At 46.4% G+C, this 144,179-nt stretch overlaps 1 pseudogene; it reads left to right on the forward strand.

Annotated features, from left to right (window-relative positions):
* The first annotated feature begins 37,848 nt into the window (after positions 1-37,848).
* LOC142785226 (uncharacterized) lies at positions 37,849-39,099 on the forward strand (annotated as a pseudogene).
* The last annotated feature ends 105,080 nt before the right edge of the window (positions 39,100-144,179 follow it).

The following is a 144,179-nucleotide window of genomic DNA, read 5'->3' on the forward strand; positions in this document are numbered from 1 at the left end:
TGCCAGTTTCCTAACTACCCTGCCTCGAAGTTACACTGCACACTCCGTAATGACCCTAGTCAGATTATCACTCATTGTATCTACGCTAAGGCTGGCATCCTCACTAAGGGCCGAGTGCCTGTTCTGAAGCGAGACTGAATTCATGTTCTTTCCCTCTCAGTGCTAGCTCATTGATTGGCTTCTTGCGTATCAGTTTCTGTCATTCTTTTTTAGAGTCTAGGCGAATTCAAGACCGTACCTTTCTATGGTCGCTGCATCGTACCTTGCCAACCACTTCCACATCCTGCACGATGCCTGGATGTGCACTCATTAAAAATCTATTTTGTTCCTATTTTGGCCATTAGGGCTCCTTCATGTCCATTTGCACTTTCCTCGTTTATGGTAGAAGGTATTCAATATCCGTGAATTATTGCGATCTGCGAATTCCACTAGTAGTTCTCCTCTAGCGTTTTTAGTACCGATTCCATAATCTCCTACAGCCTGGTCTTCAGCCTGCTTCTTCCCTACTTTTGCATTGAAGTCTCCCATCAGTATAGTATACTGTGTTTTTACCTTACTCATTGCCGATTTCACGTCTTCATAGAAGCTTTCAACTGAAGCCTCATCATGGCTGGATGTAGGCGTGCAAGTCTGTACCACATTCATCTTGAAACTCTTATTGAGTTTATTTACGATACCTACCACCATTTCAACAATGCTATAGTGTTCTGTGTTGCCAGCTATGTTTCTATCAATTTAGAATCCCGCTCCCTGTGCTCTTCTGTCAGCCAAGCCTCGATGGCAAAGGACGTGCCCATTCAGTAGCACCGTATAAGCCTCATCTGTCCTGTTAACCTCACTGAGCCCTATTATATCCCATTTAACACCCGCTAGCTCCTCGAATATTACAGGTAGACTTCCCTCACTAGATAAGGTTCTAGCGTTAAACGATGCCAAGTTCAGGTTCCCATGGCTGCCTGTCTGAATTCAGATATTCCTAGCACCCTCTGCTGCGTTGAAGATATGACCACCGCCGTGGTCAGTTGCTTCGCAGCTGCTGGGTACTGAGGGCTGTGAGTTAATTGACAAATGCATGTGGTGGGTAGTGGCCAGATACTGCACCAGGGTGGGCAATCATTTTCTGGCGAGGGAGTGCGCTATCGGCAGTGGTTACCGGTGAGGCCGCACCCAAGGCCTCTTAATGCAGTTCCATCACCACGCGGATTCTTTTTTTATCCAGTTGGAAACTGTTTGGCAACGGGATTCAAACCACGAACCTTTTGCATGCGAGGCGGATGCTCTGAAAATTACGCTATCGCTGCTTCCTGAAATATATATATATATTTATATATGTATATATTTCAGGAAGCACCAATGGCGTAATGGTCAGAGCATCCGCCTCGCATGCAAAAAGTCCGCGGTTTGAAGCCCGGTGCCAAACAGTTTCCAACTGGATAAAAAAAGAATCCGCGTGGTGATGGAACTGCATTAAGAGGCTGGGGTGCGTATATATATATATATACAGATATATATATATATATATATATATATATATATATATATATATATATATATATATATATATATATATTGCTACGACGGGCATGGCACGAGATTGAGCTACGCCAATGCGAGTATGTGCCATTTGGTGACAAAGATGAAGACTGCTTTTTGTGCTCGTGACCTAACGCTCGTTTTGGCTTGACGTCCAGTGCTGCTGCTCCTCTGAACTGATGTTGTGGTCTATTCGCAATCACGTGATAATTTCTGTTGCGGGGTAGTGTTGTATGCACTGCAATCAGCAGCAACATCCCGACAGTAGTCGCGACTTGAAAAAACCAGCTGACTCATGGCGTAGCCGGCGACAACTAGGCCTACCACCTGAATTTGGACCGCTTCCACGACTCGACAGAACTATGGCTAGTGCGAGAACGCAAACCCAAGAGACATCGATGCTGCCTTCTCCGTGGTTTTTGAACGCCCCACAAACCCCGAAGCCGTTCCACCGTGACCCTCACAAGGACGTTGATGACTGGCTGGACGACTACAACCGTTGCGCCTGTCACGACTGTAAGAGACCTGACAGAGCTCTTGAGCAGTAATGTGCGCGAGGAGCTGCAAAACGTGCACGTGGTGTCTTCTCAGCCACATGTTGCTGCTCTAACGAATATCTTCCACGAAGAGGTACGGCAGCTGGGGCAGCCCATGATGACTCTGCGCGTCCAGCCGAGGTTCAACCCATAATGGCCTCATGTCCAGCTGAAGCTCCACTATTAACGTACATGGAAGCATTACGTACGTTAGGGAAAATAGCGTTCATAACTTTCGATGGCCTTTACGAATTCAAAGTGCTACCATTTAGATTGTGCTCTGCACTGGCAACATTGAAAAAATGGTGGACACCGTCCTGTCCGGTCTAAAGTGAAATTCTTGCCTCGTTTAGGCGACGTCGTTGTTTTTTGCGAAACAATTTGGCAACATATACAACGACCTCAGTCCATCTTCATCACTATTCGATCCGCAGGCTTATCACTAAAACAGGTGATGTGTCACTTCGGCTACGAGGAACTTGAGTTGCTCGGTCACCTTGTCAGTCACCATGGCATTCTACCATACCCAGAAGAGACCATGGCCGTTGCTATATTTCCTCACCTTCGAACAAACAGGATTTAAGCCGACTTTTGGGTCTTTGTGCATACTACAGGTGCTTTCTGCAGAGGTTTGCTAACATCGCTGAACCCCTTACTCGCTTAACGAAGTAGCCCTACTGAAACGTTCCGTGTGAAGCGGAGACCTCAAGTACGGAATAATTGGAATATGGAAGACGTATGATGCGGACTCCGCATTTTATGGAGAGACGCAAGATGCGGACTTCGCATTTTATGGAAAGATGTATCATACAGAAAAACTGAAATGTGCGCATGTTAGGTCCGAATCTAGTGCAAAGCAATGTAATGTGTAAATTGAATAGACGTCCATATCTTGAGTACATGCAATACTGTGTACAAATCACAATATTTCTAAAGGTGCGTGATGAGGGATTGAATCATCGGCATCTTTCCAATTGTCGTGATGCGGAAGCGAAATTAGCTTTTAAATAAAATATGTTACAAAGCTACTAAATTAACATGCTAGTGATCGTAAATGGTGGTTACATTGCAACACATTATAGCAGTGTTCTATGCAAGACTTAAAAACTTATAAAGTTATTATTTGCAATAGAGAATCTTTAATATACACATCAGCCCTGCTACAATCAATACATTTTATTTGTCTGTATGCTCCAGCTGTGAATAGCGACATTGCAGTGTTGATGGTACGCAAATGAGGTGACTTCACCGTAATTTCACGAGCTCAACCTAAGCTACAGGAGGGTGGCACAAAACACAATGTAACAGCAATTTTGGAACGAAGTTTTAAACATAAATAATAATCATAGCACTGTGAAAGTGTGACACTGTGTTTATCTAATGAACGCCTCGTGGAGATTGACGAAATGCTGCTTGAGGTTCCGGCACCACTGTAGATTTGGGAAGTCACTGCCATAGAATTTATGTGTCCTTCATAGGCACCCGAAAATGAAAATAATTGGCACAAATAATGTCAGACACACAAGTTAGCACCTTAGTTCACATGCACAAGAAATATAACACACAGAATGAAACTGAAAATGTAAGGAAGACAATCCTTCATGTTATGCATATGTGAATATTAGAAGAAAGAAATGTGTAAACTAGTTCTGCCACATGAAAGAAAACAGCATGCTTATCACAGTGAAAATAACTAGGTTGTTGCCACGATTTCCAGCGGTAGAGATAATCTATTCAGATGTCCTTATAAAATTGTGACTTAAATGCTTCCTGCACACTAAAACTTTAGGAACTGCCAGTGAAAGCTCTCAATGTACATTAAGTAGTGCATACATGTACATTTGCTGCCTTTAAACTATACAGTTTGTGCACAAAATTGGCATCTTGAACAATTTTGAGACGTAAAACTATGCAACTTATGAAGGTTAAAATCACCATGAAAGCAAGTAGAATCAGGCAGGTGCCGTTGAAAATCTGTGCAAGCCAGACTACTATAACCGAACTGCACAAAAATAGGGGAGCAAGAGGAACAAAAATTCGGCTGCTGACCCGCAGGTCACGGTATAAAATCCCGGCTGCAGCGGCTGCAGCGGCTGCATTTCTGATGGAGGCAGAAATGCTGTAGGCATGGGTGCTCATATTTGGGTGCACGTTAAAGAACCCCAAGTGATCAAAATTTCCAGAGCTACCACGGGGTCTCTACTACGGGGTCTCTCATAATCATATAGTGGTTTTGGGACATGAAACCCCACATATATCAATCAAAAATAACAGAAATAAACTGCCAACAGAAAAGTTGGGTGCATGTGCTATCTGTACCTGCTTACACCTTACTACATAGAGCATGCTCATTTCATTTAAAATACCGATAATGAAAATAACTGCTCTATTAGGAATGTAAAAGGTGAGGTAGAACTGAACGACTCTATAAAAAGTGACCCCATTATGACATCACGTTTTCCTATAACAAATTGACTAAGACTCTGAAATATCATTATGCAAGAAAAAATCTTTAAAAGAACAATCAAGTTTCAAGTCATAACCTTTAATATGGCTACTATGACTATAACCGAAAAATCGAGCTCAACAAGGCTAATGTTAGTTTTTAAGGCCTATGTTCACTAGACAATGAACCATACCACAAAAAGTACAGCGTTCAGGCAAAGCACCACACAAAAAAAGAAAGCAGACCTTTTTGTAATTACCTGCAATGCCTTTAAATTGTTATTTTTACCTCTTCTTGCCGCTTTTTATCTAAGTAACTAGTGTGAAACAATTCAGCTGAAAATGCACTGTGCCTCGAAAACCTGTTGGCTAAATCTAAATATTTAAAAATAGTGAAGCTTGCACTAAGTGAGGCTCCACAAGCCTTGAAGCAGCGAGACCGCATGACTCTTAGGACTACTTTGGTTGCTTGTGTTTTGTTTCTGGGCCTAAGCATGAAGACAAGGGCTTAAATGAATTGCTGCTAACAAAAAAATGCTTTCGAAATTGCCCGAGCGTGAAAGAATGCTCAGACATTTGTTGTTTTTCCCACTGGGCCATTTTACACCAAACATACATACCATATTGCCTTGCGACCATCACAGATATATAGTTTAAAAATGGTGGTAATTTACTCTTTTGAAAACAGTTATTTGCTGAAATATTTTGAAGAGAAAAAGTAGTGGTCACGTGGGTACCTTCAGAATTTCGCAGAATGTCATGGGGGTGATGTTTGTGAGAAAAATTTAAAAGTGCCTCTTTTTCTTGCCATATCAAATTTGATCTACATAATAAGTAACCGTGCTTCTTTAAAGTATTTGAAGCCGAGTAACATCAGTACAATTTATACGCTGCATAGGCTTTGAAGAATTCAGCCCAACTATTTATCGTTTGCATTTCTTGTATGGCAATACTGCACTTTGTATGAATATTTGAGCCACAAATACTCACTCCACAGAAGTTATATTTCACGAAAAAAAATAATGTTAGGTCCAGATTACAAATATCACTATATAAGCGTTTTTTCTACATTAAGATGCATTTTGCACTAAGTGTATAATTGAAAACTCCTTTTATGTGTAAGTTGAAAGCAAATAAACAGTTGTTGTTATATGGCAAGTGTTATCATTACAATTTTTGTTTCAATAAAGAAAATGATTTTTGAAGTCTCCTATTGAGGGCCATGGGAAACATTGGAACGGCAGCTGTCGTATATCAAATGCGAAAACAGCCATCATTAGGAAACTTCAAAAATTATTTTCTTCTCTAAAACAAAAAGTGTAATCACATAATTTGCCATATAAAGAACACTGCTTTCTTGCTTCTGATGTGGCAAAAAAAATTTCACTAATGTTACTGAGCTCCGTGCACTACACACAATCACCTTTACTTAATACCTAGACCAAATTTGGTGTAGAAGAAGCAGTATTTTTGAAATACTTTTTCTTTTACAAACAACACCCAGACGACATCCTGGGAAGTCCAGAAGGCACGAAGGTGGCCTAATCTTTTGTTATCTGCGATATATTTTAGCCTTTTGCTGTTTTCAATACAGTAAACAAGCAAAATGTTTTTTTTTTCAAAACACATTTAGGACGGTTAGCAAAATGGCTGGGATGTTTGATGTGGAATTGCCTCACTGCCAGTATTTATTCTTTAAAAGCTCAAGCTATCCCCTCTCTGTTACTGCCTTACATACAACGCCTGCATAGAAAAGAAAAAGAAAGGCAGGTCTGAATAAATTCATCACCATAAACAGCAGCAAATAACATTCATTTGGAGTAGTCCAAGACACAAGCTATATACCAGTTACTAAGAGCCAAGTGCAAACTTTTCATTTGATCATGTGTGGTGATAGAGAGAAAGCACTTATTACAAGACTGGTCAGCCTGTAATTGAACTGAATGAAGTACAATGCACTGCTCAATCCAACACCACATAGGCATGTTTGCTATAGCAAAGCCAAGCGTCATTGATTCATGCACTAGATGGGACAATGCGAATGTAAAAAGAACGAAAAAAAGAAAAGAAAAAAAAGAAGAAAAGGGGTATGCAAAGTGGTAGGAGCAGTGTAGCACACTACTTTTACTTTGCATCGCCCTTTTGCATCAACCTCCGACAGAAAAACTCTTTGTATCATCGCAATATAACTTGAAAGGGAGCGAGGGCTGCACTCTTCTGCGTTATAGTTTTTTTTTCAGACAAACATTTCCAACAGGCACAAACACCTACACCAAAAGACGATGTTATTAGTAATCCCCTTTACACTAACACGCCAAGGATGACAAGGTGACTTCTAAAAATTAGGTCCTCCTATCGCAACATCGGCCAGCCTGTCTGAGGCACTTCCACTGTTCACCCTGATTACACCACTAGATGCTTCCATCTGCCGACTCGCATCTTCATTTTGCATAACACTAAGACGAGCTTACATAGATGAATACGCACAAAAGTTTAGTGATGTATTGTGCGTCAGATTAAGCAACTGTATTAAAAAATTATTGATAGGTTGCCTCCAGGCTTTTTATACTACAATACGGTGCTTGAAGTGGCCTGTAACTGCGTAACATCTTCTATGCACATGAATCAGATTGACAACGTAATGCACAACATGCCTAAAGGTATTGCGAGAAACATGATAACGAAAAAAATGACTAGCCACCCAAACTTTTTCGCTGTACATGTTTAAAATGTTCATGTTCACCCAAACGAGGTGCTTATGATTACAAGACGAAAAAACCTACAAGTAAGACCTTGGGGTCTTCTGTAAATAGACGTGTAGCATTTTTTCTGTGGAGGGCTTTACATCCATAAGTGAGGAACAAAATTCCTGTGCAATGAAGAATGTTGGCAGCTATCAGTTATAGAAAAAACTAATGCAGCTAATCTTCCCTGACACATCTGTACATTTACAGAGGTGACGAAGCTTCTGTCATTTGTAGCAGTAACTCCACAGGACCAGTGCGAAAATTGGCACTACTTGGCTAGACAAAATGTCCAAACATGCCTGCCCGACTCACTCTAGCCATCCCGACTGAATCTGACATGATTTCTCGACTGCTGACTGGACAAAACCAAAACCACTGAAGCACTCGCAATACACAGCGTGATGTTCCTCTGGAGTGGTCAACTTCATCTTCCGCCATGAAACAGCAGCATAGTGTACTGATAAGGCACTCCTTGCAATGGTTTTCAATGCCACACAGTGACTTTGCTGTTCCTGTCGAAGAGAGCTTGGGGAGCTTAAAGGGTGCTTGCTCTTTTCTGGGGGCTGCGGCCGCTCCTCGTTTTCTGCTCAAGGTCAACCTGCACTAAGTTGTAGAGGAGGCTTTAGGAGTTGTATATAATGATATACAAATTTTTGCAGAACACACATTTCCTCGTGGCATACTGAGGAATTTCTTATAAAACTTAAGGCCTCGCATATGCAAACATTTACCATCGATTCGAAGATGATGCACTTGACTCTAAAGGAGAAAGTTTGCTATGTACTGTATATAAAGGAAAGTCATTCAGCACAACCACAACTACAGTTGCACACGAAAACAACATTAGCTGGACGCTGTGGGCCGCTTTCATGGCATAGCTTAAGCTGACACTGATCGTCCAATGACACTAAAATTATGCAAAGATTGCCTGATCATTTTCAGGCAGTACTGAAGGGTAGGGCACGAATCTATCGTTCTACTCATGAGCAGTGCACAAAATTCAACATCAGTACCAACCCATTCAGCTAAAAATTTTGATTTGGATTTCTTCATTAAAGAGACTGACAAGTCGCCAGAATGTGTGATTGGATGTGGAAATGAATAAATTTGAATTGAACTGCATTCTTTTTGCAACTTGAGTGGCATTTCTTTTTAAGATTGCACTTAAAAGCCTAAAAATCAGTATGTCATGCAGCCTGTTTGTTTACTGCAAAATATTTGATGCTTTAACGTGCAAAAAGATTAGTGGTCAAAGTTACAGCATATATTCATCATACCTGTGCCAACATTATTCTGTGCTGCCTACGCAGAGGAGTCAACCCTCAAAAAGCAGCACTGTCATCGTGGCAAACAGTGCGAAATATGGGCATTTCACACGCACATGAAATGCATGCTTTTGCAGCAAAGTGCAATGCACAAACATATAAAGCTGTTATGCTGACCTCCCACTGTTTGCTGCCTGTGTTGTGTGACAGTTCATAGCAGTAAGAGACCCAAAAATTCTTAAAATGTTTCCAGCACTTTCATCGTTACCACTAGATGTACTCATGAAAGCCATGTCAAACAAAAAGAAACAAGCCCCGAAAATTCTCTTCTTTCCCTGCATGTTTATACGATCAGACCAGTTAGCTTCCTATTGCAGAAAAAAACAGCTACTATAAAAATTGCTATTCGGTCCCAATAACTGCTTTATGCTTTAAGCCATGTTAATATGTTAAACGGGTGTCCTGCTTTACACGATCTGGTCTGCATGAACTCTTGAACCTGGCACCATATAGGTTGAAAGACACACAGAGTTTGAGACAAACCTAGTTTCCCGTGGAGCATCCTTATGCACTATGACAACACATCTCAATCTAGTTAGTTGAACAGAACGAGGTGAAAACAGCTCGCACTTGAAAAGCACGGGCAGAAGGAATGACGCCTGCACCTTGTGCTCCCTGTAGATTCTCGTTGAAGGGGCAGTTTTCACCTTATCCTTATGCAATTTCACATTTATAACATTGTTTGCTACATATTCTTTGTGGCATTAAAGTGTGTGATACCGTCAAGAGTAGCCCATGTAATTTATTAAAATAGAATTCAAGATAGCTCGATTCAAAAATAACAAAGTGCATCCAGCACCATGTCCTGTAGCCATTCTTTAGACAAGTGGCAGAATGATTTATTCTTCAAAACATATCTTACTTGTAACGACTACAAGAGCTAACTCATACATTGGCACATTCTGTTTGCCTCTTCAGATTATAAGGTACCTTTTTTACACCAGAAAATCTGTAAGAATAATAGAAGTGTTGTAATTGTGAAGAAAGAAAAGTAGAAGAAAAAAAGATAACCTGCCCTGGACAGGGACCGAGCCTGCGAACTTCGAATAACATGTCCGATGCTCGATCAACTGAGCTACCATGGCGGCGATCCCCCTTCCATTTTGTACGGTATATATATGCATTTAACTATGGAAAAGTCAGTCAGCGCTGCTTGTTACCATTATGGCGAGTGTGGCACACATTTTTTTGCCTACTGGCAATCGCCTTACGATTACTTCCAATATCCCTATACTTCTTTGGCAGCATTATGCATCTGTTAGTTCTCAGAAAATCTGCTAGTCACAGGAGGTGGCAATGGCTCGCCCTCCCACCTAAATGCATGTACTTGAACACACGCACAACTGATCAAAAAAACAAGTCACACACCGCCAAGATTACTGAGATTCACTGTTCCAGATTTATGTGTGAAGGAAAGAACTATATATTTAAGGGTTCGTTGTCTTTGTTGAACACATTATAATGAGAGCTAGCAGAAAATGATACCAAACAAACTATAGGTGATGTTATCAAAAATAACTTTAACAAAATTGTGAAAAGAAAAGTGAACGAAAACGTAACCTGGCGGCAAGTTACTAATGAGTGGACATTTTTTGACAATTGAATTGACATTACTTTTTATAACATCCCTATATTTTCCTGGGTAATGTTGTCAGGTAATTCTCATTATTAGAGTGGTGAGTAGGCTGACAAAGAAAGGATATGGCATTGATACTTCTTTTGAACACCTAATAGTTTGAAGACGTTAAAAGAGCGGAAGCTGCTTTGAGTAGACCAAAATATTTAGTTGCAGCGAACAAAAAACGTACACACAATTTAACCATGCTTTCTAACACATTTTGAGACATAAAAGTGTATGTTGCCAATAATGTTAAGCACCATAACTTTTGTCACACTATGCACTGTAGCAGGTGTAGTTAGAGTGATGATAGTTAAGCACTAATCAAGCACACCACCAACTGCGTTCATATTTATGGTCACGTATTTTAAAAATAAACCTGCTGTATAGAAAAAAAGGTAGAGCATTTATGATTTTATCCAAATCAATTTATACTGACTGGGTAAGCAAAACATTTGCATAAAATTAAAAGGCATAAAGTGATTCATGTATTATAACTATGTGAACAATTTCAGCAATGCAGGGCAAAGTGACAACAGTTCTATTAAAAACCCTTCTCATTATAACATGCGTGAAGAGCACCACCCCGGAATATTTTATAGTGCATGTAATATCGAGACTACTAGACTGTCTATTGACCTTTTAGAAGAAGGGTATCTCCTTCATGTTCAAGGGGCAACCCCTTAGCCTTTTCCGGAGATTTTGTGCGAATATTTCCTGAATTTCAGATATCATTAGGATTGATTTACAGTGAACAGATTTTGCTTACGCATTGAAACCTAGTTATGTATGTAACTGCAATAAAGGGTGCCAAACCACCTCCAATTATTTTTTAACATTTCAAGCAAATGTGTGCAACGACTTCAGAATAGTGTCCTGATCAACAATGACAACTGCAGCAGCACAACTAGCTATAGGTGCCCAAAAACTAGCTAGAAACAATACCTTTACCTCTTTGAGCCTTTTGGAAGTGTTCAGCTCCTCAGTGCTCACCTTACATGTTTTTAAATACGTGTTTGTGTGGCCACTGTTCTTGCTCCTTGCACAGTGAGGAGGAGCACATGGCAAGAAGAGACAAGAAAGAAGCATAGCGAAAAAAAGCGAAATAAGCGGGGACCTCTTTTGTATCGTTCAATGTGTGTAACATTACTATTGCGACAACATATAGAAAAATTGTCACGGCTATGCATCCATTGCAGAGTCATACACAGCTACAACACAACAACTAAATTTCAACCATGTGTTGCTTTAGGATCCCTTTATAGTGGCAAGCTAAATATATCTGCATTTGTTCAACACATATTAAGATGCAGTGAATGTGATATGATAAGCTCATTTAGAATGCACGTCATATGGCTTCATCGTATATGTGGCCACAAGTAACTCTGGCTGCAAAGCAATATGGCACAGCCTAAACAGACGTCACCGACCACTCGAATCTGGACTTGCTTTTGCTACTTGCCCATTATCATCACAGCAAAAAATGAACAATTTAATCTGCTATAGATATGTGCAAGCTTATGCTAAGGACCAAGTATGAAGGGTGTTTTGTCATTATTGAGATCAGTTATTTGTTCAAGAACACTTGCTGTCAAACACAAATACATTGCTGTCGAAGCATCAAGGCTCAAATATAAAGCAAAAAGAAGTGTCTCTTTAAAAATTAGATGCCACAAGGTGCAAGAGAAATATTTGATATACATGGGATGTAAGGCACGCACAAGAGGTGCTGCCATATTATACTTTTCCCTGTGTTAGAACCTGCTTGCTTTACTCATTCAACACATCTGTAAAGATGCCATGAAAACACCAAGCAGCTGATGCAGCATGGTTGAACACATGTCAAGGGATTCCAACATTCATATTGGCTAAGCAGCCCTACAGCCTCCACAGTCCTGCAACCATTTGTAAGGCAAATATGGTTCTACCCAAAGTTCTCGGTTTACAGACACACATGCAAGACGCATAACCACTCTATAGGAAGTTTGCATGATAATGCGCTGGGTAGCAAAACGGATGACAATATCAAGTAAGTATCCCGGCCTGCCGCTTCTTTCTTTTCGTTCTTAAAAATTTATCAATCCATGGTTAATAAATGTTCCCACAATGTGAAGTGTACTGGCAGTCCGGTGAAGAATTGCAATGTATTTCAAACACAATCCAATTCATGGCAATTAAGCATGCAATAGCGTTTTGTCAGCTGTTCAAGAAAACAGCATGAAGTTTAGCTAAAACACGTGTTTTTTATAAACACCATTCAATTAGATATCAAAGTTATGAGCATTATGTGAAAGAACACGGATTCATGTTCAATCAATGATTACTTATAATGTACTGATATGAATGCAACTAACTGAATATCAAACGATAATTTTTGCTTGAGAATTTCGAGTTATGAACACTATCGCACTTGCCAGCTGCATCTTGTTCAAAACAGTGGCAAGCTAGGCTAGTTTCTGTAGGTGAGCAGTTATGAACAGTGCAAAGTTACAACGAGAAACACCAGTAACAACAGTATGGGGCAAGCATAGACTGCCAACTGTATAAATTTTTGCACAAAATTTCACCTGAATATCAGTCAGACAACTCGTGTAAATGAAGGTCCAGTTGGAAATGAACAAGTTACGAAATCAACAATGCCTGCTTTCTCTAACAGGACCCTCATTCACATGAAGTATGCAGCGATAGTCTCCTACCAAGGTGCGTCACAGCATGATGTCACTGGCACACGTAAAAGGTGTGGCTGAAAAAACACTCCCGCTGGTGGCTCAGCCAGGTACAGTCGTGCGGTGTTTGGGGCAAGTTTTAATTTTTCAAAGCTTACACTTCACGTTATAATGTCGACACCAGCTGTAGTATGTGTCAGCAAACATCTACCTGTGTGGTAAAATATTTGCCACGCTGTCTGTTTATCTTGAAGAAGTGAACACACGTGGTAACCTGTGTGAGGAACAGCGGCACAGTCTTCAAAAATGTGCACTGTTAATTGCGGCATGTAGAGTACATTGAAACGTATCGAGATTATTGTGTGTGGTGTGTGCAGTGTCAATAACAATGTGTCTTGTTTGCGAAGATGTTAGCACTCGTGGCAGGGATTGGTCGTTGAAAAAACTTGATTGGACATTTTAGTCAAGGTAAATATGCACTTGACACGACCATCTGCGAATGGGTACAGCTCAGTGTTTGCGCTGTGTGCAAAAAAAATTTGCATGGTCACCGGGCTGGAAGATACCTTTTGCTGAAGCTGCATGTATGAATCGCCCCGATGAGTACGCAAGCCCAATAAAGGTATAACTCGTTTTATCGAAGGCCTCATATGTCTTCATGTAATAAGCAGAGATTCTTGTTTCACATATACTCAGTACCAGTACCTTTACCGCTCGATATTCATGAAGTGACAATGCACACTACAAGTTTGTGTGTTAGGTCCTAAAGGAGCAATGTAAATATGCAAATAAGTTGTAGGTGTCAGATGCAGAGATGTATCTGCACAAAAGTTTACACATATATTAGGCTACAGGTTTAGAATCGCATACATATCAGTGGTCTATCAGGAACGTCACCAACAACTTCCTTGCCAACCAGCCCTTGCACAGAGGGAGGTAATGGCTGGCACGGAGCTCGAAGTGACGTCACACTATTTGCAAATATAGAGAGGTTTTTTACTAAGGCAACAATTTGCACAACACATTTTTTTATATGCAAAACTTTACTCGTCCCACATTGATCATACTGATGTCTTTTGTTCTTACTTTGTGCTGTGAATTACTAGGCATTTAGTCATCATGATCTTTAAAAACTAATTTCAGTGTTCTCTCTCATATTGCTGACAACTGTGTCATTGCATAAATTGGAAAAAAAGCAACACAGAAAGGCTGTCACAATAAATACACCAACATGTGTATTCTCCTGCAAACAAAAGTCGGCACTGGTCCTGTCATTACCCGTCTTCCTTCTCTCTTTGCCTTGTTTGTGCTGAAACAGCCAAACACCTGATGAGTTAGATGAGAAATATTAACGCATCAAAACTATAAGTGCTTGCATCAGCAGCTACACAACAGCGTGATAACCGCACCCCTGCCACACAGCAGCGAAACATATTTTAACATGCTGGCAATGTATTATTTTATCAAAAGCAACTCTGGCAGATTACAAAATCTCACATTGTGCATGAAAGTTTTCTTCAAAATCAGGCGTACAATGTAGGTGCTGGCCGGTACATTATTAGTTACAAGCAAAGGCGTCTTGCAGGTACACATACAGATTGCACGAACACCTCTCTCTCTCCACTAGGCACACACATTATATCTTCTAAGAAGCATACGCCACTGTTTAGGGGTATAATAACGCTCTACTGTGAACGTATGCTTATCAACCCACTTAGGCGGTTGGCTAGGTGAATTGAGCCAAGTTACAAATTCTATCGCCCGCGAACGTGAAGAAAATGCTGCTATGCTTTAAATGGCACCGCAGGCTTCGTTTAATCAACGACGTAGCAAGCGCGGTGTGCGTCCTCCTCACTACATTGCACTTATGAAAAAATCGATCACCATACACATGCATGTTGCCGCAGATGTCGCGAATTAGCTCCAGTAAGGCCGCGCCGATGCGCCATGGCTCTGCTGGCTTTAGCGTTGTCAAAGCGAATCGGCAACCGCACTCGCAAAGGCGCGTAAGGCTGCCGTTTCACGACGCCTCGTTCGAGTGCGGCAACACACACTTGCACTGAGTGGCATACTTAGTCTACATAAAAAGTATCCCCCTTACCTTTAGTTTCTTTCACACTGTCCTGAGGGAAGCGACCACAGGCGTCAGCCGTTACCTCGGAGTCCTTCGAGCACCCGCACAACACGCTGATTCCTTGGATGACTCGCACTTGATCCGCACTCGAACAACGGTGGGAATAGGGCACAATCTTAGCACATCACACGAACGAAAAACGGCGCTTCCTTGCGTAAATTTAACATTTCGTGCTCTCGTGTGTAGCAGCGCGAACACATGAGAGACGCACCGAAACGGCATGCCCACGGAAACAAAGAAGACAAACAACATGTGGCTTTAGCTGTGAATGAATTGGACTTGGATATCTGTGTGAGGAAAATAAAAAAAAACATCTGTTGCTGCTATAAACTGAAAAAAAATGTATGTTATCTGGCAAAATAACTTTAAAAGTTATAAACTGTTATTAAAAAAACAAGTTACAACTTATGAATATTTTCGCAGGTCTTTGTTTTGTTTTTGTTCTAGCAGGCGACAGCCTCCTACTGCTTCTACGACAGACGTAGTGCGGTTTTACGTTCAGTGCGTGTCGCCGACGCAAAGCTCTATAGTAGTCATATCAGAGTTATCAATTCTCAATGAATCATAGGATGGCTACAAAGCAGTAACATTTTGACATAGTGCAGTACGCAATCTTTCAAGGTATGACATTTCTTTGCTCTGAAGCAAATCAAAGCAAGCCGGCCGGCGCAATCAGCTGATGTCGCCGCTACGCGAGCCATGGTCGTGCGCAATAGCGTCGCGCCCCGCGCTCGATTTGTCATCAAGCGATAGAGCTACTAAGTGGAATACAACTAGATGCAGGGATTATTGGCGTATCACTCTAATTTCCTGTGGTGGCCGACTCAATCGCAAGAGACCCCCGGGAAACAACCTTCAACTGCTCAAGCTTGTGTGTGGGTGTAAAATACTTGTTTTCATCCGCGACGGGGCGGCAATCTATATTTGAAAGACATGCGAAAAGCATGTGACGTATATACAATCACAAAACATATGCACACAACAATAGATACGATCGCATATCGTACATAAATATGCCAACACATAGCGTGTAAGCAGCAAATTTCTATATATAATTTAAACGCTACCGCACTGTTCAGCATGAATAGTCTAGCACGTTAAAGCACTCAGTACACGTACGCGAGCACACCTAAGTGGCCCAGGTTCGAATCCCGCCATATCTAAACGTAAGTTTTTTTTCAATGTTTTTAATGTACTGCTATCTTTTCTAATGCATTAGGTAGTAAAACAAAATAAAAGCAATATTGCGTTCAAGTACGTATGTGGCACTGTGTTTTTTATGCAAAAGTTATTGGTATTTTTATTTTCATTATTACATTTTTTATTTATTTCATAATATAACAAAATTAAGGACTAAGGGGAACATTGGGTCTGCTTGATTGTGAAGGGACTAGAGAATTGAGAAAACTCAAACCAAAAAGTTTATTTGAAAAAAAAAACTGAGCATTTCACAGCCGGACAATCTTCTTCAAGGGTAGGCCCTAGGTATGCGCGAGACTTGCTATATGACTCACTTCAACCTGTGGCAGTTGAGGGAAGGCAATATCACCGAGAAGCAGTTCCAAAATATATTTAGGTTGATGCTTTTCGATTCCTCCAAAATAAGGGCTGCACAATTGTGATCGAGCCAAACCAAGAATTGCGGGCACGAAATCATGAGACAGAAAACGAATAATGTTCATTGTTTGAAAAATTGCTCTTAATAAAAGGAAGAGTTACGGAGTGCTACGTAGCTTAACTCGCAGTAGGAATTTCATATATACACAGAGATAGTTTAAAATGGACAGTGTTGCACACACAGACATTGGTTAAATTTCTTTGCAGCACAGTTGAAGCATCTATGTAGAACTGAAGCATCAAGAGAAGCTCATGCGTCCTCACTTTATTGCGCTTTACATAGCTTGTATGCGTTCATGCAGCCATGATATATTTTAAAGCATTTGTTTCACCTATATTCTTCTTATTCATTAAAGCTGGCCCATAAGTTTTGTCTTATGTAGCACTACAATTGAAATGTAATCTGCATGGTGGTCTGAAACATTGCTTTGGAAAATCTGAAAACGACCCAGCTCCATACACGACCATCCGAGCATCAATGACAAGCACCATTATGTGTCCGTACATACCAGTTGTGCTCTCATACTTAATTATTTTTCTGACCACTCCCTCTACCCCTACCTAGCTTCTGTCGTGAAGCTGTGGCAAGTTGTGTATAGCTGTATTTATATTGTAGGAGCACATTCTTTCAATAAAAAATTATTTTTAGGCTACATACAATAAGTTTTTATACATTTTCATTTCTTTTGTCGGTGCTCAGGAGGGCTAAGCTCATGGTCGATATTTTAAAGTGACATTTCTCTTTGCCAATGTTAATAAAAAACAGTTTCATTAATATTGACAAGTTCATTCGCATTGAATTTAGTTCTCATTATTATTGTTTCTACCAAAAAACGAGCCCTTGAAGTTAGGCTTTTTTTGCTTGATTTGTTTTCGTGTGACAGCAGCAAATAAAATCACAGTTATTGTCATTCCTTGTGAATGACACATTTTTCGTGTGACAGACTTTAGCACCTGGTCATTTGCAGAAGTTGTATTCATTCTTGAAAGGGGCGAACAGCAGTGACTGACAACGCAGACTAGCCTGCGTTATTATTTTGTACTATATATGTCACTGTGCATTCAATTAAAACTATATAAAGCTCGGATCTCCCGCTGAAAATGTGACAACAAATGTGGATTTTCCACATTTTTGCAACAGTCCACATGCCTTTCATAAACTATTGCACAATGTCGTAAGCACCTTACAAAATCTGTATATTTCCGTAAGAGCTTACGTTCCGCATTTTCCTTATGAAAGCTTCTGTACACTTCATACACTATTCTTATCCTTCCATATCTTCTACAATGAACTCTCCGTATGCTCCATAAATTTTCTTATCTTTCCATATTTTCCATAAAACTCACTCCATCCACGCCATAAAGCTTCCTTAGCCTTCCATATACTCAATAAAAATCTTTTCATATGTGCCATACATTTTCCTTATCTTTCAGTATACTCCATAAAAACCTTTCCGTACACGCCATACAATTTTTTCTCTTTCCATATACTCCATAAGAAGCCTTCCGCATATGCCATACAACTTCCGTATATTTCCATAAAACTCCACATCTCTTCCGTATGTAGCGTAGGGAAATGTTACGGAGTCCATATATTTTCTGTAAGAGTTCATACGGAACGTTTCAGTAGGGAGGATACTTCTTTTGTGTGGGGTCTAGAACAAAGAGCCACCTTTTTCAAGTTTCAACAGCGCCTTTAGAGTAAACCCTTACTAGGGCACTTTGATGAAGATGCTCCCACCGAACTGCTCACTGACGCAAGCAACATTGGTCTTGGTGCAGTGCTCGTCTAGTGGCAAGACGGTACTAAGCGTTCCATTGGTTATGCTAGTCGCATTCTGTCATCTGCGGAAACTAACTTCTTGTCCACGGAAAAGCAATGCCTTGCTTTTATTTGGGCGATATCAAAGTTCCGACCATATCTGTATGATCGTTCATTCAGACAAGTTACGGACATCCATGCCCTCTGTTGGCTGGCCAATCTCAAGGACACTACAGGGTGCCTCGCTAGGTGGAGCTTGCGCCTTTAAGAACTTGAAGTTACAGTCGTCTACAAGTCTGGCCGCAAGCACACTGATGCCGATTGCCTTTCACGCATTCCCCTCGCGATGACATCGAGTGATGATGATACCAATGACTTTTTTTGAGCAGTCAGTGGATCTATCTTGGCCCAACAACAGTGGAATGATTCAGAGCTCCGACAACTAATCAAGTACCTTCAAGGTCACAGCTCGAGTCCACCATCGGCATTCGCACGTTCAGGGTCATTTTGTTTCCGCAACAACATCCTTTGTAAAAAACTTTGAACCTTATGCGACTGAATACCTCCTCGTCATTCCACCAGGGCTACGTGCTGACATTTTATCTGCCTGCCATGACGAGCCTTTCTCCAGCCACCTAGGATTCGCACGTATCCTTGTTTGCATTCCGACTAACTACATCTGGCCAAAGCTCACCCAGGATGTGAAGCATTAAGTTAAAACATATAATCATTGGCAGCGTCGTGAAACCCCACCTGTGCGCCCTACTGGTTTTTTGAGCCTGTAGCACTACTTTCAAAACCATTTTAACGAATCGACATGGACTTGCTTGGGTCCTTTCAGAAGTCACATAAAGACATTCGCTGGACTATAGTCACTACTGACTATTTAAACAGGTACTGCAAAACGAAAGCCCTACAACGAGTCACCGCCAATGAGATTGCGTGTTTTTTTTATGGAGAACATCATCCTTCACCACGGAGCGCCAACAGTTTATATCCCTGACCGTAGAACAACATTTACGGCCCAATTGATTCAAGACGTCATGAGAATCAATGGAACAGCTCCTTGCAAAACGAATGCATACCATCCACAAACGAATAGTCTGCCGGAGAGATTAAACAAGACGCTCACTGACATGCTATCCATGTACGTCGACCGCGATCACAAAAACTGCGATGAAATTTCGCTGTACGTAACGTTCGCTTACAACACTGCAGTTCAAGAGACTACAGGTTTCAGTACTTTCCGGTTGCTTCACGGCTCACAAGCAACTACGATGCTGGATACTATGCTCTTAACTGACATGACCGACATTCCTACCATGCGAGTGACTTTATCCGGCTCGTCGACGCAGCTCGCCAGCTTGCACTCGAGCGAATCCGAAAACAACAACGCATCGACTCGCAGAGGTACAACTCCCGTGTTCGCCATCTTATTTAGCCCCGCCGCGGTTATTTTGTGGCTTAGGTACTCGGCTGCTGACCCGCAGGGCGCGGGTTTGAATCCCGGCTGCCTACATTTCCGATGGAGGCGGAAATGTTGTAGGCCCGTGTACTCAGATTTGGGTGCACGTTAAAGAACCCCCGGTGGTCGAAATCTCCGGACCCTCCACCACGGCATCTCTCATAATCATATGGTGGTTTTGGGATGTTACACCCCACATATCAATCAATCAATCATGTTATTTACCAACCCGGTGACCGGGTGTGACTGTGGATCCCCGTTCGCCAAAGGGGCCTCTCGGCAAGTTACTTGACCACTACTTCGGTCCTAATAGAGTCCCAGGGCGCCTCACAGATGTCAACTACGAAGCCCGGCTTGAAGACGCAGCTCGTCAATCTCGATGTTCCCAGCAGGTGGACATTGTTCATGTGTCATGGATGAAGCCACACTACCCCCGAGCCACCTGACTCTGTTTCATCATGCGTCATTGTGCGTGTGCGCGATTACTTTACCTTCTAATCGGCATTGAACATCAGGGCGGTACTTTTTTTCGTTGAAAGGGGGGTAATTCTAGGGGCATGGAACAAAATTTAGCTATGCCAATGCGAGTATATGCATTTTATGACAAAGAAGAAGACTGGTTTGTGCTCGCGGTCTAACATTCGCTTCGGCTAGACGTTCTGTGCTGCTGCTCCTGTGAACAGACACGCTGTGGTCTATCCGTAATATATATATATATATATATATATATGAATATTGAGTGTGTTTGTGTGTGACGTAAGAAGGTAGCGATAGTTGGTAGAAGCCGATAAAGAAGTAGTCCTTAGGAATGAACATGGCGTATGAGCCAGGCCATGTCGCCCATTTATTATAGCGTCACACGAGTCGACTGGATGAAGACATAGCAGCCACTTCATCAACCGGCCATCACCATCGAACACCTCAGCAAGACGCAGTGACCGAACATGGACCACACAAGTGCATCCCAAATCTACACCATGAACAGCATCATGACAGCACCATCAGCTGACTTACATCTCCGAGTACACCAGATTGGCGTACGACAGACCCGTGCATACTAGTTCAACCTTTTCGAGCTCTACGCCACCGCTGCATGCCATTCGGAACGGGAGATGGTCACCAACTTCGCTGACTACATCTCCGGTGAGGCATTTAGGTTTTATCTCACCCACATATTTGAAAACGACGAGTAATGAAAAAAAAGATCAAAGAAGTGATGATCACTCGTTTTAACAACTATGACCATAACTTACTTATTGCCAACCAGCTATAGAAAACAGCACTCTATCGTTAATTTCTCAAGCAGTCTTCAAGCAATCTAAAGCTCAGCGCGAATCGACAACTGTCACAAGACGAAGTGCAATATGAGTTCCCTGACAGGCGACCATGCGTATTTCGGGAAAAACCGAACTATCGAGCGCGCCTCCCTTGTGCACGAAAGTCGGCATTTCCAAAGTCGTCGCACCAACTTACGACATGAGACGTCGCTCTCCCTAATAATGCCTTTCATGCTTCGCCTCGCATACGTAGTCTACCACCTGGTTTTCTACCACGCAGCTCTCCAAAGGCTCGTAACGATCGCTATTCGTGTCATAAGGACGTCTTGTTCATGGTAGACCAGCTGACGCATGGGGAAATTACAAAACAACGCCAAGATGACTCGAAGAGTGAAAATCAGTTTTTACGCATTGGAGCAGCTTACTCCCCATCTCGCACATTTGGCCCACCTTCTTGTTTTCTATCGCTTGGCTCATTCGTGACTCACAACGCTCATCTCACATCTAGCACGCTCACAACGTTCGGGATAGAGCTGCGGAGCTCGGACGATGCTATGCCAAGTCCTGGACTTACCGCCCAGAAGCATGCGCCAGAACAGGTCACATCGTTAGTTGCAGAGAAAAAGGGCCGTTCACAACTAAAATCTGACCGAACCACGCCTGTTGCAGTGTTACCGTCCAGTGCGCAGCCACCTGAACTTCGCACCCAGTAAGCTCGGACGCGTCGAACGTCGTATGCTACCAGGCGCAAGAACCACTCATTGTGAACAGCAAGGAAGAAGCCCCTGATGAACTCCCTTTACTCTCTGAATGTTTTTCGTCGCAAGACCTCATTTTTATGGCACCGCAGACTTGTCAATATCTGAAGTTTGAACCTGGTGATGCCACGTCACCTGTGGTACCCTCATGCAGTGCTCATCAATACAAGAATCGAGATAGTTCTGAAGTTCATGTTTCAAACCTCGTGCGCAGTTGCCTTTCAGAAGCAACCGTAATGAACTACGTCACCGAAGCCTCTAAAAAGCATGCTAGCAATTATGGCAAACCACCAACTATACCCGATAAGCAAGTCATCAGTTCATAATGCACCAGCTGTCTAAAGGACACGTCATCTTGCGAATACTCGTGGCTGAGCGTTTGAATTAGACTGCTATGCAAATTAGGAAAAGCGATCATGTGCCTTTCTTCATGTAGTGGTGAAAACATCATTTTAATGTTGTTTTCTTCAATTAGCAGCATATATAGTCGGTTAACAGTGCGTGTTTGTGTTTTTGTGTTTCAATTTTAACATTTCAATCTTCCTGGGATGCCGGAGTAAGCAGTTATTTTTTTCATCTTCTTTTCGTCCTGCATTTGTGGATGCAGTAAAATGACAGATTCGAAGAGACGTAACCTTTAAATCTCTGTAGCTTCTTGTCTCCAAGTTCACACAGTGGCCCCGTCTTAAAATTTTTGTCCCATCTTCTTTATCTCCAAGCTCAGAAGCACAATCGTTAATGAACGAATGACCTTCGCACTAATGTTTTGGCTTCATTTGTAGAATATGATTTCCGGCAATACCTCTTGAAAATAATCGCGGTTTCTTTGCTTTATTCTAAAGCCTTGGCAGTACATAATTTATACGCGATGTTTTATTCTCTAGTAAATGATAAAATTGAAGGCGCTTTTGTCTTTTGGAGCTGTTCTGTCTTAAAAACGACCATGTGCGTTCTCTCAACCTTGGGAAAAGTGTCGTCAAGAAGCAGAACATTTCACGCTGCTGATTTTACGAGGACCTGTGCAAAAAAGTGCTAAAAATGCTCAAGAGTATTGGAGACATTGCGGATATATCTGGTCAAACCCCTGTAAATAAAATATACACTATTGTTGCAACATTAGCATGTCTACACGCTGGACCCAGGTCATCTAAGTTTCATAGAAGGGGAGTGGTGGTGGTTTATATAAAACAAGCTTGATTTTTGTAGAACTGCTCTCCTTTATAATTGGGGAAGAGGTTTTTGTGATTTTCTCATCCTGAAAATACGAACATGGCGATAATTGTGCATTCAATAATAAACAAAGTAGAAATCACGAATAGCAAAATAAACCTTTATCACATTTGGCTGATGAAGAGCCATGTGGCAAACACAAGCGTGCAACTGAAAAGCGTGCATTTATCAAGCATATGCAGCTGACACACTGTCGAAATAAATTTCGTGATTGTAAGACATCATAAATAAGATCGAGGTAGTAGACACCATAGCGTGTCTTATGCAGTGTAGCTGCACGCATTCACTGCAGATTTTGTCCTTTTGTATACAGTCGTGCAAACTCTGAAATGCATTGCGAATACAGCACGTTTTAGGAAACTTTTCCTCTGTGTTCTACCGTTGGCAGCCTGGCCCCTGCACAAAAGAGGCAAGACATAGTATAAGAAAAACCGTAATAGCTAGAACACTAAAGCCAGGTTTTTTTATTCCTCGGGGTGCACTCATTCATTATATTTCCTGCGTTAATGAACCGACATGGTTGAGTTATTGAGCTTTGCCTAATTTGACACTTGTTTGCTCAGGCACTTGAGCAGCTCACCAGTCATATGGTTATGTAATTCGATAACCTAACTGCACGAATCATTGACGTAGCCAGCAATATCTCTTTGGGGGGGGGGATTCAACCTTAAAAAGACAATGTTATATTGTATCTGCTCTATTTCCATTTTGTACGTTTCCATTTTTATACGACGCTCCATGCATTCTTGCGTGCGTGCACGTTTCAGAAAGCACGAGTCTCTGCTTGATTCCCTAAAGCTGGGTGTGGTTGTTCATTGGTATTGTGAGCTGCATAGACAATGTATATCGAAGCTATGTTTCACGAGTAGTAGCAACAACAGCACACTGATTGAGCCCAACTGCATTGTGTTTTGTGCTTTCTAAACTGTCTTTAATAGTTATCTGACCTGAGCAATGGGAAAATGAACAAAAAACAAGACACAGGACAAACAACTTTATTTGGTCCTGAGAGGCAAGGCAGTGGGACAACTATATAGTTCCCCACCCAGCCGTTGGCTAGTCCCATGTCGGAACAGAGAGGCCATGCCTCTCCGCTCGTTCACGGGCCCTCTGGACAGCCTGAAGCTGGACGTCTTGTCTGGGGTCTGTGATTGCCGTCGTCCAGTCTTCTTCTGTTTTAAAATCCTGTAACGCAGGGCACTGCCAGAGCATGTGACTCAAAGAGCAAAATTCACCACAATCTGGGCAAAGTGGATCAATATCCGGATGAAGCATGCTCAGAAAGCCCCTAGAGGGGTAAGACCCTGTCTGGAGCATGCGGAGCGTGCTTGCTTGGGATCTGTGGAGCTTATGATGGGGAAAGGGAAAAGTCTGTCGCTCTCCTCTGTAATGAGATGTTATCTCGTGAAAAGTAACGAGAGGATCACTGTGGACGAGCTCTCCTGAACTCACCCGAGAGACCACCCCGTCGCGGCTTGTGAAACCTCGCGCACAGTCGTGGGCTATCTCGTTTGGGTTCAGGTGACCCGGCAGTACGTCTGGTCCCATGTGAGCGGGAAACCAAACTATGTGATGAATAACGTCTGAGGGCGGTTTGCTGTGGAGAATTCTGGCTGCCTCTGTGGCTATCAATCCCGATGCGAACGCCCTAACGGCCGCTCGGGAATCGGTGTACACCGTGGTGCGTTTCGTGTCCAGTAATGCCAGCGCTACAGCAGCCTGTTCTGCTACATCGACCAAGGAGGTCTTCACTGAAGCTGACAAAAAACAAGAGAAAGGAGAACTTACCTGCTCGTAGATACAGACGATCATCTAAAAAAAAGTGTGCTTCACCGTATATTTCGGCTAAGGTAGCAAAGATTCACTGGCGAGGAAGCCGCTCAGGAGTATGGTGAATGCAGCGCGTCGAAAGTTTGCTATTACGTTTCCTCTCAGCTTGTTTGTCAAGCTTTCGCGCCACGCTTGAAACAGTATGGTGTGCAAGCTTCATCGAAACACTTGAAAGCATTGGCATCCGCAGTAAGTCTTAGAGCACTCACACGACGAGTATACGCACGCCAGAAGGCAGGTTCCACTGGCTCATTCACGAAACACAACCAATCACGGCAGTGCTGAGCGCTCCGCTTGACACCACGCTTGCCTGTCCCGGCGCCACAGTAGCCGTTGTCGAACCGTTGCAAGACAGCTCCGTAGAGAACGTGCATCGTCACTGTTGAAAGAACGCAAAGTGGCAGCCAAATTGATCAATAAACACCGTCAAAGCGAGACGGGCTCCGCCATGGAGGCGATGTTCACTTCACTCGAGGGACGATTCAAGGTAGCTCCATTGCTTACTTGACAATCTCGAGGAAACGCTCAAGATTTTCTCAAGTGAAGGAAGCGTTTCAAGTGAAGGGCGGTTTGTGAATGAGAAAATGCCACTCAAGGAGCGTTTCGATTGAAGGGTCGAGTCGAGGAGCGTTTTAGGGGCGAAGCTCCTTATAGTGGCACCCGTTCGTCCCCCGTAGTATGTAACAAGTATAACATTTTGACCTCCACGGTGGTGCTGGTGAGAGACTTCTTCTGTGCGTTGTTGAACAATAAAAAATACTGCTCAATGTACATGTCAATGGCTGCTAATGGGGAATGAGAGAGAGGAGCATTCGGCTTTTAGTTATCGTGCAGTTTGTGATCACCATTTGCAGCCATTGGCATGTACATTGAGCACTATCTGAATGAAAAAGCTTGCTACGTCATAATCGCTGGGCGTAAACACCTTGGTTTTCTAAAGGTTTAGCGAGCGTTCGGCCGCAGAGCCATGAATACAGTGAACTAGTATATACCATGAACTCGAGGTGGTTAAAGGTGGGAAGTAGACCCGAAGCGCAAGCCGTACGAAAGCGTGTGTGTGCCACCTCTCGTTCAGTCCTTGGAATGTCCGCTGGATGGTGGTGCTTCTATATGAGGAATATATGATGAAAAGATGCGAGATGGTGGTACTTGGAGTGTTGAATAGATGGACGAATGGACAAACAGACAGATGCATGGATGGACGCATGAACGGACGCAAGGGCGGCTGCATGGACGTACGCAGGGACGGACGCACGAACAGACGCACGCACGGACGGGCTGATGGACGCATGGACGGTCACACTGACGGACGCATGGACGGACGGAAGCAAGAACGAATAGACGGACGAATTCTTCGCCCCACTCTCCATCATTCACTACGTGGATATACTGCAATTTTTTTGAATGTGGGGGTGTATCGCGGTCCTGATTAAAATCGATACACACGGCGTGTATCGATGGCGTTGTTTACCAAAACACTGCTGCGATGGCTGTCTTCATGACAAGTATATAAAAAAACTGGCACAAGCTTCACTCAACTGTTTTACACCACCGTCGCAACCTGACACAAACCACCTCTCTCACCCCGCCGCGGTGGTCTGGTGGCTAAGGTACTCGGCTGCTGACCCGCCGGTCGCGGGTTCAAATCCCGGCTGCGTCGGCTGCATTTCCGATGGAGGCGGAAATGTCGTAGGCCCGTGTACTCAGATTTGGGTGCACGTTAAAGAACCCCATGTGGTCCAAATTTCCGGAGCCCTCCACTACGGCGTCTCTCATAATTAAATAGTGGTTTTGGGACGTTAAACCCCACAAATCATCAATCAAACCACCTCTGCGTTTTTTTCTTCCCGTAGACAGCATTCTTCAGAGCGGTTCAAAAATCAACGAAATCCACTGAAACCATCACCTTCAAGGAATCAGGAAGCGATAGAAAAATAAGCCGCGCTTCCCTGAAAGCGACCGCTAACTAGCATTGCTCCGTTCGAGACACGAGAAACGTACGCTCACAGCACAGAACACCCGCTTACAGTGGGCACATGCTAACAGCGCTTCTGACAGACGCGCCGAATTCTCCCCCAGCGGCGAGAACGCGCAGTGCGGCCCCGCTAGGCAGTGAGAGCACCGTCTCGGTCATCACACCTCCCCATTCTAGCCACCCTACATTTTCTTACGGCTTGCGCTTCATGTCTACTTCCCACCTTTAACCACCTCGAGTTCATGGTATATACTAGTTAACTGTATTCATGGCACTGCAGCCCAACACTCGCTAAACCTTTCTAAAACCTAGGAGGTTACGCCCAGCGAGTATAACGTAGCAACGCTTTCTTGTCTTCTGTGCGTTCTCGAACAATAAAAAATTCGCAGCGTTTGCGTTAACTAAAAGCCGAGTTCTCCTGTCTCTCGTTCCACCTTAGCAGCCATTGGCATGTACACTGAGCACTATCTTTTATTGTTCAACAACGCACAGAAAAAATCTCTCACCGGCACCACCTTGGAGGTCAAAATATTAAACTTGTTACACACTACTACAACGTCTACGAGGGACGAACGGGCGCCGCCATAAAGAGCTTCGGCGTTCCAGTCTTCAACGCGGTCAGCGTTCCGGCGGCGTTGCTGCCGGTGTCCACTAGCGACTTTGCCAAACAGTTTTTTGAGGCCTGATCCCATCGGCCCCTACCGGGACCAGCGAGGATAGCCTCAAGGCCTGCGGCGCTACCGCTCAAGCAGCACTGCTTCAACTTCACCGTCCCGGAGAGAACGGCGTCCGTCGATGAGATCATCGATGGCCTCGAAGACGTCATGGGGAGTGAAGGGGTGCTGCTCCTGCAACACATCGGACCTTCGAAGTTCCTAGTTGCGGCTTGGTCGGCTGCACAAGCAACGAAGTTGATGGTGAACCAAGGATTCAAGTTACAAGGTCACAAGGTACAAGTTTACGCAGTCGGGGCGCCAAGCGTACAAGTCAGTGTGTTCCGCCTCCCGCCGTACGTCTCAGATGACGCAGTTATTTCAGCTCTTCAGCCATATGGAAAAGTGAAGGGTATCAAACTTGTAACTTTGCGAAGGCATCTATCAACGTACACTGGTACCCGCATCGTCCGAATCGAGATGGCCAAGCCCGCCCCTAACTTCCTATCAATTCAAGATCACCGCGTGATGATAGAGTATCGTGGTATGCGCAGAGTATGCGCAGGCTGCAGCAGAGAAGGTCATGTTGCGACCACTTGCACAACACCCTTCTGTTAACGATGTGGCATCTTCGGCCGTACATCTGAGGATTGTGTGTCCAGGTGTAGGCGCTGTAATGGGGACCACGCGACGAAAGATTGCTTCCGTCCCAAGTCATACGCAGACGCAGGGCAGAGCACCCCATAGTCACTGGAAGATTTCCCAGAACTTGGAGAGAGTGCTTCGAAAAGAACAACCCAAATTGGAACTTCCAGGCACATGGAGGTTCTGCAACGCAAATTCAAGCTACGGCCTTAGAAGATTCCAGATTCTTGGGATGAAGACAGCGCTACCGACACAGAATTCTATGACGCCAAGACAGAAGAAGCCAGCGGCGTTGATGCCGCGTCGCCATGCACAAGTGACAACGACGTTTCGGCGCTGACTGGGGACACCGCAGCGTTGTCATCTCCCACAACGTCGTCCTAGGAGCCCAGCAACGCTGTGGAGACGTCGAGTGCGTCTGCTTCGTCTTCATCAGACGAACTCAAGGCCACAGAAAACGATAATCCTCGAACGCATCACCGCTGGAGGAAGCGTCCCGAGCATTTCGGAGCGCTGGCCAACCGGGAAAATCGCTCCGACCTTCCGAGGCAACAAGCGCAAGTGACGAGCTCCATGAACGGCCTCCTGTGGGCCTGCAAGGTAGCGTGAAGACGACGCCCACGAAAGAAGTGAAGACCACGTCTTCAAGAAAACCTAAAACGTCTCGCACACACGCTATACAAGCCCAAGAAGAAGCGTCCGACAAGACATCTAGACATCGTAGGAGCCGGTCACCATCACGAAAATTAAGGAGTGACAGATTTTCGCAAGACCTACGATCGGTATCTTTCTTTCCTGAAAATACGTGTTCCTCCGACAAGTTGTCTAGAGCCACAAACTCTCAGCGTGCACTAAACTTGGTAGTTCAGCAGTGGAAGTGATGCCACCACCTCCGGAACATCCAAAAAGCCCCGAGTGAATTCGCCAAACCGAGATCCATCACCTGTTGCGGGTGAGGACTCAATGCTTTTTTAATTTGTCCTGCCCACATCCATTCTTTCCTCTTCCTGTCTTCTGTACGGTTGCAATGCTAGCTTCCTAGCCGTACAGCCACTATGCATTTGTTGTCTCTGATGCATGCAAACTGTTTAGTATTCTATATGTTACTGTCATTCACGATGGAATTCCTTCATGTGCCAATTTGTGAGCTCTATGCTGTGGTGGCTATGCCCGGTTATAGTAATTGCATCATGTCAGTTACGTTGCATGCTGCGAGTACTATTTCTGTTATTATTGATGTTGCTTACTGGGTCCGTTCTATCTCTGCGCGTAAGTAAATCTCAGCGCCAGTCCTTCGAATATCATCACGTTGACTTCATCCACTGCCGCTTGACACAGGAGAGGCCGTGCCGTCCTCTTCCGCATCGCTGTTAAAAAAGAAGAAAAACGATTGTTTCATTTCCCCCTGAATTTATTTTAAATGAATAGGCTATCTTTAATGACTTTCAATGTTCGTGGTTTCAAAGATCTTGTAAAACAATAGGAGATAATGAACCTTGTACGCTCGCTCGGGGTCGACGTGATTTCTCTGCAAGAGACCAACTTTCGAACGCGGCACGACATCATGACTTTCCGAACTAGAATTTCGGTTGAAGCCTTCTTCTCCTCAACGCAGACGCAGCCGCGTGGCACTGGTGTCGTGTTTCTCAATGCGAGGTTCAGGCGGGGTGCGCATTGCCTCTTCGATGCAAAAGGCCGTGTGATTGCGGTGTGGACATGTGGATAAACGACCAGAAAATCCCATTCACCAACTTTTACGCGCCCGTGCATAGGTCTCTTGCCAATGACTTTTTTAGAGGTGCCAGGTCATTCCTGCTAAATTCAGCACCGTGCAAGTTGTTAGGTAATTTCAACTGTGTTTTTGACTTAATTCGAGATGTCCGAGGCCCTAGTCAATGACAAATCACACACCATTCGAAAGAGTTACAGAAAATAGGTATAGAGTTGAAGCTGGTCGATGCATGGACAACGCTTCACAGGAACACCTTTAGAGTCACGCGCGTTCAGGGTGCGTCTCTGAGAAGGATCAACAGTCTATATCCCTAACGAGCTCGTTAAAAGTTTAGAGACATGCGATGTCATCTCTTTAGCGCCTGGGCAACGCAAGCTCAGCGAATACATGCCAGTGCTGTTCACCATGAAGGTCCAGCTGGGAAGGCATTGCTTCAAGTTGTGGCGAATGGACTCATCAATTTTAAATGATGAGATTTCGGTATCTGAAATGCGCATGAATATCTATGCGTCTTTGGAAAACACGCTGCACATTACGCTAACCGCGTGAGATCCCTTGAAGGCCAGATGGTGTGTGATTGCGCAAGAGGCCGGGAAAATGCGCCATGCACGTCTAACATCACAAATGAATGAAACACTGAGGCGTATTCAAATCGTTGAGCGCGCAGGTAGTCTGACCGGCGCAATTCAAGAGTACATTGGGGCCAAAAAGGCTAAATACGACCTCTTGTTGAGGGCAAGGTCCGCGGCTTTTAAACGCGCAGATGAACTGCACCTGCCTACGGATGAACTAGGTAACTTGGCATACGCACAGCGAGTAGGGGTAAGGAAACATTATCGGTGGAGCACGGACAGAGTGTGGGAGCATCGTCACACATATCAAATCAATTGAGGAGGTCTTTAGGGCACATTTCGAAAGGCTCTGCTCTGCAGATCATTGCTTCAAAGACAGCAACCAGCATCAAAGAATCACAGACTTTTGCGAAGGCTTGCCCACGCTGAGTCCTGAGGCGTCTGATATGCTCTGCGCTGAGGCGACGAAAGATGAAGTTTGGCAAGCCTTGAGGAAAATGAACATTACCACGGCTGCAGGTCGAGAAGGAATACTGACGGTGTTTTTATATAACTTTCTTCGACGTCCTAGGCGACGCACTTGCTGACATGGTTAACGGGTGCATTGTTGATAGGCGAAAGCCGAAGTCTTTCAGTGAGCGCCGCGTAGCCTTGCTGCCAAGGGAGGGCATGGATCCTGACGATCCACGCTCATGGAGGCCGATTACCCTCCTTAACACGCACTACAAACTTGTAGCTACGATCCTTGGCTTGAGGCTAAAACCTTTTGCCTGATACAGTGTCACCCATGCAAACGTGTGCAGTGCCGGGTAAGTCAATTTTTCAAACACTTACTCTGATAAGAGATTTGTTCTATTATGCCAACGCCAAAAACGTTACCGGTTCTTTCGTGTCAATGGATCAAGCTAAGGCCTTTGACAGGGTCGATCATGACTACCTATACTACGTACTTAAAATGTTTGGTTTGCCTGAGCAGTACGTTCGCTGTATAAAGCTTCTATACCCCAACATAACCAGCCAACTTCTCATCAACGGCGTGGAGACAGCGAGCTTTCCAGTAACAAGAGGTGTTCGCCAGGGATGCCCAATCGCACCGGTGCTCTTTGTTCTTTCCATAGGTTCTCTCCTTAGGAAAGTGGCAAAGTGCCCTAAAATTCAGGGCTTTCCAATGACAGGTCTGGAGTCAGTTAGCATCACCGCCTATGCGGATGACATCTCTGTGTTCGTGCGAAACCAAGCCAGTTACCATGCTTTCTTGGAGCTGTTCGAAAAGTATGCCAGTTTATCGGGTGCTTTCATGAATGCGGAGAAAAGCAAAGCCCTTCGTTTCAGTAGCTTCCACGTGTCTTTGCCGGGTGGTATTCAATACGTGGATGCCATAAAAGTCATCGGGGTATATTTTCAAGACGGGGAGGTGGCCGAAAGAAATTGGGAGGACGCCGTACATCGAGCCACGCAGGTCTTCACGTATGCCACTGACTTCAATTTGTCACTTGACGCCAAAGTGACGGTGGTGAAAACCAAAGCATACGCATATGCTTTTTATATCGGGCACATTGCACTCATACCCAAAGTTTTTGGGAGCCGCCTTGCGTCATTGGTTGGAGCCCTCCTATGAGAAGGGAAGACACCAAAAGTTCAACAAAAGTTCCTGAAGCTCCCAAGAAGTTGTGGAGGACTCGGTCTGCCAGATGTTACGACATTCACGAAGGCACTTGCAGCTGAAACAGTTCACAACGTGTTTCAGGACAATGACTATCCTGGCCGTAGCATATTTCTAAATTGGACCGGAACTCTTGGAGCCGCATTCACGTCAAAAAGGTACCGGGGACCTACAGCAGAACACCCACATGCCTTTTATAAGGCAGCAGTGGGCCTCAAGCGTTCGGTTGACGGTGACGCCACCAAGAATACTTTGCAAAGATCACACCTGCACGCATTAGCGAAATGTTAATCAGTCGCTCGATTACTGACGAGGAAAAACAGAGATGGAGACCCAGCAAGTGGAAGAAATGGCGGAACATCCACGTACTGTAAATAGAAAATTTGATTGGCTGCGGCGATGGGACGCGTTGCCCACTCGTCAGAGACTGTTAAAGTGAGGCGTCGTTCACAATGACCACTGCCCCAACTGCGGGAAAAGAGAAACGATTCGTTACACGATGTTTGAATGCGTAGTGGCCAAAGGCGTGTGGCACGTCATGCGTCGTCAATTCGGAGTGTCAATTCCTTCGAGCAAACAACGCACAAGGCCCTTATTTGAACGTACTGTACGTCACAATGTTCGTCAAGTGGCGTCGCCGCTGTATGGCCGAAGCACGGCGACGACCCCAATGAGCTGCATACCCAGCGTTACAGAAGATTAGAATGATCCTGTTTCGGTACCTTACCGAACAGATTGAAACTCAGGGTGAAGAAGCATTTATCAGAAGTTGGCATACACGTTTTCTTGGAGTTCGGAACGGGAATATTGAACTTCCTTTACTGCCGTTTTAACTGAGGGCAAAAATTGCTTCTCGTCGCACGTAATATATGAATCTGTTCCACTTTACTGCTTTTTTGCGTTTCTTTTCTCTGTGATTTTTTGAGTGATTCGTGATCGGTGAGAATATTGGAAGCTGTGTGTTACATCCTGTCTATGTTTAGTTGTTTGTACACGCCACTGAATTGATTTTGTTACACCAGACAGTTGTATTCATATAAAATGTTGTTACCAGTTTGCAATAAACTTCCCCGTTTTGCCCCTAAAAAGAAGGGGCAGATGGTGTGAGTGGTTCGAGGCAGTCGGGTGGTCGGACCCAACCGTCCTACACTAACATTGATGTCCACGAGTTGAGGCTCCGGGCGTCACGTGGCTGCCAACTTCTTCCATCGCCTGCGCCTCAAAACTAAATGCACCAAGCTCTTTACGAAGTTATCAGAGGCCTGTGTTCACCTTCCAGGAGCTGACCTCTCCCCGCTCAGCACCTGAACAAGGGGCGTTTACACTAGAGAGACACGAAACCGATTTTGGTCTGTTGGCTGTCTTTAGGAGTGTCTTTTTTTTCTTGTCGTTGGCCTATGTACACTGCAAAGACACAAACAGTCCGCCGATGGTCTCTCAAAGACCACGCCCGCATCTTGTCGTGCTCACAGGCTTTCGTTGGTCATTTTTGTAGTCACATTGAGGGCACACGCAGCGACACCGACTAAACTTGCACAGCTGCACCTCATTTTCAGCCAAGCTCCCTGCTCTGACTTTGTCCCTTTCTGGCATTGCGGCGAAGCCCCCACCATATTCCATGGTAACGAGAAAACAGGGAAAGGGGGGGTGAACACAATAAGGAAGCAAAAAAAGGCATCCATTGTTGCTCAATCTGCCTATTCAGACGCTGCGGAAGTCTAGGAGATGGCATTGTTAACTTCCTTAAGATTGCCTGCTTCGTGGTCGTTTGAAGCAAAGACATGCGACAACTGTTCACTCAGCCGCCGATCTCCCGAAAGCATGCTGACAACAGGTCTGTGGATGCGTTTAGCTGGTGTTTTCAGTCTCTCATTATGTTACGCTACGATAAGATGCTATCTTTCGAGGCATCGTCGTCATTGTCGTAGGACTAGTGTGACCCTGGGGTCTGGCGACTTCGTCGGTGGACGACTCGTCAGCCGATGGTTTGCGTCTGCCTCGTGTTTTTGCCGGGAATATGTCAGTGTCATGTTCCTCTAGTGTAAACGCACCTACACCCCCTTCGACATCGTCAGTGAGCCTGTGTCAAATTAGAAAAAAATGGCAGCATATCCACGGAGTGAATAATGGAGAGTGGGGTGAAGCAATTGTCCATCTATTCGTTCTTGCTTCCATCCGTCCATGCGTTCGTTTGTGGGACCGTTCATGCGTCCATCCGCCCGTCCGTGCGTGCGTCTGTTCATGTGTCCGTCCTTGCGTTCGTCCATGCATCCGCCCTTGCGTCCGTTCATGCGTCCATCCATGCATCTGTCTGTTTGTCCATTCGTCCATCTATTCAACACTCCAAGTACCACCATCTCGGATCTTTTCATCATATATTCCCCATATAGAAGCACCACCATCCAGCGGACATTCCAAGGACTAAGCGACAGGTAGCACACGCACACTTTCTTACGGCTTGCGCTTCGGGTCCACTTCCCATCTTTAACCACCTCGAGTTCATGGTATATACTAGTTCATTGTATTCATGGCAGTGCGGCCCAACGCTCGCTAAACCTTTCTAAAACCAAGGAGGGTACACCCAGCGAGTATAACGTAGCAATCCTTTCTTATCAGACAGTTCTCAATGTACTTCAATGACTGCTATTGAGGATCGCAGCGTGCGCGTCAAATAAAAGCCGAATACTCCTGTCTCTCATTTCCTCTTAGCAGCCATTGGCATGTACATTGAGCATTATCTTTTATCGTTCACCAACGCAAAGAAGAAATCTCTCACTGGCACCACCTTGGAAGTCAAAATGGTATACTTGTTACAGACTACAATGGCTACGAAGGACGAACGAGTGCCGCTATAAGAAGTTTCGATACTAAAAGCGCAAGACTTTTGTGTGGTAGATAGCGACGTTAATTGGCTAGCGTGTGCATTGTGTATGTTTGTATAGTTTCTTCAGTGTGTGTAAGTGTCTGTGTTTTTTAATTAAAAATGTTAAAAACCTGCAAGCAGCCTCTTCAGTTTGGTAAGTACATCCACGCTATCAGCCAATACATCAAAACAACAAAGCTAAACGAACCTTTTTCATTAGAGGGAACAACCATGCCTTCATTTTCATGTGCGCCCGGGCAAATACGCTCTCTCGTAACAACGAAAGTAAAGGACGCCGGAAGCTTCAAGGGGGTATGGTAAAGTAACTGGTCTATGTCAGTTTTAGCGAAATATCTTCAGAAACCGCTGCAAGTACTCCCATAAAATTTTACTTGCTCACAAAAATCGCCACTGCGTATGCAGTGACCCCCCGTTTTTCCCCTAGGTAGCTTATCTTCTCTATGCCCACTCCCAAATTTTAAAGGGGGTTCACTTATTCAATGTACCTTTTCTTTGCATCTACTGAAAACAATGTAAACCTATTCCGCCTTGTTGTAGAGACTCATTGATTACATCTGAACTAAAAGAATATTACACTTTTATGAAGTTTTCACCGAAAAAAAAATACTGCTTCCACAATGCCACGGAAGGTACGTATTCTTGTGTATTATTTTCCTGCTCCACTTTTTTTAAATCAGCAATTTTTTTAGTTCAAAATGTTTCTAACTTGTCGTAGCTCACACATGCAAAGTTTCTCTAAGATCAGTTCGATGCTTTTTCAGAAAAGGTATATTGAAGTTGAAAATTTTACAAAAAAGCAAGTTGAAAAAGAAATAAAGTTTTACGTGCGCATACTACTTACGCCATGGCGCAGGCGGTGTACTTTGACGCGGCATTTCAACCACTTGGAGCGGCCGCTTGACGTCGGGCTTCCGCAGGTTTGTTCCTCAGAGTGCAGCGGATTCTTGATGTCACAATTGCAAACTCAAATTTTTAGGGGTTTCCCCTATTATACCTACCTTCAACCTATTATATTAGAAGGGACAACTTGGGGCGGACAAAATAAAATGCAAAAAAATTGTCAAATTAATGAAAACAATAAAAACATAGGATGCCTTCAAAGTGCTCAAATGCGAATAAAGTCGCAGTTGTTTTGGCCTTGTCTGGAGGCAATGTCGGCTTTTGCTGCCTTACTAAAATATTTACTAAAATAAATAATCTAGAAAAATAACGATATGACGTTGCGTGGGCTCCCAGTGTAGTGAAGTAATCAGGGAGCCATCGTACATCATGCCCTAGCTAATTAACATGAATGTCGCTCGCGTAAGTATAAAAAGTGCGAAGAGTGGGCTTCTAATGCAGTCTCTAAGGAAGAAAGGAGCTGGTTAAAATGGAGAAAGCATTCAACAGCCTTCTTCATTAATGTCGTTAGAAAAAACGAGCTGCTTTTGAAAGCACGTAATTGTGCAAATTAGCGCAAAGAAACATGGTAATCCAGTATTCTCCTTAAAGTTGCAATAAAAGACGTCCGTTGATTCTTTTTAGGCATACACTTTCAAAAGCGCTATCCAAATCACTCATGCAGGGATGCGTGCATTAGTTTTCAACAAGAAATTATATCAATTAAAGTGCTGGTTCTTTGCCAAATGCAACCATTAGGTATGAACACATAATAAAGCCGTCTGAAACATACGAGACAGCATGATTTGTGCTTATATTGAGCTGTACTAACTATGAAACATGTTAGCACACAATGCCCCAAACAATGATGAGGTATCATGAAGTATAATCAGCTCAAAAAAAAGAAAAAACTACAGACCACTTCCAGGAAGGGAACCAAGAAGGAATTCAAAGCAGCAGCGGTGCGTACGCCGTTGACCTGGCTGAACTAGGAGTCGATTGGTGTGCTGAAAGACCAGTTTGAGCAAAACTCGGTGTAACCTTTACACGGGTAAATGTTTTCAAAGACGGTATTCTTTCTTGGGGACCTTCGGTACAAAAATTTTTGCCTGCCTGCCTGCCTGCCTGCCTTTCTGCCTGCCCGCCCGCCAACCCGCCTGCCTGCCTGCCTGCCTGCCTGTCTGTCTGTCTGTCTGTCTGTCTGTCTGTTCATTGTGTTTAGAAAAAAAACTATTCAACCATTTATCGCATTCCGTACTCTACCCTACAGAAAATTCCTATACAGATAGGAACCGTATCATACGATGTTATTGGATACGGGTGATACAGCGATTACGGCCCATATGGGTATACAGGGATTACAGTCCGTATGGGGGATACAGGGCTTAAGGAGCATATGGGGCATATGGGGTATATGGGCCATACAGGAGTTATAGGGTTTGTGGGTAATATAGGTGATAGGGGTCCGATGAATTCTCCGGTTCCTGTTGAAAATCATGACGTAGTGCAAAAAAAAGAGAGAACGGTCACACAAAACCACACCATATAATTTTAAGAAAGCATAAACTAGCCCAAGAACAAGTCCTTCTGCAGAACATCCCCGGTACCTTTGGGCAAGTAATAAGGGTCATAAGTAATGTTTGCCTAAGCATGATAATAACGCAAGGCCAGTTTATAAAGTGTAAAAATACGAATATGCCACAATGGGCAATTTAATGGTACTTCAAAAGTGCAGTAGAGTAATAGGATGGGACAAAGTGTTGTATATGTAATGTAGTGTCGGGACCATGGTGTTAGATATATAAGGTGACTGAACGCGCCACTTCCCGAAAGGAGCGCGTGCATCGAGTTTATGACCATAGTTCACGAGTCCTCCGAGAGAGGGCGGTGGCACACTGCGGGCCATGTGCGGGCCGCGCTCGCTGCAAGTTCTCCTCTGGCGCGCGCGCGCGTTTCACTGTTGGTCGTGTTTTCGACTTGGCAGCTCATGTATGTCTTTCGACAATGGGAAGAAAGTGCTTTGTACCACGGTGTAATACCGGTTACAAGTCCTGCGAGCAAAAGTTTTCTCTATTTTCAGCCCCGAAAGACGAAGCTCGCCTGAAACTTTGGAGACATGCCATTCCGCGGAAGGATCGGATCCTTAAAGCGTCGGACCATGTGTGTGAGCGACATTTCGAGCCCCGCTTTGTCTCAAAGACCTGGACGGCTGAGTACAACGGGAACGTCCTTGTGAGTACCCCACGCCGAGCATGCCTATCTGACGACGCAGTGCCGTCGATATTTCCCGATTGTCCAGCACACCTCTCCAAACTGGTAAAACATCGGAAGAGACCAGCGGTCAGGCAGCCTGCCTGCGTTCCTAGGCAAAAGCGCTTTCATCCGGCAGATAGTACCGAAAAGCTGAAGAAGCAGATGACCCCAAGGTCAGTGACCTTGATCATGCAGGACCTTCATCCACTGAAAGCACCGATGCGGCTCCGTTCGAGGTTGGCGCCCCGGAAGTCATTCCGTCTGCCAAGGGGTCTCGTCAACAAGTTTTCAACAACTTGTTCGAGCAATCAGCCTCCGTAGTTCTTCCGTCCATATCATGGGGCTTTCACAGGCGGGACACTGATGGAATCCGCAACGTTGCTTTTACTGAGATGAAGTGAAGCACAAGTCCCAAGGTGCGCGAACTGAGCACAGACGCCGCCACTTCTACAGAGAGCAGTCATTTGGTCACAACAAAGGTTGTTGACATTGACCAGAACATGCAGGTGTCTGTATCTGTGATGGGAAGGCGCGTATCAGTCGATGCGTTTCACATCCGGGATGACGTTGCTACTACAGAAGATGTCAAGACTTTTCTGCAAAGCTTGCATGAGATACCCATATGTGGCGGAGGTCCAAAGACAAGTGTGTATCCGCTGGCACATCCAGAGAGCGCATCTGTCGATGAATGCAATCGGTGGCGACACAAAAAGTGCCGCCTTCTTGTTCGTGGGAACAGCACATGCAACTGGTGCTCAAGTATATCTGACACACTCCGGATTCACCAGAAGAGGGAGATGGACAAAAGAAACGGAACGAAACCGACCAAGCGCTACCGCTTCTCATCTGTACCAAGTAGTGACAGAATGCTTGCTTTCCACAGAGCAAGGAATGCGCTGAAAAGGTCCAAAAAACGCTTGTTGAAACGTGTGAAGGTTCTTAGGGAAGAGATGAAGCAGGCCTAAGCAAAGATGCAAAGCATGTCTATGGAGGTGCTTAACGAAAAACTGGGGGCACTGAAGTTAGGGGGCCACCCTAACCTGAAATCCCTTCACGCTATATATCCTGACGTGTTTCCAAATGACGCTTGCTCCGCATGTGGGGATGTATCCACGCTGGCGCACATGCTCTGGGAGTGCAAGGCAATGTACACTAACCCCAACACTACATCGGTCAGGTGGGAGGCGGCCCTACGCAGCTCCCTCCTGGCCGACCAACTTTGGGCCGTCCAGCAGGCCCGCGGAGCGGCCGATAGGCTTGGCCTAATGGTCCCGACGTGGGAGTCGCCCGCTGCGCGCTGACGCGCGCCTTGCAGGACCTCAATAAAGTTTCGCAACCAACTGAAGCTGCCTGCACCTCAAGTGGAATTAATTAAGGAATGTGTGTCGGCTGCCAAATGCCGAAGCAAGAACAACAGACGGTAAACTGAGCATTGGATATTGATATGCTTGCTTTTGCATATTATAAGCCATCTGGGTACTCTTTTCTAAGAGACAATGAGATCTTGCCGCTACCTTGTGTGACCACGGTACGGAAGTACCTGTCAATGCTTCGGGTCAAATGTGGATTTGACACTCGTTTTTTTTTCGGCCTTCAAGAAGAAGATAGCCACAAAGTCATGCTCGGAGCGTCATGGCATATTGGTTTTCGATGAAATTCAAGTAAGGAAAAAGATGAGATTGAGCGCTAAGACAATGACGTATGCTAGATTTGTGGACTTCGGTGAAGCGGCAAACTCTTCGGATGAACTTGCGGATCATGGACTGGTGTTCACCTTTCGTGCGTTTGGTGATAGTTACTCTCAGCCAGTCGCTGTGTTCGCAAGCAAAGGACCAACAAGAGGGACAGTCCTCGCACAGCTGGTAGTGAAAGCTATTGTGCTGCTTGAGGATGCAGGAGTATTCGTCGATGCCATTGTGTGTGATGGTGCTGCAACCATTAGGTCTATGTGGAAGCAGTTCTGTGTAAGTGGAAAACTAAAGTGCACAAAAAACTCGTTCGTTCACCCTTTGGACGATAAGCGCAGTGTATATGTGTTTTCTGATGCACCACATTTGGTCAAATGTGCGAGAAACCGCCTCCTGAAACAGAAGGTGTTGCGGACTAACGTGGGGCGCGTAATTTGGGCACACTACGACAAGCTGTATGTTGAGGGCAGCAAGCTTCCTGGTTACATGAGGGGTTGTCCAAAACTCACCTTCTCACACATAAATCCATCTAGCACCGAGAAAATGAGAGTCAAATTGGCCACACAAGTGTTCAGCAGGAGTGTAGCTAAGGGCCTTGAATACTACTCAAGCAGAGGAGCGTCAGGTCTGCAAGATGTGAAAGCCACTGTAGATTTTACGCTAAGAATGAATGACTTGTTTGATGCACTTAACCGAAGTCATCCAAAGGAGGGACTGAGACAAGGCGGTAAAGATTTGAGGGTCCTAGCTTTCTCTCTGCATTGGTTGAACACGTGGGAGAGGGAGCTTGTTTCTAGCACAATATCACGCGAGCACTTTTTGACAGAGTCAACAGCTGAGGGCTTGCGTGTGACAATCCTGTCTGCAATTCAGCTTTCGAAGTATCTTATTGAGACTTGTAGTTTTAACTACGTTCTAACAGCCAAGTTTAATCAGGATGTGCTCGAGAGATTTTTTGGAATAATTCGCCAAGCTGCTGGTCAGAACGAGCATCCATCAATGCCGACTTTCTTACAGCTTTACAACATGCTGTCCATATACAGCTTAATTAAGCCGCAAAAATTTGGGAATTGTGAGGTCCAGACTGCAAACGAACCTCAATTTCTGGGGCTCTCGGATTTCACATCAGCCTTTCAAGTGGATTGTGAGCAAGAAACGAAACTTGAGGAGCTGAAGCGAAAGCTTGATGGTCTGGTTGACGCAGATGTGGAGTGCGAAGAGGCGTTTGCTCATGTGTTCACAAGTGCGACATTGGAAGATTTTATTGTTTATTATGTAACGGGGTATTTGTGTAGGAAGCTTCTGAGGCACACGGTTTGCTCTCAATGTAAGCTGGGGCTTGTATCACAGACAACAACTTCAGAGAAGCCTGAATTTGCTTTTGTAAACTGCAAGACTCGTGGAAACCATCTGCACCCTACCACCAACGTGTTTAATCTGGTTTGCGCCACAGAAACTTGCTTTCAGAAGTACTCTGGGAGCAAGATTGCTTACGAGCAAAATCTGGATGAAGTTATGGATAACTTTCATTTCGCATTTCCGTGTGCTGTTCACAAGACCGACATAATCGCCCAGATATTGCATTATTATATTTCAATGAGAATGAGGCGATACTGCAAACAAAAAGCGCACGAACGGGCAAACAAAACATGAGAGTTCAGAAAGAAATCCAAGCTGGTGTAATGCCCATTTTCCGTACAGGCGACTGATTGTTCGTTGCTGTTTTGGGGGTTTTACGTGCCAAGAACACCTTATGATTATGAGGCACGCCGTTCTTCATTTCTTTCATGCACCTCGATCCACTGCTGTAAATAGTTTAATAAAACTTGTCTTCACTTGTTTTCATTATGTCTGAAGTTGTACTTTAACTGCAAGAATGAGGAACGATTTAGCCAACTTCACTGGCTGCAGAAATCAAGCTAGGAATGTGCGTATCAATGATACCTCGCTACAGCCGAAGATAAAGGCTTACTCGGATCTCATTTATTTACAACACGTTCTCGAAACGCTCGTAATTAACCGCAATGCTGACGTTTGCGTTCGGTAGGAATCCTAGACTTTCATTGCATTGCGAACACGCGCTTGCGCTATGTTGTGACTGATCGCGCCTTAAGCGATTTAGTTTCTGAAAAGCAGACAACACTTGAAACATTCTGTTCGCAATACATTGCACTGCTACTCTTGTGGCATTTGAATCAAGTTCAATGAACTGGCCGGGCCGCCAGAACATGTTCATTTTTTACGCGCTCGAACCCGCGCCGCGCATTCCTCGCGGCCGCCCCCAGCCGCCGGAGCGGCCCGCTATGGATGGATGGATGGATGGATGGATATGGCTGTACCCTTTAGATCGGGCGGTGGCTAGCGCCACCAAGCCGTAATATCTAATGAGCCAAAAACTATATTTATTTTTTTCCTTAAAAAATAGTTTGAGGATTCGTACTTTGCAGTGAAGAGTTTAATTTTCACTCGCGCCTTGACTTTAGCCACCAATCAGATAACCTCCTTCTAGTGAAGTCTACCCGCTTAAAGTTTATTTTGCCTTCCCGGTCCCTAAACCCCAGTGCATTGAAAAACTCTGCGCCATCATCCTGAACTATAGGGTGAAGCCCTTTACAGAACATTATCAAGTGTTCGGCAGTTTCATCTTCCTCTCCACACGCACTGCATACTGTGTCTACCCCTTCGTATTTGGCCCGATATGTCTTGGTTCGCAGTACTCCCGTTCTGGCCTCAAACAGTAGAGAACTACCCCGAGTATTATCGTAGATCCTTTCCTTGGCAATTTCCTGCTTAAGCGTTCGATAGACCTCTAGCGCGGACTTCTTAATCATACTCATTTTCCACATGTCAGTCTCCGTTTCCTTCATTTTCTTCTTAACCGATAGTTCTTTTTGGTTTGGCCACCTGCTGTTTTCTAAGTATTTACCAGTCAACTTCCTGGTTCGCTTCCTCAATTTTGTATCGACATTCTTCATGTATAAGTAGCTGAAAACCTTCCTAGCCCAACGCTCTTCCCCCATTTCTCTCAATCGCTTCTCAAATTTTATCTTGCTGCTAGCTTCCCTGCCCTCAAATGATGTCCATCCCATATCACCTTGTACTCCCTGATTTGGTGTATTCCCGTGAGCTCCTAAAGCAAGCCTAGCTATTCCACGTTGCTTAATTTCTAATCTTGCTTGAACTTCTGATCTCATGACAAGACCGCATTGCCGAACGTCAGCCCAGGAACCATGACCCCTTTCCATATTCCTCTCACAACATCATACCTATTGTAATTCCACAGTGCCCTATTTTTCATGACTGCTGCATTCTTGTTACCTTTAGTCGTCACGTATATTTCGTGTTCCCTCAGATACTCGGTCCCATTGCTTATCCATACGCCCAGATATTTGTATTTATCTGTTATCTCTAGCGTGACCTCCTGTACTCTAAGCTCACTAACTTCGTTGTCATTGAAAATCATGACTGCTGATTTTTCCTTACTGAAGCTGAAATCTAACCTATCTCCCTCATTACCGCAGATGTCCATCAATCTCTGCAAATCTTCCTTGTTGTTGGCCATTAGCACTATATCATCTGCGTACATTAATGCTGGTAGTGCCTGATCAATAAGTTTTCCTTGTTTGACTAAAGAGAGGTTGAAGCCCAGTCCACTTCCCTCTAATTTTGCCTCTAATCCTTGTTGGTACATCATGAATAATAAGGGTGACAGGGGGCACCCCTGCCTAAGCCCCCGTTTTACCTCTGCAGGCTTGGCTACCTGTTTTTCCCACTTTATAACTACCTTGTTACCTTTATAGATACCCTTTAAAAGATTAGTGACTACATGTTCCACGCCTAGTGTGTCTAGTATTCCCCACAATTCCTCTTGAACCACGCTATTGTACGCTCCCTTGATATCCAAAAATGCTAGCCACAGGGGCCTGTGTTCCTTTTCTGCTATTTCGATGCACTGCGTCAGTGAGAACAGATTGTCTTCCAACCTCCTGTGTTTCCGAAACCCATTCTGCAGTTCCCTCAGCACCCCCTCATCCTCTATCCACGCCTGCAGTCTTTCCTTTATAATCTGCATCGCCAGCCTGTAGACTACTGATGTCACTGTTATAGGACGGTAGTTGTTTATGTCGGCTTTGTCCCCCTTTCCTTTATAGATCATGCTCATCCTGCTAAGTTTTCATTCATCGGGAACTTCACCATCGATTATTATTGTGCTCACTGCCTCTCTCAAAGCCTGCTTAGACTTCGGACCTAATGTCTTTATCAGCCTAATTGGAATGCCATCTGGGCCTGTTGATGTACTACTAGGAACCCTTTTCTCAGCCCTTACCCACTCTTGTTGTGAAACTGGAGCCATTGCACCACTTGATTCGTCCTTGTCTATTGTGGTGCATAAAGTACTTCTTTGTTGAAATTTTTCTGTCACTTTTGTTCCTATATATTCAATAGCTTCGTCTCCTTCTAGCCTAGCACCTTGGGCTGTAGTTATAAATCTCTGCTCTAGGCTCGTCTCATTTCTTAGGGAGTTTAGATGGTTCCAAAATTTCGCAGCTGCCTTTCTATCTTTTTTATGTACTTCTGCCAGCCACTGAGCTCCCTTCCTTCTAATCTTTTCATTGATCAGAAGGGATGCATCCCTTCTACAGCTTAGAAAGGTTGCCCATTTTCTTTCAACATCATCTGTCAGTTCACCCCGCTGCTTAGCATGTCTGTGTTCCCTAGAGGCTTCCTGACGTTTTGCTATGGCTCTCTTAACTTCCTCATCCCACCAACTTTTGGGTTTGTGTCTTCTTTTCCGGGGTGACTTGTCACGCGTCTTAGCAAGCTCTAGCTCAAAGAGTCTAATTAGATTCGTGTATGTCCATACTGTCTTATTATCCTCCGTTATTACTTTCTCAATTTGTTTAGTGGCTATTTCAATTTGCCTTTCCGGATAAAAATTTTCCTGTAGTTGCTCATATTGTCTCCTTCCCACTTTCACTGCTCTTCCAAAACTTAGCTTGATGCGTTTGTGATCGCTACCCAGACTTATGGAGCCACCTTCATCTATGTGCATTCCCCTGAGCTTGTCATACATCCTAGGTGACATCAGTGCATAATCTATCGTCGACTGAAGCCTTCCTACCTCCCATGTTATTTGCCCTTCACACTTTTCGGTACTGTTGCAAATGATCAATTTATGTATTTCACACATATCCATGATCATTTTGCCTATTGAGTCAGTACACCCATCTAGATCTTCTATGTGCGCATTTATGTCTCCTAGTATAATTATCTCGCACTCTCTTCCTAACTCTTGAATGTCCTTTGATATACACTCTACCATTGTCTGGTTTTCCTCTCTGGCCTTTGCTCCCGTCCTCAAGTACACGAAACCAAGGAGTGTCATTTGACCTGCCACTTTCCCTTTTAGCCATAAATGTTCCTTGCACTCCTGCTTGACCCTTCGCCAGTCTGTACTTTTATGAATGAATGCCCCAATACCACCCCCCTTTCTGCTGCCTTCTGTTCTATTACGATATTCCCACGCGTAGTCTGGATTGTTCGGAGGTTGTTCCATGTCCCTGAGATGTGTTTCTACAAAACCGTATACCATCGGCCTCTCTTCCCTTAGCTGTTCTTCTATCTCTTCCCACTTCAGCCTGTTCCTACCACCCTGCATGTTAATATACCCTATGTCTGAATTGCCCCGGCGCTCGTGGCTACGTCTATTTATGCCCCGGACTCTACCTATCTTAGATATTGGTGCCACTTTGGAATCGTATCTGTCCATTCCACCTGTCGAAGAGTCTCCCTGGTTGTTTTCCTCGTTACTAGCTATCCTGCACCCCGAAGGGCTCGCTTGCCTCCCAAAAAAGCTACTGCGCGTCCTGCAAGTCGCCAACCCACCTCATGACCTAGCCGCCCATCGAATTGAATTCTGTCTCGTTGAAAACCCCCCCACCTATGCACCTCTCTGTTTATTTCCACCACCTCAAAGCCTTTCTCTCGACTCATCCGCCATATCTCATGGTTTGCGTTTACCACCGCTCTTTGCAGGTTGCTATCACGCACCGGTACCTCCGGTATCGTGCATATCACTACCTGTACCTTAGGAGAAGTGGCGCGCATTTCATCGACGCCTTTCGCCAGTGTGGCTGCTAGTCCTGCTGATTCTCTATTTAGGACATCGTTTAAACCGCCTGAAAATATCACTAGGTTTCGTCTATCAGCTGTCGTTTTGAGCTTTGCGCTCGCTTGCCTCATGACTGCTTCATGACAGATGGCGCCCGCAGTGCGCGAGCGCCATCTGTCGTGGCAATCGGAAATGCGGGCGTTAACTCGCCACGCCGGCCGCCTCCGTTGACTCACCTCTCTATATCTAACACCATGGTTGGGACATTTGAGAAAAACAAGAAGACAAATATTTTTGCACCCTCGAATTTATTTATATTGTCGCGGGTTATAAATACAGGGGGTTTATTTTAAAATATGTACGGTGGAACTTGTAGTGACGCTCTCAGAGAAGGCCGCTAAGATTGTCGTCTTCTTCACTCGCCTGCGCTGCGCCTCTCGAGCTAATCCGCGTTCTTCGTTGTCGTTGCTATCTCGCCGCTAAATGCAGCTATGCACGCGGCATTACCCTCCCGCCAGAGTGAGCGTCATACCGAAGCTCAACAGGTAGAGATGCAGCCAGCGGGTGTTTACTTCACTGAGAGTGGTAAAGTTTCATGCGGACCACGTGCACTGTCTCAGGCAGATGCTGGCGACGTTTCGAACAGGAAGAGGCGTCGGGCACGACTTCGTACGTCACGTCACTAAGACGGCACATAACCTTGTAGGGTCCGAAATATCGGCGTAGAAGTTTCACTGAGAGGCCTCTTCGTCGTACAGGAAACCAAACCCAGACTCTATCTCTTGATTGATAAATGATGAATCAATTACGAAGGTTGTACCGTTGGGCGTCAAGTTGCTGCTGGTTCATTATTCTGACGCGGGCAAGCGGCCTTGCTTCCTTGGCGCGCTCAGTGAAGTCTGCGGCATCTGCCTCTGAATCATTGCAATCGTAAGGCAGCAATGCGTCAAGCATTGTCGCAACTTCTCTGCCATGAATTAGTGCAAACGGCGTCATTTTTGTTGTTTCCTGGCGCACCGTATTATACGCGAATGTGATGTATGGCAATATTCGGTCCCAATTTTTGTGTTCCACGTCGACGTACATGCAAAGCATGTCAGCGATTGTCTTGTTAAGTCGTTCTGTAAGCCCATTCGTTTGTGGGTGGTAAGCTGTCGACTTCCTATGCGCTGTGCCACTGAGCGTAAGCATAGGGCGCAAAAGCTCGGCTGTAAACGCGGTGCCTTTGTCTTTTATGAGGTCAGCTGGAGCACCATGTCTCAGGACAATGTCCTCAATGAAAAACTGGGCCGCTTCAGCTGCAGTGCCACTCGCGAATGCCTTGGTGTCCGCGTATCGGGTGAGGTAGTCCGTCGCCACTATAACCCATTTGTTGCGGCTGTCCGATGTTGGGAATGGACCCAGCAGATCCATTCCGATTTGAGAAAACGGGGTTTGTGGCATGGGCACAAGATGTAATAGCCCGGCGGGTTTGACAGGTAGTACCTTGCGCCGCTGACAGTCAATGCATGTTCGTACGTAATGTTTAACCTCTGCTGCGATTCTTGGCCAGTAATATTTTTCTTTGATGCGTGTCAATGTTCTTGTAAAACCGAGGTGGCCCGCAGTGGCTTCGTTATGGCAGGCTTGTAAAATTCTGCTTCGGAGAGCTCCACGAACTACCAGCAAATAGCTTCTACCTGTTGATTAAAAGTTCTTTTTTACAGATTTCCGTCCTGTAAACAGAATGACAATAAGTTCTTTGAAAACACTCTTGGTGCATTGGCGGCTCGTCCGTTCAAGAATTCTATAAGCGAGTTGAGCTCCCGATCATCTTGTTGTCGCCGAGAAAGGATAGCTGCATCAACAACTCCTAAAAAACTTGGGAAATCGTCATTCTCTATAGCCGGTGATTCAATCGTTGACCTTGACACACAGTCGGCGTCTAAGCGTTGCCTTCCGGACTTGTACACTACGGCCATGTCGTACTCTTGAAGTCGTAAGCTCCATCGAGCTAAACGTCCAGATGGGTCTTTCATGTTGGTCAACCAACAAACAAAGTGATGGTCGCTTACGACTTGGAAGGCGCGGCCATATAGAAACGGGCGGAACTTCGCAACTGCCCAAACGACGGCCAGACACTCCTTCTTCGTTGTTGAGTAGTTGGACTCGGCGCGTGTCAACGTTCTGCTAGCGTAGACGACCGCTCTCTCCACACCAACTTGGCATTGAACAAGAAGAGCACCTAGGCCCACATTGCTGGCGTCTGTATGAATGGCTGTTGGTGCATTCTCGTCGAAGTGAGCGAGGACAGGTGGAGTTTGTAGACGCTGTCGCAGCTCGTTGAACGAAGCTTCTTGCTCTTCACCGCATACAAATGCACTGTCTTCCCTTGTGAGGCGGGTGAGTGGAGAGGCGTAGTGTGCAAAGCCTGCTATAAATCACCGGCAGTAGTCGCAGAGACCCAGAAAACGCCTGAACGCTTTCTTATCAACAGGCCTTGCGAACTTTGCGACGGCTGCCGTTTTATCTGGTACAGGCTTCACACCTTCGCGACTGATCACTTGTCCCAGGAACTGGAGTTCTTCGAAGCCGAAGTGGCGTTTTTCCGGTTTGAGTGTGAGTTCAGCGGACCGTATGGCTTGAAGGACTGACAGTAGCCGCTTTAGATGCTCTTCAAACGTGGCCTAAAACGATCACGTCGTCGAGGTACACAAGGCATGTTTTCCATTTCAGGTCGGACGGAATGGTATCCATAAGTCTCTGAAACGTGGCTGGGGCGGAGCATAAACTGAAAGGGAGGACTTTGAATTTATAAAGTCCGTCTGGCGTCACGAAGGCGGTCTTTTCTCGATCGCACTCATCTACATCTATTTGCCAGCATCCACTTTTAAGGTCCATTGACGAGAAGTAGCGCGCATGCCGTAGCCTGTCCAAAGAATCATGGATCCGTGGTAATGTATAAACGTATTTTTTCGTAACATGGTTCAGCTTACGATAATCGATGCAGAAACGCAAGCTGCCATTTTTCTTTTTCACGAGTACCACTGGCGATGCCCAAAGACTCTTTCATGGTTGGATTACATAATCCTCTAGCATCTTCTTGACTTGCTGCTCAATTATTTTACGTTCTTTCTGAGCGACGCAATATGGGTTCTGTCAGATCGGTCTTGCTGTGTCTTCCGTAATTATGCGATGCTTAGTCAGAGGCGTTCGACCGACTCGTGATGTCGATGAGAAGCATTCATTGAACTGGTCGAGCAACTCCATAAGACGGCATCTTTCACTCGGTGTTAGTCTCAGACCGATATCAACTGGTGGTGTATGTGGAAGTGATTGAGCTGTGGCTTCTCCTTGCATTAGAAGACAGTCGTGAGAGTAGTCGAGCGCTTCGAGGTACGCCACAGCCGTGCCTTTACCGATGTGCCAGTGCTCATTCGTGAAGTTGGTCAGAAGCGCCTCTGCGCACCCATCCGCTAAGCTGACGATGCCGCGAGCGATGGCGATGCCTTGGTGATAAAGGAGGGCAGTGATGCGTTTGGCTATGGCGTCTTCATTACAGTGCACGTTGCAACACACGGAAACAAGACTACATAACAGTGGTTGACAGACGTTGTCGTCAACCACACATAACACCCTGGGTTCTTGGTCGGGATCTTGGGTCACAGACTTGTCAGCGGCAAATGTGGTCACACCATCGCGTATGTTGACCACAGCGCCGTACTCTCTTAAGAAGTCCGTTCTCAGTATCATTGCTTTGCAGAACTCCGGTATGATCAGAAATGTGGCTATAAAAGCCACATTCTCAATCGTGAGTCTTGCTGTACATTTTCCGGTGGGAGCCATTATCTGGCCTCCAGCATTTCGGATATAAGGGCCAGTCCAATCCATCTTGACATCTTAAGTTCGTCTGCCAATCGTTTACTCATTACGGAGAAGTCTGCACCCGTATCGACTAAGGCCGTCACTTCAACGCCGTCAATCGTCACAGCGAGCTGAACTTGGTTCAGGATTTACTACAAGCGTTCTGAAAGGTCACTGCACCATGTTAAAGTATACACTGGTCGACGAATTCTGGAGCATATCATGAGGTAAAGAATAGTAAAAATCTTTCACATCAACGGACAACGCCTTAACCACTACATTGGCATTCGTTACAAAAAAAACTCACAATCTGCTCAAAATTTTTAGTGTGAAATGGGTCATTATTTTGAAAAAAATTCAGCTTCCCTGCAGAAAAAAGCGCCACACTTTTTTGCAAATTACTTTTTTAGAAATAATTACCCAGAACGGTATGCTATCCTTGTGTGTCTTCCAACTAAAGAAAACATATCTAAGTCCAGTATATCTGTTTTCATTATCTTTTTAGCCAATTCCTGCCAGAGAAGGCTGTTGCACAAGTTTTTTGCAGCTGTTTGAATAGATATGAGTGAAACGTTTGGCTTGATATCGAATATCGACTCTATAGCTACTTGCGCTTTTTGAAAAAAAACGAACAAAAAAATCGTTTGGGAAAACACAAAACTCACGTTCTCTGTCAAAAGAAATGACACAAAGTCAAGATTTTTTATGTATTTGACTGCCTTCTTTGTGAGCACCACTTGAACCTTGGGCTCGAGCTTTTCTACCACATCAACACCCTCGGAAATACTCCGTTCCCTTTAACTTTCTGGAGCACAACCGGAAATTTGCTTCACAAGATACAGGAGGTTCAATGGTACTCTTGGTTCAACGGCATACTTGGTTCAACGGCAAACTGGAAGAATATCATATTTTAGAAAAAGACGTTTTGTGGATGACGGATAGTGTTCAGCCGCAATATGTCGCACGGCTCTTTTCTGTAGTAAGTGCAACTTGCGCGAATTCGTCACAGGGCTTGTGCACCACACTAAGCTACAGTACTGTACCAAAGATAATACCAGTGCATTGTATATCATAATTTTCACCTTAGTAGGCAGAAGAGATCGCATACGTGCAAGGACAGCAATGGCCGATGATATCTTAGAGTATAGAATATCAACATGCACATTCCACGTAAGGTGTCGTGGAAATATACACCAATAAATCTAACAGAATCAACCATGTCTAACAACTGAGAGCACAGAAATGAGCTCATCTTATTCATCAAGGCTTTTCCTTAAGGCGTATATAAAATGACTTGTGTTTTTTGAAGGGTTTAGTTTTAGTAAATTCACTGAAGCCCAGGTATCTATGGCAGACAGTGTTTTATTATCCATTTCTTCTATCTAGGTTTCCATGCTCCCTGTAATAAAAACTGTTGTGTCATCGGCGCAAGTGACAAATGTTGCGTTGTTTGTGCAGTGTACGTCATTCATATAAATCAAAAATAGAAGTGGCCCTAAAATACTTCCTTGGGGCACACCTACAACGACCGGCTTCCTTGCAGATATTTCATTGCTGGCATCTACGAATTGTGTCCTGTCTGAAAGATAGGATTTTAAAAGGGCATGCGCTGTGCCACGCACACCATAATTTTCCAATTTGCTGAGAAGGATAAAAAGATTGACTAGGTAAAATGCCTTAGAAAAATCGACGTATATGCCTAATGCCATTTTTTACGGCTAAATGCATCTATGACTATTTCTTTATGATTCAAGAGAACTGTTTCAGTAGAGCGATGCTTCCAAAACTCATGTTGAAAATCGTGAAGCAAATTGTGGTGATTAAAAAAAAGATAACAATCTGATATGCATTAATTTTTCGATTGCTTTTGAAAACACTGGAATTATTGAAATAGTTCGATAATTGTTAATGTTCTCTTTAGCACCTTGTTTGTAAACAGGGACAACGCTTGAAATCTGCATTTGTTCTGGAAATACACCTGTAAATATTATTAAATTGTAAACATGGGTAGCAACTGGGCATACGATGTCAAGTACATGCTTTATGGGGCGAATCTGGATACCATCGGCGTCCAAAGAGCGGCTGTTACTAATAGTTCTGAAGCTAGCGAAATTTTCCAGAGCTGTAGTTGGGGCAAAAAATATAGTGTTACTAAACGCGTTTTCAGGCAGGAACTGAGCATAGTTATCGAGGCCATCAACTTTATTTAACGGAGGTTTTTATAAAAACAACTCATTAAACGCATTTGGTATCGCATTTCCCGAAAGTTGTTGGCCATTGTGACTCAAAACGTCCGGAAGTACTGAAAGTGAAGTAGGCTAACAAAGCATTCAGTTTGCGCCAGACCACATCCCTTTTTTGATTGACTGGGTCACTAAACTTTGCTACGCAATAGGCATCCTTTGCAGACCTAAGCTGACTTGTTAGACATTTTCGATATTTTTTTAAAATTCACTTAGGAAGAATGGATCTCTAGTCTTCACAACCTGAGCATACGGGGCATGTTTGCGTTTAGTCATATGAAGAAGCTCAGGCGTTAGCCAAGGCTTCCATGCCCTGGATGCCCGTGCCACTATTTTCTTGGGGAAATTATCATGGTAAAGTGTTTGGAAAGTGCTAATAAAAGCATTGTATGCAACTTGACTATCGTTTGCTTTGTAAACGCTATGCCATGCCTCTTGGTCAATAACTTTGCGAAATTCTTCAAGATTTGATGAGGTAGTAGATTGAATAGGAACTTTGTAGATTTACTAGCAATAGACTGAAATCGATTTACCAGTACTATAATACCTAGGTGATCACTGATGTCAGTGTACACAACATCGGCCTCTAACAAGTCGATGTTAACGTTTGAGATGAATACATCTAACAGGGATGCGCCATCGATAGTCACAAGTGTTGCAGAAGATATTGTGTTTGAAAAACCGTAAGTTCTGATGAGTGAATAGAAATCTTTTTGTAACGGGGACGATGAAAGCATGCTTATATTGACGTCACCACCTAAGACCACGTTGGTTTTCTCTTCCAAGGAATAGCTTAAAAGCTTTTTAAGGTATGCAAAAAATTTTGTATCACCACGTGGAGGTTTGTACATAACAGATAATATGTTGTTACTGCTCTGCACTGTTAATGTCTCATAATCCGGGGTTATATCAGTAAATTTGACCGTGAGCTCAGCCAAGATATTTTCCTGAAGAAAGAGTGCGTTACCACCCCCTCGCTTATCACGACAATTTTGGAGGAACCATTGATAGCCAGGAAGCTGAAACATGTCCAATGTGGGCGTTAACCAAGTTTCCGCTAACATTATTACTGAAAACGATGTTCCGAAAAAGTCGAGTAGCAAGCTCAAATCGTCTATTTTGTTTGGCAGTGAACGAATATTTTGATGAAAAAACGTTAATTCTGGTTTTTTAGCTGAGAATAAATGTTTTATTCCGGAAGACACGTAACCCATTATCAAGCCAAATCAAAATTGGTTAGGTTCCATTAGCAAATTTTGGACAGGTCCCCTGGGCTTCCAATGACACACTCCCCGCTTTCCTCCGTTTCCTTCGCCTTGATACGACAACCATCAGTCCAAAGAAACTTTTTTTCTTTTGTCAGAGCTAATGACCGCGCAAAAAGGTGCTTGTTTTCAGGCTTCAAGTGTTCGAACTCAAATTCTAATAAAAAAACTGCAAACCTTCTATTAGAGACGCAGCTTGCCCACTCAGAGACGCCAGAAGGTCATTAAATTTTCATTTTTCCGCATGTTCAATCTGTTATGCACCGACGTCTCGAACTGATGCCAAATCCTTGGCCATGCTGTTTTTTTCTCATCAAACTTGGTAATCTCAAGACGTGGCAACTTAACAAGCTCTTGCGTCTCCAAGATTTGGTTAGTACCTTGCACTGAGCTCGCCTGTTCTGTGAATATTCTCGTAGTTAGCTGCGTCACTTGTTCTAACTCTCGTAATTTCTCTTTCATTTTTGTCGTTGTGACGACGATCTTCATCTCATACTGCAAACCTCTTAAAAATGTTGATGATGATGATGCCTCAATTATGGCTCTTGCCCACTCAGGGGAATCGGCCAAGAATTGAGGATATGAAACATAAGGCCTTTCGAATGATACCTAATCCTAGAAGAAGGAGAGTAAGCACACGTAAATACAGAAAGACTGCAATATTTTTGGCCATTTCGACCCTAAAGAATAATATATATTGCAAAATGAAATTGCAGTAATTTTGAACACGTTTGAAAATGACGTTTAGAATTCGCTTAATAATATTATAATAACAAATATTCAAATTGGAATTTAGAGGCGCATTCGTTTTCTTTCATGAAGATAACTGCAAACAGGATTAAAGGCATTCCTGTTGCTGTAGCCCAAAACCGAAGCACCAAAGAAGAGTATAGTCTAAATGGTGAAGGGAAGTCCAAGGTTAGCGAATGGGATGACAAGGAGGCGTTTTCTTATTAGAATGCATTGGTGATATGAGAAAAAAATAATGGTTTATTGATTCCAGATTGATTCCAGATCTGTACAAAAGGGGATCTTGAGCGCTTCAGTGATCGGAAGTCCACTTCCATTTCATCTGATTCCGACAAGTTTTTCCCAGTAGCTTTGCTTTGACCCAGTGTGAATTCTGCAGATGCACTCTCATCTTGAGCATCCTGTGACGAGGTATCTGAGATTACCTCTTTTTAAGGACCTTTACATTCACTGTTGGGGGTAGGTGGGCTGAGATTTTCAGCGGTGCCCAATAAGTGGGCCAACTGGTTCGTGAGTATATGGGTCAATCTCTCATAAAGACTTCCAGCTAGGCGTTCCATCGTCTTAGTATTGCTTTATAAATTGCTTCTGCAATAGAAGCAGAGAGCGACCCTTCTAACGCTGGTATATGACGCGTTGCAATCCTAGCATTATGTAAGATTCGTGTTTGAATTTCAGCTACTGATTCTTAACAAGAGCTTCGCCTGCGTTCAGCTATTTCGAGATATTGCAATTCACAAGCCTTTGCAGGAGAGTTTGGAAAGTCTGCAGCATGAGCTCCCTGACATAAGCAACACTTTTGATTGTTACCTTGACACTCTTTACATTCGTGATCTTCTCCACATACTCTGCACCTGACAGCAGACCTACAGCCTGCTGGTGTTATGGTGTGACCATAACGCCAGCACTTAACGCATTGAAGAGGGCAAGGGGAGAGAGGTTTGACTCTGTAAATGATAGGCCATGCCCTAATTTCTGATGGTAGGACTGCTCCCGCGAATGTCACTAAGACAGGCTCTGTTGGTATTTTCTCCTTTTCAGCAACACGTGTGCACCTATAAACTAAAATGACACCTGCTGGCAAAAACAGTTCTAGAACTTCAGTTGGTGTCTTGTGGACGTCAAAGCCACGAGCTCGACCTCAGGAACATGCTAAATGCGGTGGAATAAACGCGCTCACTGGATTAGATGCGAACATCTTGCACTTTAGAAGATATTGTATGCAGGACTGGTCAGGGGAAAAAATTGGCAGCATATTAGCGGAGTGAAGGATGAAGAGTGGGGCGAAGCATTTGTCTGTCCATTCGTTGTTGCTTCCGTCCGTCCATGCGCCCGTCTGTGTGACCGTCCATGCATACATCCGCCCGTCCGTGCGTGCGTCTCTTCGTGCGTCCCTTCGTGCGTCCGTCCTTGCGTTCGTCCATGCATCTGTCTGTGTGTCTGTTCGTCCATCTATTCAACACTCCAAGTACCATCATCTCGCATCTTTTCATCATATATTCCCCATATAGAAGCACCGCCATCCAACGGACATTCCAAGGAATAAACGAGAGGTGGCACATGAACACTTTCTTACGACTTGCGCATCGGGTTGCCCACCTTTAACTACCTCGAGTTCATGGTATATACTAGTTCTCTGTATTCAAGGCTCTGCGGCCCAACGCTCACTAAACCTTTCTAAAACCAAGGAGGTTACGCCCAGCGAGTATAAAGTAGCAACCTTTTCTGTCAGATAGTGCTCAATGTACATGCCAATAGCTGATAAGGGGAAATGAGAGACAGGAGAATTCGGCTTTTACTTTCTTACGGCTTGCGCTTCGTATCTACATCCCACCTTTAACCACCTCGAGTTCGTAACATCTACTAGTTCATTGTATTCATGGCACTGCGGCTTAACGCTCGCTAAACCATTCTAAAACTAAGGAGGTTACACCGAGTGAGCATAACGTAGCAACCCTTTCTTCTCAAATAGTGCTCAATGCACATGCCAATGGCTGCTAATAGGGATCGTAGCGGGCCTGTTAACTAAAAGCCGAATGCTCCTGTCTCTCAATTCCCCTTAGCAGCCATTGGCATGTACATTCAGCACTATCTTTTATTGTTCAATAACGCACAGAAAAAATATTTCACCGGCATCACTTTGAAGGTCAAAATGTTGTATTGTTACACACCACAACGGCTACGAGGGACGAAAGATTGCCGCTATAAAAAGTTTCACGTCGGCTGCTGACTCCGGTTTTCAAGTGCTAAGGACGTCCCTGATCGTTCTACGTCAGGGGCGTCCGCCAGTACCAGTCATGGTGCCCATCGCGTCTTGGACGCCTTCGAAGGCGCTTGTCTTCGACGTTGTTGTCCCTATGGGGACTAGTGCCAAGACCATCGTTGATGCGACGGCCTCAATAGTCAGCCTCTGAGAGGTATACTGGGTGCAGCATTAGGGAGCGCGAAACATCCAAGTCAACGTCAAGAGCATGGCGTCCATGTCTCTAATCGTCAATGCTGGCTGCCTGGTCATTGGCGGCAACCGTGTTCAAGTCGTTCCCGTTGGCCCACAAGTGATCAACGTCGCCTCCCTGTTCCTTGCATTGTTCGTCTCAAACGAAGTTCTCGTCCAAGCATTACCCGATATGGCAAGGTGCTCACTGTCACCAGTGGTTTGATGAGCGGGCGACGTGGCGTACTCACTGGAACGCGGTATGTTTGAATGGAGATGAACGCTGCTAATCCTGTGCCGAACTACCTGAGAATCTCCGGTCACCGTGCTACGTTTGACTACTGTAGTCTCTAGCGTGTATCGAAGATGCGGCTCAGGGGACCATCTACGAGCCAAGTGCACAACACCGTTTTGTGGTCGCAGCGGTGTGCACGGTCACGTTAGTGAAGGATGTGACCACCCGTGTCGACGCTGCGGGGACGGCCACCCAATTGTGGTTTGCCCTGTCCAACACCTCCTTTAGAAGATGCCTGCCGCATGAGAAGAAGAACGGCTGCCATATCCTTTCACTCCTTTGTTTTAGAATGTTCTCGGTCGCTAGCGTCACCTGTGGTGGACGGTTCAACAATGCAACACTTTGCATAGCCTCCGAAATACCGGTGTACAGTTGCAGGTCTCAAACAACTCTCGGCTGACGCGCCCCTATGGGCCACCGGTAAAAAAAGTTTTGCAGACAACGTTCGCGCAGCGCGCAGAAAAAAAGCGCGCGGCGTGCGGTTCTGCTTGATAATTACTGCAGACGAACAAGCAAATAACTCGTATTGTAGCAAAATTAGACAAAGGAATGATAAATATAGGTTTTAAGACAGTGGAAAGTATTTTACATAGTCTTTTTAACTGTGTTTGTCGTTTCGTGCGAGAAATCATGACAGCTAGCAGACGTACATTGCATTGCAGCGCGAGTGCTAGGGGTGCGCACGCTTGCATTACTGGTAGTACTTGCATTTCTTTAATTCGAAAGGTTTGTGCCTACTACTTGTGTTGTGCGTGTGTCCGGTCCAACCATATGCACTCGGACATGCGCTATTGTTGCGTGCCAAAGTGCAGGTCTGGTCAGCGGCGAAAACGAGACGGCGTATCTTTACATGAGATACCAGCTGAGAGCACTTAACGCGCGCGTTGGTTAACGGCCATTTCGAGAGACGAGTGGGTGCCAAACAGTACCTCAAACTACTCAGTGGTATGTAGTCTGCACTTTTTTCCATCCGATTTCGAAGACGGTTGCACAAGACGACTTCTAAAACCGGGTGCTGTTCCAAGCGTGTTTGACGACCCGACTGGTGAGACTGTGGACATCGAAAGGGTCACAGTAAAGCGGGATAGAAGAATACGGAAAAGAAAGCGTGAGCCTACTCCGAGCAACGCCGGCAGCCACGACGACAATGCTACCGCAGCCTTGTCGAGCAGAGCACAGCGTGAAGAGCACAGCGCGCGGCTGAACGTCAGCAGCAGCCGACGCGGTGTTGTACCGCCCGCTGCCGTGATATTAGTATCGGTCGTGAGCGCCACCGCGCGGCGCTTGCTCAAAACTGAAGGCAGGCCAACTCCGCCGGGAACGCGAGCCATTCCCCGGGAATTGTTTAGAGGAGGCGTTGCCCTGTCCGCCGCTCTTATTCAGACGCTGCCGCTGGTGCCTTTTCACCACTGACACCGGCAACGGAACCAACTACCGACTCGGGGGACGCAAAGGAGGTCACCGATGCTGCGCTGGCATCAACCCTACAATATCCTTCAAACGAAGCCCACAACAAAAGCGCGATTGTCGATGCGACGCTTGGCGCGTCAGCCTCCCCGCTGGTGCAGGAACAGTGCGCTTCGAAAGACGCAACGCACTGCCCTGCAAACGGCGTCGGCTTCTCTTCTCTGACACCAGTTGATGTTTAGTGCGCAAATCATCCCATTTCTGAGAATGATGCTGTTGGAGTTGACCCTAGAACCTCTGTTATTTCGGAAAACAGTGGCGAAAATACCACAGCCTCTTCTGTTGCGGCCGCTGTGACCATTTCGACATCGCGTCGTACACGTAAGAAATCGGCCACACAAAGGGTGCCTACACCGGCCTGCCGAGACGTGGACAGTGCTACCAGCATCAAGGATGTGGATCCAAGCTTGCCGGTGGCTCAGTCTCTACCTCCTCAGGACACGTCTTCGGAAGACGGCTTCAGCACGGGACTGGATAGTAGCATCGGACTGTCTTGCCTTGCCAATTTTGACGTCGACATAGGAGCTCCACGTGAAACAGAGCGAGTGCACACTTCGAGCTCTTGCTCCAATGAACGCAGGGATGGCTGTGGTAAATCCCAACGGTCCAAAAAACCTCGACCCACTTCTGGAGGGTCGAAAAGTGTGTTGTCATTTGGTTGAGGAAGTGTCCCCTGGACACTTTTAAGGACACCGTCTAGAACTATGCGTCCAGGTTAGTCTTTACTTTTTATTATGGCTACTACACTGCATATTATTTTATTGAACGTTCAGTGTTTTCGCAGTCCGGCAAAGCAGGCTGAAGAGATTAGTGTCACCCGCGCTGCAAATTGTGATGTTTTGTGAATCCAGGAAACAAATTTTTTCTCGCTATCTGAAGTGCTTGCTTTTAAACGAAACTTCAACCTAGATTGTTATTTCTCTTTCATTACATCGCGTTTTACGGGAGTAGGTATTATTATTTTTAATTGAGCTCTATTACGGGATCATCATGCTTTTTACGATGGCGTGGGCAGAGTTTTGGCATTAGACTGTAGCTACTTTTCTTTCAGATTAAGGATACTGTGTGTGTATGGGCCAGCGCAAGCTTGACAGTCTAATGATTTTTTAGAGACCTAAATGTGTTTGTTCTTGAAGGTCGTGATGTCATTCTTATTGGCGACTTCAAATGCGTTCTAAATACGCGAACCAATGTACAAGGTCCTACCTGAGCCGATCTGCTTCAAATTCACGCGAGCTGCGACGCCTTGTCCACCACTTTCCGTTACTAGACGCGCATAATGTAGTGCACGGAAATACCTTTTGTTTTGACATGATGACGCGGACGATCTTCAAGCAGGCTCGACCGGGCTTATATCCCACGAGCGTTAGAGGCGTTTGTCTCCGACTTATGCGTTCCGTCCTTCCCACTTTCTCTTTTGTACGTATCTGATCATCGGCCTATTGTCTTGAAGCTCGAAGTTCCATTTTCTTTTTCAGAAAAGCCATGGCGTCTTGATGTTCGCGTCCTGCAGGACGCGCACTCAAGATCAGATTTGTCACGCGTAATACGTGTGTCGCTCACGGCGTCTGGTACTGAAGATTGGGATGCGCTTAAAAGACAGTGGCGCCTGTGCTGCGCAGTAGAGGGGCGTTCGCTTCGTCGACGCGTTTCTGAAGAGCTTGCTGATACTGCGATGAAGTTACGCATTGCTTTGCGCGCCGAGACGCCTTCTTCTCTGATGCGAGCGTGACAGCGTAAACGGCGATAATGCTTTCAGCGCTTGACTGCTGCTGAGTCCCTGGCGGCAGCAGCATGACACTGTAGCATGTGCACATCCCGAGGTGCTGCGCTACGCGAGAGGTTCGTTTTTTTTTGGGCAATCAAAGCCATCTGTCTCTATGACAGCAGAAATACCACCTGCGCAGTGGCTTCCTACGCGTGATCGATCTGTTTTCTTGGCGCATTTTGAAGCAATATCGTGTTTGGCCATGCGGACAAACTGTGATGAAACACCGCCAATGCTTAGACGTTTGCCCGTATACCCCAAGAAGCAGCGGATTGCCTGCACATCCCTCCGTCGGCTGAAGAGGAAAAGGCGGCACTGAAATCTATGCAACGTGGGACGACCCCAGGTCCAGATGGTTTTCCTGTTGAGTTTTACTTGACATTTTACCGCGGTTATTCGGTGATGCTACGAGGATGGTGTCTTTCCATCAAGTTTTCGAGATGGATGCATTGTGCTTATTCCAAAGGGTGATGCTTCCTCTGTTAATCCTGAAGATTGAAGACCTGTCACGCTCCTCAAAGTTGACTATAAGATATTCGCGGCGGTAGCCGTTCAACAATTGAGGGGTCTGCTGAACACCCTGGTTGGTCATCACCAGACTTCAGCAGTGCTTGGACGAGAAATACACAGCTGATCATTTACCTCCCGGGATATCATAGCCTATACTCTGTCGCGATCTGCGCGTGGTATCCTTGTGTCTTTGGACCAGGAAAAAGCGTTAGACCGTCTAGAGTACGCGTATATTCTTAACATGCTCACAGTTTTCGGCTTTTCTCGTTCGTTTGTGGAAATGATTAAATATACGTACACTGGTCTGAAAAGCACACTATAGTTCTGGATGGCTGGGAAAGCGCCGGCTTTTCCATAACACGTGGGGTCTGTCAGGGATGTCCATTGTCTCCAGTGCTATTTGTCCTCAGCCTTGAGCCATACTTGCGTGCTCTTGACGCGGATTCACGTGTCCGGGGTCTTGCGCTTCCTGGTAGCGGTGTCGTGAAAGTCACAGCTTTCACTGATGATATAACCTTGTACCTTTCAGATGAAGATAGACTTTCACGCAGCCTCCGTGTATTTTCCCAGTATGGCGACATTTCAGGTGAAGCGTTGAACATCTCCAAATACCGGTATTTCTTCATCGGCTCTCCAAACTCCAGGCTTAGCGCCAGTTTTTTCATTGAGCCGGCAGCGTCGCTTTGTATTTTAGGTATTTTATACAACCACTACGGCATTAGCGAATCCGTTTGCTTAAACGCTCGCGAAGAAGTAAGACTGATAGTTTGGGGTGCATGACATTTTGACTTCCCACGTAGGTAGCGGAGATAGCTTGCGCAGACTGTATTTTGCGGTCGCATTTGGTACCTTTCTCACGTCTGCAACCATCTTCACGTATCGTTCGATCACTGCAGTCTGCTTTGTGTTCCTTTTTTTTGTCAGGCAGCACTGAGTTGGTCCCTCGCGCGGCACTGGGACAGCAGCGTTCTCAGGGAGGCTTTGCATTCCCTTCAGTGTCTATACGCTGTCGGCTGCTGGCACTGCACTTCCTTTTGCGCCTAGTGCAAGGGGAGGAATCTCCCGCACGAACGCTTGCATATTACTTTCTGGGTACTCACCTTCGGCATTTGATGCGTAATGTGCAACATAACAGGGGGCCGCAGTCAATAACACTTCCTGCGTTTTACGCAACAACTGTTGCATTTTTTCGGCATGTCAAGTCAAGCTGTCCTGGCATAGATGTTTTGAACAACTACATAGTTGAGACAACTGCTGCTTTGTTTCTTCCGTTGGTCCCGCCAGCCTGCCATGCTCGCTCTAGACGGGTGTCTTGGAGCATGTTAACGGCTTCTTTTCTGCCTAGACACTTCCGGGACTTCTTCTGGCACCTGGGATCGGGTGTGCTTCCCACTGTCGTCTGCCTCGAAAGAAGGAGAATCGTCCAGTCAGCAACATGTCCGAACTGCTCCCTTCGGGAAACAAATCAGCATTTTCAGAGGCATTGTGTCATTGCTCGCGTTTTTTTTGGAGAGCCGTACATGCCGGATTTCGCTGCCTCAGAGTAAATCGCTTCGTTTCTGCTGGGCGTTGTTCGCGAGGCCGCTTCACTTGTCTTCTCATTGTTGCCGGCTCTTTCTGCCTTTGGCGCAACCGCTGCGAGGTGGTTGCAGGGGCGCCGCCGCCACTCGCTCTACCCGATCCTAGAACGATTGTACTCGGAGCTGCTGTCTGTTTTGTCGGAGGAGCTCTTCTTCTTCGGGGAAGAGGAATTTTTGGGCACTAGTCTTGCCCTTTTGTGTTGGTCTGTGACGGACGAGTGAAACTTGTCTTTCAGCCGGCCTGGTATTGGTAGGCTGATGTGTCGATGCGCCGGCAGAAATGACATGTCAACATGTATATAAGCAAAATGTACATATTCATGTTTTATTTGTGTTTCTTGTTTACGTTGAAGTATTTTTTGTGGTTGTGTTTGTGTGAACCATTGAATCTACATGTTCTTTTAACGTCATCTCATATCCATGTTCATGTAAATGACGTCTGTTTTGTCGCCATCGTTAGAGTATGTCTAAGAAGGAAATGTTCTGTTTAGTGTTATTGACGTTTGTGGCAATAAATTTTTCTAAACAAAATTTTTATTGTTTAATACGCACAGGAGAATCGTCACCAGGCACTACCTTGGAGGTAAACAATGGCTGCTACTGGGAATAAGGCACAGCAGAAGTCGGCTTTTAACACATCTACTTCTACTAACGTTTCCTACTGGAACATGCATGTGGCTGCTAATGGAAAATGAGAGGCAGAAGAATCCGGCTTTTAGTTGACGCGCACGCTGCGAATTGTTTTTATTGTTCAACAACGCACAAGAGAAATTTCCCACTAGCACCACCTTGGAGGTCAAAGCGTAAGACTGGTTACACATTTCGACTACGACTACGAGGGACGAACGAGTGCCACTATCAGGAGCTTCACCACTAAAAATTATACAGAGCGTACCCCTGGCCACTTCTTCTTGCTAATCTCCAAGCTCCATCTCCAATCTGTTTTCTACAAGGGCGAAATCAGAAGTGGGCGCGCAGCACATGCATCAAGAATGCCTGAGGAGAACGGCCTGTCACTACACTGTGTTTCAGAAGTTCCCTTCAGCTATAGTGAACTAGATGTAACATGCTCGTGGTGCAAACAGAGCAGCTTTGCAAGGCAGCGGCTGAGGGTGAGTACGGCTCCTCACCGCAAGGATCGCGCCTAGGCGTTTCCGTAGCACTCCGCTTTTTTTCCTTGTTTTTTTTCTAGAGGGAACAGGGAGGGGGGGTCAGCGGTAAAATGGTGGGATGGCATGAGTAGGTGTTTTTTTCTGATGTGTCGGCGTCTCCCACGAGTCTTGAATTATGGGAGCACTAGACGCCGGTATACTAATAAAAAAAGAAATATAATGAAAAATTTATTTGTTTCATACAGACGCCACAGGGACGCCGCCACAGATGCATGTCCTGATCCCGAATTCGAAAAAAAATGGCAGATCCCACGTACATCGGGAATCAATGATATGCGAAGCCCGAATGAGAAATGCTGATATGTCTCTTTAAAATCAGCACAACGCTACGAGGTGGAAGTAAATGATGCCATGCATGACTTCCGTTTCATGATTATCAAGTTCGGATGTGTCGTTTACCTTCGTCATCTATTCACGTCACGTGATACCAAACTCGGCATATGTGGAGCTAGCGAAATTACCGCGAGAACACATGAGCTTGGTATGATGTCTTATACTTACACGACACGCGTGTCAGGATTATCATGTCTGCGCCAGTCATATACTTTCGCCACCCAATTGATGTCAATTAACATCAAATTTGGCATGTGTGCAGCTAGTAAAACGGCCGCGAGTGCACTAGGAAGGGCCCAATATACTAACTTGTAGCGCTGACGCTCGCGCACGCTGGGCACAGCGACGATACGTTAGCAAAACGCGAGCACTCCATAGTCTTACGCCAGGTGCGACCAGCGTCCGTCGGCGTGGCCCCATGGCCACCGGCGTGAAATGCGACATGCGGCATTTAGTGCCGATGCGTTACCTAGACAAAACTGCAACTACCTCGTTTCGTGACAGAGGGACGCTGGACGCGCTGAAACGCGCATGCGCCACAGCAACGCAGCGCGGCGCCCGCCTGCGCGTATATGGCACCATCGGTGCCTGGCTTGGCAACGCCGGCAAGCACACACTCCACATCACGTCGAAATGTATTGCTGCCTTGATTGTGACATGTATTCGACTAGAGTATAAAGTTTGGCATGTTGGTAAGACATACTTAATCGACGTAGCGCGTTTTAAAACAGGACAGGGGAAGGGACAGAAGGGAGCGCTTACTTCCAAGAAAATATTATTTCAAGGAGCGTACATATATATGCTCATGAAATTCGAAAACAATAGACAAACAGATAAGAAACCCTCTATTGCCATGCGCTAAAAACTTATGATCTCAAAAACGACAATTCTTTTTCACAAAGAAGAAGGATTGCTGACGCAGTTCAGCCCTAATCTACTAATCTTTTCTGCTTCAATAATCTCCCTTGTCACTTTATTTCTATTTTTCCGATGATTACCGTACCATGAAAAAGTGGTTTGCAGTCACACGTGCTGCAATGTAGTGCCAAAAAACCATCTCGACCATTTTTAACGTTGCAAGCGTGTTCGCGGAGCCAGTCATTAATACACCTGTCAGTTTGTCCTATGTAGTGTTTACCACATGAAAGAGGTATCTGATATTTTACAAACTGCGCGCATGTGACAAACAGTGTTAAGTGCTGTTAAGTGCTTTTTCATGGTACGGTAATCATAGGAAAAAACAGAAATAAAGTGACAAGGAAGATTATTGAAGCAGAAAGAATTAGTAGATTAGGGCTGAACTGCGTCAGCAATCCTTCTTCTTTGTGAAAAAGAATTGTCCTTTTTGAGATCATAAGTTTTTAGCGCATGGCAATAGAGGGTTTTTCATCTGTTTGTCTGTTGTTTTCGAATTTCACGAGCATATATATGTACGCTCATTGAAATAAAATTTTGTTGGAAGTAAGCGCTCCCTTCTGTCCCTTTTCTTGTCCTATGTTTTAAAACGCGCTACGTCTATTAAGTAGGTATGTATTCATTTTCTCACATGACAGGCATCTCATGATTATCATGTTTGTACCAGTCACATACTTTCGTCATCCATTGGCGTCACGTAATACCAAATTTGGCATACGTGAAGCTAGTGAAACAGTCGCGAGCACGTCATAAGTGTGACATGTAGCCATGTTTTTACGTGACACGCATGTCGCGATTATCATGTTTCGATGTGTAGTTTACTTATGTCGTCTATTTGCGTCGCATAATACCAATGTTGATACATGTGAAGCTAGCAAAACGGCCGCGAGCGCATCATCAGCGTAGCCAGTAGTCATGTTTTACCTGACACGCATCTCAGGTTTATCATGTTCGCATTAGTATCACACCTTTGTCATCCATTCACGTCTCGTAATACCAATTGTGGTGTAAATGAGGCTAGCGAAACGGTTGCCAGCGCATCATGAGCGTGGCTTGCAGTCATGTTGTTACATGACACGCTTCTCATGATTATCATGTTTGCACCAATCACATACCTTCGTCATCCATTCACGTACTGTAATACCAAATTTGGTATATGTGACGCTAGCGAAATGGCCGTGAGCCAATCATGAGCGTGGCATGTAGTCATGCTGTTACGTGACACGCATGTCATGATTTTCATTTTAGGGTCTGTGACTTGTGTTTATCATGCAATCATGCCGTACCACACCAGTATTGAAACATGCCATGTGAACAAAACCACCGCAAGAGCTGCAAGACCATGCAATGTATATCATGACATACATGACAAGATTTTCATGTAATGACTGGTCAAACATGCTCTTCATACAGTCATGTTATGCAATACCATATCAAGTTTGGTGTCGATCCCATTATTGAAACGACTAGGAGAACTGAAGGTCGTAAGTGGCTAGATAGATAGATAGATAGATAGATAGATAGATAGATAGATAGATATATAGATAGATAGATAGATAGATAGATAGATAGATAGATAGATAGATAGATAGATAGATAGATAGATAGATAGATAGATAGATAGATAGATAGATACGCTCAAACTCTCCTAAGTTTGCTAAGAAATGCTTCGCATTTAAAACACGCCTCTATGCACTTTAATTTAGTTGTGTCCGTCACCGAGGCACTGTATAGCCGGAAAGGATCTCCGGTATACTAACTCGCTAATTTTGAAGATTGACGCTTCTGATGCCGTGGAAAGCCATCTTAATGGCAGGCTGCGTTGGCATAGCGGTAGCGGACGCTCAACTAAAACTGTTTTCGACAGACGCGATGAAACGAGCGTTAGTGCATGCAGCAGCAGCGTTGGGAGCGTTGCCATCTTTAAGATAGGATGCAGTAGCGCCACCTGGATTTTCATGCGCCAAGTGGCACGCCCGAATCCCCCTGTTTGTACCTCTAGGATGTTGGTTCAAGTTCACAATACCTTAAGCACTGTGGAAGCCACATGACCCTCAGTCAATAGGAAGGGCGTTTAGCCCTTCATGAATTAAATGAAATGAAAGTATTCATCCACGCCGTGTTGTCTTCTCACTAAAACGTAGGTATATTGGCTGGGCAATGAACTTAAAAATGCAGTAAAGCTAATAAACAAGCAACTGCACCGGGAAATTGAAGAAGCGCTTGTGCTCTGCTGAAGATCGGTAGAATCTCATGCCGGTGGATAACTTGACTTTGCGGCTGTTTCTCTCCGACGCTGTTCGTGGCTCTCGTAGGACTGTTTCTTCGTCAACGCGTTTCTTCGCATCTACCACGGTAACAAGCATTTTAACTATTTTTAGGGGCGAAGCTCCTTATAGCGGTACTCGTTCGTCCCCCGTAGTATGTAACAAGCATAACATTTTGACCTCCAAGGTGGTGCAGATGAAAGACTTCTTCTGTGCGTTGTTGAATAATAAAAATGGTGCTCAATGTACATGTCAATGGCTGCTTATGGGGAATGAGAGACAGGAGCATTCAGCTTTTTGTTAACGCGCAGGCTGCGATCACCATTAGCAGCCATTGGCATGTACACTGAGCGCGATCTGACAAGAAAGGGTTGCTACGTTATACTCGCTGGGTGTAACCTCCTTAGCTTTAGGTGGTGGTGAAAACATTTAATAACCATTAAATGGTTACAGAGAGGTAATTGGGTTGGGGCCTTATTGGCCTCCTACCCTCACAGCACTAGGTGGAACCCCTATTCCGGGGCTCCATTGGCAAGCAACGCCGCCCGCGCACGTTGAACCAGAGCCTCTTGGGCCTTCAGGTCTTGACAGCCGAGCAGGGCCGCCTCCCAGTCCTCTCTCGTGGGATTGGGGTTGGGGGGGATAGATGGATTAGACTGGCACGCCCAGACGATGTGAAAGGTGTCAGCCACCTCACCACAGAACTGGCACGTGCCATCAAAGGATGAACTGAAATGTTTTAGCACCGCCGGGCACAGTACAGTATTGGTAAACAGTTTTAAAAGGAGGCGCTCGTCAGCGCGATGCAGTCCCTTACAAGGGTCTGGATAGTGCCGGTGCTCCTCCTTGTAGTAATTGGTAATATCTTTGAATGAAAGGGCCGAATTGTCTGATTGCGAGTAGGCTTCCAAAGACAGGGAGATAGCCCGGGAAGAGAGTGCGCGGGCGGCCTGATCGGCCTGTTCGTTACCCCTGAGTCCTTGGTGACCGGGTGCCCAAACCAGATTTCGCGGAGTTGGATTAACGTATCGGCAGCTAGGTTCCAGTATGCGCTGAGCAAGCGGTGAAGCCCACCCTAGCTGATAGTTCCGACAGGCCCCTCGTGAGTCGGTGATGATATGTTTAGAAGAGGGATAGGTGAGAGCCAGAGCGATGGCAACCTCCTCCGCGTGTGTTGCGCTGTAGGCTTTGAAAGTGAGCCCGTTTACGGTGTTTGCGTTGTGTATGACTGCGGCAGTATACCACCCCCCATGGTGCGGGCCGGCAACGTCCACGTAGCACACGTGTTCCTCTTGACCAAAGTGTCGCTGCAACGCTTCCGCGCGCGCCTGGCGGCGGCCACTGTGGTTTTCTTTGGACATGTTGCGGGGAAGGGGTCGGACCCGGAGGGCGCGTCTCCAAGGTTCTGGCACTCTCACCCTTTCCTCAATATAGTAATCGTGTTTGATGTGTATTCGGTCCAAGAGGCGGCGACCGGAATGGGTCTGTGCAAGGCGCGTGTATTGGTTAACGAGGTGGGCTTCTCGAAGTTCCCGGTAGGTATTCACCACGCCTAGGGCCAGAAGTCTCTGGTTGGACGTGGTGATAGGGAGGTCGAGAGCCCGCTTGATAACTTTACGGTGGATGACCTCGAGTTGATCATCCTCGTGTTTGCGTAGGTGCAAGTAGGGAGTCGAGTAGAGTATTCTACTCGTTACGAAAGCATGGGCAAGCCGCATTGCATCCCTGCTTCGTAATCCGCCCCGCTTGTTGGAGACCCGGCGGACCATACGGCCCACCTGGTCTCCCACCGTGCGAAGTTTGGCTATTGTGGTGTCGGCCTTGCGTTGGTGGTGTATGAAGAGGCCAAGGACGCGGATCTCCTTGGCCTCACGAATCGGTCCCGAGGGAAGACTGATATGGAGCTGAGTTGTGTCCTGAGGGGAGGGACGTACGTGCACAAATTCTGACTTAGCCGGGGCACACTGGAGTCCGCAGTAGGTTGCGTAGTCATCGACTACAGTCGCTGCTGCTTGCAGGCATGACTCCATGTGACCCAGGTTACCTTGCGTGGCCCAGATCGTGATATCATCCGCGTAAAGAGCGTGATGTATCCCTGGTAAAGAAGCCAATTTGGGGGGAAGATGAAGCATGGCTATATTAAATAGGAGGGGAGAGAGGACCGCGCCTTGAGGAGTTCCCCTCGAGCCGATGACGTAAGGCCCATGTTCCTCATCTTGTATGCGTATGTAGGCTCGACGGTCTGTAAGAAACTGTCTAACATAATTGAATGTTTTATAACCACAGTTGGTCTGACTGAGGTGGTCAAGGATTACCTCATGCTTCACGTTGTCGAATGCTCCTTTAAGATCCAAGGCCAGGACTACCTTGTCATTGTGGGGGCATTCAACAGGATCTAATATGTCATGGTGGAGCTGTAGAAGTATATCCTGGGCTGACTTCTGAGGGCGGAATCCAAACATGGTGTCCGCAAAAGTGTGCTGTGTTTCTAGAAACTCGGAGAGTCTGTCGCGCACCATCGTTTCCATCAGCTTGCCGACACAAGACGTGAGGGAGATGGGGCGAAGGTTCTCCACGTCAATAGGTTTACCTGCCTTCGGGATGAAGGTCACGAGAGCTGATTTCCATTCAAGAGGGAGAGGATTTTCTCCGTCGCAAATGCCATTGATGTATTTGAGGAGCGTGGCGTAGGCTGCGTCGGGAAGATTGGCGAACAGTTTGACCGTAACCTGGTCACGCCCTGGTGCAGTGCCACGCTTCATCTTGCGTAAGGCCGCCTGGAGGTCGTGGAGCTGGAACGGGGTGTCCAACTGCGTGTTCTTTTTGCCTGCGTAGGAGTATGCGGCCGTCCGGGGGTCCTTGGTGGTGCACAGGTATCGGTCCCTGAGCGTGTTTGCCAGCTGTGTTGTCGTTCCTGTAAAGTTTTGCATGATCTTATGTAAGTGACGTTGAGTTTCCGTGCGTGTTTGTGTTGGATCGATGAGAGCGCGAAACAGGCGCCACGTGTTGCGACCAGACATCTGGCGTGCAGCCGTGTTGCACCTGTCCACCCAGTTAGTGTCGGCTAGCTGAGCAGCATATTCCGCAGCTTGCTCCGTGAGTTCTAGGATGCGTTTCTTGAGGCGTCTGTTATGTTTCTGTTTTTTCCATCGTTTGGTGAGGCTGCGGCGGGCCTGCCAAAGATGAAGGAGGTGGTTGTCCACGTCCGTTTGAGTTTCCGTGAGCTGTATCAGCTGTTCGTGTTGTTTCAGTGTAGACGTCAGTGATTTAGACCAGGTGTCGTATCCCGACTGGAGAGGGTCTACAATAGGTAGAATGGTGCGGAAAGTTGTCCAGTCTGGGATACGAGCTTGTGTAAGTGGGCGTTTTAAGGGACGCATGTACACAGTTGTGTTTAATACACAATGATCACTACCGAGAGTGTCCTGTGTGTTCAGCCAGTCGGCATGGCGTATGTTGCGTGTAATTGTGAGGTCCGGGCAAGTATCTCGTTGAACAGAGTTGCCTACACGTGTTGGGCTGGCGGGATCAGTGTGGAGGGTGAGTCCAAGTGTAGAAAGAAGTTCCGCAAGCTTCCTTCCACGCGTGTCCTCTCGTGGGTAACCCCATAACCTGCTTGGGGCATTGAAGTCGCCGACGATCAGGAGGGGGTCCCATCCTGCCACCTGCATAGCTTGTGTGAAAGTTTCGCTGAACGTGACGTTCTTAAGCTTTGGGGGACAGTAAATGTTTAAAATATGAACAGGTGGGTCAGATCGCCTTATAGGCAGCACCGACACCATTGTGTATGGGAAAGGCGGTGTTGTGGGGAGTGTGACTTCCTGGGCGGTATATTGCTTGTGAACAAGTATACATGTCTCCGGGTTGTGTTGAAATGTAGTGTAATTTGTGAGTTTGACGTCCGAGCTGGGTTCCTGAAGGGCAACCACGGCAACAAGGAACTCAAAGGTCTCAAGATAGAGGCGGAAATGAGCCCGCTTCTTGTGGTTCTTGAGACCTCTGCAGTTTCACTGTGTTAGTAACAACGGCTGAGTTGCTCTGGCTCGCGACCTAGGGTTGGAGGCCATGTTCGGAGATAGAGGGTGGGGTTGTGTTGTTAAGATTACTCAGTTCACCAGCACCCTGTGCTGACGTACTGGAGTCTTGAGAAAAGTCCGACTCATCTGGAGTCACTCTGTTAAATTTTGAGGGGCGATTAACGTCCCTAATTGGCCCTACGCGCTTGAGGACGCGTGGATATTCTTGTATCCACTTTTGGATAATGTGAGTTACTGTTTGTGTCACCTGTGCGATGACAGTCTCCATATGACGCGTGATGGTGTCGTGGATAATTTTGGGGAGGTCGGCCAATTGTGTTTCTATTGCATTCACCTGGGTCTCCAGGGCCGCGACGCGACTCTCTACAGTAGTAGGAATCTCCCTGTCTGTTATATTTTCCTCTTCGTCGCTCAACGAGGGCTTAGTAGTGAGATTGGTTTTGAGCGAGTCAAGTTCGCTGGCTAGTTTTTCATTCTGAGATCGCAAAAGGGCGAGCTCATGCCTGAGTTTTTGTGTTTCGGTAGTGCTTGTGGCAGAAGAAGGTGGAGAGGAGAGAGAGGAGGGAGAGGAGGCGACCTCCACCCAACTGCCCACCTTGGGTTGGTTGCGTGCAGCGTTGCCAGATGGAGCGCCGAGAGCTGGAGATTCCGCCGCGCCAGGTGGTAGCGTTGCCGTTGCTGCTTTGTCAGGAATTGACACTTTGCCAGTTGACCGGTGCTTTGGTTTTGTTGGGGTCCCCGATGTCCTGGACCCTGGTTGCTGAAGCCTGATGAATTTTTCAGTGCATTCGCGGGAGCTGGTGAGGTGCGGACCCCCGCAAACTATGCACGTTGGGTTGCATTCGTGGGGGGCCATCCCCTCAGGACCAGCGCCCACGTTTTGGCCACAAAGGCTGCATCTTTCGGTGACCGGGTTGGGACAGATATCCGCCCGGTGCCCCAGTGCCACCACAGCGGTAGCACGCTGGCACTGTCTTCTTGTACTCCCTGACGGGAGTCAGTTCTGCGTTATAGTGGACGAAACGCGGAACCTTCCTTCCCGCGAAAGTCAACACAGCTACGTTGGAGTTCCCCAGCTTGCGCGCATAGACTAGTTCACCGCCACGCCACTGCACACTATGTTTCAGAGACGCACTGGTTTCGAGGTTGTGCACAGAAATCACGCCGCGACACACTTCACCGGTGAGCTTGAGGTGACCGCGAAGCGGCAGCGGTCCTTTGCTGGTGTTGATTTGAAAGTCCGACAGCAGTTTCTGAACCACCTCGTTATTCTGCGTGCCACAGATGATGATGTTTTGCTCCCAATTGGGAGAAATGGTGATTTCATTCATGTGCTGCCTTCCGATGAGTTGGGAAATGGCAGCGCCGAGCTCACCTTGTTGAAACGCTGCCTTGAGGGCTACTGTGATGCGTGGCTTGAGCACGATCACGTAGTCGCCAGGATTCATCCTGACCGTTGGTTTCGGCGTCCACTTGGAGACTGGTGAAGTCTTTTGTGGAGCTTTAGGAGATGGAGCGCGAGCGTCTCCAGTGGCTGAATTGTTGAGAGGAGTTTTCAGTGCAGACGCTCCTTCCGCGTTTCTTCGGCGGCGACGCCGACCCTCGACGAGTTGAAAAATGTCGGCTTGCTCCGCCGAAATGGTGGATGGGCCGTCGTCTGATGGATTTGTCGGGATATACGACCACGACAGAGTTGTAGGGTCGTAGCCACGTTGTTCAGGCAGCGCCATGTTGAGGAGTTGACCGAGCGGCGTCTCCGCATCCAGCAGCGGCGGAGCCGCCGCCGTGAGGCTTAGCTCGTTCGCTACGTTGTGATGCAAAGTTGCTCGAAGTGGCCGAAAATTGGGCGTACCTGGGTGAGATCGGTGTCCCCAGAATCTTGCTGACTTGGCAGATGCAGTCACACAAGTTTTAGAGCAGCCACATTGAAGAGAGCACGGTTCCAGCCGAAAATCGACGGAGCCGATGAGCGTCGCGTCCGATCACTTCGCGAAGCGCCCGCGTCTCCTCTCCTTAGCTTTAGAAAGGTTTAGCGAGCGTTGAGCCACAGTGCCATGAATACAATGAACTTGTATATACCATGAATGAACTCGAGGTGGTTAAAAATGGAAAGTAGATACGAAGCGCAAGCCGTAAGAAAGTAAAAGCCGAATTCTCCGCCTCTCATTTCTCATTAGCAGCCATTGGCATGTACATTGAGCAGTGTCTGGCTGAAAAAGTTTGCTACGTCATACTCGCTGGGCGAAACCTCCTTGGTTTTCGAAGAAAGGTTTAGCGAGCGTTCGGCCGCAGTGCCATGAATACAGTGAACTAGTATATACCATGAACTCGAGGTGGTTAAAGGTGGGAAGTGGACCCGAAGCGCAAGCCGTAAGAAAGTGTGCGTGTGCCACCTCTCGTTTAGTCCTTGGAATGTCCGCTGGATGGCAGTGCTTCTATATGGGGAATATATGATGAAAAGATGCGAGATGGTGGTGCTTAGGGTGTTTAATAGATGGACGAACGGACACATAGACAGATGCATGGATGGACACATGAACGTACGCAGGGGCAGCTGCATGGACGAACGCAGGGACGGTCTCACGGACAGACGCACGCACGGACGGGCTGATGGACGCATGGACGGTCACACTGACGAACGCATGGACGGACGGAAGCAAGAATGAATAGACGGACGAATTCTTCGCCCCACTCTCCATCATTCACTCCGTGGTTATGTTGCCATTTTTTTTGTTTCCACCAAAGAAGAGTTTTCCACCAAAGAATTTTTCTATGTTTTTGGTGGTTTGTCAAACTAATCGTGGATACCATTCTTTCCGTCGATCTGCGGAAGTTTCAAGGACTCCTCTATCACCAAGTTTGCCAGGTAAGCCCACTTTTTGGCCGCTTAAAGACGCCTTATTCTCCGATATGCTGGCACGAACGCCAAGTCCAGCGTCTCTACGTACTGTGCCGTAGCCTGGCCGCTGTGGCGGTAGGGCAAGCCAGCCTGAAGTGTCACCGGACCTCCTCGGAGCTCTCGATTATCGAAGAAAACGCAACAGGCCTTTCCATGTGATAAATGGATGTCGTAGTGGTAGATGGAGAAGAGATTCGGCCGGAAGATTTCGACGAGGGAGCAGGATGGTGCAGCGTCTGAATATCAAAACAGGCTGATGGCGCGTCCAAATCGGCGCAAAAGCATCGGGCGAAGACGCAGCAAGTGACGGCTGTTGCATCAACTACAGAAATAGCCCCAGCTGCGGCCACTCCTGCGTATTACAAGAAAAATTGTGCCCGTCATCTGGTGCACCTCGCTAAGGCGAGTCGAATGCCAGAACTACCACCCGATGATTTCAAGATCATTGTACGCCCTAGAAGTGATTTCAACTAGGCCGAATATTGAATGGATCGCCTTTCTTGCTGCCTACGTAACGTGGCGGGTATTGGCAGAGAAGCAGCTAGAGAAAATAGCATCTGCCTCAATGTGATGCGAAACGTCGTTGTACTCAGCACACCGTCCGCAGACAGAGCCACTCGCTACGGAGCCATCAGCAAGCTTTGCATCGGTGGCAAAGAATTCGTTGCTAATGCTTATCAAGCCGCCCAGGAAAACAGTTCAAAAGGCCTGAATAGGAACATTTCCAAGGATGAGCGCCCGGCGGACATTGTTCATAACTTAGTGACGCAGCGCGACCCCGGAGTGCTGCACGCTAAGCGCATGGGCACCACGGACAACATAATTATATTGTTTGACGGCTTCCACGTACTCAGACACGTGTACTATGGACCTATGCTTGTCAGATGCTCCCTGTACCGGAAGCACGTCGACGTGTGCTATGAGTTTTGCAGGCTGAGGCATCGCTCTGACGTGTGCCCCAAGCCGCAGGACAAGATATGCCGGGGCTGTGGCAGCAACAACTCGCCGTCTGACCATCGATGTGAGCCGCGGTGTCTGCTGTGTGGCAAAAGCCACTTTATAGGAGACCACAGCTGCAAAACGAGATACAAGATTCCTTACATAGTCAAGCGTCGCCAACTAGAGCGAAGACGACGACAAGAAGAGGAAGCAGCCGAGGTGTACGGCAGCACATACAACAGCAGCATAGGCACAGGAGGCAACGCAGGTCACTATGGTCATTATCCATCGTTTGACAATAATTTATGCAACGCCAGCCCAACAAGACGTTCGACAAGCTGAGACCCGAGAGGTGGCAAGGGGAAACGCCGGTCCCGTTCTTGCAGCCACACACCGACGCCAAGAGGCAAGTCGGAGACGCGTGGTGGTGCCGATCCAGGCACCGCAGCCTTTAACCAAGGCAGACAAAGTCAGCAGCACTGGACGCGGCAACAGCCGCAACAAGGGCACATGAGCACAGGGCAACAGGTGAGATGGGCGGATGTCGCCGCTTTTCCCGCCGGTCGCATCGCCTCCGCGGATCGTTCTCTTGGTCCCCCCTTCAGTGGCCTTGGTGGGAGCGAGCTCAAGCAAGCAATAGAGGAAGCGCTAGAACAACGCCTATAGGACCATAACAATAAATAATTTCTGAGCTTAAACGCGAAAACGCTATTCTCAAAGCGGAGAATTCCATGTTAAAAGGCGAGACTCCACAATCGCAACCTTCGCTGCAACAAGTGACGCCGCTGCCACCTTCGTCGCTTAGGTCCTCGACTTTCACGCGACCCGAGGCAGCGGAGATGGACACGAACATGAGAGCGGTTCGGGGGAAGAGGCAGACGGTCACCGCCTGTGTACCGCGAAAAGAATTGCACTAAAATCTCGGAGACCTGGACCCCCTCCCCCCCGGCAAAGTGGACGTTATGAGCAACTACAAAAACGCATCGATTTTATAGAAAACAGCCTCGATGAGCGTTTTGCAAACCATGTGGCGCAGATGAATGACATGTTGAACAGCGCAATAACTAAGCTGTCTGAGCTAATGGCTCAAATGCTCACAGCGCATGTGGCGCGCTTTGAAACCTAGAAGCCCGACTGGCGCTAGCTGGGAGAAGGCCGATTAGAACAATAAACAAGCCGTACGCTAGGAAAAAACCAAGTCAACAGTAGCAAAACACGCTGACAGACGCAGAGACGCCAATTCAGCTGAACCCAAGTTGCCTTGACGGCGATGCGTGAAATTAAATGTGACTGTCACCATGGCTAGACACTCACATAATCGCACTAACACTAGCCAACAACAGTATTAGATCTGGCAGTAGAACTGCCGGGGAAACCTGATGTTATCATTTTACAGGAGACAAACTATCCGGCAAAACTTGCTGGTCACATGCTGCAGCGACGGACCGCAGACAGAGAAAACAGCGGGTGACATCCCGCTCGGCACATGGTGGGCCACCGGGGGTGGCCGCGGGACGCCGGTGGAGGGGCGTTCCTCTCACGTCGTCGGTGCGCCCGCGGTCGCCACTGTAGCGCTCGCTGCCTCCAGCGCCTGTCGTCACCGTGCTTGTTAGCGTAACGTCACAGTGGCGCAGCGTGAACTTGAGTGTGCAAATATACCACACGTTTTCGTAAAATTAATTCCTAGGCATAAGCGAGGACCCTTTGTCCCTAACGTACACAGTAAACCCACGTTGCAGCACCGATTTGGGGAGCTGTTCCGGATGGCTTGCACGGCCGTCAACGGGGAACCTCGGAGTGTCACGGGTGATTTTGATGCGCCGCACGGGGCCTGGGGATACATGCGTGAAACGCCTAAAGGCAAACACCTGTGGGAAGACTCGCAAGACCTACGGCTTGAACTCGTGGCGAACCCCGCCCATCCAACACGCAAGGGCAATAGCGTGAGTGTCGACAAGCTGCCAGACCTTGCGTTCGTATCGAATGTAACCGCAGTGTCTTGGCAAAACATGCAAGAGGCTTTGGGGAGTGACCACTCGCTTATAGAGATTATAATTGACACGGGCCCGAGTGATCGTGGAGCATGCTCAAAACGCAACGGCTGTAAAGTTAAACTAGTAAAGTGGGACACGTTCCGGAAGAAACGAGAAGAAGGAGAGTGCGGCGACGAGCCGATCACGAATATAGATGAATGGGGTGCGATGCTCAATAGGGACGTAGATGTGGCATTGTGTGACATTCCGCCCGAGGCAAAGCTTGAAGTAATCGACAGCCGACTGCTACATATGTGGGAAGCAAAGCAAGTCCTACCTAAAAGGTGGAAACGCCAAAGACCCAACCGGGCGTTTCGCAAACGCATGGCACAGTTAGACAGACAGATCGAGGAGCTCGCGTTCAAAGTATGTATGGCACAGTGGGAAGACGTCTGTAATAGCTTGGAGAAGCAGATGCGTGGGGCGGGCACTTGGCGTCTCTTTCGGCATCTGTGGGATCCGGAGGAGACTCGAGCCACCCAAGGCCATAAAACTCGGAGACTTGTGAAAGATTATGAAGGTGTGAATACCCTCGCCGCAATACGAGACCGTTATTTTAAGAAGGAAGACAGTGCACCACACCCTGATTACGATGGAGTTGCTAATGATAAATCAGACACGAACTTCAGCGAGGCAGAAATTCGGGCAGTCCTTTTCAAACCTAACTCCTGGTTGGCGCCATGACCAGACATGGTTACCAACAAGGCTCTTCGAAACTTAGACGATGAGTCAACCTCCCGATTGGTAACTTACGTGAATGAGTGTTGAAGAAAGGCTCCCTTCCCGGAGCCTGGAAAAGAGCTCGAGTTTTCATGATACCTAAACCAGGCAAGAAAATTGCGCTAGATGATCTGAGGCCAATTTTGCTTACGTCCTGTGCAGGAAAATTCATGGAGCACGCAGTTCTCATTAAAGCAACCGACTTTCTCGAAGACCATGACGTATTCCTGCCCACCATGCTGAGATTCCACCGCAATCTCTGCACAGGATGCCCTACTTCAGCTGAAGCACCGCATCGTTGATGACACTAGAAGCTCGACCAAGGCGCATCTTGGCCTAAATATTAAAAAGGCATTTATACCGTCAAACACCAATCGATACTGAAACATGTTGAGGCATTGAGTCTAGGTCGAAAAATGTACAATTACATACGTGATTTTCTTGCAAAGAGGCGCACAAGTGTCGTGATCGCTGACCAAGAGTCACAAAAGTTTGAGATGGGCTCCACGGGCACGCCTCATGTTTCCGTAATATCACCATTACTTTTTAATTTAGTGTTATTGGGGCTACCAGAGAAATTATTGGAAATACCCGGACTGTATCACAGTATATACGCGGACAACATCACCCTCTGGGTTCCCGCAGGAGGTTGTGATGGTCACGTCGAGAGAACGCTACATGCGGGAGTAGACAAAGTTCAGGAGTACTTGCAAGGAATGGGCCTCGAGTGCTCAGCAACCAAGTCCGAACTTTTAATCTATAATCCCACAAGCAGAGGCCGCAAAACCCCTCTTGGCGAGGAAAGAGAATTCTTCAAAATACGTGTTCTGTTGGCAGACGGCACTCCCTTACCACACGTAGACAGAATTCGAATTCTGGGTTTACACATACAGGCAAATGGCCATAATGGTGAGACTGTGCGCCGACTCCGTCGTTCAGTAGTTGATGCGATCTGACTTTTGCGTCGTATCACAAATAGGCGTAACGTTCTGCGCGAACACTGCGCGATCCATCTTGTGCAGGACTACGTGATAAACCGAATAACAAACGTTGCCCCTTACCTCAGGTGGATAGGGTCAGAAAAAAAACAAAATTAACTGCATGATACAAAAGGCTTTTAAGAGTGCTATCGGCCTCCCGATCAACGCTAGTACCGAAAGATTTCTAGAGCTCGGACTTCACAACTCACTCGACGAGTTAATTGAGGCGACGAGGTGGCGCAATACGAACTCTTAACCAAATCAAAGACGGGTCGACACATCCTTGAGTCGCTGGGCATCAGACATCACGCTCAGCAAGGAGAAAAGGTGGAGGTCCCTACCTCAGTCCGTCACCGTTTGATCATTCCGCCGATTCCTAGGAATATGCAACCGATGCTTCACATCGGACGTCGTAACGAGCGTGCTGGACAGCTTCAAAAGAAGCTTGGTAACAGTACGGACGTGGTATACGTAGACGCCGCGAGATATGGAGAAGGGAGAAGAGCCCACGCAACTGTGGTCATTGACCATAAGGGCAAATGCCTCGCGAGCGCCACGGTGACGACGGGACACACGGAGGCGACCGAAGAAACCTCAATAGACTCGCCGCAGTGCCCCATGCAAGATTGTGATAAGCGACTCGCAGGCGGCAATCTGCAGTTTCGCGTGCGGCCGTATCTCGCGGGAAGCGGCGTGCATCCTTCAAATGTGCGGAGATGGCGACTCGACGTCGCGCTCACCATTCCCCAAATCCCAACGGTTTTCCTCCTATGGACCCCGCCACACAATAGCGTTCCGCTCACGGGGAAAGAGGCGGCCGACGCCGCGGCTCGAAATCTCACTCGCCGAACCACGGCTCACTATGTGGCCGCCACATCTGACTCCGAGAGCGGGGCGATGCATCTGCTGGATCAAGGCACTTTGATAGCCACGCAGCAGCAAGATTCAGAATGGTCTTGGGGTGATCATCTTAGAACGTTCCGTGACATCACCCAGCACTACAGGCTCTAAAGGCATAGGTTCCCACCACCCCACAAGAAATTAAACAGGCGAGATGCCGTAGGCTTTCGCTTACTTCAAACCCATTCCTAACCCAGCCTTGTCGTTCTACGCCACCTCTACCCGAATATATAGCCCACCGATATATGTAAAGCATTCGGGCATAGAGCAACGCTGAGCCCCATGCTCTGGGAATGTGCAGGCTCGTGAAAACGCCACCAATCGCGATGCGCCTAGAGCGGCCATAAATACCAAGTCACAGGAAGCCTCGAGCTCACTCGTTCCTGCCGCGGCCACGTCTGCGGAAGCCGCGGGGGACCTTCTTCGTCGGCGATGCCCCCGCTTGGAGGCGGCCCTTCAAAGCCCAGAGCTGAACGACCAAATATAGGACGTCCGGCAGGCTGAGGTTGCCGCCCGTGTCCAGGGACTACGAGCCGCCACCTAAAGTTACCGAGACCGAATTGCCTGCCCATTGTGTCCAATAAAGTCTTGTCTCTCTCGAAGCAATACCCAGCACTCGCATGAGACGCTATATCTCTGGCCAGTGTTGAGTGGACGACGCTGCGTTTTAACTGTCAAATACTACTCGTAAAGCTCCAACGTCAGAGAAAATTATTACATCTAGTACTTGTCAGCCCCTTTACACCAGAAAAGCACTGCTTCAGCCTTTTTCACCGCGCCCCACTACCCACGCTGCTCGAAAAAAAAACTGAAAGCGTAGAGAAAGTCCGTAGACGCTTCGCTAGCTAACGCTTTCCAATCTGAAGCCTGTACTTCCCCCAATTCCCATGAAAGTACATGATGGGAGCTCCAGATTTCTCTCTAGATATGATTGTGGTAAACTCTATGGTATGTAGCCACGTTTCGTTTAGTCCGTGGAATGTCCACTGCATGGCAGTACTTCTTTATGATGAATATATGATGAAAACATGCGAGATGGTGGTACTTGAAGTGTTTGCAAGGTTGACGGATGGTGGACTGACGGACGAATGGACAGTTATACATGTGTGCGGACGGATTGGTGGACATACGCATGGAATAACGGACGGATGGATGAATGCACAGTTGGAGGCACGGTTGGACGGACAGATGGACAGACCCTTGGATGGATGGCTGCATGGACGATGCACAGATGGACGCGCGGACTCAAGGACGCACACACAAACCAACGGACGGAAGGACGCATGGATGGACGGATGGACATACGCACGACCAGACGCACGGACGCATGGACGGATGAACAGACGCATGGACACGCGCACGGACGGACGCATGGATCAAGAACGAATGGATGGGTGGAAGCGCGGACAGACTGACGGACGCTTTGCCCCTCTCATCATCATTCACTCCGTGAATATGCTGTGATTTTTTTTCGAGGTACCATAGAACTCGACAATGTCGCTTTCTTCTGTGCGGTTAGATACTTGCAATTGTATTTGATTTAGCAGATTAGTAATGGCCTTTTTCTTTCGTGCTGCTTTTCTTGCTGCGGAACCTTTGAAATGATTCATAAAGAAGGCGCTGTTCCATTGGCTGGTAATTATGCCTCGTATATAAGTTTTTCTTTTGTGTAAGACCAACCCCTTTCATCGTGCTACTTTCAATTCAGAAAAAAATGGCATCATATCCACGAAGTGAATGATGGATAATGGGGCGAAAATTCCGTCCGTCCATTCGTTCTTGCTTCCGTCGATCCATGCGTGCGTCTGTGTGGCCGCCCGTGCGTCCATCCCCCCATCCGCGCGTGCGTCTGTTCATGCGACCGTACGTTCATCTGTGCATCCGTCCCTGCTTTCGTTCATGCATCCGCTCTTGCGTCCGTCTATGCGTCCACCCGTCCGTGCAGCCATACATGGGTCCGTCCATACATCTGTCTGTGTGTCCGTTCGTCCACCTATTCAACACTACAAGTACCATTTTCTCGCATTTTTTTCATCATATATTGCTCATATAGAAGCACCGCCATCCAGCGGATATTGCAAGGACAGAACGAGGGGAGGCACACGCACACTTTCTTACGGCGTGCGCTTCGTGTCTACTTCCCACCTTTAACCACCTCGAGTTCATGGGATATACTAGTTTACTGTATTCATGGCACTGCGGCCCAACGCTCGACGATTTTAAAACCTAGGAGGTTACGCCAAGCGAGTATAACGTTACCTTTTCTAACGCAACCTTTTCTTGTCATCTGTGCGTTATTTAACAATAAAAAATTCGTGGCGTGTGCGTTAACTAAAAGCCAAACTCTCCTGTTTCGCATTCGCCCTTCTCAGCCACTGGCATGTACATTGAGCACTATCTTTTATTGTTCGACAACGCACAATAGAAGTTTCTCAACGGCACCACCTTGGAGGTCAAAATGTTATACTTGTTACACACTACTATAACGGCTACGAGGAACGAACGGGTGTCGCTATAAGGAGCTTCACCCTCAAAACGTGGTTACATGAGAACACTTGCCCATTTTAGTTATACACTTATCTCTCAGTAATCGACGCCCTTTTTTAAGAGCAGCGGACCATCCCCTTGGAGGCATGTATGCCAGTGCATTGATTTTGCATGGTTGCTTTTCATTCCTTATAAAGGTATTGTTTTCAACGTGCCTATGAGACCGAGGCAACGTTCTCACGTGACCAGAGCACAAATGTCACCAATGACGCCACTGGTAGAGCAGATCTGTTTCTGGTGGCTGTGTTGCTGCCAAAAAAAGATATCTATTATGAACGCGAAGCGGCTCGGCCTAGGTTACTGTTGCACTTTTGAAACGGAGCACCAGCGCATTGGCTTACAGCGATGCTCATTCGTTGGCAGACAGAACTTTTCTCCATCGATCACATTTGGCGGCCATATGACGTCATGTGTGTCTTTCTCTCTGAGGCCCCTTGACTATACACGTGACGGTGTTGGCAAATGTTGTAACGCTTCTAAACGCTTAAAACACTTTTAAACACTTTTTAAATACGCTTAAGCCTGAACGTCTCTTCTAGCACCTGGAACATTTTTCTCTCGTGTTATTCTCGTGTAGCAACACAAGGGCTCGTTGCCTACATTTTTATCAATAATTTTATTACCAAAAAACCTACACTACGCATGACGTGAACGCCAAGTAATGAGGTCCTTGCCACGCTGTCACTCGATGCATACGTCTCCTTGAAATGAAACAATGATACACCTGACACGCTGTCCGAGTATTGACAGCTGGCGCCATTACGAGCTATATCAGTGATCCTCTCGCGCCGACAACACACTCATGTTCTCTTTTTCTCGGCGTTCTATTCGGAGGTGTGCATTTTCAGTAGTGAGGACAAAAGATGGATACTAACAAGGATCGTTGTTGCGAGGAATGCTGCCTAACAAACAACACCCCCAAGACAGGATGTACCACCATTGGCGTTTGTCTGTTGCAAAAAGCCTCATCAGCTTTTCACAGCTACCAGCGTGTCGGTACGTTGATAGATCAGCGTGCCAGAGCTGCTGCCGATACTCCTTTCACTTCCGTCTATATATAGCCGGTGCTGCCTTCCCGGGCCACGGTGCAATTAAGTTTTTATAGCCTTTGTTTAGAAAAACTTTATTGCCACAAACGTCAATAACACTCAACAGGACATTTCCTTCTTAGACATACTCAAACGATGATGACAAAACAGACGTCATTTACATGAACATGGATATGAGATGACGTTAACAAGAACATATACATTCGATAGTTCACACAAACACAACCACAAAAAATACTTCAAGGTAAACAAGAGACGCAAATAAAACATGAATATGTACATTTCGCATATATACATGTTGGCATTCTATTTCTGCCCACGCATCGACACATCAGCCTACCAATACCAGACCGGCCGAAAGACAAGTTTCACTTGTCCGTCACAGGCCGACACAAAAGGGCAAGACCAGTGCCGAAGAAATTCCTCTTCACCAAGAAAGAAGAGCTCCTTCGACAAAACAGACAGCAGTTCCGTGTACAATCGCTCTAGGACCTCTCATTGTGGCCGTGTACAATCGCTTCCGTGTACAATTGTTCCGTGTACAATCGCTTGACCTCTCATTGTGGCCGGCTCTTTCTGCCAGAGGCAGAAAGAGCCGGCCACAATGAGAGGTCAAGCGAAGAGGCCTCGCGAACAAAGCCCAGAAAAAATTAGGCGATTTTCTCTGAGGCAGCGAAATCCGGCATGTACGGCTCTCCAAAAAACGCGAGCAATTACACAATGCCTCATAAAATGCTGATTTGTTTCCCGAAGGGACCAGATCAGACATGTTGCTGACTGGACAATTCTCCACTTTTTGAGGCAGTCGAGAGTGGGAAGCACACCCCATTCCCGGTGTCACATGAAGTCCCGGAGGTGTCCAGGCAGAAATGAAGCCGTTAACATGCTCCAAGACAACCGTCTAGAGCGAGCACGGCGGGCTGGCGGGACCAACGGGGGCAACAAAGCAGCAGTTGTCTCAACTATGTGGTTGTTCAAAACGTCTATGCAAGGGCAGCCTGACTTGACATGGCGAAAAAATGCAACAGTTGTTGCATAAAACGCAGGAAGTTTATTGACTGCGGCCCCCTGTTAAGTTGCACATTAGGCGCCAAATGCCGAAGGTGAGTACCCAGAAAGTTACATTTAAGCGTTCGTGCAGGAGATTCCTCCCCCTGCACTAGGTGCAAAAGGAAGCGCAGTGCCACTAACCGACAGCGTATGGACACTGAAGGGAAAGCAAAGAAGCCTCCCTGAAAACTCTACTGTCCCAGTGCCGCGTGAGAGACCAACTCAGTGCCGCCTGACCAAAAGAAGGAACGCAAAGCAGACTGCAGTGATCGCACGATACGTAAAGATGGTTACACGACGTGAGAAAGGTACCAAATGCGACCGCCAAATACAGTCTGCACTAGGTACCTCCGCTGAAAAAGCGGTAAGTGAAAATCCCGTGCGTCCCGAATTTTCAGTCTCACTCCTTCGAGAGCGTTTAACCAAACGAATTCGCAATTGCCGTAGTGGATGCATAAAATACCTAAAATACGAAGGGACGCGGCCGGCTGAATTGGAAAACCAGGGCTAAGCCTGGAGCTTGGAGTGCCATTGAAGAAATACCGGGATTCGGAGATGTTCAACGCTGCACCTGAAATATTGCCATATTAGGACATTACATGCAGGCTGCGGGAAAGGCTATCTTCTTCTGAAAGGTACAAGGTTATATCATCAGCAAAAGCTGTGACTTTCACGACACCGCTACCAGGAAGCGCAAGACCCCGGACACTTGACCCCGCGTCAAGAGCATGCAAGTATGGCTCAAGGCTGAGGACAAATAACACAGGAGACAATGGACATTCCTGACGGACCCCATGTGTTATGCAAAAGGCGGCACTTTTTCAGCCATGTAGAACTGTTGTGCTTTTCAGGCCAGTGTATGTGTTTTTAGTCATTTGCACAAACGAATGAGAAAAGCCGGAGGCTGTGAGCACATTAAGGATATACGCGTGCTCTAGTCGGTCAAACGCTTTTTCCTGGTCCAAAAACGTAAGGATACCACGCACAGATCGCAACAGAGTATAGGCTATGTTATGCCGTGTGGTAAATGACAAACTGTGTATTTGTCGTCCAAGCACTGATGAAGTCTGGTGATGAGCTACCAGGGTTTTCAACAGACCCCTCAAACGTTGAACGGCTACCGCCGCGAATATCTTATAGTCAACGTTGAGGAGCGTGATAGGTCTCCAATCTTCAGGATTAACAGAGGAAGCATCACGCTTTGGAATAAGCACAATGTGTCCATCTCGAAAACTTTATGGAAAGACACCGTCCTCGTAGCATCGCCGGATAACCGCGGTAAAATGTCAAGTAAAACTCAACAGGAAAACCATCTGGACCTGGGGTGGTTCCACGTTTCCTAGTTTTCAGTGCCGCCTTTTCCTCTTCAGCCGACGGAGGGATGTGCAAGCAATCCGCTGCTTCTTGAGGAATACGGGCAAACTTCTAAGCATTGGCGGTGTTTCATCACAGTTAGTCCGCATGGCCTAACACGACATTGCTTCAAAATGTGCGAAGAAAACAGATTGATCACGTGTAAGAAGCCGCTGCGCAGGTGGTACTTGTGTTTTCATAGAGACAGATGGCTCTGATTGCCCAAAAAGCGATTGTTTCGCGTAGCGCAGCACCTCGGGATGTGCACATGAGTTGTGTCTATAGCGCCATGCTGCTGCCGCCAGGGGCGAAGCAGCAGTCAAGCGCTGAAAGCGTTCACGCTGTTCACGCTGCCACGCTCGCATGAGAGGAGAAGGCGTCTCGGTGCGCAAAGCAATGCGTAATTTCATTGCAGTATCAGCAAGCTCTTCAGAAACGCGTCGACGATGCGAACGCCCCTCCACTGCGCAGCGCAGGCGCCACTGTGTTTTAAGCGCATTCCTATCTTCAGGACCAGATGCCGTGAGTGACAAGCGCTTTGCGCATGACAAATCTGATTTGAGCGCGCGTCCTGCAGGACGCGAACCTCAAGACGCCATGGCTTTTCTGATTTAAAAAATGGAACTTCGAGCAAGACAATAGGTTGATAATCAGATACGTACACAGGAGAAGGTGGGAAGGACGGAACGCATAAATCGGAGACAAACGCCTCTAACGCTCGTGGGATATATGCCCGGTGGAGCCTGCTTGAGGATCGTTCGCGTCGCCATGTCCAAACAAAGCTATTTCCGTGCACTACATTGTGCGCGTCCAGTAATGAAAAGTGGTGGACAAGGCGTCGCAGCTCGCATGATTTCCAAGCAGACGAGCCCCAGCCAAGACCTTGTACATCGGTTCGCGTATTTAGAACGCAGTTGAAGTCGCCAATCAGAATGACATTACGACCGTCAATAAATCATACATCCAGGTCCCTAAAAAAAGCCGTTAGACTGTCCAGCTTGCGCTGGCCCATAACGTTTTTATTTTTATTTTTATTTGGACATAGCACATACAGGGTTTGTCCGTGAGGTAAGGCAAAAGGAGGACTTAAACCCCTGACTACGATGTACGTCGCTGGGGCAGCAAAGACAGCGGATCCGAAAGTTGCAATTTCACTATAACACAATAAGTCAACATGAACTAGTACTAGTACGATAACACTAGTACAATAAGAACGTGATCGCTAATTACCGTAAGAACGTAATGACAGTAATGATATAGTACCAGCAAGAACATAATCACTAAACAAGAAGAACATAACAATGACGTGACCAGTAATGCTTCCTTAAAGTAACACTTAGTACCAATGCTAATGCAGTAACCAAACATATTAACATTTACAGAACACATCCCATTCCAAAGCAAGAAACATGTTCATTATTGACTGTTTAAATTCATGAATTGTTTTACAACTTCTGGCTATTTTAACAACATTAGGATACATATTACATAAAGACATAGTTTCATACTGGATGATTTGCATACCATAGTTTGTCCTGGCCTTCTTTTCATTACTATTGATGTGCGGCGCAAATTGTCCTTGGGTCTCGACTGAGGTACCGGTTTAAACATGTCTCAAAGTCGCTGGATACTTCTTTAAACAGCCGAATGGAAATCTTCGATCTGTAAAAGTTTCTAATGTCAAGCATGTTGTACCGCATCATTAATTTAGAAGACCCTATGTATTGATTTGAAGAGTTAAGCAAACGAACAGCATGATGCTGTAGTACTGCTAGTTTTTCTATATCGGTTTTGTTTCCGTTCCCCCATACTAATAAGCCATAGCTAAGATGCGAATGTACAAGTGAAAAGTATAGTTGTCTGACGAACTTGACAGGCAGATAGCATCAGATTCGTCGTAGTAGACCAACAGAGCGTAATCCCTTGGTGCGGACCTCATTTAAGTGCTCTGACCAGCTTACATTTTTATGAAATATAACACCTAGAAAATAATGGCTTGTCACATGCTCTAGTTGTGATCCACAGTATAAAAGTTTTACATCGTAGCCTATTTCTTTATTCTTAGAACAAAAAACCGTAAACTTTGTTTTCTTCGCGTTTAGGTTATGCTGATTTACATATAGCCATTGCTGAAGTTTTTTTAACCAAGAATCTGCAGCAACTTATAGTTCCTGAAGGTCAGCAGCAGAAAAAAACACATAAGTGTCATCCACGTACATGATCTTTTCATCTGTGAGTGGAATGTTTACTATATCATTTTTATACGCGATAAACAATAATGGCCCTAAAATTTAACCTTGTGGTACCACATATTTAATCGAGCTTTTGTCTGAACTATAATCCTGCAGGGAAGTATACGGCAATCGTGGATCAAGGTAACTATTCATACGTTCTAAGACTGCGCCGCGAATGCCATATACGTGGAGCTTGTTAAGAAATATTTCATGTTTTATGGAATCGAAAGCCTTTCGAAAGTCTAAAAAGATACCAATGGTGAGTTTTTTTTCTTTAATATTTCTTATATTTGTATCTCTAATTCTTAATAGTGCCATTTCGGCTGACTTATTCTTTTGAAAGCCATAATGTTTATCCGAAATAATCTTTATCCAGTAGAAAGCTATTAGGGCGCTTATACATAATACGCTCAGCTATTTTTGAAAATAATGGGAGTACCGAAATTGGTCTGTAGTTGTGCAGGTCATTGTGATTGCCACGACCAGTCACATAGTATACACACAGTATCCTTATTCTGAAAGTAGCTACAGTCTAAAGCCAAAACCCTGCCTACGCCATCGTAAAAAGCATGATGATCCCGCAATAGAGCTCGATTAAAAATAATAATACCTACTCCGGTAAAACGAGATGTAGAAAGAAGAAATAACAATCTAGGTTGATTGTTCGTTTAAAAGCAAGTACGTCAGATAGCGAGAAGAAATTTGTTTTCTGGAGGCACGAAACATCACAATTTGCAGCGTGGGTGACACTAATCTCTTCAGCCTGCTTTGCCGGACTGCGAAAACACTGAACGTTCAATAAAATAATATGCAGTGTAGTAGCCATAATAAAAGTAAAGACTAACCTGGACGCATAGTTCTAGACGGTGTCCTGAAATTTCTCAACCAAATTACAACGCACTGTTCGACCCTTCAGAAGAGGGTCGAGGTTTTTTGGACCATTGGGATTTACCACAGCCATCCCTGCGTTCATCGGAGCAAGAGCTGGAAGTGTGCACTCGCTCTGCTTCACGTGGAGCTCCCATGTCGACGTCAAAATCGGCAAGGCTAGACAGTCCAACGCTACTATCCAGTCCCGGGCTGAAGCCGTCTTCCGAAGACGTGTCCTGTGGAGGTAGAGACTGAGCCGCCGGCAAGCTTGGATCAACATCCTTGATGCTGGCAGCACTGTCCACGTCTCGGCAGGCCAGTGTAGGCACGTTTTGTGTGGGCGATTTTTTACGTGTACGACGCGATGTCGAAATGGTCACAGCGGCCGCAACAGAAGAGGCTGTGGTATTTTCATAACTATTTTCTGAAATAACAGGGGTCATAGGGTCAACTCCAACAGAAGCAGCCTGAGAACTAGGTTCATTTGGCACTGAACATCAAGTGGCGTCAGAGAAGAAACGCCGACGCCATTTGCAGGGCAGTGCGTTGCGTCTTTCGAAGCGCACGGTTCCTGCACCAGCGGGAAGGCCGACGCGCAAAGCGTCGCATCAACAATTGCGCTTCCGTTGTGCGCTTCGTTTGAAGGAACTTGTAGGGGTGAGGCCAGCACAACGTCGGTGACCTCCTCTGCGTTCTCCAAGTCGGTAGTTGAATCCGTTGCTGGTGTCAGTGGTGGAAAGGCACCAGCGGCAGCGTCTGAGTAAGGGCGGCGGACAGGGCAAACCACAGTTGAGAGGCCATCTCCGCAGCGTCGACATGGGCGGTCATATTCTTCACTAACGTCACCGTGCACACCGCAGCGACCACAATACGGTGTTGTGCGCTGGGCTAGTACACGGTCCTCTGAGCCGCATCTTCAACCTACACGCTGGAGACCAAAGTAGTCGAACGTAGCACGGTGACCGGAGATGCGCAGGTGTATCGGCACAGGATTAGCGGCGTTCATCTCCATTACAACATACCGCGTTCCAGTAAGTACGCCGCGTCGCCCGCTCATCAAACCACTGGTGACAGTGAGCACCTTGCCATATGGGGATAACGCTTGGACGAGAACTTCGTTTGAGACGAACGATGACAGGAACAGGCAGGCGACGTTGGTCACTTGTGGGCCAACGGGAACGACTTGAACCCGCTCACCGCCAATAACTAGGCAGCCAGCATTGACGATTAGAGACATGGAGGCCATGCTTTTCACGATGACTTGAAAGTTTCGAGCTCCCTGATGCTGCACGCAGTATACCTCTGAGAGGCCGACTATTGAGGCCGTCGCATCAACAACGGTCTCGGCACTAGTCCCCGTCGTCGAAGGCGCTTGTCCAAGACAAGCGCCTTCGAAGGCGTTTAGGACGGAGGGGCACCATAACTCCTACTGACGGACGCCCTTGACGTAGAACGATCAAGGACGTCCTTAGCACTTGCAAACCGGGCGAAGCTTTTTATAGCGACACCCGTTCGTCTCTCGTAGCCGTTGTAGTAGTGTGTAACAAGAACATTTTGATCTCCAAGGCGGGCCGGTGAGAGATTTCCTCTGTGCGTTGTTGAACAATAAAAGATAGTGCTCAATGTACATGCCAATGGCTGCTAAGGGGGAATGAGAGACAGAAGAATTTGGCTTTTAATTAACGGGCACGCTGCAAACTATTTATTGTTCAACAACGCACAGAAGACAAGAAAGGGTTGCTACGTTATACTCGCTCGGCGTAACCTCCTATTTTGCAGAAAGGTTTAGCGAGCGTTGGGCCGCAGTGCCATGAAAACAGTGAACTAGTATTTACCATGAACTCAAGGTGATTAAAGGTGGAAAGTTGACACGAAGCGAAGCCGCAAGAAAGTGTGCGGTTGCCTCGTTTCGTTCAATTCTTGAAATGTCCGCCGGTTGGTGGTGCTTCTATATGAGGAATATATGATGAAAAGATGCGAGATTGTGGTACTTGGAGTGTTGAATAGGTTGACGAACGGACACACAGACAGATGCGTGGACGGACGCACGGACGGCTGCATGGACGGATGTACGCATGGACAGACGCAGGAGCACATGTATGAACGAAAGCAGGGACGGATGCACAGATGAACGTGCGGACGCACGAACAGACGCACACACCGACAGCCAGATGGACGCACGAACGGTCCCACAAACGGACGCATGGACGGACGGAAGCAAGAACGAATGGAGGGACACATGCTTCGCCCCACTATCCATCATTCACTCCGTAGAATGCTGCCATTTTTTTCTGGTGGATCATCGCTACTTACATGAGCTCCCTTGAGAGCTTTCATGCGCGGGTCTTGCTACTGGTTTATTGGCCAATCTGTCATTCCTGTTGTGACGTATGCATCTAATGTACGCCGGGGTGGAGCAGTGTTTATGGTGATCGGCTACTTATCTTAAGGTCGCGGGTTGAATTCCGGTCACTGCCGTCATAATTTGATGGAGCTTAAAGCGTATAAATCCATGTAATGTGACATGTCACTACACGTTGCAGAACGCCAGGTCGCTAACATTTTAAGCCCTCCACCACGACGTCTCTCATAATCATATCATGGTGTTGTATTGTACACATCAGATATAATCATTTTTCTTTAGACGAGGCCTTCGTTTTTTGGAAAATCTCGCGAGTGAAAGTGTCCACAAGATAGTTAATTTATACGGAATTTCATTTGCACTCTAACTGCATTGCATTAAGTGAGATATAACTATGACGTAATGTTGACAAAAACGTAACTCTTGAAAGGTGGGTATAAACTTGATAGCTTTGCCTATCCGTAGTACACTTGTCTGCTGAATACAGTTGGGCCGTTTTCATCTCAAGGTATTTGTAGTGGCTATACAGTACGATCGCAGGAAAACCTTTCCTGAGTCCCTGCTATCAATGTTTCCGAATAAGCGCGTTTGCACCACTTGCGGTGAGGCAAGGCGGTATGCACTTAAGCGTTCAATGCTACATCAGGAGCAGAATGAAATATATTGTTTCGGTAAATGCAGCGAAAGTAGCCAGAACGAATGTGTTTCGCTATACTAACTGGTGTGCTACAAGATGCATGTGCGTGTCGTGTTGCGCCATAAAGCAAGAAAATGTGGCAATCATTTATAGCCACAGCTCTTTCGACTGCTTTGTTGCATCCGGTTGACGCTAGGTTCCGTGTGTCTTGGTATTCCCGCAAAGCAGCGTGACAAGAACACTAAATGAAGACAAGCTATCAGTGCTCTAAAGATGCATTGGATCAACGCAGCAGGACAAGTTTTTGAGGAACAGCCGACTATCTGGAGGCGAGTGATGTGAATGTGGTTAAGAGTAACGATTGAATCGAATGTGGATTCAAGTAACAATTTAGCCTTTCAACAATGCATGCATTCCCGATGTAATTAGAGCGAAGGTGCTTCCATCGGAAAGCACGCGTGGTAGGCTTTGGGAATCTATGCATCTCGTAATAGTGCTTTAATTCAATGCAGCGCAGTCTTGTTGTTTCTGGTGCCTATTGGCCAATAAGATCTCTCCGTTGTAAGTAGCTGCAGCTCATTGTTAGTGTTTCCTATCTTTATTACCTACTTGATGAAATATCCCGTTATATCAAAAATGAACTCTGTAAAACTCACCAAAACATGGTACCCACCTAAACAATGCCACGACATAACACGCATAGGAAGCTACTTAAGCTTATAGGCGATTTTTTCAGACTTCAAATAAGAAAATATTTACCTTACTGTCGTAATATACTCAGCATGTACTGTGCACAATTAAAATTGATGTTAGTGATTGGCGGCCGCATAACAAACCACCCGCTTTTTTTTGACATCAAGGTCTGCAGAGTTTTGACATTGGGTTTTCGGTTAAAACAGTATTACCAATACACAAGATGTCAATCACCGAACGCCCACCGTTGTGGTCGGAGTCATTGTATGTTACTGGCACCGACGTAGATAAAAATTTTGGCTGATATATTCGAGAATACGGTTACGTTTCCCTCTTTTAGTCATCGAGATGACGCCACTAAGTTAAAAAAAATTCTGTAATGCAATGCGCCATGCTTTGATACCTAATCTCAAAATATGTATTTTGTTACTCTTAGGACTTTTACCTAAAAGCACGATGGGAAATGGGCACCGTCCTCCATTATGTATTTTGTCATGAATATTGTGACAAGTTCCTGGGTGACGAAGCTATTTATACCGAACGTATATAGACATGTTTTGTCACTATGTGGTTCAAACTAAATTAAGTGTTTTACAAGTGTAGTTTATATGCGCATACGAAAGTTGAAGGCCTACGAATGCAAAGAGGTAAAAACAAAAGTAAACAAGAACGATCTACCTACTTCTAGAGAAGCAAGCACAGGTTCCCAATTTGAACATTCTTACCGCTTCATGAAAAGTACACAAGTATCTGTAGGGAAATGTTGCTCACTGTTACAATGCTGTAGCGGTGCCTAGCGTGCATTTTTGGACGAGGTTGATGTTAAATAACTATTAGGACTTTTGACGTGGAGCAGCTTGTTTGGCTTATTATCGAGCGCAATAAATGATGACACAAGAGTGGCGGTATTGCTAAAAGTCCCAGTGTGCAAAAACTTCCACTAGTAACCTATTGGACAAATGGATCTGACTGCTTCGGGTTCAGTCGCTGTAGACCAGTGCACAACATTGGCAACAATACGTAGCGCTTACCTAATAATACGTGGAGATACCTCAACGTATCTATTAGGTGGAGGTACCTCCACGTATCGTTTAGCCATGTACTTTCTGCAACCGAAACCACAAGCGCCCACAATATCGGTTGTCACAAAACAAGCGCTCAAAAAAGGGCGCGCCGCCAAATTCCGGCGACGAAGCGCCGAGAGGTCAACGATAAAGAAAAGAAAACAAGCATACAGGGACTCCCCGGGTGCGCGTCCTTCTCCCCTCGGAAGCGTGGGTTCGCAGACGAACCTCCTCTCATCGGCGCCCCAGCAAGCCCTCGAATGTTCTAGATGGAAAGGGGCGGGGTGATGCCGGGTAGATTCATCCGTCGCGGACTGCCTTCGAACCGTCTCGCCCTCCCCCAGCCTTCGCTGCGTATTGCGCCGACGAAACGATAAGAACTTTCTGGAATCTCGCGTGGAAGGTATTTAATCGAGCAGCCGAGATAAGAGATCAGGAGAAGACGGAAGTTAGCGCCAGAGCGCGTAGGGATTCCGCCGTGTAGTTGGCGAAGGGTTTGTCCGCAGGGACAAAGCAGGAGAAGACGAGGATTTCCACCTGAGGGGTGAAGGCTCGAGCTGCAGGCAAGAGTGTGTGTCTACCGCTATCGAGTGAAGACGCGTGGCAACAGCTGCGTGTGTGAATCCGACGTGTTTCCGGTGAAGAAGGTTGAAGCATGAAGAGTGGCCAAGTGAAGACGCGAGTTTTCCTAGAAGAGAAACTTCGGGGGCAGTCGAGGTTTCCTGGAAAAGAAACTTCGGGGGCAGCGGAACGACAACAATGCTGGACATTGAGAGAGTGATTCTCGGAAGAGTATCATCTAGACTTTTGTTCCAAGAACTTTGGACTGAATAGGTTTTCTATCTCTTTAGTCTTTAAGTGTCTTGGTTGTTCAATGCATGCAACTGCATTGTAGTGCGTATTGTTGTCTGGGTCCGTTGTTTCGAGTGTGTCTGATTGTACTGTGTTGTACGTTGTTTGTTTGGTGACATATTGTATTCAACTATTGTGGAGTGTGCATACTTGTGTATCGTTTTGATCTACCATTATTGAGAATATAATTTTGTTTTGTTTATCAACACTCGGCTCTGACTTGTTCTTTGGGCCACAGCCGGCGTCCGCTGGCGCGCCAAAAAGGACCAATTCTTAATTGTCCACGCTTTCGTAGTGCGGTTCGGAGGGCCGATACTTCGGCCCTTGGAATTAGCCCGGCGATTGCCTCCCGAATTAACGGGACCTGTGACAATTAATCTGGCGTACGCGACACAGGACCTTTTGGTGCACAGTGTGTCCAAAGTAGTGAGAAAGAGCCTCGAGTTGTTGATACTGCTATCGGAACGGTTTTGTGTGTTGCTCAGTATTCTCGTTAACGAGTGCAGGAGAGTGTTCCGATAGACTGATTTAGGCCGATATTTTTTTGCACGCGGCAAGGTTTTATTTGCGAGACACAATGGATCACGAAACGTTAGTTGCTCTTGGTGAGAAGATGAGTCTTTCTGGCGCCGAACTACGGAAGTGGGTCACCCAGAAGGAAAACGAAGAAAAAGAGAGGGCCAAAAAAGAAAAGGCTGCTGAGCTGGAAAAAGAAAGGTTGGCGGTCGAAAGAGCCAAAGCGGAAAAAGAAGCTGAGTTGGAGAGAGAAAGGCTGGCCGCTGAAATGGCGAAAGAAGAAAGAGAGGCAAAGAAGCGACAGCTGAAAGAAGAAAGAGAGCAGCAATTGAAGTTGGAGCTGGAGAGAGAGAAGTTCGCAGCTGACAGGGAGAGAGAAGAGAGAGAAGCAAAGGAGTGACAGCTGAAAGAAGAAAGAGAAGTGGAGATGGCTAAAAGGGAACGGCAGCGGCAGCACGAGAAGGAACTCGAGCGGCTCCGTTTGCAACAGCGAAGTGAAACTCCGGTCCAAGCTAGAGTTGTAAGCAGCGAACGGTAAGAGCATGGTTTCCGCTTGAACCCAAGCAAGCTGCTCGTAGCGTCTGATGAAAGGAAAGACGACCTTGACGCGTACCTTCACAGATTTGAGACGATTGCAAGGAGCCAAAATTGGCCGGAACATCAATGGGCAACTGCTTTGAGTACTTGCTTGAGTGGTGAAGCGCTCAGTGTGTACAGTAGGCTGACGCCGACCGATGCAGCCAACTATGCAAAGGTGAAAATTGCTTTGCTGAAGCGATTTAGATTCACTGTGGAAGGATTCTGGGACAGATTTCGGACAGGAAAGCCAGCTGATGGTGAGACGGCTACGCAGTATGCCACCCGACTTTGCCATTATTTCGACAGATGGATTGAACTTTCAGGGACAGCGCAGGAGTACGATGAGCCTAGAGAGCTCCTAATTAGAGAACAATTTCTCACTAGTTGCCACCCAAGCTTTTCGCTGTACTTGAAAGAGAGGAAGGCTGAGTCACTTGAAGGAATGCTTGAATTGGCTGATCAATTCTTGGAAGCGCAAGGTGGAACTAACTTGGCCAAGGCCAAGAAAGAGTGTCCCGAAGATTCGAAAATTTCGGCACCCGAGCAAGAGAAGCGGGCACCGGAGAGTGTTCCGCGATGTTTTCTGTGTAACCGAGTGGGTCATCGCGCGAACAACTGTCGTACTATCTTAATGAGTCCCACGGTCGTGAAATGTTTCAAGTGTGGTCAGACTGGGCACAAAGCAGACGCTTGTCGTAACGGAGTTAGTCAAACTCACCAGGTATCCTGTGTGGTAGCAGCACCAAAATTCGATGGTGATGCCGTCACCAACGGATTCGTAGAGTTGAAAAATGGGGAGAAACTTCCTATTGTGGGTGCTGTATTGACAAAACAGCCGACCGGTGTTACGAAAAGAATGCCAACGCTGCCTGGAAAAGTTGCAGGCAAAAAAGTTACGGTGTTACGAGATACCGGCAGCTCCACTGTTATCGTGCGGAGAAATTTGGTACGAGAAAGTGAGTTAACAGGCAAAACGAAACCAGTTTGCCTAATTGACCGTACGGTTCGGATGCTTCCCGAAGCAGAAATTGCGGTCGAAACCCCGTATTCAGCGGGAAGGTTACCGCTCTATGTATCACGACCCCCCTGTACGACCTTGTCATCGGAAACATCGATGGGGCGCGAGTACCGAATGATCCGGAATGTTTGGGAGAAGACCCTGAGATAGAGCCCTCGCCAACCCAGCGACCACGAGATACAGTGGAGGAGCATCCCGTGACGAATTTCACTATAGGCCAAGGTGAAGCCGCGGCGCAAGAGACAGCGAATGAGAAGATGATCGTGTTGAATGAGTTCACGTGCTGGGCAGTTGGACGTATGTCGGCACGACCTCAACCGACCGACAGTGTAAAGGTGACGGAGTCAGCCAGCCAGGCCCAATATTGTGACATGTACAAGCGGGTGAATAAACGGGCAGGATCGGGTTGACCGTCATGACACATTAGCAGTGTCGGAAGTGACAACGATGGCTGAGACGCCGCCTCAGATACCGCAGTTGGAAGGGGCTCACCGGAACAAAACGAGCAAAAACAATAAGAAGAGATCGAGAGAGCACCGCAAGAAAGGACGCAAGCGCAGCTCGAAATACACAGGATAAGTTCTGAGGTCGAATCAGAATGTGTTTGGCAGTGCTGAATGCAATATGTTGTGTTAATGCTGTGTTATCCTGTGTCACAAGTGTCGAAGTGTTTGTGCTGTGATGTCGAGCGACATCACAACTGTATGTCGAGCGAGTCAAAATGTTTGTGCTGTGATGTGATGTATAGTATTGTCCAATGGTTGTAATGAGAGAACTTTGTACATTTGTATTGTTTGGAATATGTGATGGAGTGTTGCATTCATATACCTGTGGCTATATTTAATGTGTTGTGGAATTGAGCTACAATGTACAATTGCATTGAGTGATCTTTTGTGAATGTGACGTCTCATGAGCGACGGACTATGTCACAGTCTTTGAGAGTGTGGGGACTGTTCGCGCTCGTTTGTGTGGTTTTGAATATTATGAGATAATATTCCTAAAGTGGGGGGCAGTGTCACAAAACGAGCGCTCAAAAAAAGGTGCGCCGCCAATTCCCGCGACGAAGCACCGAGAGGTCAACGATATAGAAAAGAAAACAAGCATACAAGGACTCTCCGGGCGCGCGTCCTTCTCCCCTCGGAAGCATGGGTTCGCAGACGAACCTCCTCTCATCGGCGCCCGAGCAAGCCCTCGAATGTTCTAGATAAAAAGGGGCGGGGTGATGCCGGGTTGAGTCATCCGTCGCGGATGGCCTTCGAACGGTCTCGCCCTCTCCCCAGCCTTCGCTGCGTATCGCGCCGACGAAAGGATGAGAAATTTCTGGCATCTCGCGCGGAAGGTATTTAATCGAGCAGCCGAGATGAGAGATCAGGAGAAGACGGAAGTTAGCGCCAAAGCGCGTAGGGATTCCGCCGTGTAGTCGGCGAAGGGTTTGTCCGTAGGGACAATGCAGGAGAAGAGGAGGATTTCCACCTGAGGGGTAAAGGCTCGAGGTGCAGGCAAGAGCGTGTGTCTACCGCTATCGAGCGAAGACGCGTGGCAACAACTGCGTGTGTGAAGCCGACGTGTTTCCGGCGAAGAAGGTTGAAGCTTGGAGAGTGGCCAAGTGAAGACGCGAGGTTTCCTAGAAGAGAAACTTTGGGGGCAGTCGAGGTTTCCTGGAAGAGTAACTTCGGGGGCAGCGGAACGACAACAACGCTGGACTTTGAGTGAGTGATTCTCGGAAGAGTATCATCCAGACTTTTCTACCTAGAACTTTGGACTGAATAGGTTTTCGATCTCTTTAGTCTTTAGGTATCTTGGTTGTTCAATGCATGCGACTGATTTGTAGTGCGTATTGTTGTCTGTGTCCGTTTTTTCGAGTGTGGCTGATTGTACTGTGTAGTACGTTGTTTGTTTGGTGACATATTGTATTCAAATATGGTGGAGTGTGCATACTTCTGTATCGTTTATAGTTTTGATCTACCATTATTGAGAAGATAATTTTGTTTTGTTTATCAACTCTCGGCTCTGACTTGTTCTCTGGGCCATAGCCAGCGTCCCCTGGCGCGCCAAAAAAGACCACTTCTAAATTGTCCACGCTTTCGTGGTGCGGTTCGAAGGGCCGATACTTCGGCCCTTGGAATTAGCCCGGCGATCGCCTCCTGAATTAACGGGACCTGTGACATCCGTAAAAAACCAAATGACCTGATATTTTCGTGTTAATTTTCAAATCTCAATATACAGGGGCAACATTGCAGTGATAGCGTTAAGGCCTCTGATTTTTTTAACCGATGAAAATTCGTTAGTTACCTCACCTAATAAAACTAATTCTTCATATGCACATGCTTCATTATTCGTTGAACCGGCAACTAAGCACGTTCAGCTGTTCTATGTGCTTTAAACTGTAAACCTGTATTCGCTTGTTGTGCATTGTTATAGCGCAAGATTTCAGTCAGTGCAATCTCAGAAATTAATGACATGTTTAGTTCAGATGAAAGCTTGTTTACGCATCATATTAATATTAGGCCAAAGGTGACCGACAGAGCGGCGGCTCGGTATTTATTGTAGTTTAAAAGTAACTTCTTATTCAAAAAATATTTTTTACTGCCCATTTGCTTTGTTTTTTACAGTAGATACAGATTTTAAAAACAACTATCAGCGAGTTCTTTGTAAAAGAAAGTTACCTTAAACATGAAAGTCATCTTCGCAGAACGCGCGGAGGATGGCAAAACCACTTCAAGAACATTCTGATTTTTACAAAACTGGCTAGGCAAAAAACAAATTGTTACTTAGCGCTTTATCTGCCATTCGTGCATGCAGCTCCTGTTGTGTTTAAATTTTTTAGGCGATGGTCAGAAAAAAAACTGGGCCACACTTCCACTTTAGGCGCCGATTTCCCGGTCCACACGAGTTGTGCGAAGAAGTATCGTTTGAACGACCTGGCCCAGGGCGGGCTCCAAGCGAGCTTTTTCCAGATAAATTGCTCACCGAAAAATAGGACTCGAGAACGCCACAAGCCTCCGGAAAGGCCCAGTCTATTTTCTTGAGTGCCTGTGTTCTTGTTTATCCTTTAATACTGAACTTTTTCTTATTCCCCAGTCACGCTTTGGCGCTGGCGTATTTAAGATAATTCGAAAAAAGGAACGGCGGCTCCTATGCCCTTGCAATTCAGGAAGTGTAAGGATTGTAATATCACGAGCTTGATAACGCGCCAGGTGTTTGCTATTCCCAAGAAAACTTCATGGTTGTGGATATCCAGGAACGTGGTGCTGGGACAGATTCAGTACGGCATTTTTCACCTTTTTTCTAGTGTGCTTCAGTGTCTTCAAAGGGGTCCGACTGAATGCAGATTGAAACTTCACTCAGCCACGTGTTCGGTATCAAATTACCGGATACTCGAAACTCGAAACTTTTATGATGCGCAGAATCTTCCATGAATGTCGGCAGAAGATATATGAGGGTCAACAGTAAAGAAAAATGAGAGAATGAACGAATTTCGTTTATGGTACACTGTATGTTCCCATAGCCAAAGGTTTGAGTTGGTCCCACATAAAAATTCACATAACAGAAACTGCAATCATTTTAGTGGAAGTAAACAAGTAAGAAAACGAAATATACCACCTTGCAAAAAATAGCGTTCGACGACTAACAAGATGAAGAGGGGAAGAAAGCGTGAAAGAGAAGGAGATAAAGAAAAGAATAGGAAGAAAAAATTTGGAAGAGCGACGGAGACAAAGACATAGATCCATAGTGAGAATAGAGAAGTGAATAGAAATATTTTATTACAAACAATAATTACAACAATATCAAAACTAGAATGCAAAAAAACAGAAGGAAAAAGAAAAAGGAAACCAAAGAGACAAAGTAATGCCTCCCCCTTCTCACTTTATGCAGGCTTGTCACTACAAGTGCAAACCTAGGTTTAGTTTTGCATGTCAGTTTTCAGTCGCACAGGAAATTAAAAAGAGGCTGCCCATGGGGTGCCCGCTCTTCAAATAAGTAATTTGAGGAGCGATTGAAAGAAATAGGGGAGGAGCGTTGGGCTAGGAAGGTATTCAGCCACTTGTCCATGAAGAATGTTTATAAAAAATAGAGGAAGTGAACCAGGAAATTGGCAGGTAAATATTTAGAAAACACTAGGGGGCTAATCCAAAAATAATTGGTTAAGAAGAAGGTGAAGGAAGCCTAGACTGACATGGGGATAATTGGCATGATTAGCAATTTCAAACAAGAGATCTCTTGAACTTTTAAGCAGGAAATTGACAAGGAAAGGTTCTGTGATAATACTTGGGGTAGTTCTCTACTGTTTGAGGTCAGGACGGGAGTATTGCGAACCAAGACATATCAGGCCAAATACGAAGGGGTAGACACGGCATGCAGTACGTTGGAGAGGAAGAGGAAACTGCCGAACACTTGATAATGTAAAGGGCTTCTTCCTGTAGCTCAGGACGATGGTGCATAGTTTTTCAAAGCACTGTAAATTCGGGACAGGGAGGGCAAAATATACTTTAAGCGGGTACAATTAACTAGAAGGCGGTTATCTGATTGGTGGCTGAAGTAAAGGCACGAGTGAAAATTAAACCCTTTATTGCAAGTACGAATCCTATACCTCACTATTTAAAGGGAAAAAATATAGTTTTTTTAGTTCACTAAGTATTACGGCTTGGTGGCGGTAGCCACCGCTTGATATAAAGGGTACAGCCATATCAATCCATCCATCCATCCAGTAAGTTGCCCGACTACGTTCTTTTCAAAGCTTATCAAGTGGCCGCCTCCTCATTTCGCTCAGGGCAGAGCAGATATGACCGCCATGTTTACTTTTTCGCTTCAATAGCTCGCCACTCTGGCGGGGCGTACTCACCCTCAAGACAGGAACAGTGTTTATGTAGTTGTTGAGAGCTATCAGCCTATTTTCGTTTTTCTTTTTTTTTGCAAAGACAGTGAGTTACGAGTTCGATGTTCTGAATAGGTGACGAGTAAAAGAGCGAGGAATTGTGGGGTACACCGTCTGCTACCGGCTTCCGGTTCAAGATGAGTAGACGACGGCAAACCGCTTCACCGCAAGCCTCAGATTATCCTGGATTCGCGCGCTTGGTCGCCCGTTTATCTTCGTCCTGATAAACCATGTTTGGTTGTTCAGCTTTTGGCTGCTCCAACTCGAGCGTGCAAGGCAAATTCAGGTATAATTCCCAAGGAAAGAAGAAAGAAAATTGAATTCGGCCGCTACTGTGAGGACAGCCACAACGACAGGTATCCTTTGAGTACGAAACTTTGAAGCCAGAGTGTTCGAAAACCATTTTATCACAGGTACGCGTGTATTCCACACTAAACAAAAAACTTATGCATGAATTTTCTGCGAATAATATATTGAGAAACATATGCCCGCGCAAGCATGCCTAGCAAAGATATCATGGGAACAAGTTGGTGAAGAGCACCTGCCATACGAGATTAGTGCCGGCCATTGCACCAATATACATGACGAAAAACGCAAAAGCTTTACTCAAGAGTAAGTTTACAGGAAACCCTGAACGAGTGAATTTGCGTTCATCTTGATCAAACTGTGCGCCAGGACGGCACCCAAAGGAATAAGTGCGTTAAACAAGCACAGAGTTTCCATTATTCGGCGTCGTCTATGTCTTACTGTATTGTTTCAGTGCCGCCACGCCTTGCAGCTTGACAGAGATCAGCGTTCAAATAAGCATCTGACTTCGCCTAAGAATTGCATGTTATAGCGCGCTGAAGGCTAGAGAAAAAAATATTATCTCAACGTGCTCAAAAAGTGTTGCGCTTCATGCCGATCGACTGACGATGTCGGCTGAAGCAGCGATCCCGAAATGAACTCTTAGCAGACTGCTACAGTCATTTCCATCTCTCGAGATCTTTAAAATGGTGACTTTTTTATCTGCAATACCGTATTATACAAGGAAAACTGTTTTATCGACTGATCTGCTAGCCAAACTGACAGCACCCCTAAGCAGCATAAAAGCATTGCAGATCATTTTAGTGCAACAAAAAAAATCCGGATTGTCCATGACGCTTGTAGCTTGTCATTGTCGCAGTAACGGTTGGCAAAAAAAAACTTCTAAAGCACTGACATTGCACGGCCAGGTGCTTTTTTCCAACGGAGCAGTACAGAATTGAGCGAGTGCCGCTGCCTACCTGCGTGGTGCGTGGAACCGGAAGACGTCGTATCCCACGATTCCCCGCGATTTCCCATTTTACTTGTTGCCTATTCTATGCAGTACTGCTGTATAAGTCAGTGAACCAAAAATTAGAATAAGCTTGATGAAATGTGACAAGTGAGAATATTTTGCCCGAGCGAACCGGCTTCACCGCCGATGAAGCGGGGATGTTTCGAGGGCTTACTTAGAATGTTTCCACAAAAATAGGACAATGTTATGCGGGAAAGAATGACCAAAGAGAACGACTGAACGTTGGTTAAAAAACACACGATGCTGAGAAGTAACCTTGGAATTGTTGAATGATAAACGCTCCGGTGCAAACCCTCGTCTATGGATTGAAATCGGAAACGTGGCTTGGACGTTTTGAAGCTTGATGAACGAGTTGCCCGCCAGAACGGGAATTAAGTTGCACTGCTATATAGCCATGTACTCCGAAGCCTTCCCGCCAACGAATGTCACGGCTTCGCGGTTGGCAAAATGAAAAGTTTAGTGCAAAGACAAAGGCTATAATCGAAGGAAAGCTGTTGAAACTCACAAATAAATCATTTCGCAGTCAGAAGGGAGGCCATAACGCTGGCGTGTTTTAATTCATGGCGTACAAGTACTTTGCTAGAGTTACGTTGTTGGTATTGACACCAATATCAGCCATATAACTGCATAGTTCATTTAAAGAATGCCGTTGTTCATTTAAAAGAATGCAGCGCCTGTAGATTTTGAAAACAGTTGACAAGACGAAACGTTGCCCTAGCTAGTATCAACCTTATTAGGATAACATTACTAGTGTGAATGAGAGACAGGCAAACTGACCTTTTGTCTCATTCCCCTATTGCTAATAATGCTTCTTTTCTTCGCCATGTTTTCATTAGGAAATCTGAAATATTCCAATAAATATACAATGTGACGCGTAGACAGTGCTAAAATGAATTTTTCTGTTGCCTGATTATGTCCGTTCGTTTGCAGTGCGCTTGAGTTATTGTCATTGAATGGTGGTGGTCATTTGTTTAGAAGTTTTAGCTGCTGTGGTGCTAGAACGGTTATGATTTCGGCACCACACCTGAAATCCATAGTTTCTCATCCTGCCGTGGGGAACACAATTTAATAAAGGTGAATCACTAGATGTTCCTGCATCTTAGGTTTAGGTACACGTTAAGTATCCTTAGTTTATCTAAATTACGAAGCCCATGACTACGTCATAACTAATACTTATATGGTGATTCAATGTGCGAAATCCCAAGAATGGTCTGTTTAGCGAAAATAGTTTTTAAGATCTTTCTGCGAGATCTCTTTCTTGCATTGCGCAGCATCTAGAAAGCATACATATGACTGCTTTTGCTTGCAGAATCATCTACAGAAAAGATGCAAAAAGAAGAGTCCTGAAGAACATTCGCTATATTTGTCTACATAAAGCAATAGTCTAGTGCTTCTGCAAAGCTATTTAACTGACTTTACTAATACCAATGCGAAGCAGCAGAGTTGTTTTGAAGAATATATTAGGCGGCGTTCATTTTTTAACATATACTGACGATAGAACAACATTGATTTTCACAAATAATATTTACGCTATGGTATAGGTGGCTGTTCATGTAAGACGAATCGCAATATCTGAATAGCCTCTCTTAGGGCAAGCGCACTTGCTGATGGAGATTGACGTCAAACTGTTCAAGCCACGAACGCCCTTCCATGGAGCTTCCAGAGAGAAAGAGGGTGATATGTACTTATGGCATTCAGTTTCCATGAAGCTTCACTTTTCAACCTCTGATCCCGACGGAGAAGGCATGCCCATTCTCTGATGAATCTTTTTTAGGGGGGAAGTTTTTTATTGCGGCACCCGTTCATCCCTCGTAGTCGTAGTAGTAGTCGTGTTGTGTAACCAGTCTTACATTTTGACCTCCAAGGTGGTGCCAATGAGAGATTTTTTCTGTGCGTTGTTGAACAATAAAAAATTCGCAGCGTGCGCGTTAATTAAAAGCCGCATTCTCCTGTCTCTCATTCCCCCTTAGCAGTCATTAGCATGTACATTGAGCACTATCTGACAAGAAAGAGTTGCTACGTTATACTCGCTTGGCCTAACCTCCTTGGTTTTAGAAATGTTTAGTGAGCGTTGGGCCGCAATGCCATGAATACAGTGAACTATCATATACCATGAACTCGAGGTGGTTAAAGGGGGGAAGTAGACACGAAGCGGAGGCCGTAAGAAACTGTGCGTGTGCCACTTCTCGTTTAGTCCTTGGAATGTCCGCTGGATGGTGGTGATTATGCGGAATATATGGTGAAAAGATGCGAGATGGTGGTACTTAGAGTGTTGAATAGATGGACGAACTGACATACAGACAGATGCATGGACAGACTCACGGATGGCTGCACTGACGGATAGACGCATTGACGGACGCAAGGGCGGATGCATGGACGAACGCAGGGATGGACGCACAGATGGACGTGCAGACGCCCGAACAGACGCTCACATGGACGGGCGAATGGACGCACGGGCGGTCACACAGACGGACGCATGGACGGACTAATGCTTCGCCCCACTCTCCATCGTTCACTCCGTGGATATGCTGCCATTTTTTTATAAAGCTTGCCTTATTAACCCCTGAACCTGAGTGTGTGGTGGCATGCGCATTTTCTGATCAAGCCTCTACATGATGACATGCTGCCTGTTTGAAACACCTCTTACCTTAAAAAAAAGGTTAGTTTCCTACCACACTTTTGTGGTGGCTTCATTTTCTATGGAGCCGAAATTGGTTGACGTTCATGTATTTAGAATTAGGTGCAAGATCAAGAAGCCAAGGTGTTCGAAATTTCCTGTGGCCTCCACTACGGCGTCACTCAATGCCGTGTGATGCTGTTGGGACAACAAACTCTAAATGTTATTCTTATCATCCTTAGCGTTATGCAGCAGCACACTCAGAAACAGTTTGTACATACGGGCTGCATACAGCATTAAACTTGAATTTTGTTTTATCAAACAATTAGTTACTTTAGCCTCTTACGGCGGGTACACTTTAAAAAAACGTGGCTCCATATATTAGAATAGGTACAACATAAAAGTGAGACATGTCCTTAGAGAGGAAGTTGACCGTTTATTAAGCATTGTTTTAGGAACAGCAACATATTGCAAAGTCACGTTAGGAATGGCAAGCAGCTCGAATGTAGAGTGCTCACCTCAAACAGAAAGCACGCCCTAAATTAGCATACACAGGACGAGCGCAGAACAACTGTCAGTACTCGACGCTTAAAGTAAGCTGTTCAAACGGAAAGAAGAACTCAGAAACTAGCCCGCAAATACACACAGGATAGCGCGAACAAATCCCACAACTCTTGCGTCTTGTGTCAGCAGCGCGCTCGTTTTGTAAACGTGGCAGTGGTGCATCCACATTGGCCTTCTTCCTTTCCCAAATTACGAGCTTGATAAGCGCGTGCAGGAGAGATCATGCTCTGTGAAGGTGGTGCTTAGCGGAGGCAACACCCTTTAGAGCGGTCCCGACGGTTTACCAAACGCAAGCTTGTCGTGCCATCTCGCCACTGATAACGGACACGTATGAAAATTTTGAAGCTCTGAGGACTGCCAAGCGGTGTATGGTGTGTATAAAGTACTTGCCGTTAGCGTTCCAGACAACGTACGTGCTGTGGCATAGTGATTAGTGCCACGTACTGAGAATTGAGAGGTTGCTGGCTCAATTTCGTTTGATGGATTCCTGTCTTCTGGATTTATTCTTCGAGATTTCTTAGTAAATACTTTTCCATGTCATTTCTGTGACGGAAGTGCGTCACCGTAGTCGTGGTGGATCCCGGCATAAAACACTTTCAAAAAAGTGGTAAAAAAGGTGTTATCTCGCTGATGACGTTAGAACAGGAATCACCACGGAGCGATTTGTTGGATGCCATTGCGCCTATGTTAAATAATGCCCCGAGGTGAATTGTTGAACTTGTTTGCAGCTTCCCCATTGACCTCTCGTAAAACCTTCCTATATAGAGGTAGTAAATGCATGCGATAGCGGTGCCTTTGTCGACCACGTTACCATGAAACGTAAGCAAGATTCACATTAGCAATTCATATTAGGGGAGGCTTTTAACATACTCGAGTAAGCCGCTTTCTTGTTTTTCTCAAAAAGCGTCATTGTAGTGGAAAGACATCTATGAACACATTGCGGACCCACGAGCAATATTGCTGAATTTTCAGTACGATGGCCGATCATCCTCAGTCAGTCAGTCAGTCAGTCAATGAACTTTATTCACAAATTGTCCTGAGGAGCCGATTCCCCTCAAGAGAGAGGGTCGGCTGCGGGCCGCACCCACGTGGGGACAGGAAGAGCGAGCCCCTCCACCAAATTGCGGGCCCTCTGGACAGCCCGGATTTGGACCTCTCGGTCCGAGCTGGTAATTGCCGTCCTCCAGGCAGCTTCTGTGCTGAGAGGCTCGCCATCGCGCAGCGCCGCGCATTGCCAGAGCATGTGGGGTAACGTGCAACGTCTCTCTTCGCAATGAGGGCATTGCGGCTTTATGCTGTCGATAAACTTGCTGTACACTAAAAACGACGGGTAAGTACCCGTTTGCAGCATTCTTAAAGTGACTGACTGGGCCCTAGAGAGTTGCGGGTGCGGGAGCGGAAAGCTACGCCTGGCCAATTGATAATTTTTGCAAATTTCGTTAAAGGTGAGGAGCGAATCAAGCTGCCGGATGCCATCCCCAAAATTAGATGCCGATTGCCCGTCACGGTGGGACAGTTCGCGTGCTCAGGCATGGGCAAGCTCATTGGCATTGGGGATAACAGGGTGGACATCCTTGCCCATGTGGGCAGGAAACCAGGTGATGTGGCCGTCGATTTCCGTGCAATGTGGTCTTTTGGTAAGAAGATGGGCCGCCTGCTCACAGACTGACCCGGTCATGAACGCTCGTGCAGCAGCTCGAGAATCAGTGAAAATGCGCGTGCGCATGGGAATTGCTACGGCCATTGCTATAGCAGCCTGCTCTGCCCTAGCCGGCGTGGTATCTCGAAGAGATGCTGCTGTGAGGATTTTACTGTGAAGGTCAGTGACCACAGCCACGAAGTTGGATGTGCCGGGATATTGTGCTGCGTCAACGAACGCCACAAGTTCAGGGGTGGCAGCGGTGGAACTGAGAAGCGACCTAGCCCTAGCGGCCCGGCGGCCGACATTGTAGAGAGGGTGAACATTTCTAGGAATTTGTGAGACCGTAATCTGCTCCCTCAATTCGGGTGGAAGCTGTATCTTTTTGTCTGCTACCATAGTTGGTTCGCAGCCCAGAAACTCCAGGATGCGTCTCCCAGCTTTGGAAGAGGACAGTCGTGCTGCTTGTGCTGTTTGTTGCGCTTCTGCAATCTCACTAAATGTATTATGCATACCAAGAGCCTTGAGCTTTTCATCATTTGTGTTGTTTGGAAGGCCCAAGATCCTCTTAATGCACTTTCGAATAATCGCATCCAGTTTCCCTTGTTCTTTCCTTTCCCACCTATGCGCTGCGGCAATGTAATTAATGTGACTCATAAGAAAGGCATGGAAAAGCCTCATGAGGTTGGCCTCACAAAGCCCTCCACGCCTGTTAGACACCCGAAGTATAAGCTTGACCATGTTCTCCGCCTTTGCCGCAATACGAGTCAGAGTATGAGAGTTACTTCCGTGCTCCTCCAGGAACATGCCTAATATCCGAATTTTATCGACACGGGGGATGGCCTGCCCTGACCGTGTGTGAATTTTGATCCTGATCTCTTCCGGCGGAAATGGAATAGTGGTGAACTTGCGTTTCTCCGGCTGTGTGTACAGGAGGAGCTCCGACTTGGCGGTCGACAAGTGCAGCCCCGCGCTATCCAAAAACTCCTCCGTGCACCTGAGGGCCTGCTGGAGGGACTCCTCAACGTCTCCCTCCCTACCCCCAGTGCACCATATAGTAATATCGTCCGCATACAGCGCATGTCCAATGCGGTCGATACGAGAGAGTTCAAGCGAGAGTTTCCTCATCGCGATATTAAAAATTAGCGGCGAAATGACCGATCCTTGCGGGGTTCCCCTAGGTCCAAGGTGAAATTCCTTGGAGCAGAGGTCCCCGAGCCGAATGGTGGCAACGCGATCCCTTAGAAAAGAGCGGACGAACCCGTAAAAGCGGGCCCCCAATCCCAACTCTGAGATCGAATCCAGTATGTGAGGATGTGAGATATTATCGAAAGCTTTCTCCAGATCGAGTGCAAGAATCCCTCGGACATCTCTGGTGTCTATGTAAAGAATTTGATGTTTAATCATTTTCATAACGTCCTGCGTAGAGAGCGCGGGACGAAAGCCAATGAGATTGAAAGGGAAGAGCTCGTTTCATTCAATGTGATGGGAGATTCGGTTAAGGATTGCATGTTCCGCGACCTTACCCACGCAAGACGTGAGCGAGATCAGTCGGAGCGTGCCAAGCCCGAGAGGTTTACCAGGCTTGGGAATGAGGACGACAGAGGCCGTTCGCCACTCCTTCGGCACCTGCCCCGACTCCCAAACTCGGTTGACCTCGTCAGTTAGTAGCTCAATGGATCTATCGTCCAGATTTTTAAGTAGCCTGTTAGTGATACCATCCGGCCCGGGAGCCGATTTTCCATTGAGATCAAAAAGGACCACCCTGATCTCTGCCGTGTTGAAGGGGGAGTCCAGCTCCGCATCCTCCAGACCAGAGAAATCCGGGTAGTCTGCATCCGTGGTAGCCCCCAGGGGGAGGTACCTATCCGCCAGCTGTTGTAAGATTTGATCATTGGAGAGCCCAGCAGACCTCTCCTTGTGAATGAGCCGATCAACAGTGTGTTTCTGATTAGCTTTAGTTTGCTTATCTCCCAGGAGGTGCTTGAGAATGTTCCATTTCGCCCCTGACCGCATCTGCCCATCGACAGCGTTACAGACCTCATCCCATTGTTGTCTGGCCAGGGTTTGGCTGTACGATTCAATCTCCTGTTTGAGCAGAGCAATTTTCTTTCTGAGCCGCCTGTTGAGTCGCTGCGTACGCCATCTGTTAAGTAAGGAGTTTTTGGCTTCAAGGAGCCTCGCTAGGTGGCTGTCCTTGCGTTCCGTTTTAAGATTCGTCTCCACCACCTTAGTGGCATCTTTAACATCTGCCTTAAGACGCTCAAGTAGCTGGCCAAGGTCATCGTACTCTTTTTCATCGCTTTGTCTGAGTTCCCGAAAGGCATCCCAATCAACAATTTTGAAAACCCGCGGCGGCGGTGCTTTAACATCGAGGGAGATAGACGCGATGAAATGGTCGCTCCCCAAGTTCTCATGCAAGTTCTGCCAGAAAGGGCACTCGACGTTCCTGACAAAAGCCACGTCCGGCGTGGTGTCCCTTGCTACAGAATTGCCGAGACGTGTGGGAAAGTTGTGATCAGTAACTAGTAACATATTAAGATTGGTAGTATGCTGCAGAAGCGCCCGCCCCTTAGCCGTATTATTGATATAGCCCCATGTCTGATGTTGCGCATTGAAGTCGCCAGCAACTGTCAACGGAGCCGAGCCTGCGATTTTGGAGGCTTTGCAGAGAAGCGCATTAAAAGTCTCCCGAGTATCAGATGGTGAGCTATAAACGTTGAGAATGAATAAGTGCTCCTTAAGCCGAGAGTTTGGGATTAACTCAATGAGTATGTGTTCCACCTTTAGGTCTGGACGTACATCGCGAACTTCAAAGGAAAACTCTTTGGATATGAGGGTGGCGACCCCGCGTTTTCCTTCCCCCCAGCAGGCCACGGAGCGATAACCCCGGAGGGCCACGTCTCCTTTAAGGGTCTCCTGGAGGAGTATTACGGCTGGCTTATTCTCCTGTGAGCTGACGAACTGCTGCAAGACTGCCTTTTTCCTGTGGAAGCTCGCGCGATTCCATTGCCAAATGACAAATGTTTTATTTAGCTTCGCCATGATTGCTACTTAGGTTTTGCTCTACCACCACCACCCTTGCAGAAAGGGACTGGATGACAGAGCTGACACCAGCGATGGCCTCCCTAATTTCATGGACCACCCCCATAATTTCCTGTTTAAAGTCACTGAACTCCTTCTCGATATCTACCGGAGGGTCAGCGGCTTTTCGCTTACCGCCTCTAGGTTGTGCCTCGGCCTGCTGCACTTTCACCGCCCCTTCCGGCGTGCGTTCGCGCTGCCTAAGCTTCTCAACTAATGCTTTATTCTCCTGAAGCTCACTCCTCAGAGTTGCATTCTCACGCTCTAGCTGCTGTATTCTAGCCGTAGCTTGCTTTGGCAACTGGCGCTGCACGATAGTGCGAGACTCACGTTTTGGGCCCACTCGTTCAGCCCAGGTAGGTTCCTGCTGAATCCGGGCACAGGAGGCAGACCTATCCTTTGAGCGAGAGCGGTGACCCGCACCCCGCCCAGGGTTATCAATGCCACCCCCCTGGTTGAACCGAAGCCCGGGAGCTTGCTGTGGCACGAACTCCGCGCGCTGCTTGTTTGCTTTTCTCCGTCGTCGCCTTCTACGCCGAACGATGTAGGGAACCTGGTACCTGCTTTGGCAGGCCCGATCCGCCGTCGGATGCGCTCCTCCACAGATGGAGCACTTCGGCTGGCACGTAGGATTCTCATGGGGCGATGAGACCCCAGAGTCCGGGCAGGTGATGACTGTAGGAGTGAGACAAACGTCCGAGCGATGTCCCAGCTTTCCGCAGGTTCGACAGGCATCGATTTGTCGTCGGTAGAGCGTGCACCGGATCAGGTTCGTCCCACACATGACGTAGTTTGGAACTTTCATACCGTCAAACAGGACGATCACCTTGGGCGTTTTCTTGATGCGCCGTACTCCAAGAACCTTCGGATTTCTTGCGTGCACGAAGAGCTCACCAAGCCGGTCATCAGAGAGCTCAGGGTCGATACCGCGAACAACTCTTCTGTACGTATCCCCGGGTGGCGTCACGTAAGTAGAAACTTCATGGAGCGTTTCTCCCACTCGAATTTGCTTCACTTTAGCGTAGGCTTCTGCGTTCCTAGCGTGTGGCGTGCTGATCACAAAAATGTTCTGCATTTCATTGGCACAAACAATATCTTCCTCAGCCTGCGGCGGGCCGAGACAAGCAGCCATCACCAAAGCTTGGGTAACCTTCATTCCACTGACCTTGCGCACATCCATGCCTCCCTTGGGACGTACGACAACCCGGTAGTGATCTATAGGCAATCGCGGCAGGCGCGACGCGGCGATGAGCTTGTTTATCGGCCCCTTCGGGTGCGCTGGATGGGCGGCACGATGACCGGCACTGGGGCCAGGGCTGTCACCGGGCGTAAAATTCTGACGCTGCTTCTTCCGAGAGTGGGCAACAATCCATCCGGAGGCTTCATCCTCCTGCCTGGAGATTTCTTCGCCGAAGACCATCTCCTCGAGCGGCATCCTCGAAGCGTCTAGCTCGGCAGGCCGAGCTGAGCGCCAACGTGGCACAGGGTGAAACACCCAAATAAAAGTTCGAAAGCTTGACCTACCCGCAAAAGTCGGGTATCCACTCGATCCTTGAAAGAAACTGGATCAGATGAGTCGAAAAACCGAGGTCGATCGGCAAATTTGCGGTCAAAAACATTTAAAAAAGCAGGAGCCGATGCGAGCGCGTCCGGCTCGCGTCTCATGCGCTTTTGAGTGCTCCGATCATCCTCAGCTCTACCGTGATATCATTATATAGATACACTTGTATTACACTCTACCACTTCAGACATGCTTTATTTTAATACGTTGGAGCATATGTGGTTCAGTTTTTTAAATGTAGAAAAACTATCATGCACGACGAGTATTAATGACACTTAAGAAATTTTTAGGTACGTGTCATAAGCTGTTTTCTTCCAGCCGCTGCCATGTGGTTCCTATGTAAAAATCATTCGTTATTGCAAGAAGGATGGGGGTGCGAAAGCTTCTGCATTGGACGGCTGGCAGGGAGGAAGAAAATTTTCAACGCAGTGTCCTCCCTATCCTGTACCATTGGTTGGGTCTGTAAAAAAAACAAGTCTCCAATGAAGAATACAATGAAAGTGAAGCGATTGATAACATGCTAATGACATCTGCCTGGTCTAAAGGACGGAAGTAAAAAGTGCTTGAATTCGAAGGGGCTCATCATCGCCTTTACCTTAGACTCTTAAGCAGTCCACTCCACATCATCGTCGTAAAATGCTAGATTAATTTGTGGGGTCTAACGCCCCAAAACCACCATAAGATTATGTGAGACGCCATAGTGGAAGGCTCTGGAAGTTTCAACCACCTGGGGTTCTTTAACGTGCACCGAAATTATCTGAGCACGGGCGTACAGGATTTTCGCCTGCATCGAAATTGCAGCCGCCGCCGTCGGGATTTCATCCCGCGACCTGCGGGTCAGCAGCCGAGTACCATAGCGACTAGGCCATCGCGGTGGGCATCGTAAAATGCTTAAGGCTTCAGACTTTAATGTTCGTGTGCAGTCACCAATATCCATTTGTACGCGGACGACCAGTGTCAAAGGTTTTCGATTCTCTTCACGCTATGTTATTTTCATTTCACATGGCTTCTGAAACAGTTCTAAAAGAGCGAATAAGAAAGAAAGCGGGTGATGTACCATCGCTCTTTATTGTTACATTATCCGAATGTATTCTGTAATCAGCAGTAGCAAGTTATCACGAATTTACGCATCCAAACATTTATAGTGGCAAAAACATGTCTTGCACTGGAGCTTTAGGGTATACGTAATAGCTTGATTAAACCTAACGTTCGAAGTATTTTGTGTTGGTTCTTTGCTTCAAATATAACTGCAGATTATAATTTGTGCCGGTTTTTTTATTGGCACTTAACTTTCATAAACCTATATTTTGTAAAATTTAATCTGATAAGCGTCTGCCAAGGTAAGGTGGCTCTCAACTCAATTAACGTTAAGTCTGTCCATGCGTCCAACCGTCCGTGCGTCTATCTGTCTGCCCGTCCATATGTGCGTTCATCCGTCCTCCGTTCTTGTGTTTGTCTGTTTGTCCACCCATCTATTCGTCTGTCCTTCCGTCCGTACATCTAGTGAACACTATAAGCACCACCATCTCGCATCTTTTGATCATATATTCATCATTTACAAGTACCGCAATTCAGCGGACATTTCAAGAACTAAACGTGATATTGCTACCTACTATTACTACTACCAAGACTACTACTACTACTATTATTTACATCAGAGATGCCTAGCCCACGGCATAAGGAGCTTCACCCTTAAAACGTATAATGATTTAGAGTACTTGTACTCTATACTACTGGATGGCAGGAAGCCGTCCCGCTCATGTGATCTAGACGCCGGAGAAAATCGGCGCACATGGAACAAGGGTGTTTAGAAAAACGGGGTGACGAGAGAGAGTACCAGGCACTCTACTATAGGAGAGCATAAAGCCATCCCGTACGTCACACACTTCATGAGGCCCTGTTGATAAAAATTGGCCGTGAAAGACTTCACGAAAAAATTGCGAGTTTCACAGATTATTCAGTGAGGGCTCTGTTTAGAAAAAAACGTCAAACGATTCAAAGTACAAGGTAGTCCACTATGGGAGTGCGACATGCTATCCCATTTCAAGAAGCACGTGAAAACCATTAACGGTGTGCCTAGAAAATATGTTTATAATATCAGGTATCTCATAGTCAACTATGGGAGAGCAGTGAGCTGTCCCTAAAAAAAAGCCGAGACAGACGGCCTGGACGGTGCACATTAAACAAGAGTTCCCATTTACCGGCAGTGTTTTTGCTATAGTTGCAACAGAAGTCCCCATTTGTGCACAGGCATTTTTATCCCTTGAACATGAAATTTTTCTCGCAGTGTTTTTTTTCTTTCTTCTATTGAATGCATGTGAATTGGTATTTAGCTAACAGCATCTCTTTTTCTTCCCTACACCTTTGTTTGGTTGAACTAAAATATATCTGTGAACTCGTTGAAACACGTTGGTAACTTAAGACCAACCTGCTACGCCGAAAGTTCAAATCATGCTGTATATGGGCAATGCATTTTATTATTTCAATTTCACTGGCCGAATAACTGGCCCCCAAAAAGTTTGCGTCCACATATCATGACATTGCGCTTCTATATTATTCAACTCTCCAATGTGTGTAACGCTGATGTCCATTCTCTCTTTACTTTGACCCACGTGTGCCGGAACCATTTGTGAAGTTCCTTATTGAACAATAAACCTATAGGAGACAGAACGTTATAACGCTGCTCCTTTGGTTCATCTGAGAACGAGTACCAGAAAGCGAGCGCGCCCACTGTCGTAGCCCCCGATAAACTAACCTTGTCTTATGTGATTCTTAAGTATTTCTTAAAGGGAAAAGAAGAGAAAAGTGAGCCCTGTCTGACTCAGAGTGCGACACCTCAACAGTAGCTCACGAGGGATGAGTTAAGGAGGGATTGAAAGGACAAAATTTTAATGTATATAAAGAGATAGGAAGGAGAGAGCGAGGTGCAGGGACAGCGAGCGACTGAAGTAAAGAGAAGATTGGAAAGATGGACACGATCGCAGGAGTTCGAGGACGGGCACCACTCGCCGAGAGCTCTTGTCGCCGTCACGAGATGGCGTAGGGGAAGCTGAGTCGAACACATGGAGGAAGGAAAAAAATAGGAGAGGCCAAGACGTCATAATCGTGAAGCCGCCGCATCGCAAACACCCGCACTTCCTCCTAGCGGAAAAGCAGATAAACATTTCGCGATTTTCGGCAACGAGCCGCCACAGCGGCCTTAGAAGCAGTTCTGTGCCGCCAGCGAGTCAATCCATGAGTGCAGCTTGTTTTGCGTGTTTTTAAAAGAAAAGCTGTGCGATGCCCAGCTGTATACTCGGCGCGAATCGCGTGCACCGCCGGATGTACCTGGTGGCACTTTTCACGTATGTTTGCTTCACTGTTGATGAAATTTGCATGCGGAGCTCTCAGCTGTACGCTTCGTTGGTTCTTTCTTATTCATTGTGTCAACTGAGAACACACGCGAACTTTCGTTTTTACTGTTGTAAGAAATGTGTCGCGTTTGTAGAAGTTGTGTCGTTCATACGGAAGGGCAATAAACTTTTCTTGTTACCGGAGTAAGTGTGTATGCAGCGTACGGTATGTGCTCGCTGCGTGATAGTTGTGTGCGCACTGGATATACACACTTACGTGCACGATGACGTATACAATGCAGATATGCCTTCTTACCGACGTGAAGTACGTCAAGTACCAGGCTGGCGTTGCACGGAATGACTACGAAGCAAGCTCTCAAAATTGTGCATTGCCACAGTGATGCTATACACGAGCAAAGAACTGTTATTCAACCCGTAGATCAGGAAATATGGCTAAGAGAGAGAACAAAAAGGGCCTTGCGGTGAGCATAACGTGTAAGGCACTGCCGGTTGAGTGCGAATACGATGATACAGAGGCTGAATGATTTTCATTTCGACACGTACCGGTGATTTCTATGCCGTTGCACAAGAACACTCCAATAAGTATTTCAACACGCCGCGCTTAGGCCTGTCACGCACGAACAGTCTGGGAAAGGTGTGCTCGCAACATTTTACTGCATGCGAACCATACACATGCGTTAAGTTAACGCCGGGACTATATAAGCGAAACAGTGCTGAGAGCACGCCGAAGAGCGTCTGCTTTTTTGTTTGCCCCATCCCGGTTTGTTTGCCCCATAAGTTTGACGTCACTTCCGCCACACTTCTCGCAATGCATTGGGATAGGATAGGGCCTCTCCTTATTTTTTCCTTCATCCATGGTCGAACAGACCGTCGCTGTCGTTGGAGATTGTGGGGGCCCATCCGGTCAGCAAGAAATCCAGCGATCGAGTCCTGACCTTGGCATAAACTATTAATGTACCAAGCTTGTTGCATTCAAAACTTTGATTGTTGTGAGTCCCGTTTGGACTAGACGGCGTCGACTGCTGGTGCCCATTACCACGAGACGTTATGGTTCATTAGAGTTCGGAGTGGGCGTTCTTCGTGCAGACTTCAGCGGCAGCGAAGCGCGCTAGAAGTTGACATGCTACAAATGGTCCTTGGAGAACGAACTATCACTCAACAAAACAATTGTTTCTTTTAAAACTCTGTCATTCTTAAATGCGCATTCACGCGCCCTTATAAATGAACCGTCCAGTGAAATTTCGGAAACACGTTGAAGTTGGTTGTGACGCATACATATATTTACAGAGTGGTGAGCGAGAATACTGATCCTTTATGTAGTTTTTTTGGGTGGTGGGGTTGGGGGAGGAAAGAATTTGTAATTCACCGTACGCTGGTACCGGTACCGCGTGACGGCATTGCGTGTGTTAAGAGACAAGGTAGGCGATAATGTGGAGAAAATTGTTTTTTTTTTACTTGCGCAATTTGGAATCTAAGGGTTTATCTTGGCCAAAATCAATCACTTGTTTCTTTCAAGGGGACATCTTTTTGTCTAAAAATTACACATTTCAAATTTTGTATGGCGGCCTGCGAAGCCTCAATAGTTACTTAGCAAAGAATGCTTTGCAGTTTAAGCTTGAAGTCAGTACGGAAAGGTTGCAGTTTGCAAGCTGGAGCACAGTGAGCACATTTCAAAGAGATTGTGCCTCGTGGCTCATTCTGAACGTGCCCACTGGGAAAGCACAGGCATCAAGCTTTCTGACCGGAAATCAATATCTTGCTTGGGACATCTTAGTGGTTCTATCAATGACAAAGCTCTAAATGTATTAAGGTTTGGCCATTAGAAGAAATTGAAGCATCTTGGAGGGCAAAAGTACAACTATCTGGGCCACATACTTTCGCATGCCATCAAGTGATACCAATGGATCCCACGGCATACAGCACAAAAATTCGGTTGCCGCACAGCTGGCATAAATGACCAATCAGATTGCTTTTAAAGCTAGCCTTCGGGATCAAAAGGCTTCGTCACATTGCTACAATCATATTGCGAATGCCTGGGACCAAGCAGATGTGTGCCCTACGATGAGGTGAAAGAGCTGTAAGCGCTATAACTCTGAACTCACAGTGTCCATGCTCTAACCTACGCTGCAAATATATGTGTTTTGTTGACAGTCTTGTTGAAAAGGCGTCTCATCGTTCAGGTAACAATAAAACACATTCATGTAGCCGCAAACCCTGTAATCTAATTAGAGGTGCCACATCCAGTGAACTGTGTGCAACATCCAACAATACGAGGCTTTTATTTCACTGCACGTATGTTAACAAAGTGTCCAAGACTAGGTACTGAAATATGACTGAGTTTTTAGACACCATAATCGAACGTTTGTAGTTTGTAGGTTCTTTGTAGTAGGAAGCACCTACGTTCGGCGACAGTACGTCTGCAAAACGGAAAATAAAAAAAAAGAACAGATCAATTCATACAGCCGTGCCATAAATTCTTTGCCCTCGCGATGCCTAGAAAGAGGTGGTAATTACTATATGGAAAATTGTTACAAGTAAACATCACTACTAGAAAAACATTCAAATACCCGTGTGTATAACTAAGAGAAGAGGGGAAAATAATGACATAAGGGAAGTGACGGAGATGCTGAAAGGGAGGCAACTGAAGCCGAAGGGCAGTGAAACCTTTTTCCAGAAATTTAGGGACACTGTAGGCCACGCTGTGACCGTCCGAAATGAGCCCATTACCCTCTAACTTGCGGGTGTTTCCAACCGTGACGCACCCCCGGTGCTGGCCTCGTTGCGGTGATGTAAAGAAAGCTGTACACGCAGAGTGATGGTGCGTAGTGGAGTCAAGATTACAGGTATGTATGGAAAGGTAATGAAATGAACTCATTTGTGGGTGATACCTGCAAGCGAATACGAAGCGAGTGAGCGGAATGAGTGATGGGGTCCACTTTCACACTCTATTAGAAAGGCAATGGCGAGTGCTCCTTAATTTTGCAGGCTTCAGCATAAGCCTTAAAAAGGAGAAAAAGCAAAAAAGAAAACGAGAGGTGGTCGTGATCACTCTGTAGTCATGGTCAAATTATATCCCTCGCAAAACTTGGAAAGAAAAGGGTCGAAAATCAATACCACGGGCATCTAAGCCTGCCGACTATAGTGAAGCGCTTCTAGGGAAAGAGGGGACAAACAGCCAAAATAAAAAATTCCATGCAATATTTTTCACAAATAGTCCTAGTTTTGTATATGCATAAGTGAAGTATAAATTTAGGTTATGGTTTATCTGACATTCCGCCAAATGGTTGATTGCCAGATTTTTTGGTCGACTTCCGTAAATGGGGGCGTATTCATGCGATTTGCTATCAGGGCTTGTGCATGAACACATGATATGGGTCACGAAACTTGGAACGAAAGGTATGCAAAGCATGTTTCCACAGGCACCAACGCCTGCCGACGACTGAGTCGCCGCATGTGGAGGATGGGAATATAAACGAAACTTAAACTCAACACAATTTTTTGGAAGTAGTAGTATGTTATAAATCTAAGAAATAACTATATATTTACTTTGCAGCTTATCTGACACCTCACTAAATAATTCGTCGCCTCAAATTTTGGTAAAGTGCCATAAATGTAGGGGGGGGGGCGTCTCCAAGCAATCAGCCATCGGAGCTTGAGTTCAGTTCGGCGCACTCCTAGGTCAATGAGACATCGCTCAAATTTCCGTGATAATATCGGGAGAACCTTCCCCAGTTTATTCATTTGCCTATGTGCTGTTCACTGAGGTGACTTGTAAGAGCTTAACCATGCCCCGGAATCTCGGCGCTAGTTTCGGTTTCAGGAAACGCGCCACCCTCATAGTGGTTGCCGGGGAACCTAAGATATGGTTGAACGTAGTGATGTTGATGCTCGCATTTGTTGGCTTTGGCTTTCGCAGGTTTTCACGAATAAAAAATTTTGATGCCGCTCCAAAAAGTTTTTTTGTTTATATGTCTTTTTAGTCTCATTTTTTCTAAATATTAAATCAACCGAGGCGCGGGAAGTGGTTGTCTTGAGTTCTTTGCACTTGCCTCCACTCATTGGCACACGCTTAGCGATATTACAAATTTGATCGCATTCAGTTATCTCTCTCAATTGGCGTGTCAACTACGGGTAAGATAAAGACAGCAAGTTATGGGGGCCATAGAACTGAAGTCGCTGTGAGTTATACTGAGAGAGTCGAGCACGGGTTTGACGAAAATGGCTAATTCAGCCAACAGATGTTTTTCATGGCTCTGCAGTGTGTTAACCCGGGGAATTACAGTACAGCGATATTTTTTTTTCGTAGAGGCAAAGGGGATTACGCGTATTGTAAGCACAATATTGACAACGTTTGACTTTCATCTTCTTCATCTGCATATAATAATCATACGAAGAACGGCGTCTTCGTTCGAAGGGTTGATCAGGCGATTCGGCCTAATAAACGCCGTCGAGACTCGAACGCTGCTACTGTCTTACAGAGTGGTGGAGGCTGCTTCGATCCCCAAGTCCTCTCCGACGTCACGTTCCCCTGGAGCTTCGTTCGGGTCGCTGCTTGCTTTCCCCGTCCGCTGTCATGGCTCAAGAACCACTGCCCGGAACATCCAGCATCCCTGTCCCACAAACCATTCCTGCGTGGATCGTCAACACCCGGCAGCGCGACCCACCCATGTTCTGTGGTCTTCCACGCGACGACGTCGAGGTATGGCTAAAAGAATACGACATGACCAGTGTTTAAAACCAATGGGATGAGCCTCAAAAACTTCGTCATGTCGCCTTCTATCTGTCCGATGTCGCGAAAACGTGTTTTTTTAACCACGAGAGCAGCTTTCCGGATTGACCTACTTTTGCTCAACAAGTCCGTAGGTTTTTTAGGAAACCGAACGTCCATTCCGAAGTGTCGAAACGAAAGCTCGATGGGCGTGCGCAACAACCCGGGGAGACGTACACCTCGTACATTGAAGACGTCCTTGCCCTTTGCCACCGCGTGAACTCGGATGACAGAAGCTGATTGTGTTCGCCACATCATCAAAGGGATAGGCCATGTCGCGTTTAACGCTGTGGCTGTTAAGAACCCCACCACCGTTGAGGACGTCATCACGACATGTCAGCATCTTGATGAACTCCAAGTCATGCGATTGCACCCAGACTACTCAGACGCCAGTGACAGCCGGCCTTCCTCGGATGCGGATTTGCGCGCACTGATTCGCGCTTTGATTCGCGAGGAACTTCAACTGCAAGGGTTTTCATTTGCACCCGCCCCTCGGCCTCAATCTCAATCTGCAGGTCTGCGCGACATCATCAAATAGGACTCTCAACCATGGCTGGCGCTCTCAAATCGAACACTACGACGCCACCAACACCACCCATGACGTATGGGCAAGTTGCTGCCATGCCACATGCCTTGGTTCAGCCCGCGCATCATGTTCTTGCGGAGTCCAACGTACCAGCATTCGCACCACACTCGCCTGTCCCAGCGCCAGTAGCAGCGCCTGTGACAGCTCCAGCACATTACGTCCCCTGGCGCTCGCCTCGCCAAATATGTTACTATTGTGGAATTCGGGGCCATATTTCACGGTTTTGCCGCAAGCGCCAACAAGACGAACGCCGTGGCTACGATGTTTACGAAAGGGATTCGGAGCTATCCCCGAACCTGTACCAGCGACGCCCTACGACACGTTCCTTCTCTCCGACTTCTCCACTCGCCACACCTCGCCCCTGCCACCCCGGACGCCGCCGGTCCCCTTCACCTCTGCGACGCTCAACATCTCCTCTGAGACCGGCTGTACCTACTCCTGACTACCACTCGGAAAACTAGATAGTGCAGTTTTTCGAACGAACGCTGCATCGCTCGAACAAACACCAAGACCTCCCGAGGGCCCAGCCAGCTTGTTATTAGTGTCTGCGTAAGGGCTACCAGTTCAGGCATTGGTGGACACGGGAGCTGCTATTTCTGTTATTCATATGGATTTGTGTACTCATCTACCTAAGGTTACCGCACCTTATATTGGCACTCCCTTACGTAGCGCAAATGACTCGCAGATAGGGCCATCAGAACAGTGCACCGTTAGAGTTTTCATTGCTGGGATTCGGCATCATATTCAGTTTGCCGTGCTGGCTTCTTGTGCTTTTACGCTTATTTTAGGATGCGAATTTCTTTCTGATGCTGCTGCTTCCATCTCTTGTCGACATTGACTCACACATATGCGAGAGACGGATGATATTTCCCCGAAATCATCACGTAACCGGCTACGAACAGCCAATGACTTCCTTGTGCCACCTAACTACGAGCTCATTATCACGGTTATGTCTGTCTCCATTGACCACGGGGACGTCCTACTCAGTTCATCAGCCCGTTGTCTATCCAGAGGGATTGCACTTCCATCGAGTCTTTTCCGCTTCTTCAACGGCACCGCATTTCTCGCAGTACTGCATATCACTAATGAGCCGATTCTGCTGACCAAGCACACTGTTGTAGTTTCCAGCGTGGACACACAACCTATCTCTGTAGTGGCTTCGGATACCAATCTGATGGAATCACGTTCAATACCAACAGATGCTCCACCTACTACGGCTCTCGTCAATGCCATCAGCACGGATCTCACTCCCCCGCAAGCAGACTAACTACTGGCGTTGTTGTCTAAGCATAAATTTTCTTTCGACGTACATTCCACTGCTCTAAGCCAGACTTCTGCGGCGGATTATCGCATACACACCGATGGAACTTCTATAGTCTGTCGTCGACCATACCGTGTTTTTTCCAGCGAACGCGAAATTATCGACAAACACGTTGCTGATAACCTCAAGCAAAACATTATCCGCCCCTCCTCAAGCCCTTGGTCGTCACCTGACGTTCTCGTACAAAAAAACCCGGTTCGGTGCGATTCTGCGTTGACTACCACGTATTAAACAAAGTAACCAGTAAAGACATATCCCTTGGCTCACATTGATGATGCCTTAGATTCCTTACAAAGAGCAGAATATTATTCGAGCCTTGACCTGCGCTCCGGTTATTAGCAAATTCCAATGCACGAGGATTACAAGAAAAAAACTGCCTTTGCCTTAGCCGACGGACTTGACTAATTTAACGTCATGCCTTTCGGCCTCTGCAATGCGCCAGCAAATTTTGAACGACTGATAGACACTGTATTGCGGGGCCTTAAGTTGAAAACATGCTTATGTTACCTTGACCGCATCGTCATATTTTCTTCAACATTCGAACAGCACTTGCAGCGCCTAGATGAATTTCTGACGTGTCTCGCAGCTGCTGGCCTTCAGCTCAACACCAAGAAGTGCCACTTTGCTAGCAAAAGTATTAAAGTACTCGAACATCTCGTCAGCAAAGATGGAATCCGGCCTGATCCCGACAAGATTACCACCGCTCTTCACTTCCCGATGCGTCAACGTGTCATAGAGCTTCGAAGCTTTCTTGGCCTTGCGTCGTACTTCTGGCGCTTCATACGAGAGTTCACCACCATTGCTGCGCCACTTGACCAACTCCTTTCTTCGGGAGCGTCATACGTATGGTCGGACAAATGCCAAATGACTTTCGACACCTTGAAACGTACCCTCACGTCTGAGCCAGTGCTTTGTCATTTCGATAACGCCGCACCCACTCTCCTCCGAACTGATGCCAGCGGACACGGACTCGGCGCTGTACTTTTGCAATGAACAGAGCGTTATGACGAACGTGTGATCGCATACGCCAGTCGCTACCTCACAGCAGCAGAGGACAACTACACCATCACCTAGCAGGAGTGTCTCGCCGTTGTCTGGGCCATCCAGAAGTTTCGACCATATCTTCACGGCCGTCACTTTATCGTCATCACTGACCACCACGCTTTGTGCTGGTTGTCGACGTTGAAGAATTTGTCTGGACGTCTCGGTCGCTGGATACTTCATCTTCAAGAATACGAGTTTGACGTTATCTACAAATCCGGCAAGAAACACAACGATGCCGATGTTCTTAGCCGCTGTCCTTTACAATCCTCATCAGGCACCCCTGGCCTGTCGCCAACTGTGAATGAACCCATCAAAGTACCTTCGTCAGTTCATTCACTCGCCGGTGTCGATTTTCTTTCTACCTTCGGCAACGAGAAGTTTGCATCCCACCAAAGCAGCGAAACTTACTGTCGCTCTATAATGCAGCGCCTTCAAGGCTTCTCTCGTCCTCCCAACGCCCGCGCTCATCGACAGCTGCGGAACTTCAAGACTGAAAACTCAATCCTTTACTCTTTGTATTCTAGCCCGAAGGACAGCGCTGGGTTCCTGTTGCCCCTCGTTCCCTATAAACGCAGATTTTGGAGGCGTTTCACGATGACCCGAAGGCTGGTAATCTCGGTTTTCAAAAAACCTATGAACGCATCCGCAGTCGTTTGGTCTGGCCTTGCCTTTCCAACTGCGTAGCGCAATATGTTGTGTCATGCTCGCTATTGCAACGCCGCAAGCGACCCACTTCCTCCCCGGCCGGTCTTCTACAACCTCTTCCGTGTCTTGACGCTCCCTTCGATGTCATTGACATTGACCTCTACGGACCGCTACAAATATCAGCTAGCGGCAAGCGCTGGATTATCACAGCAGTTGCACTTAAGAAGGTACGCCGAAACAGCTACACTTTCTTCAGGATCAGCAGAGGACATTGCCACATTTTTCTAGAGCCAATCTTTCTAAGACATGGTGCACCACGCATCTTATTGAGCGATCGCGACAAGGCGTTTTTCTCGAAACTACTGGAACAAGTCCTCCACCGATGTAATCCGATTCAAAAGACGACATCCAGCTACCATCCCCCGACAAACGGCCTCACAGAGCGCTTCCATCGAACTTTGACCGACATGATATCTATGTATATCAACGCCGACTACACCAACTGGGATACTATCCTGCCAATCGTGACTTTTGCTTACAATACCGCTATGCAGCGCACCACGGGCCATTCTCATTCTTTCTCGTCTATGGCCGTCAACCAACATCTCCGCTCGACATCTCCTTTTTGACGTCTCTGTGAACTCGTCATCGTCATCGAGGGAGCACTTGATCTCTCGCCTGGCCTATTGTCGCCGACGCGCCCACCTCTATACACAGGCAAGCGAACAAAAGCGGAAAACTCGCTACGATGGCGTCCACTGCCTAGTTCACTTCAAGACTGGAGACGAAGTACTGTTGTGGACCCCAACGCGGGTTCCCGGCCTGTGTGCTGAGTTTTACTCAAGTTTCATCGGCCCCTACGCTATAGTCGAGCAGACGTCTCCTGTTAACTATTGAGTAACCCCTGTTGTCATGCCTTCCGACGGCCGTTTTTGTGGTACGGAGGTTCTTCACGTGTCGCGCTTAAAACCATTCGTGCGCCGTACACCACCGTCATAAACAGTGGCCTAATTGGCCGCTTCTGCGCGAGGGGGAAATTAGTGTAAGCACAATATTGACAACGTTTCACCTTCATCTTCTTCATCTGTATATATTCATCATCACGAAAAACGTCGTCTTCGTTCGAGGGGTTAATCACGCAATTCAGCCTAATAAACGCCGTCGAGACTCCAACGCTGCCACTGTCCTACAATATATATATATGTATATACATATATATATATATATATATACACACACACATATATATATATATATATATATATGTATATATATATATATATATATATATATCAATCTGCCTATCTATCTATCTAGCCACCTTAGACCCTGAGCTCTCCTGGCCCTCTAGATAAAGGAATCTGTACAAAAACTGCCATGGCGTAACATGACTGATGACGACCATAAGTGACTAGTCATAACATGGTAGTCATGACAAGTATGTCACGAGTTTCCATGTCTTATATAGTCTTGCTGCTCTTGTGGTGGTTTCGCTCACATGACATAATGCAAAATTCTTATGCTAGGACATGACCGCATGACGAACATGACAGGTCAGGTCCTAACGAAGTGACAGGTCCTAACGTGCTTGATATGCGTGGCATAGGAGATCATTTAAACTCCAACCAAACGTTTTGAAGAAACCCGACGTTTCAAAACCGACTTGGTTTTTTCCTTAGAGGTGACTGCGGAGCTACGTAGCAGCGGCGTCTTCAAAGCACTCGCGGGGCGGATAATGACCCTCCCCTTTCTCTCTCGTTTCGCCGTAGAGCACAGTTCTTGTGTATACATTGGAGGAAGGGTTCCGAGAGAGTGGTTAAAATTATAGGCTGTCCTGTGTACGTGCCACGACTCGAGTAATAACCTTCTCCTCCAGTTCGGCTCACTTTCAAGGATCGCCGTTGCTTCAAAATTTATCCGGTGATCCAACATCTCTGCATGTTCGGCGACTGCACTGCCCTCTTTGTAGAGCCTCCGCACATCGTTTTCGTGTTGCTTCAGTCGTTCCGGTAGGTGTTTTGACCCGCCGTTATACGAAGAAGGGCACACGGCACACGCAATTTCGTAAACGGCACCGGGGATCCTGTTCATTGTAGGTCGGTCTTTCGGGGGGGGGGGGGAGGAGGTGGCCCAACGTACACGAAGGCACGTGCGCGAAGCAAACCCCCTTCTTCTTGAAGATCCGCGCCAACATCTCACTGGTTCTTAAACGTATGGGACCAGCACGCGACTTGGAGGGCTGCCAATTAAGGTTGGCTGGCGTTTTCGTATCATCGGTTGCTTTGCGTGGCGCGGGTGGCGGCTCGAGTGAAGTTTTTTTGGGTATCCGTTTTTTATGAAGTCCGCAATTACGCAGGTATTTTCTTTCTTTTGCTCCGTGTCATTGAAGCATAACTTCTTAGCTCTCTGGAGTAGCGTGGTCAAAACCAAGGCCTTGCGGCAGGTGTGGTGGGAAGAATCAAATTGAAGGTAGCGGCCAGTGTGAGTTGGCTTACTGAGAAAGGAGAAATCTAGGCCGTTGCACTCTCTTGCCACCTGGACGTCGAGAAAGGGCAGCCAGGGGTCGCTTTTGCACTCGGTCGTGAATTGTATGGCTGGGTGCACGGAATTTAAGTGCTGTCTGAAGTTTTCACGTCTTCATGACGAAAAAGCAATTGTCCATATAATGGAGAAAAAGCTTGTGTCGCGGCGAGAAGGAGCTGAGTGCTTTCTCTTTTATGTTCTCCAGGGTCAGGTTTGCCATCGTGACTGAAACAGAAGCTCCCATCGCGGTTTTACTGTTCTGCCTGAAAATAGTATCTTTGTAGGAGAAGTACGTACTGGACAGGCAGAACTCCAGTAGACGGCAGAGCTTGTCAACCGTCAAAGGAGTCCTTTCACTCAGACTTGCGTCCCTCTCAAGCGCAGAACGGGCAGAGGAGACAGCTAAGGACACTGGTACATTGGTGAATAATGAAACGACGTCAAATAAGACCAGGCTCTCATCCTCGTCGATGCTCACATCTGACGCTATAGCTACACGAAGTGGCTGGAGTCACAAACATGGGTTGGTGTCTGCCGGGTTAGGGAGGGCGAAAATTCGGTGTAGAAAATTCGAAAGGGCTCCTCATGGGGGAGGAGTGAAGTCTACAATTGGTCGGAGGGGGACGTCAGGCTTGTGAATTTTTGTAGTCCATATAAACTCGGTGCGTATCCGTTACGGCAGACTAGTCACAGGTAACGTGTTCTGAGATCTGGGTAATTCTGGATTATTTTTGTGAATAGCTTGTTTAGCTGTGTCTGGGTTTGCTTCGTTGGGTCCATTACTAGCTGCGTGTACGCGTCCCCTTTTAAAAGCGCGAAAATCTTTGTTTAGTGTTCCCCGCTGTCCAACACCAACGTCAAATTGCCCTTGTCGGCGGGCAAGATGATAATGCTCTGATCCCGTCGGAGTTCCCAAAGAACTGTTTCTCCTCTGTGCTCAAGTTCTTTTTTGCTTTGTAACGGTAATTTCGAAAGTATCCCAATTGGTTTCAGCCTAATTTCTTCTCTGGCGTCCGACCTCATGTTTTGGACGGCTTCCTCTACAACCGCGACAGGTCATATTCTTATATGCGTTACATGTAAGAACAGGGCTACATACCACGTTCAGAATGCGTTCGCGGCCGTTTCGCTACCTTCAAATGCACCAAATTTCCTTTCACGTGACGTGAATGGACGATGGAGGTATATGACACGTCCAAACACAATAATCATGATGGTCATGTAAATCATGACTACATGCTACGCTCATAGCGCACTCGCAGCCGTTTTGCTGGCTTCACATATACCAATTTTGGTATTACGTGACGTGACTAGTTGGCGAAGGTCTATGACTTGTGCAAACGTGATATTCATGACATGGGTGTTATGTAGAATTATGACTACATACCCAGCTCATGACGCGCTCGCGGCCGTTCAGCTAGCTTTACATATACAAAATTCGGTATTACGTAGTGACGTAGATGGACGACGAATTTAAAGACATGTGCAAATGTAATCATGATATACGTGTCAGGTAAAACGTGCTACGCTCATAGCGTGCTCGCGGTCGTTTCACTAGCTTCACGTTTACGATTTTTATTACGAAACGTGCATTGACGAAGAACACAAATGCCAGACGCAAGCATGATAATCCTGAAAGGAAGGTCATCTACGGCATAATTAACGTGCCTACCACTGCTTGTGCTAGTATTGGAAATGCTAGTGGTGCCGGCAGGCGACTGTAAACAACCTAATTGCAGCTCATCTAGATAGCTAGTGCGCACAACATATTTACTTCGGTTTACTGCGTCCGTCCGCATCGTAACGTTCTGCTAATTTATAAAGTGACACATCAACCTTCCTCATTCGTGCTTCGCATAGTGAGAATTCCCACTTTACATGGGATATGCCCTTTTTTACGTAAAACCCAAATATTACAATTAAAAAGCAGGCAACGAGTCGCTTCATTCATTGGGCATGCCAAAATGTACGTCACGAATATTGTGTCATCTAAGAATATAGTATCTGTGTTCTTTTATGTAATAACGTTGCACTCTTTGATTCTATTTGTGTCTTCATGTTGCCACTGAGTGGTAGCGCCGGATTTGTACGATATACAGTTGTAAATAAAGATAATTTTTTGCGTTATTGCACAATGCCTTGAAGCAAAGTGGGGTTAGGGAAACACACTTGCTCACTTGAGCAGCAAAATATACATAACCTCACAACATAAGGTGAAGGCACTGAGCGCGTGATACAGTGAAGCATTATTTGCTTTATATTCACACGCTTGACAAGACCACTTTTTTTCGTTTCTTGGATACTATCCCTTAAGTATTGTGCTGATCTAAGTAAGCCGGTACCACAGATAGCATGCCTAAGCTTCATGCCCCAGGAAACGGTGCACTATGTGTTGCTGCATAGTTCCCGTAGGTCATGGGCAGGGGGTATCTGTCCTTCCGACTTTGTTAGGAATGAGGACGTGTTAACGTCAGAGTAATTGATGCCCTACAAAATGAGCCGTATACCATATTTTAAAATGTATTCATTGGAATTAGTCACGAAGCGACTGGTCTAGTTTTCTAGTGACAGATCTAATTGAAGGCACTGGTCTAGTAGCTAACGTCTAGGAGCCATGGCCGGGATCGACTCCCGGCTTTGGCGGCCGCATTTTTCATGGTGGTGAAAACACTTGATGCCCATATAATTAACTTTAAAAACCCTAAGTGGTCAATTTTTCTGAAGCCCTCCACCTTGGCGCCTCTCATTATCATATGGTGGTTTTGGGATGTTAAACCCTAGCACCAATATTGATGCCTAAATAAACCTTCTGAAAAAATGAATATGCTTTCTAGGCATGTACAATCTCTCGCAAGTTTTTGTGAACTATTTGGTATGACGCGAGACCAAGTAAAAACAATAATGGCCGTATTTTGTTAATGTTTTCATAACAAATGTATAAGATATGCATGTCCACATGCTATCGATAGCCTACTGGAGGTGTTTTCCTGCCTAACTTTCCTTGCATTTATGCTTGTACCTTTTCATTTATTGAATTACCATATTGAAATTATGACATCACACAACACAGAAATGTCCAAACAAAAAAAGAGAAAATGATTGTGTTAGTATAAGAAGTTTCAGGAGCTTGGCCCGACTGGCACCAAGTGCAGAGCTGGGCCCCGCTTTCGTTTTTCTTCGATTTTTCATTTTTTCTGCCCAACCTTCTTTCCTGTTCTTTTTTAGAGTTCATTCTATGTTTTTTGTTATTTCTATTTATGTCCATATATCATCCTACTTCTTTTCTTTCACTGCCTTTTTACATCTTGCTTGCTTCCTCTTTCAGTTTTTATATGTGGTTTCTGTTAACAAGTGTTTTCTAGCCTAGTAGTATTGTGCGCAGACCATCACCAAGACGTAGAAAACAAAGAGGAAGAGTATCGTTGCAATCATCTTCAAGAAGGTTCAAAAACAAGTGATAGAAGACTCCACTTCGGCGCTAGCGTGTGCTCAATATGATAGAGTTGGCTTTGCTATACCTTCTTTTGACCGCTTTACGCCAGGCGACTACGACAGCCTACGGAAGCCCAACCCTCCGAAGTGCTCGGCACAAAGAATAGTTCAAATTTGAAAATGAGAAAATAAACATCAATATACACCACGACTTCTGTTTTGCTTTGTGTTATGGCAGTAAATTTCTGAACACGAACAACAGGCATATGAACGTTGTAAAATAAGTACGCTGTAAGCTTTATAGTGAGAGTCCTATGTTGAGTGCATGGAAATTAAACAACCATAAAACCATTTCAGAAAAATCCCTTTATATGCGCTCCGTCACCTGATTTTGTAAAGTCAGGTCAGTTCACGTCAGATGCTGTTGATTATAGCACCGTCACAATTACAAACAGAAAACCAAAGCTCTGAAGTGAACTGCAAAGTTCAAGGCTGTTAAATAAACTGCAGACATAGATAGATTTGGTGAAAATGGCTAAATTGTGGCAGTAGCACAACTTTTACTGCAAGAAAGAGCAATTCACAGCAATTGAACGTAAAATTTCAAAGACGAAAAACAATACTCTTTCGGAATAGCAAATAAGTGCTCCGAATATCACTTTTAAGCGTCACCTTTATGCTGTATAATATACATACTTATGTTTTACTTGAACAAAGGATGCCGACAAGCCATTATATTTCGCCAGCGCAGATGGTGTGAGGGAAGGTCAGAGGAGGCACGGGCCTTAACATCTAAAGTTGCTTTGGGAGTGGTGTTTGTGGAGATAAAGCGCACGATAGTTTGCTCACCTAAGCACAAGCCCCCCCCCCCCCCTCCCTTTCCGCCAATCTTATGAATAAATTCTGTCGAGTGCACTTTGCCTCAAACTGTATTGCCTCACACTGGTTCGCTGAAAAATGTCTTTCGACATGCTCGCTCCTTGGCCTGTGTTTTCAAGGGAACCGATTTTCAATAGCTGAATAAGTTAAACAGATGGATTGACACAGCGCTGTTCTGCGCATATTCTGTGCTCCTGGTTTACGTTCGGATCTGGCATATGTTAGCCGTGGGTGTAAGCAAATGAGATGGTACAACTGTTGCCATATGGTGGTAGACAAGGACTGGTGTGTTTTGAAAATAAGGAATGTAACACATGCACTTATATTATTTACAGAAAGAACAGTGACTTGTGCCACTTTGTAGGCTGCAGAATAAATAAACAGCGAATACCAAAGAAACAATTAGAGCTGAGAAAAATGCGCAGAATTGTGTCAGTGGCTTGAGTGGTGAGTGATACTCTAATCTCTCTTTCAAACACTTCCATTCAAGCATTTACTTCAGTCTTTAGAATTCTTTTAATTTTTCAGGTATACTACTATTGCTATATAAGGAAACAGCACAAGCCACGTGTAAAATTTTGAAGAGCAAGCAAGCGAGAAACGGAAAAAGAAAACAAAAGAAATGAAGGGAAAATAAATTGCAATACCATGAAAGGACACAGCACAAGACTTCGCGTTAAACCAATAGTGAGCTTGTGTTTCTTTTCTGCTATAATTTAAAGACACAAAGATCAAGTAAGAGAATGCTCTAATGCTTTTGCAGAACTCATAAGGGTACAATATACACAACCCTATATAAAGGTTTGGTTAGGTCTATAACAGTACCACTGCTTTATTTGACGCAACACTACCAATTTAAGGCACCTCTCGTGAAACAACTTTTTTCTTGCGTCCAATATTAGCTTCGCATATCACACTATTGAGTATTATAATATCAACCATTTAAGTGATATCCCGATTCAAGACATTCGGCTATTCCGACACTCCTCCAGATTTAGTAAATATTTATACAGTGATGCCTTTTGATCATCGCTTCGAAATGTTGGAGCTTTACGCCCTTTTGTCCCTGTGTAGTTTTCCCCGACGCATTATCAAAATGTTGACGCCAACGGCAGTGATGTTAGTTGGCTCCACTTCCGGCCCGATGTATGATGGAGAATGTGGTACTGAGAGAGAGAGAGAGAAAACATTTATTGAAAGAAGCTTGTGAGTGAAGGTGGGAGGGTCCTTTATTCCAGGAACACTCTGGCTTGGACAGCCCGCCGACCTCTAGCGACGAGTTGACGCTGCCAATATTTCGCATAATATTTGTTATGCGAAGCATAACAAATATTATGCGTTACTCTTTTCGACGAGGATTGTCACCCTCCCTGTAGTAACATTTTCGTGCTCTTGCAGGCTTCTAACCTTTCTAAAAAAGTACGGTGATTCCTTCAAAAAATAACAGCATATCCACAGAGTGAAGTATGATGAGTGGGGAGAAGTGTCCGTCAGTTGGCTCATGCTTCGGTCTGTTCGTCTGTTCGTGCTTCCGTCCTTGTGTCCGTGCGTGTGACCATCCATCTAGTTAACACGCCAAATACCGCCATCTCGCATGTTTTCATCATGTATATGATACACTGAACTTTACACTGAACGTATCGGTCTTTCATCATTGAACAGACTTCATGAAACACACCTTTTTTCCGATGTATTGAAATGCAGAATATCATACTTGGTGATTCATTTATTAGAAAAAGATTCGATTTTGAAGGCACTAAAACACGGCATAGTCTGATCCTTACATCTAGTTGAGCAATGTTTACATAATCTTGATTTTAGCATTTTTCGTAAATATTTGATCTGTCATTGTTTGTATTCACCTAATTATTTTCAGTTTCTTTGTTTTACTTTTACTGCTCTGTGCAAACTCCTCCGAGAGCCCTGTAACCGGGCTGCAATATCTTAAAAGGATAAATAGATATATAAATGTACTGACATTCAGCGCACATTCTAAGGACTAAACTAAAGGAGTGTACTACTACTATTACGACCACGACATACGATACATGGCGCAAGAAGCTTCGCGTCGAAGAAGAGTTCAAGGTTCAAGTGCTTCTTCAAAAAAGCGATACCGTGGGTAATTAAGCATAAGGAATGCAAAATAGTCCAATCTTTCAGATTTATGTAGTAGAGTAGGCAGATATTTACGAGTTTTTGGACAAAGCAAGTAAGCAGCCGCGTAACAGTTACATACTGCATAGTGCATAAAAGTTTTATCTCGATCTATAAAATTTTGCTCATTAAAGAGAACCTTAACTATGAAACCACCAACGTTAGGCTTCACAAAAACAGGCAATACTTCCTATTCAATATATATATCGAAGAAAGGAATGGAAAGTGAAAAAAATAATTAAGCGGCAATGACCGTGTGCACGAGTTGGTTTTAAAGAAAGTTGCAATTGTTGCTATTTAGCTTACCAAGACAACCATAATAATATAAAATACTGTAGTGAATGGCTTCGGGAAATTCGACCCCCTGGGGTTCTTTTTCTTCCGCCTAGATCTAAGCACATGGACCTCAAGTGTTTTCAACTCAATTGAAAATGCGGCCGCCGCAGCCGGCATTCGATCCCGCCACCGGTGGATCAGCAGCCGAGTGCTTTTGCCACTAGACCACTGGGGCGGACCGAACAAAATTAAAGGACGGATAAAAAGTAAATGTGCGCCGAAAGTGATTGTTTGGAAAGAATTCATGACGCGCATGCTTTGTTCGGAGGAATTCAGAAATTCAGCGTTCCCTGGGTCGAAACTCCAGTCCCGACTCGAGGGTTGGTCAAGGCACGCAGCTATAATCTAGGGATCTTTTGTTCGAAGACGTCGGAAAATAAAAACTGCGACAGCAATTCCTCTCAGAACCTTCTCTCGAAATGGCTGCATAAATCCAAGTCGAAGGAGGCAGACCATCGTTCAGTCGAGGGAAGTCATTCTCGGAGACGCTTACAAAGCTGCCTTACAGAGGCTGTTGGCGCGGAGCCTCGATAGTTTGGTGCCCACTCGTTGGCAAACCAATATTACCGAACATCAATGGAAGTGCTCACGTGCCATCTTGGTATTCTATTTTGAAATTGCTGGCATCCGAAAAAAAGTGAATGAAGCAGCATTTGCGAAAATGGGACAACAGAAGCGTCAGTTCACTTCCCGGGAAAAGGTTTCTGCGGTGGAAACTTCCCATGTCGATTCACAAAAGAACCTCTTAGGTCAGGACGCCTGGGCGTCGCAACCATGCCCTTTTCAATTGTTGCGGTTTGAAAAGAATTATTATTGGCTTCTTGGTGCCCTTGTGCTCCTTGATTGGACTCGAGGGCATGAATGTAGTTCGTTCTTCTCAATACCGCAGAGAAGAAAGACATAATTTTTGAGAAAACGTCTGACCCGTAATATCACTCACAGCAAGACTTTAGAGACAAGCGGTAATCTACAAAAATCAGAGTAGTGAAGGTTACCTGAATTTCAATAGTTGTCGCTGTCACGATATAGTATTTTTCATGATGCTAATGTCGATTTTGAAACATTCATGTTGTTAATGCATGAAATCCGATAAGCATAAAAATAACAGGATTACACGGAGGGAATGATGATGAGTGGCGCGAAGCGTCCGGCCGTTGGTCTGTCTGTTTTCATCATTAGCTTTGAGAAACATTATTCACAATTCTTTATGATAACCTAGAATCCTGAAATGTATAATACCTTAACTTGTTTTCTTGTGTACTCTTATTACTGCCACTTCTGTTTATCGTTTTTTTCTTGGATCATTCATTATCAATTTGTACATTATTTCTTCGCAAACTTTTTTTTGTAATATGTTTAGGCATTACTATTGTTGAAAGCGTAATTGCCTAATATTTATTATTTTTATGTCTTTTAAGGCAGATTATAAACACAAAAGGAGCTTATTTTATGTTAACATAGCAGCACAGGCCTTCCTACTACTAAGGTGAAGCTTATAAGGTTTATAGTTTCACAAATATTCCGCATGTATATCAAATAACATCTGCTTGTAGCTGTGCATCTGCGTTGCGAAATGTTTATACTGCGATGTAGCAACAAGAAAAAAAAGAGTCTGAAGAGATCACTAGCAACATATATTCGGACAAACCAGGCAAAAAAGCTTTGAAAATTACATTGTAGAAACAAAAACAGGAGAAAATTATTGAAGGTATTGGTACGCAATGCCATTTTTGTGCGCCAAGACAATCACATTTTCTGGGAGCCACACCGCGGTGGTATGTCTTCTATCTGCTTACGCATTAAATTGAATCTTCGTTGCCATTGTGCCTGAAAGTAAAAGCAAACCTTTCAAACGGAAGCACATACTACTAGCACAGCCACATTGAGTACTCGACAAAAATAAACGTTTCACGATAGCGCATTTCTTTCAGAAACAAAGGATTGAGAAAAAAAAACAGAAAAAAGCACAGGACACAAGAGAGAGAGACGACCACAGTCGTTTGTGCGTCACCGTTTTCACGGAATCCTTCGTTTCTGAAAGAATGCACCCAGCAGCTCTTCACCCCTCAAGACGTGATGTAAGCAAACGATTGTGTACCCCATTATTTTTTGCTATTTGCATCAAGTAGAGGCTTTTAAAGAGCAAGATAAGCCGCACATTGTATGAGTTGAACTTACTGCATAACGAATTTTCCCTCTTTTATACATTTTGCAGTACACTGATACAAATGAACACTTTTCAGGAGGCAATGCAAGGTTCAACAAGTTGTGCGACGTGCCGCTTCCTGAAGCGGCATTTCGGAAGCAATGTCTTCTTCTTCTTCGCACAGAGTGGAGATAATTAAAAATTACTTTGCACTTTATTGACGGCATAAGATTAGATTTTGTTTATGCCAAATGTAAGCGTCAATGGCTTCACGATGAACATACATTTATTTGAACTTGATGAAAACGAGTTACTATAACACAAATTACCTCAACATTTATCCTAATGTTCTTGTTGCAGTGCAATATGTAGTGCCTTGAAGCAACGTTGTAGAGATTTTATGCATTCGAAGACAGTTGTTCATTACCGGCAACCGAAAGAATTAAGGCTCGCACTACTAGTGTGCATACCGGGTCGTATTTCGAAGCAGCACTGCTAGTTCCACTACAAAACTGGAAGAATGAATAGACAAGAAAACAAAACTGATAGTTTGCCGTCAGCAGAGGCCTAGGAACCCTCGAAGCAAGAACCATCTTATTTTTTTCCGTTATTATATGTTTTAACACCCCTCCCCTCGAACGCTTGCTTCGCCAAACGTGGTGCACCAGTTCCTCCCCGATCGAAGGCATTTAGATTTAACGTGCACCCAAATCTAAGCACAGGGGCCTACGGAATTTTTGCCTCCACCACGGCGGGGCCTTATTTAGAATATATATTCCCCCAACATTGATGCCAACGTAGAACCAATGTACACCAACTGCATGAGAAAGAATGTGTTTATTCCGCAATGTGGGGTGTTGATCAGACGTGGACGTGCTGGTTTATGAACTATGAATTGCTCCACCGAGCCCGTGATGTCAAAAGACGATTTAAAGCTAGTCATCGTCAGTAGACGACAGGAGGCCTTATTTGAGACCAAGCTTCGAGATGCGCCGGCAAAACATCGTAGTCACAGTTTGGAAACAGTTCTTCTGTCAATGGTGAATAAGTCACTGAGAACAAGTGAACGCCGAAAAATGGTGAATGTACTTTACAAGCACGTCTCTACATTCGACTTCGCGCAGAAAGACAAAGCACCCTTAATCCCTGCTTCTCGGACATGTCACACCATCGACACGGGTTTGGTAAAACCGATTAGACAAAAACCATACCGTGTTCAACCATTCGAGCGGCGGATTATCATTCGCAGGTGAACGAAATGATTCAAGGCAGAGTCATTTGAGTCGGCGAGTCCATGGGCAGCTCTAGTGAGTCTCGTTAAAAAGAAAGATGGATCCTAGAACTTCGGCGTCGATTATCGCCGATTAAACGCTGTAACGAAAAAAGAAGTGTACCACTGCCACATAATGATGACGCCATCGACTGTCTACATTCGGCCTCCTACTTTTCCTCTGTAGACTTAATTAGGATCGCGCTACTGGCGAATTCCCATGCATTCTGAAGATATAGAAAAAACAGCCTTTGTAACCCCTGATGGCCTTTTCGAATTCAACGTGATGCCATTTGGACTGTGCAACTCACCGGCGAAAGTCTAAGCGATATATGAACACTCTTCTTCGTGGCTTGAAGTGGAGCATTTGCATGTGCTACCTCGACGACGTCGTCATCTTTGGCCGCACCCTCAGCAAACACAATTCACGCATGGATACTGTACTAGCATAAGAAACGCTGGCTTTGTTATTAACTCAAATAAATGACACTTTGGAGACCGACAAACCCTTGCTCTCGGGCACATAGTCAATCAGAATGGCATCTGCCTAGATCCCCAGAAGGCAGCAGCCGTTGAAGAGCTCAGTGCACCGTGCTCTGTTAAGGAGCTCTGTAGTTTTGTTGTGCTTTGCTCCTATTTTCACCGCTTTATGTCTAGATTTGTCGATGTCGCTTATCCACTGACATGTTTGCTAGGGAAGAATATTCCCTTTGAATGGACTCCAGAGTGCAGCTCCTCTTTTCGTCAACCGAAGTTCCTCCTGACGTCGCGGCCTGTTTTTCAACAGAACTGCACAGGGATGCCAGAGGCATAGGAATTGGTTCCGTTTTAGCTTAACGCTATGGTAAACACGAGCACGTGATCGTATGCGCAGGTCGCTTCTTGAGTAGCCCCGAGCAGAATTATACTGTCACAGAACAAGAATGCCTCGTGGTGGTATTTGCGATTCAGTGGTTTCAGTCGTACCTATATGGACGCCCTTTTACAGTCGTCACCGACCACCACTTATTGTGTCGGCTCGTCAACCTTTGGGATCCTTGCAGCCATCTAGCACGCTGGGCACATCAGCTCCAAGAGTATAACTTCATAGTCTTGTACAAAAGCGGTCGACGACACGCCGACGCAGATTGCATTTCGCTCATGCCACTGAGCACTACAAAGTGTGACACCAATCATCTCGACCACCTCGTAGCTTCTGTGTCACAAAAGGTTCCCGACCTCAGTAATTTCAAAGATGAACATTGAAAGGACAGCAGACTATCATCACTCTGCATAGCTCCTATGGCATGCCATTTCTGTGTACGCAACGGACTCCTATATAAAAAGAACGTTTCGAGCATTGGCACACGTTTCTTCCTGGTGGCACCGGAAAGCCTTCAGACAGCGATATTAAGTGCTATGCCCGACGACACTACGTCCAGACATTTAGGTTCTCCGTGGGCGCTCTACCGTGCTAACGAACGCTTTCATTGACCGGGAATGCGACAGTTCATCGAGGTGTATGCGGCAAGTTGCACGCAGTGTCAACGCCACAAACGCCCACCTGCTGCTTTAGCTGGTCTTCTACAGCCCTCGCCATTCCGAAGCACACCTCTCCCAAGAGGCCGGCGTTGACCTCATGGCGCTTTTTCAGAGTCGGCTAAGGGATATCACCGCATAATTTTATGCGTCGATTACTCCACGCTCTACCGCGAGACGGCCGCCATACCAACCGCAACTGCCAGCGACGTCTCTAAGTTCCTCCTGCAGCACGTTATCCTCAGACATGGCACCTCACGTGATCATTAGAGACCACGCACGACAATTCGCGGCAGATATAGGAGAAGAGCTGCTTCGATTGATTTAGTCCGACCTTTCGTCACTCGTCGCCATACCATCCGCAAACAAATGGGCTCACGGGGCGCACTAACCGAATTGTAAACATGCTATCTATGTATGTGGCAGCTGACCACAAGAACTGGGATGACGTGCTACTGTTTATAACCTACACTTTCAACATGGCTAAGCACAAGACAACAGGCTATAGCCCCTTTTTTGATGTATGCACAACCGTTGTGGCCCACACTCGACACAGTTTTGCCATTCTCGACGCACGACAACCTCTCTGTCACCGAAATCCTCTGCCTTGCAGAAAAGCATGTCGTATTGCTCGTCTACGTGCTTTGGCATCACAAGAAAAATCAAACGCGACGTCCGCCACCGGCCTGTAACCAGTACGAAAACGTGGGTTCTGCCAATAGGTCTTGGCCATATATTGTCACCAATCTTGTCTCACTCAAGGAAACCTTCCGCAGAACTGCTCGTCAAGCTAGGACAAAAAGAAAAACTGCTCCAACCCAACCTCTTCGTCCTCTTCCACACGAAAACCACGCGAATTCATGCGGCATTAAAAAGCGGCTCAATCCCAACCTCTTCGTCCTCTTCCACACGAAAACCACGCGAATTCATGCGGCATTAGTCCCCCCTTTTAAAAAGCATCGACTCGATGCTTCTAAATAAAAAGAAGAAGGAGCTGCTGGGTACGACAACTGACGACGCACCCCATGCACAAGAGCCCATCCAGGAGCCGGAACACAAGCCCTGTGCCCGTGGACACGCCAGTTCACAGAACAAGCCGCCGCCAACGAGGCCTACCACCAGAGACACCGGCACAGCTTATCCATAGAGCGACTATGACTTCGCCTCAAGGCGTCATGGAAACTCCTACGTCGTCGGCACCAATTTATTGCACTGTCCAGAACCCGCTGATGCCTAGTCCCTTTCACGGAGAGCTGTTTGAGGATGTGGACGACTGGCTGAGCGAGTTCGAACACGTCGCAGCGATCAACTACTGGGACGAAGCCGCCAAACTCCGCAACGTCTACGCGTGTTTGAAAGACGGCGCCCGAACGTGGTTCATGAACAGAAGTGATGTCTTGACATCCTGGCGCGAGTTCCAGCATCGCCTCTTGGAGACCTACCGGAGCCCCGACCGCCGCGATCGTGCTGAACGTGCATTGCATTCACGCATCCAGATGCCTAATGAGACCGTCACCATGTACGTGGAGGACATGACGCAGCTTTTCAGGCGAGCGGATCCGGCAATGCCAGAAGAAAAAAAGCTACGCTATCTGATGCGAGGCGTGAAGGAGCAGCTTTTTGCTGGTCTAGTGCGGAGTCCTCCGAAGAGTGTAGCAGAATTCCTGACCGAAGCCACTACGATGGAGAGGGTACTTCATCAGCGGTCAGCCCTACTCAACCGGCAAGTGAATTCTGCATCACCTACTGAATTTTCCGCCAGCTTCGGGAGCAACAGCATTGAGTGGATTCGCGAAATCGTCCGCTCCGTCGTCCGCGAGGAAATCGCGAAACTACACGGGGCGAGACAGCCGGAGGTAAGCAGCATCACCAATATTATTCGGGACGAGGTCCAGCAGGTGCTTCACAGCCGTCGCCCTCAACCAACGGTTACAAATCTAGAACCACCTCCTGCGTCCACTGATGTTGGGAACCGCACATATGCCGAAGCTCTGCGCACTTCCATGCCGGTCTCAAGCCCTGCAGTCCCAATCCAGACGATGCCGCCAGTTTCAATTCAATCTGCGCATGCTGGTTTGGACATCGACGGTCGCCGTGCCCCTCCGCGGAAGTCCGATATTTGGCGTACGTCGGATAGAAGACCCCTCTGCTTCCATTGCGGTGAAGCCGGTCACATCTACCGGGAATGTCCATACCGACAACTTGGACTGCGCGGTTTCTCTATTCATTCGCCTCGTCCCCTAGTTGGTCAGAGGCCAAGAGAAATTGAGGACTACCTCGCGCAGCAACGTCTGCCTTTCCCACGGCGTCAATCGCGGTCTCCATCTCCACGACGACCCGCAGCTATTGGACCACGTCTCAGTACGATGGCACGGGGACGTTCCCCAAGCCCTCGTCGGGAAAACTGAAGGCAGCGACCTTCGGGGGCGAGGTCGCTGGGACTAAAGGTGCGGAAGACCTCCTATCGACGCTTCCACAAAACGCTGCAGACATTGAATTGACGTCTGAGTGCAGTGCGAGAGAAATGCCGGATTGTGCGTCTGAACCCAGTGGCCGAGTCTCACTCGACATTCCCGTGCTGATAGACGGTCTTCAGGTCAGCGCATTGGTGGACACAGGTGCAGATTATTCTATTATGAGCGGAAAATTGGCAACCAGTCTTAAGAAAGTGATGACACCTTGGAATGGGACGCGTATTCGCACTGCTGGAGGCCACGTTATTACTCCATTGGGTCGCTGTACCGCAAGAGTGGAAATACGCGAGTCAACGTTTGTGGTAACCTGCCTCGTACTACGCGACTGTTCTCGTCAGCTCATCCTTGGAATGGACTTCCTTCGAGAGAATGGCGCGATCATAAATCTCCGCGAGCGAATGGTGACTTTCTCGACGCAACTTGCAACCGATCGAGGCGCTGATAGCTGTCGTAGACCTGCGCTGCGTGTTGCCGACGAAAGCGTGACGTTGCCTCCCCGAGCGACTGCTTTCGTAGAAGTCACCTGTGAAGACCTCCAAGACGGTGACGTGGTCGCCGAGAGCAACGTATCCCTTTTACTGCTTCAAGGTGTGTGTGCAGTGCGAAGCATTCTGCGTGTGCGTGACGGACGGTCGCAGATACTCGTCACAAATTTTAACTTCGAGCACCGACATCTTTTCCGCGGCACCACCGTGGCCTTCGGAGACCGTGTAGCGGATGTCACCGAGTGCTTCGCATCCGAGGAAATGGTTGATGGAGATAAGTTTCTGGACCACATCGACGTCAGTTCGAAGCTTTCGGACGAGAAGAAGGCCGCACTGCATACCCTGCTGAAGGAATTTAAATCTTGCTTCGCCTCTTCATCTAGAGTCGGTCAAACACCCCTCATAAAGCACCGAATTATTACCGACGATGATGTTCGCCCAATCCGCCAGCAACCTTACCGTGTTTCGGCTAAAGAACGCGAGACTATACAGACGCAGGTAAAGGAGATGCTTGACGACGGGGTGATACAACCGTCGAGCAGCCCGTGGTCCTCGCCAGTCGTTCTAGTAAAGAAGAAAGACGGAACGCTGCGATTCTGTGTTGACTACAGGAAACTCAATAGCGTCACCAAAAAAGACGTCTACCCGCTTCCACGGGTTGATGATTCTCTCGACAGGCTACGACACGCGAAGTATTTTTCATCGATAGATTTGAAGAGCGGCTATTGGCAGATAGAGGTCGATGAGCGAGACAGAGAGAAGACAGCGTTTGTAACTCCCGATGGGCTTTATGAATTCAGAGTTCTTCCTTTCGGCCTCTGTTCGGCTCCCGCAACATTCCAGCGAATGATGGATACCGTCCTCGCTGGCTTGAAGTGGCAAAGCTGCCTTGTATACCTTGATGATGTGGTCATCTTTGCCGAGAGTTTCGAAGAACATCTGAAGCGTCTAAGAATGGTTCTGGAAGCTATTCGTTCGGCCGAACTCACGCTAAAACCCCAGAAGTGCCATTTCGGCTACGATGAGCTGAAATTTCTGGGACATGTTGTGAGTGCGGATGGAGTGCGGCCTGACCCAGAAAAAACTGCAGCAGTCGCCACCTTTCCTGTGCCGTCAGACAAAAAAGCGGTACGGCGTTTTCTCGGCTTGTGTGCTTATTATCGCCGATTCATTACCAACTTCTCGACGATAGCCGAACCGCTCACGCGACTCACCCGAGATGATGTACCGTTTGCCTGGACTACAGAGCAAGAAGCAGCTTTCACAGAGTTACGGCAGCGAATGCAAGAGGCACCTGTTCTTGCGCATTTTGATGAGGACGCTGATACCGAAGTTCACACGGATGCAAGCAACGTCGGACTTGGCGCTGTCCTTGTACAACGGCACAACGGCGTAGAACATGTCATAGCTTACGCCAGTCGTACTCTCTCTCGAGCCGAGGCCAACTACTCCACTTCAGAGAAGGAATGCCTCGCAGTCGTGTGGGCAACGGCAAAGTTTCGACCTTACCTCTACGGCCGTCCCTTCAAGGTGGTGACCGATCACCATTCGCTGTGTTGGCTGGCCAATCTCCGTGACCCGTCTGGTCGTCTCGCTCGGTGGAGTTTGCGCTTGCAAGAGTTTGACATCATGATTGTGTATAGGTCTGGGCGCAAGCACGAAGATGCCGACGCACTTTCTCGAGCACCCGTGGGACATCCTGATATGGACTCGGAATATGCTGATGGTTTTCTCGGAGCCCTCAGTGATTCTGACTTTATGTCTAGACAGAGAGCCGATCAGGAATTGCGCCCTATTATTGATTCCTTAGAAGGCCGAAATTCTCACACTCCTCGGCGCATCGCTCGCGAATTGTCATCCTTTTGTCTAAGGAGGGGCATTCTTTACAAGAAAAATGCTCGAGGTAGCAACAAAGCCTTCCTCCTCGTTGTACCAGCCGACATGCGGGATGACATCCTCCTCGCGTGCCATGACGAGCCCACGTCGGGACACTTGGGCTACTCGCGGACTCTCGCCAGAGTGCGCCAGCAGTACTATTGGCCACGACTTTCGACCAGTGTACACCGCTACGTGCAAGGCTGCCGCGAGTGCCAGCGTCGCAAGACGCCACCCGTGAAACCTGCGGGCCTTCTCCACCCTATTACACCACCACGGACACCTTTCGACCTCGTGGGAATGGACCTTCTAGGACCCTTCCCTTTGTCGGCCACTGGTAACAAATGGATTATAGTGGCAACCGATTACTTGACCCGGTATGCTGAGACAAAGGCATTACCCCGCGGCACGGCGTCTGAAGTGGCGAAGTTCTTCGTGCAGCACATCGTCCTCCGGCACGGCGCGCCGTCATGTGTGATTACGGATAGAGGAACATCATTTACGGCACAAATGCTAGAGGACATTTTCAGACTGAGCTGCACGAGTCACCGAAAAACAACGGCTTACCACCCACAAAGTAATGGACTGACGGAAAGGCTCAACAAGACCATAGCGGACATGCTGTCAATGTACGTGGACGTGCAGCACAAAACCTGGGACGATATCCTCCCATACGTCACGTTCGCATACAATACGGCAATGCAGGAAACAACCCGATTTTCACCTTTCCACCTTGTTTATGGACGCAACGTACAAACGATGCTTGACGCTATGCTGCCGTACGATAATAGCGATGCTCTTTCTCCAGAAGCCGAGCAATACACGCAGTACGCCGAAGAGGCTCGTCAACTGGCTCGCGTGAACATCGGTCACCAACAAGACGCAGATGCACGACGTTACAACCTTCGCCGTCGAAACGTCGCATACCACCCGGGTGAACGAGTGTGGGTGTGGACTCCTGTCCGACGACCAGGCTTGTCTGAAAAGCTTCTGAGCCGTTATTTCGGACCATACAAGGTTATCCGACGTGTGAGTGACCTTACATACGAAGTACTTCCGGACGGCACAGTGTCGTCACGTCGACAACATCGGCCCGAAACTGTGCATGTCGTACGACTCAAGCCGTACTACACACAATAGTCTCTGTGCTTGCGAGTTACTTCGCAAACGTGACAGTGATCTCATGTGGTGTTTTTTTTTTTCTTGACTCTTCCACTGGTGCTGTTGTGTTCGCGCATGGTCCAAGTGCTTGTGCGCCCTCTTTGTTTTCCCTGGCACTCACTTTGTCATTCTCTGCGTCAACGCGTGTTCTAATTATGGGTTTTTTTTTTCTTCTTCTTTTTATTTAGAAGCATCGAGTCGATGCTTTTTAAAAGGGGGGACTAATGCCGCATGAATTCGCGTGGTTTTCGTGTGGAAGAGGACGAAGAGGTTGGGTTGGAGCAGTTTTTCTTTTTTGTCCTAGCTTGACGAGCAGTTCTGCGGAAGGTTTCCTTGAGTGAGACAAGATTGGTGACAAGATTACTAATGCCGCATGA

This window comes from Rhipicephalus microplus, unplaced genomic scaffold (assembly GCF_043290135.1).
Source record: "Rhipicephalus microplus isolate Deutch F79 unplaced genomic scaffold, USDA_Rmic scaffold_19, whole genome shotgun sequence".
In the NCBI taxonomy this organism is placed as follows: domain Eukaryota; kingdom Metazoa; phylum Arthropoda; class Arachnida; order Ixodida; family Ixodidae; genus Rhipicephalus; species Rhipicephalus microplus.